A 144,179-nucleotide genomic window follows, 5' to 3' on the forward strand; every position below is an offset into this window, starting at 1 on the left:
CTAACTTTTTGTCATAAAAACTAAAAAAAAAGAATATTATTCATCACTCTAAGTCCATATATGCAATAATTAGGGTTTTTAAGGAATAGATACTTACACCAAAGAATAGTGTTCACAAATCACAAGCTACGTTCTCTTGAAGCAAATCAAACTTGCTCTCCAATACATCTTACCTGAAAATGTTTTATGTAATGCATATTGTAACAAGAGAGAAGGGCACTAACATTTATTGAGGTCTCTCTCCTGCTTGGTATTGTTGAAAAGCTGTTATCATCCCCCTGTTTACCCTGAAATGTAGATTTAAAAAAATAATCTTCACTTTCAAGTAAAGAAATCAAGGCACAAAGAGTTCAAGTGGGGGAAAAAAGAGCTCAAGTAGGGGGAAAAAGATTTCAAGTGTTTTGGGGAGATTGCTAAAATACATGTAGCCCTAAATTCCTTCCACAAGAGACTAACATAAAAGAGAGTCTTGGCTCTCCTGATAAATGGCTGGTGAGATCCACCTAAGCTCAGACTCCAGCTCACACTCCACAGAACACTCCAGCTCACCTGCTGACAGCCAAAGCTCATTTGTCTCATTCTCATCAGTGTATCCACATGATCAGGCCCTAAAAGCCAAGGCTCCAAATGTTCAAAACACTATAGCCCTGTGTACTTATGTAGATTGTTCATAGGATACATTCATTGCTGAGAAATGGTGAAATTTAAGTCTTGTCCTTGTGTTTCAAGAAGACCTACATCTCAATATTTCTGATTTACCCTCAGTATGTTATGGCATTCCAAGCTGAGAGAATCCTCTGGGCCAAAGTCTCTCTCTGTCTGGGGGTTAGGAGAGAGGAGGGGACAAATTTCTGGTGACTGAGATTACAGGAAGAGAGGGAATGGGTGGATTTGGGAAGCGGGAAAAGCAACGGGATCTGAGAAGGGAAAACAGAAACACACACGCAGAAATTTGAGTGAAATTCCAAAAGCCAGTGAACAAACGAGCGGTTCTCACAGTCCTCAGCTAACTGCACCCACAGGCGATCTTGCCAGAAAATCTTCTGGGACTTTGCCTATGCCTTAGGGGTGAATGGTTTAATTGGTTTAGAAAATAAGAGTCCACAATACAGCTGAAAGCAGGGACTTAAGCAAAATATCTTGAAGTTAAAAGACGAAAAACAATCTTGTCAAGATTTTAATTACATATAAGAAAGTGCAGCCCTTCCTTGAGCCTGTCAACCCGCCAAGCTCCAGCGAGTAGCGAATGAATGAAACCCAGAGGGCGGGGTTGGAGGAAAGGAGCGCAGTCGTCTTCCAAAAAGGGGTTGTCAGCTCCGCGGCCCCCACAACGTCACCGAAGCAGAGCCCTGTAAGAGACTATAAAGATCGCAGCGGCTCCTGAACCTCAGCGCTTCAGCTGGTGCCCCGGGAACTCCAGCAGGAGTGATTCCCGGAGGGTCTCCGCTGGCGCCAGTCCCTAACATCACTTTTTTCAGACTGTCTCATCCTTCTTGCCCGATAGATGCTCAAAGTCGCTTTTGGAGAAAGCGCCTCCTTTCTCCCCATCACCTACAGGGTCAAAGCATCCCTTAACCAGCAAGGGCTGTGGTACCTTCTCCACCTCGATTCGGGGCGGGGCTGAGGTCCGCTCAGCAGAGAAGCGACTGGGAGGCGGAGAAGAACTTCGCGGGAGACGGGCCGGGCTGACGGTGGGTGAGCGAGGGGACTCAGGTTGCACACCCATCGCTATGGCCTCTCTCCCCGTAGCCGCGAACTGGACCAACGGGGGAACGGCCGGCGCGGACATCGGGAACCTGAGTGCGCTCGAGCCTGGGGCAGCCGCGGGAAAGGCTGAGACTGAGTGGCTGCAACTGCTCGTCCAAGCCGGCAATCTTTCCGCTTCCTTCTCCCCGCTGGGTCTGGCTGCGGCCTCCCCTGCGCCTTCGCAGTCCCGGTCTAATATCACCAACCAGTTCGTGCAGCCGTCCTGGCGCATCGCGCTCTGGTCCCTCGCCTACGGCGTGGTGGTGGCCGTGGCCGTCTTCGGGAATCTCATCGTCATCTGGATCATCCTGGCCCACAAGCGCATGAGGACCGTCACCAACTACTTCCTCGTGAACTTGGCTTTCTCCGACGCCTCCATGGCCGCCTTCAACACCTTGGTCAACTTCATCTATGCGCTGCACAGCGAGTGGTACTTCGGCGCCAACTACTGTCGCTTCCAGAACTTCTTTCCTATCACAGCGGTGTTCGCCAGCATCTACTCTATGACAGCCATTTCGGTGGACAGGTGAGGAGAACACTGGGAGGAAGGAGGAGGAGGAGACAGACAGAGAAGCTGGGCAGTGGGATAAGGTTAAAAAGAAATGGATCTGATGAAAGGAAAGGGACTGGGTGAAAGTTCTTAAAGCAGGTCACTAACCTTGGTGGCTCAGAAAATAAACAACCTGCCTGCAATGCAGGAGACCCAGGTTCAATTCTTGGGTTGGGAAGATCCCCAGGAGAAGGAAATGGGAACCCATTTCAATATTCTTGCCTGGAAAATTCCATGGACAGAGGAGCCTGGAGGGCTACAGTCCTTGGGGTCACAGAGTCAGACACGATTGAGTGACTAACACTGATGATGATGAACCCATTTACAAATGGGTCCATCAATGGCTGAACTTGTTCTGTTTCTATGGCCTCCCCACTCCCACCCTAAACCCCTAATCCCCATTGAGGTCATCTAGAGAGAATGAAGAAGGTGAATGAAAGAGATGGGAAAACCTGTCATTCCAAGTAGGACAAACTCAACTAAAAACACTTAACACTAGTACATTTTCTCAAATGGCTTCAAACAATTGCCACAAAAATTATGTGACCTTTAACTTGTACTTTGGAGGCTTCCTCCTCTCCGTTAGTCACTATTCTGTCAGAAAAATGAATGCTACCTGCCTCCTCTCTCTGGTTTGCTGATTCTTAGTGCCATCCATCCTGTGCCCGATCCTTGCCCCAAGGCCAGCACCGGTTTGGTCTCCCAGTTATGGAGGATCCAACAGAGGCAGTAAGCTCCCTCCAAATGATTGCTAGCAGCCAGCAGTTTCTCCAGTTCTCCAGGTTAGTTTTCACTTCCAGTAATCTGTGGAGACCCTGTGCCTGGAAGATGGTATCTGACTCTTTCAGATGATAGGCAAGAAAAAGCCCAAAGACTAAGTGGTTAGGAAATGAGGCATGCCACTTGATAACTGTTTAAAGATAATCTTTTAGAATGTTCCCCCATCTACTTTGGGAATCCCAAGATTCTTAAGCAATTATAAGAAGCTGGAGAGACATCCAACACTTGTTCTCATAAACCAGTTTATGAAATTTCAGTGTGTGTTTGCTTCCTCATATTGAATATTATGGACAATGCAGACTGTGTTAAGACAATGGTAAATATCTACCTGTTACTAGTGAAAGTGAAAGGCACTTAATCAGGTTGGACTCTTAGAGACCCCATGGACTATACAGGCTATGGAATTCTCCGGGCCAGAATGCTGGAGTGGGTAGCCTTTCCCTTCTCCAGGGGATCTTCCCAACCCAGGGATTGAACCCAGGTCTCCCAAGTTGCAGGCAGATTCTTTACCAGCTGACCCACAAGGGAAGCCCAAGAATACTGGAGTGGGTAGCCTATCCCCTCTCCAGTGGATCTTCCCCACCCAGGAATTGAACTGGGGTCTCCTGCATTGCAAGCAGATTCTTTACCAACTGAGCTATCAGGGAAGCCCTGTTACTGATGGTTACACTTTAATTCAATAGTATGCTAAAAATGAACCACATTAGTGGCTTTTAGTCTCCATTTTGTGATTGGCAGTTTGCATGGGGTTGATGGGGGTAGGGGAGGTGAAGTGACTTTAATTTCAAGTATTAATGTTCTCATCCATGAAAAGGAAAGAATACTTTTTTCTATATTAACAAACTTGTTTGAAAATAAAATGTAGCTTAATATTAATTCTTACTACAGTAAGTCACCATTATGAAAAAAAATAAGAAAAAAAAAATGGCTTTTTTCCATCAGTCCATCCTCTGTCTTTATTGTTTTGAAATTGAAGGTATTGAAGGCATAAAGCTTTAGAAACAATTTTCAAATGCCAGGCCCATGGGGTTAAATTGAAGGAGCAGTGGTTAGTTCCCACTGACTAGGATTTGTAAGCACAAAACCACATTTTTTTAAAGCCTCTGACACTGCCAGTCTTCTTTTCCCCTCTATGTCTAGTTTTCAAGTATCTCACTCCTTCATTTTTGCAGGCACAATGGTGAGTACGAAGAAGAAACAAAGTCAGTTCCAAGTTGGAAAACAAGTGAAAGCACCTCTAATCTTGCTCCACTGATCTAGAAAGGAATGTTTCTTTGGTTTGGAATCTGTCTTTAGTTTTGTTATGGTTTGATTTATTCTTTGCTCTAATCTGGAGGAGATATGCATTAGCATATCAGGTTGTAAGATTCTCACAATGTTCTTAAAATGTTAATGATACATTATGAAATTTGATGAAAATTTAGTGTGTGAAGGCTGTGAGGGAAAAAAAAATTTAGTGTTTCAAGTATGTGAGGGGGAAAAAAGGTCATTTTCCCAGTTACTTTCTGCCAATATTTATGTAAAATCTGAAATAACACTGGAGTTATTCTAATTGATAATGTAATGCTATTTCATCACATTCACTGGTTTGAAATCAATGAATGTTTTACTACTTACACCTTACTATTTCCTTACTAGAAAACATTATTCAATTACCAAAACTACTCAAAATTAAGGATCATACAATTTGCAATAAAGTCTGAGGCATATTCAGTGCAATATGCTTGAAGAAATTTTAGTTTCCAATATAATTAATGCTTTATTGAAATAACCATAAAATTACATAAGCCCTAATTGGGTCTTAATTGGTAAAGGATTACATCATTTAAATTGTGATAGTAACACTTGGCTTATTGAATTGTGAGTGTTTTCTATTCCCATTTTTTTCTTAGATTATATTCCATTATAGGTTATTACAGGATATTGAGTATAATTTCCCATGTGCTTTGTTGTGCTAATTTTCTTCAGTCATGTTCGACTCTTTGGGAACCTATGGACTGTAGCCCACCAGGCTCCTCTGTCCATGGGATTCTCCAGGCAAGAAAACTAGAGTGGGTTGCCATGCTCTCCTCCAGGGGATCTTCCCAACCCAGGGATCAAACCCATGTCTCTTATGTCTCATGCATTGGCAGGTGGGTTCTTTACCACTAGTGCTACCTGGGAAGCCCCTCTATTCCCATTTAACATAAATTGAATTGCGTCTTCCCAGCCTAAATGAAAAATGTATTGAACTCACTGTGTCCCTCTCCATGTGTGTGCGCTCAGTCGTGTCTGACTCTTTGTGACCCCATGGACTGTATAGCCTGAAAGCTCCTCTGTCCATGGGATTTTCCAGGCTAGAATACTGGAGTGGGCTTCCAATTCCTACTCCAGGGGATCTTCCCGACCCGGGCATCCAACCTGCATCTCTGTGTCTCCTGCATTGGCAGATGGATTCTTTACCACTAGCGCCACCTGGGAAGCCCTTGTGTCCGTCTGCCTAAAATCAAAAAGATCTTCTGAGGTTTAAAACTACTTCAGCTTTGAGGCAGGCACTTATAGCTTTGTTTCAGCTGTAGCAAAATGCTTACAACCTCCTCTGACCTCAGAAATCTTAGACCTGAAAAGGATTGCAGATCCTCCCTAATAAACATTTGTATTTTACACATGGAAAACCTCAAACCAACAGTCCCACATTTTAAATAAAAACACTGTGTTTTCCTTTAAATGTTTTGCACTCATTCTGCACTGGAAGAATTGCTTGACTTCTAACTTCACATTTTTAATGTAATTAATAATTCTACTAAAGATTTGAATGTGAGTTCACAGGTTCTGATCTTATCCTGAAACATCCTATGTATTTGCTTTGTTAGAAATTCTTGCAAATCTTATATATGTTCTATAGACCAAAACATCATCTTTAAGTTCTACACAGTTCCTTCTTGCCTATAAGGCTACTTCACCATCCTTACACACACACACACACACACACACACACAGTGGAATTAGTGCCAATGAAGAGTCACTGTTTCTCTCCACTATCCTTCCCAAATTTGGCATTTTGAAATGTAACATTTGAACACAACTTTTATCTGAAAGATGTTTGGCTCTCACAGGATCACGCAGTAGCGCTTCAAACCACTGCAGTCCACTCCAGGACCCCTACTGTTCTTAACCTCTACACTTTCTTATGACTCCTAACTAGTTGTGATAACTATAGGTTAATATTAAAATTTAGCACTTGTCTATGCTATCTATTTCACATGTATATATAAAACATCTCACATATATTTACATGTTTTAATTGAGAATGCTAGAATTTTAAGATGTTAGAAAATTATTAATAGAACAGTTATTATCTTTTTAAGTATATGGTATACCACTTGATATATAGGGATATTAGAAAATATTTTCTTCCATTTTCTAAGCACATTTTCAAGTTAAGTTAGAAACTCTAGAAAAGTGTATTAGTATATGTGGTTTAGTCCCTAAGTCGTATCTGACTCTTGTGACCCCATGGACTGTAGCCTGCTAGGCTCCTCTGTCCATGGGATTCTGCAGGCAAGAATACTGGAGTGGGTTGCCATTTCCTTCTCCAGGGGATCTTCCTGACCCAGGGATTGAACCTGGGTCTCCTGCTTTGCAGGCAGATTCTTTACCAACTGAGCTATGAGGGAAGCCCTTATTAATATACAGTAAAAGACAACAAAGGTCCGTCTAGTCAAGGCTATGGTTTTTCCAGTGGTCATGTATGGATATGAGAGTTGGACTGTGAAGAAAGCTGAGTGCCGAAGAATTGATGCTCTTGAACTGTGGTGTTGGAGAAGACTCCTGAGAGTCCCTTGGACTGCAAGGAGATCCAATCAGTCCATTCTAAAGGAGATCAGCCCTGGTTGTTCTTTGGGAGGAATGATGCTAAAGCTGAAACTCCAGTACTTTGGCCACCTCATGCGAAGAGTTGACTCATTGGAAAAGACTCTGATGCTGGGAAGGATTGGGGGCAGGAGGAGAAGGGGACGACAGAGGATGAGATGCCTAGATGGCATCACCGACTCGATGGACATGAGTTTGAATGAACTCCGGGAGTTGGTGATGGACAGGGAGGCTTGGCGTGCTGCGATTCATGGGGTCGCAAAGAGTCGGACACGACTGAGCGACTGAACTGAACTGAAAGGACAATTTCAGAGCATAGAGTCCAGTATCAATTAAAATATTTAAAGACTTTTTAAAGTGACAGTCACTTTTTTTTTACCTGGTAACCTTAAGGATGTAATTTAATGTGTTTTATTTAATAGTCCCAAAGCCTTAACAAACACAGCAAAAAATTCTTTATATTTTTCAAACCCAGGGACACCTGACATAAATAATTATTAAAATAAATATTTAATCTAACTGAAATAATTTCTGTTTTATCCAAATAAATTAAAATTTTACCTTGTATGCTATACTTTTTAAACTTTGCTTTTCATAGAGCTGTTATGCAAAGTATTCATAGAACCTTGATTTCTTTTGAAATTTACTGTGGACAGATAAAAATATATAATCATAAATCATGAGGCCTCAATCTGATAACAAATTATCTAAATGTACTGCAGTAAATTTTACCATTGCTTTAAATATTATGGCTATAAATACTTCAGTAAATTTTTTTAAATGCCTTTATCAGTCTTGTGCCTGACCAACGTCTTCATTCTTCTCTACCTGGTGTCATGCTCAGTAGTTCAGTCGTGTCCGACTCTGCGATCTCATGGATTGTAGCCCTCCAGGCTCCTCTGTCCACAGGATTCTCCAGGCAAGAATGTTGGAGTGGCTTGCCCTTTCCTCCTTCAGGTTATCTTCCCCACCCAGGGACTGAACCCACATCTCCTGCGTCTCCTGCACTGGCAGGTGGGTTCTTTCCCATTCTGTACCACTGAGCCACCGGGCAAGCCCAGGCATATCCCAAAGCAAACTCAGTGAATGAAGCTGTAAAACCTCTATCTGATCACAATTTCCAGATGGTCTGATTTGTTGAATTGAAAAAACTGCCAGAAAGGATAAAATGCATTTCCTCCAAAAGTATCTTTTTACCTGAACTTTGGATATAGCTTAAGAATCAAATAATTCAAAGTTGTAACATATGGTAAAAGCTCTGTAAATCATTCTCATTCCAGTCCCCAATTTCTGATCCTAATCCGTCCTCTATACCAATCTTTTATTTAAATGTATTTTCCCCTGATTAATTATAACGAGTATACAGGCATAGTGAAAAAATTAAACATATATATTAGAAAGTTAAATTTATCCATAATTGTCCTACACCCCAAATATAGCCAATCTATGATCTTGACATTCACATTTTAACTCTCATTTGTCGTGATATATTTATCTCACATGTATGTATTTTATATATATATATATGTGTGTGTGTGTATGTATATACAACTCTTGCATAGTACATTATCAGTTCAGTTCAGTTGCTCAGTCGTGTCTGACTCTTTGCAACCCCCCCTGTCCATCACCAACTCCCGGAGTTCACTCAGACTCACGTCCATCGAGTCAGTGATGCCATCCAGCCATCTCATCCTCTGTCATCCCCTTCTCCTCCTGCCCCCAATCCCTCCCAGCGTCAGAGTCTTTTCCAATGAGTCAACTCTTCACATGAGGTGGCCAAAGTACTGGAGTTTCAGCTTTAGCATCATTCCTTCCAAAGAAGTCCAGCTCTCACATCCATACATGACCACAGGAAAAACCAAAGCCTTGACTAGACGGATCTTTGTTGACAAAGTACTGTCTCTGCTTTTGAATATGCTATCTAGGTTGGTCATAACTTTTCTTCCAAGAAGTAAGCATCTTTTAATTTCATGGCTGCAGTCACCATCTGCAGTGATTTTGGAGCCCAAAAAAATAAAGTCTGACACTGTTTCCACTGTTTCCCCATCTATTTCCCATGAAGTGATGGGACTGAATGCCATGATCTTAGTTTTCTGAATGTTGAGCTTTAAGCCAATTTTTTCACTCTCCACTTTCACTTTCATCAAGAGGCTTTTTAGTTCCTCTTCACTTTCTGCCATAAGGGTGGTGTCATCTGCATATCTGAGGTTATTGAGATTTCTCCTGGCAATCTTGATTCCAGCTTATGTTTCTTCCAACCTGGCATTTCTCATGATGTACTCTGCATATAAGTTAAATAAGCAGGGTGACAATATACAGCCTTGACGCACTCCTTTTCCTATTTGAAACCAGTCTGTTGTTCCATGTCCAGTTCTAACTGTTGCTTCCTGACCTGCGTACAAATTTCTCAAGAGGCAGGTCAGGTGGTCTGGTATTCCCATCTCTTTCAGAATTTTCCACAGTTTATTGTGATCCACACAGTCAAAGGCTTTGGCATAGTCCATAAAGCAGAAATAGATGTTTTTCTGAAACTCTCTTGCTTTTTCCATGATCCAGCGGATGTTGGCAATTTGGTCTCTGGTTCCTCTGCCTTTTCTAAAACCAGCTTGAACATCTGGAAGTTCAAATTGCCAACATCCGCTGGATCATAGTACATTATACATATGCATAAATAAAGATACATTTTTAATTACTAAACTTAACTAAAATAGCATCACATTATTGTGTCATTTTAAATTTACCATTCACAGAGTTATCAAAATATATTTATTCTGTGCTTAGCCCTTACTGTGTCCTTACGTCTGTCATACCAGCTGGCACATGGTAAGCACACAATCCAGACTACTGAATAAAATAATCATAAAAGTAATCAAATAAAAATTAAAGTGATGAGATACAATCTTTTTCCATTAAAATTTACAGATATTGCTATATTGTAGTAAATATGACATTTTTACACATGCTTTTAGATTGAACCATATGTAACTGCCAATTTTTATAGCTTAAAATGTCATTATTTTATATGATTTAATCTAGTAGTTGGATATGTATTGTCAAATTGCAGGGGTGCAATTTTCCAACAGGTTCAAAAACATTTTTCAAATCAAAATTCATGTTGAAGCATTTAAAAATCAAATTTTACCTAGCAAATTAGAAATTACATTTGAATATAACATCAATTTTATCAAGTCTCTGAAGTGAAGTTGCTCAGTCGTGTCCGACTCTTTGCGACCCCATGGACTGTAGCCCACCAGGCTCCTCCATTCATGGAATTTTCTAGGCAAGAGTACTGAAGTAGGTTGCCATTTCCTTCTCCAGGGGATCTTCCCCACCCAGGGATTGAATCCGGGTCTCCTGCATTGTGGGCAGATGCTTTACCATCTGAGCCACCAAGGAATCCCAATCAAGTCTCTAGGTACATATATATAAATGTGCTAACATTAACATACCCAACATTTTTTAGTCCATAACCTTTACTTATAAACCATTTCTTGCTAGTTATTTCAAAGACATCTAGTCTCCAGTATTTCAAAGAATCCCTAGAAAGGTCTGATAACAGTTTATCCGTAGTCTTCTTTAGCATTTCCATTCTCCCTACTCCGCTCTGGCCAGAGACAGAGAAAGAGACAAAAAAGGAAAAGCAATGTCAACACTTTGGTACAGAGCATAACAGTGTGTCGGGAATAAGCCATGCCCTTTCCCGGTGGCTGTTTTGGGCATATTGCAGCCAAACCTGCAAAAGTCTTAAGTTACAAACTACCCTCTGCCTGATATTTTTGTGATGTCTATTTGTGTTCCATATAGAATTCAGAGAAATTATCTTGTCCCTAAGCTTCGCTCCATTAACAATTTCTTAATGACCAGTGTTCCTTCATCTACTTGCAACTCTCTCTCCCTGGGGCTCAGCTCTAAAGCATATGTCCAGGATGAGGGATTGTCCTACTTCCCTATGCTTCATTGCTCTGAGAATAAACCATTCTAATTAAGGCTCGCTCACTGGTACATTAAATAAATGCTGCAAAACATACAACTGGGATTTTCAGCCCCACCACTTCAGGTCATACAGTCAGAATCTGAAAGGCATTTTAGACTTAACAGGATCTGAGGAATTGTTAGACAATAAATTTAACAGTCTGATATAATTCTATATGTACAATAAGGTAGATGTAGATTTGATTTGCTCTGAATGGTGAGATTTGGGGTAATTTTATTTTCTTTTATACTTTTCCTTTTCTAATTATCTACAACAAAATGTGCTTCTTTTACATGAAACAAAATACAGTCAAAAATTAAATAATAATTAAAGCCCTGGAGATGTATGTTGCTGATGGTTGCACAACAATGCGAATGTATCATTGAACTGTACACCTAGATATAGTTACCTAGTAAATTTTATGTTTGGTATATTTGACCACAATAAAATTTTTTAAATATTAAATAAGTAAACAATGTTTAAAAACCCAATAATGACTCTGAAAAAGTCAAGCCAAAGAGTTTGGACTCAAGAAGATAGTGACTTGATTAAACTTTGTATAGATATTGTATTGATAAATGTTTTATGGCAACATTTTTAACATACTTTCTAGGCTAACTTAGAAATCATGAAGACACTCTTGCAAGAGAGTACTGTTAATATTACAATGGATTAATTTGTAAATTGAAATTTTTTTCTCAGGAGTTATGTAAAGATATCACATCTGTGTGGAGTAATTTAGAAGACTACCTAAAGGCACAGGGATAAATTAGCTCAGTATTTCTACTATTCAGTCTGGTATATGACAAAGGTTTTTAAATATTTGCTCAAGTCCTCGATTTTGAGCTCGTATGAATTATCATCTATGAATTTCTTTACCTTCAAATCTGCCCACGTGTCAAAGATTATTTATATTTTCCATACCTATAAGTAAGGAAAATATGTATCTGATTATATCACTAAGCAACAAAGGGCTCAGTTCTGTTCTGGAGCTGCTTTATTACTTGTTAGAGGGAATCAACTGTGTATATTTCTTCTCAATTCTGCTGTCAGTGATGTTACTTTGGTAGCCTGAAATCATAGTAGGAATATTTGCATCACAGAAATCTGCAAATGCTAGAAATCATGAATTTTGCTTTGTTCTGTTCATTTTTTTTAAGAGAGCCTGTGGTTAAACATTTACCAGCACACAAATCACTATTCTTGTAGTCACTCACTCAGAAGGTATTTCTTAAGAACCTTGTAAGTATTAACACTGTGTAGAAAGAGGGCACACTGGGATAAACAAGAAGGACATGTCCCCTATTCTAATGAAACTGTGATTAACATCTCCACTTGAACCCCTTGGCTGTATTCCATAGTCCTAAATCCAACAATCTATTGGACTTCATCTTTTGAATGTTTAATAATCATCTCAGAAGTCACGTGCTTCAAACTGAGTTCCCTACATTCCTCCAAAACTTACTCACCCTACAGTCTTGAGGTCAGAACTCTTGGAAGTATTCTCAGGTCATCTCTTCTTTCATACTCTGTGTCTAATCAATTAGCAAATCTAACCACTTTTACTTTAAATATATATATGGAATCTAATCACTCCTTAAGATGTCTACTGTTTCCTCCCTGCTGCTGCTGCTGCTGCTAAGTCGCTTCAGTCGTGTCCGACTCTGTGCGACCCCATAGACAGCAGCCAACCAGGCTCGGCCGTTCCTGGGATTCTCCAGGCAAGAACACTGGAGTGGGATGCCATTTCCTTCTCCAATGCATGAAAGTGAAAAGTGAAAGTGAAATCACTCAGTCGTGTCCTACCCCCCGCGACCCATGGACCTCAGCCCACCAGGCTCCCCCATCCATGGGATTTTCCAGGCAAGAGTACTGGAGTGGGGTGCCATTGTCCAAGTCAATCCTGTTTCTCACCTAAGAGTTTTCTCAGAGGATGAGATGGTTGGATGGCATCGCCAACTTGATGGACATGAGTTTGAGCAAGCTCTGGAAATTGGTGATAAACAGGGAAGCCTGGCCTGCTGCAGTCCACGGGATCGCAAAGAATTGGACACGACTGAGCAACTGAATTGAACTGAACAGTTTTTTCTATCCCTGCTCTTGTTTCCCTTTCTCAATGCAACTATCAAAGTGATCCTGTAATGAGTCAGATCATTTATCCCCTCTGCAAGTCCTCCAGTGGCTCCTCAGTTCTCTCAGGGTAGAAATCAAAGTCTTACAATGGTCTATAAGATTTTATAATAAGCGGTCCTTTGTTTCTCTCTGATCTTATCTCCTACTACTCACCATGTCACAGCTCTGCTCAACCATCTCTAGACTTCTCTGTTACATCAATATGCTAAGCATATTTCCGCCTCAGAATCTTATACTCTGTGTGAAACACTTCCTCCAGACAGCCACATTGTTCATTACCTGTACTACTTTGGACCTTGAGCACTCTGTTGTTTTAATTGCTTTAAATTTTTCTTTGTCACATGTATCTGTATCACCTCCTAAAATACTATATAATCAGCTCATCTCTATGAAGTAAATGAATAATAGAGTCTATGGTAAGTATGAGAACACATAGCAGGGGAAAGCACTAGAAGGCGATGGCACCCCACTCCAGTACTCTTGCCTGGAGAATCCCATGGACGGAGGAGCCTGGTAGGCTGCAGTCCATGGGGTCGCTAAGAGTCGGACACGACTGAGCGACTTCACTTTCACTTTTCACTTTCATGCATTGGAGAAGGAAATGGAAACCCACTCCAGTGTTCTTGCCTGGAGAATTTCAGGGACGGCGGAGCCTGGTGGGCTGCGTCTGGTGGGGTCGCACAGAGTCAGACACGACTGAAGCGACTTAGCAGCAGCAGCAGCAGCAGAGCAGAAAAACACAGAAATGTAGAAGCACTTTTTTTCGCATGGTGATCACCTTTATTTGCGAAACACTGATTTTTTTTTAATTGGGGTATAATTGCTTTACAATGTACAACATAGTGAATTAGCTATATGTATACATATATTGGCTGCTTCTTGTTCCTTCCTTCCACCCCAACCCCATCCTGGCCATCATCAAAAAATCTACAAACAATAAATGCTGGAGAAGGTGTAGAGAAAATGAAACCCTCTTGCACTGTTGGTGGGAATGTAAATTGATACTGTCACTGTGGAGAACAGTATGGAGGTTCCTTAAAAAAATAAAAATAGAACTATCATATGGCCCAGCAATCCCAGTACTGGGAGTATATCTAGATACATTTTTAAAGTTATTTTACAAAAGTATAGAAAATTTCTCCTAGTAAATTTGCTATGAGTAGTTACTATTTAAATAAAAATGAAACATTTAAAATAACTATACAGCTTAATATGTAACTATCATATTAAACTGAATTATCTATAAAGAAAAAGATTAGATTTTCAAATGAGCAAAGGGAACAATTCTGAAGAAATTAAAATACAAATGGAGTGTTTATTCTGCATAAGTACTCTTAATCACAATTCAGAATTCTTAGATGAATAAACTTAACTGAATTTAAAAGATGTCACAGTACCATATATCAGAGTACCGTAGTTTTTTTTTATTTTGTTTTGTTTTGTTAAATTTTATTTTATTTTTAAACTTTACAATATTGTATTAGTTTTGCCAAATATCGAAATGAATCTGCCACAGGTATACCCACGTTCCCCGTCCTGAACCCTCCTCCCTCCTCCCTCCCCTACCCTCCCTCTGGGTCGTCCCAGTGCACCAGCCCCAAGCATCCAGTACCATGCATCGAACCTGGACTGGCGACTCGTTTCATACATGATATTATACATGTTTCAATGCTATTCTCCCAAATCTCCCCACCCTCTCCATCTCCCACAGAGTCCATAAGACTGATCTATGCATCGGTGTCTCTTTTGCAGTCTCATACACAGGGTTATTGTTACCATCTTTCTAAATTCCATATATATGCGTTAGTATACTGTATTGGTGTTTTTCTTTCTGGCTTACTTCACTGTGTATAATAGGTTCCAGTATCATCCATCTCATTAGAACTGATTCTAATGTATTCTTTTTAATGGCTGAGTAATACTCCATTGTGTATATGTACCACTGCTTTCTTATCCATTCATCTGCTGATGGGCATCTAGGTTGCTTCCATGTCCTGGCTATTATAAACAGTGCTGCAATGAACATTGGGGTACACGTGTCTCTTTCAATTCTGGTTTCCTCAGTGTGTATGCCCAGCAGTGGGATTGCTGGATCATAAGGCAGTTCTATTTCCAGTTTTTTAAGGAATCTCCACACTGTTCTCCATAGTGGCTGTACTAGTTTGCATTCTCACCAACAGTGTAAGAGGCTTCCCTTTTCTCCACACCCTCTCCAGCATTTATTGCTTGTAGACTTTTGGATCGCATCCATTCTGACTGGCATGAAATGGTACCTCATAGTGGTTTTGATTTGCATTTCTCTGATAATGAGTGATGTTGAGCATCTTTTCATGTGTTTGTTAGCCATCTGTATGTCTTCTTTGGAGAAATGTCTATTTAGTTCTTTGGCCCATTTTTTGATTGGGTCATTTATTTTTCTGGAGTTGAGCTGTAGGAGTTGCTTGTATATTTTTGAAATTAGTTGTTTGTCAGTTGCTTCATTTGCTATTATTTTCTCCCATTCTGAAGACTGCCTTTTCACCTTGCTAATAGTTTCCTTTGTTGTGCAGAAGCTTTTAAGTTTAATTAGGTCCCATTTGTTTATTTTTGCTTTTATTTCCAATATTCTTGGAGGTGGGTCATAGAGGATCCTGCTGTGATGTATGTCAGAGAGTGTTTTACCTATGTTCTCCTCTAGGAGTTTTATAGTTTCTGGTCTTACGTTTAGATCTTTAATCCATTTTGAGTTTATTTTTGTGTATGGTGTTAGAAAGTGTTCTAGTTTCATTCTTTCACAAGTGGTTGACCAGTTTTCCCAGCACCACTTGTTAAAGAGATTGTCTTTAATCCATTGTATATTCTTGCCTCCTTTGTCAAAGATAAGGTGTCCATAGGTGCGTGAATTTATCTCTGGGCTTTCTATTTTGTTCCATTGATCAATATTTCTGTCTTTGTGCCAGTACCATACTGTCTTGATAACTGTGGCTTTGTAGTAGAGCCTGAAGTCAGGTAGGTTGATTCCTCCAGTTCCATTCTTCTTTCTCAAGATAGCTTTGGCTATTCGAGGTTTTTTGTATTTCCATACAAATTGTGAAATTATTTGTTCTAGCTCTGTGAAGAATACCGTTGGTAGCTTGATAGGGATTGCATTGAATCTATAAATTGCTTTGGGTAGTATACTCATTTTCACTATATTGATTCTTCCAATCCATGAACATGGTATATTTCTCCATCTATTAGTGTCCTCTTTGATTTCTTTCACCAGTGTTTTATAGTTTTCTATATATAGGTCTTTAGTTTCTTTAGGTAGATATATTCCTAAGTATTTTATTCTTTCTGTTGCAATGGTGAATGGAATTGTTTCCTTAATTTCTCTTTGAGTTTTCTCATTATTAGTGTATAGGAATGCAAGGGATTTTTGTGTGTTCATTTTATATCCTGCAACTTTACTATAATCATTGATTAGTTCTAATAATTTTCTGGTAGAGTCTTTAGGGTTTTCTATGTAAAGGATCATGTCATCTGCAAACAGTGAGAGTTTTACTTCTTCTTTTCCAATTTGGATTCCTTTTATTTCTTTTTCTGCTCTGATTGCTGTGGCCAAAACTTCCAAAACTATGTTGAATAGTAATGGTGAAAGTGGGCACCCCTGTCTTGTTCCTGACTTTAGAGGAAATGCTTTCAATTTTTCACCATTGAGGATAATGTTTGCTGTGGGTTTGTCATATATAGCTTTTATTATGTTGAGGTATGTTCCTTCTATTCCTGCTTTCTGGAGAGTTCTTATCATAAATGGATGTTGAATTTTGTCAAAGACTTTCTCTGCATCTATTGAGATAATCATATGGTTTTTGTTTTTCAATTTGTTAATGAGTTAATGTGTTAACAATGTGTAAACACAATGTTAATGTGTATAACATTGATTGATTTGCGGATATTGAAGAATCCTTACATCCCTGGGATAAAGCCCACTTGGTCATGGTGTATGATCTTTTCAATGTGCTGTTGGATTCTGATTGCTAGAATTTTGTTAAGGATTTTTGCATCTATGTTCATCAGTGATATTGGCCTGTAGTTTTCTTTTTTTGTGGCATCTTTGTCAGGTTTTGGTATTAGGGTGATGGTGGCCTCATAGAATGAGTTTGGGAGTTTACCTTCCTCTGCAATTTTCTGGAAGAGTTTGAGCAGGATAGGTGTTAGCTCTTCTCTAAATTTTTGGTAGAATTCAGCTGTGAAGCCATCTGGACCTGGGCTTTTGTTTGCTGGAAGATTTTTGATTACAGTTTCAATTTCCGTGCTTGTGATGGGTCTGTTAAGATTTTCTATTTCTTCCTGGTTGAGTTTTGGAAAGTTGTACTTTTCTAAGAATTTGTCCATTTCTTCCACGTTGTCCATTTTTATTGGCATATAATTGTTGATAGTAGTCTCTTATGATCCTTTGTATTTCTGTGTTGTCTGTTGTGATCTCTCCATTTTCATTTCTAATTTTATTGATTTGATTTTTCTCCCTTTGTTTCTTGATGAGTCTGGCTAATGGTTTGTCAATTTTATTTATCCTTTCAAAGAACTAGCTTTTGGCTTTGTTGATTTTTGCTATGGTCTCTTTTGTTTCTTTTGCATTTATTTCTGCCCTAATTTTTAAGATTTCTTTCCTTCTACTAACCCTGGGGTTCTTCATTTCCTCCTTTTCTAGTTGCTTTAGGTGTAGGGTTAGTTATTTATTTGACTTTTTTCTTGTTTCTTTAGGAATGCCTGTATTGCTATGTACTTTCCCCTTAGGACTGCTTTTAAAGTGTCCCACAGGTTTTGAGTTGTTGTGTTTTCATTTTCATTAGTTTCTATGCAAATTTTGATTTCTTTTTTGATTTCTTCTGTGATTTGTTGGTTATTCAGCAGCGTGTTGTTCAGCCTCCATATGTTGGAATTTTTAATAGTTTTTCTCCTGTAATTGAGATCTAATCTTACTGCATTGTGGTCAGAAAAGATGCTTGGAATGATATCTATTTTTTTGAATTTACCAAGGCTAGCTTTATGGCCCAGCATGTGATCTATCCTGGAGAAGGTTCCATGTGCGCTTGAGAAAAAGGTGAAATTCATTGTTGTGGGATGAAATGTCCTATAGATATCAATTAGGTCTAACTGGTCTATTGTATCATTTAACGTTTGTGTTTCCTTGTTAATTTTCTGTTTAGTTGATCTATCCATAGGTGTGAGTGGGGTATTAAAGTCCCCCACTATTATTGTGTTATTGTTAATTTCTCCTTTCATACTTGTTAGCATTTGTCTTACATATTGCGGTGCTCCCATGTTGGGTGCATATATATTTATAATTGTTATATCTTCTTCTTGGATTGATCCTTTGATCATTAGGTAGTGACCATCTTTGTCTCTTTTCACAGCCTTTGTTTTAAAGTCTATTTTATCTGATATAAGTATTGCTACTCCTGCTTTCTTTTGGTCCCTATTTGCATGGAAAATCTTTTTCCAGCCCTTCACTTTCAGTCTGTATGTGTCCCCTGTTTTGAGGTGGGTCTCTTGTAGACAACATATGTAGGGGTCTTGTTTTTGTATCCATTCAGCCAGTCTTTGTCTTTTGGTTGGGGCATTCAACCCATTTACGTTTAAGGTAATTACTGATAAGTATGATCCCGTTGCCATTTACTTTATTGTTTTGGGTTGAGTTTATACACTGTTTTTGTGTTTCCTGTCTAGAGAATATCCTTTAGTATTTGTTGGAGAGCTGGTTTGGTGGTGCTGAATTCTCTCAGCTTTTGCTTGTCTGAGAAGCTTTTGATTTCTCCTTCATATTTGAATGAGATCCTTGCTGGGTACAATAATCTGGGCTGTAGCTTATTTTCTTTCATCACTTTAAGTATGTCTTGCCATTCCCTCCTGGCTTGAAGAGTTTCTATTGAAAGATCAGCTGTTATCCTAATGGGAATTCCCTTGTGTGTTATTTGTTGTTTTTCCCTTGCTGCTTTTAATATTTGTTCTTTGTGTTTGATCTTTGTTAATTTGATTAATACGTGTCTTGGGGTGTTTCACCTTGGGTTTATCCTGTTTGGGACTCTCTGGGTTTCTTGGACTTGGGTGATTATTTCCTTCCCCATTTTAGGGAAGTTTTCAACTATTATCTCCTCAAGTATTTTCTCATGGTCTTTCTTTTTGTCTTCTTCTTCTGGGACCCCTATGATTCGAATGTTGTAGCATTTAATATTGTCCTGGAGGTCTCTGAGATTGTCCTCATTTCTTTTAATTCGTTTTTCTTTTTTCCTCTCTGATTCATTTATTTCTACCATTCTATCTTCTAATTCACTAATCCTATCTTCTGCCTCTGTTATTCTACTATTTGTTGCCTCCAGACTGTTTTTAATTTCATTTATTGCATTATTCATTATATATTGACTCTCTTTTATTTCTTCTAGGTCCTTGTTAAACCTTTCTTGCATCTTCTCGATCTTAGTCTCCAAGCTATTTATCTGTGATTCCATTTTGATTTCAAGATTTTAGATCAATTTCACTATCATTATTCGGAATTCTTTATCAGGTAGATTCCCTATCTCTTCCTCTTTAGTTTGGTTAGGTGGGCATTTATCCTGTTCCTTTATCTGCTGGGTATTCCTCTGTCTCTTCATCTTGTTTAAATTGCTGAGTTTGGGGTGTCCTTTCTGTATTCTGGCAGTTTGTGGAGTTCTCTTTATTGTGGCGTTTCCTCGCTCTGTGTGGGTTTGTACAGGTGGCTTGTCAAGGTTTCTTGGTTAGGGAAGCTTGTGTCGGGGTTCTGGTGAGTGGAGCTGTATTTCTTCTCTCTTTTTTTCCCTCTGCTTCATCTAGTTTCACTTCCTCCTAAGGAACTGCATGTGGAGGCGTTGCGCTGGACACTTCAGACCAGGGTTCCAAGTGGAAACGTCTGCACCCAACTCGGACAGCTCAGTTCAAGATGGTGGCGGACCTGGGCAGAGGCACTGGCCCAGGACCTGGAAGGATCTAAGCAGCACTCCCATAGAGCACTGCCAGTACCGTAGTTTTAAACCTTCAAACTAAAGGGATATATGAAGGCTATTTTCTCCATTAAGTTAACTACATGGTATAAAATAAATTCAAAACTTTTAAACATCCTTCTTGTTTCATTAGCTTAAAATGTTTTACTCCAAAAATATAAATATTTTCAATATCTCTTAAACAAAAATTAACATATTCTAAATTTCATGTTGAGGGCTCTGATATTTCAGAAACAAAACTGTATAATAATATGTTTAAAATAATAGATTACTAATTTTTTCTACCTAAGAAATTACTGACAATCCCCATTGACTAGTCACAAAACCATTGCAGAGACTATCTTTAATGAAAATGAATGAAACAGGTCTCCTTAGAAACATATAAAAGGATACCATTTTAAAGTTTTAGCAGCTCAAAAATAGGACACATATGCCAAAGAACACACACATATGCAACAAATTCTATGCGTGCACAATTCTATACATGAACTTGCTTTACACAAATTTCAATTAACCAAGATTATTTAGTTATATATTTATACATTTATTTATAATATAGTAATATAACAGACATAATAGTTTATATATATATATATATATATATAACAATACCAGTCCCCTCAAGAGCAAGCTCAAGTTTTTGTTACCATGTCATATCAACTGTATTTGCATAAAGTAAAGCTGTTAGCTTTTCAGTCCATGAATTGTTCCACAAATAACATATGCACTTCATAATCAGTGGTCAATCATATTCCTATTTTTCAAAATCTGTTACTGACTGGTCACTGATTATCTGTTAGTTGCTTCCTGCACACACAGCAAAGCACATAGTTGCATTGCCTCGTTGTCCTTCAGTGATAACCTCAAATGACATCTTAGAAAAATGGCTAATCAAAAGAAAGACTTGCCAACAAAGAAGAAGGTGTAGTGAAGAAATAAAAAGTATTAACACCAAAAGTGAAATTCAAGTTCAATATAGGTGAAAATAAAGAAGAATAGCTGCATATGTGAATGTTGACAGTCACTTAACAAGAGACTCAAAGTATGCAGCCAGGGGAAATTAGTAAAGGTGAATTTATCAACATAAATGAGGAAAATGATACTGACAAATGAGGAAGATATCTGAGAGGAGGAGACACTGGCCAAAATCGTCATGTTAAAAAACAAAACAAAACCTCTCAGAGATATTTCAACGTTTTCCAAGTTCAAGAATAAAATGTTGAAGTCAATTCAAACTCACAAAGGTACAAAAAAAAAAATATGCTGGCTCTGTATATGTTATACGAAAGAATAAAGTAAACAATATTCAGATTCAGGACTTTTTTTTTCTAAGGGTTTATTTTAGAGAAAGTTTTGTTTAACAGCAAAAATGAAGAGAAGGTACAGAGACTTCCTATATATCTTCTGCCCATCCCCCTTATGCACAGCCTCCCTGTTATCAACATCTCCCACTAGACTGGTACATTTGTTAGCACTGACGAACCTATACGGACTCATCATAATCACCCAAACCCTGTCATTTACATTAGGCTTTACTTTTGGTATTATACATTCAATGCATTTAGGCAAATGTATAATGACGTGTATCTACCATTATGGTCTCCTCCAGAGTATTTTCAGGACCCTGAAAATTCTCTGTCCTTTACCTATTCAACCCTATTTCCCTGAATCCCTAGCAAATACTGATCTTCTTCTTGTGTCCATAGTTTCATCTTTTCCATAATCATATAGTTGGAATCAGTGTGTAGCCTCTTTCAGATTGCGTCTTTCACTTATCAATTATGGATTAAATGTTGTTAATGCTTTTTCATGGCTTGATATAGAATTCTTTTTAACAGTGAATGATATTTCATTATCTGATGCACCATAGTTTGTTTATTCATTCATCTAATGAAAGACATCTTCGGTGCTTCCAAGTTTTTGGCAATTATGAATGAAACTGTGATAAACATCCATGTGCAGGGTTTTTTGTGGGGGTGACACTGCTGTGGGGGGAGCTGTTGTGGGGCATAAGTCTTCAACTCCATTTAGTAAATATCATGGAGCACAATTGTTGGATTTTATGGTAAGAGTATGTTTGGCTTTTTAAGAAGCAACCAAACTATCTTCCAAGATGGCTGTACCATTTTGCATTCCCACTAGCAATGTATGAGAGTTTCTGTTGCTTCACATCCTTTCCAGCATCTGGTGGTGTGGGTTTTCACCATTCTAACTGATGTCTACTGGTATCTCATTGTTGTTCTCATTTGTATTACCTGATGATGTATGATGCGGAGCATATTTTTGTATGCTTATTTGCCATCTGTATATCTTCTTTGCTGAGGTGTCTGTTAAGGTTTTCAGAACCTTATATATAAGTTAGCTCAGAGATTCTTTCTTCAGCCATGCTCAGCCTACTAATTTTGTTTCTTTCTTTCTTAGGATTTCTGTCTCTCCACTTGCATTGCCCAGTAATTCTTACATGCTATCTACTTTATTATTAGAGCCCTTAGGATATTAATCCAATTGTTTTAAATTCCCAGTATGATAATTCCAACATCCCTTCTATGACTGGTTCTGAAGATTGCTTGATCTCTTCAATTTTTCTGTGTGTCTTTTGGCATGCCTTGTACATTTTTTTTTTTTGATAGCTACTGTCCTCGCACTATTTATTGAAAAAAATACTATTTATCCCATTAAATTGCCTTGGATGTATATGTGCCAAGAGTCAATTGAACACAAATGTGTTTATTTCTAGACTCTTGATATTTTTGATTTATTGATCTACATGACTATTTTTATGCCAGTACTACACTATCTTGATTACTGTAGCCCTCTAGTAAGTTTTGAAGTACAGAAAGTATAAGTACTACAACTTTTTATTTTTCAAAATTTTTGACTATTCTAAAAGAACTGTACTTCCAAATTACTTTTAGGGTAAGTTTTTAAAATTCTGGAATTAGAGTAAGAATTTTTATAAGGATTGTCTTAAGCCTTTCAATGAATTTGGAAAGCATTATCAGTTCAACAATATTGAGTCTTCCAATCCATGGACATGGACTTCTACTTATGAGGTCTTCTTTAATTCCTTTCAGCAATGATTTACAGTTTTCAATATACAGGTATCAATTTTTTTTTACATTTCTTCCTATATTTATTAAATTTTACTAAATGTTACTTTTTTGTGCTACTGAATACAATTTTTTGAAGTTCATTTTCAGATTGTTCATAACTAGTATCAGTTCAGTTCAGTCGCTCAGCCGTGTCTGACTCTTTGCGACCCAAAGGACTATACCACACCAGGCTTCCCTGTCCATCACCAACTCCTGGAGCTTGCTCAAACACATGTCGATCAAGTCAGTGATGCCATCCAACCACCTCATCCTCTGTCATCCCCTTCTCCTCCCACCTTCAATCTTTCCCAGCATCAGGATGTTTTCAAATGAGTCATTTCTTCGCATCAGGTGGCCAAAGTATTGGAGCTTCAGCTTCAGCATCAGTCCTTCCAATGAATATTCAGGACTGATTTCCTTTAGGATGGATTGGATAGATCTCCTTGCAGTCCAATGGACTCTCAAGAGTCTTCTCCAACACCACAGTTCAAAAGCATCAATTCTTTGGCATTCAGCTTTCTTTATAGTCCAACTCTAACATTCATTCATGACTACTGGAAAAATCATGGTTTTGACTAGATGGACCTTTGTTGGCAAAGTAACGTCTCTGCTTTTTAATATGCTGTCTAGGTTGGTCATAACTTTTCTTCCAAGGAGCAAGTGTCTTTTAATTTCATGGCTGCAGTCACCATCTGCAGTGATTTTTGGAGCCCAAGAAGATAGTCTGTCACTGTTTCTACTGTTTCCCCATCTTATACCATGAAGAGATGGGACCAGATGCCATGATCTTCGTTTTTTGCATATTGAGTTTTAAGCCAGCTTTTTCACTCTCCTCTTTCACTTTCATCAAAAGGCTCTTTAGTTCCTCTTCAGTTTCTGCCACAAGGGTGGTGTCATCTGCATATCTGAGGTTATTGATATTTCTCCCAGCAATCTTGATTCCAGCCTGTGCTTCATCCAGCCCAGCATTTTGCATAATGTACTCTGCATAGAAGTTGAATAAACAGGGTGACGATATACAGCCCTGACATACTCCTTTCCCAATTTGGAACCAGTCCGTTGTTCCATGTCCAGTTCTAACTGTTGCTTCTTGACCTGCATACAGATTTCTCAAGAGGCAAGGAAGGTGGTTTGGTATTCCCATCTCTTGAAGAATTTTCCAGTTTGTTGTGATCCACATAGTCAAAGGCTTTGGCATAGTCAATAAAGCAGAAGTAGATGTTTTTCTGGAACTCTCTTGCTTTTTCAGTGATCCAACGGATGTTGGCAATTTGATCCTTGGTTTTGCTGCCTTTTCTAAATCCAGCTTGAACATCTGAAAGTTCTTGGTTCAAGTACTATTGAAGCCTGGCTTGGAGAATTTTGAGAATTACTTTGCTAGTGTGTGAGATGAGTGCAATTGTGCAGTAGTTTGAGCATTCTTTGGCATTGCCTTTCTTTGGGATTGGAATGAAAACTGACCTTTTCCAGTCCTGTGGCCACTGCTGAGTTTTCCAAATTTGCTGGCATATTGAGTGCAGCACTTTCACAGCATCATCTTTTAGGATTTGAAATAGCTCAGCTGGAATTCCATCACCTCCACTAGCTTTGCTCATAGTGATACTTCCTAAGGCCCACTTGACTTCAGACTCCAGGATGTCTGGCTCTAAGTGAGTGATCACACCCTCGTGGTTATCTGGGTCATTACGAATTTTTTTTTTTTTTGTATAGTTCTTCTGTGTATTCTTACCTCCTCTTCTTAATATCTTCTGCTTCTGTTAGGTCCATACCGTTTTTGTCCTTTATTATGCCCATTTTTCCATGAAAGATTCCCTTGATGTCCCTAATTTTCTTGAAGAGAGCTCTAGTTTTTCCCATTCTATTGTTTTCCTCTCTTTCTTTGCATAGATCACCGAGAAAAGCTTTCTTACCTCTCGTTGGTATTCTTTGGAACTCTGCATTCAGATGGGTATGTCTTTCCTTTTCTCCTTTGTCTCTTTTTAGCTTCTCTTCTTTTTTCAGCTATTTGTAAGGCTCCTCAGACAACCATTTTGCCTTTTTGTATTTCTTTTTCTTGGGATGGTCTTGATCACTGCCTCCTGTACAATGTCATGAACCTCTCTCCTAAGTTCTTCAGGCACCTGGTCTATCAAATCTAATCCTTTGAATCTATTTCTCACATCCACTGTATAATTGTAAGGGATTTGATTTAGGTCATACCTGAATGGGCCTGTGGCTTTCACTACTTTCTTCAATTTAAGTCTGCATTTGGCAATAAGGAGTTCATGATCTGAGCCACAGTCAGCTCCTGGTCTTGTTTTTGCTGACTGTATAGAGCTTCTCCATCTTTGGCTGCAAAGAATGTAATCAGTCTGATTTCGGTGTTGACCATCTGGTGATATCCATGTGTAGAGTCGTCTCTTGTGTTGTTGGAAGAGGGTGTTTGCTATGACCAGTGTGTTCTCTTGCAAAACTCTATTAGTCTTTGCCCCGCTTCATTTTGTACTCCAAGGCCAAACTTGCCTGTTACTCCAGGTATCTCTTGATTTCCTACTTTTGCATTCCAGTCCCCTATGATGGAAAGGACATCTTTGGTGCTAGTTCTAGGAAGTTTGTAGGTCATCATAGAACTGTTCAACTTCAGTTTCTTCAGGATTAGTGGTTGGGGAACAGAGTTAGATTACTGTGATACTGAATGGCTTGCCTTGGAAATGAACACATATCATTCTGTCATTTTTGAGATTGCACCCAAGTACTGCATTTAGGACTCTTTTTTTGACTATGAGGGCTACTCCATTTCTTCTAAGCGATTCTTGCCCACAGTAATAGATGTAATTGTATTTCTATATACTAGTTATGTCTTGCACATATCTACTACTAGTGTGGGCAAGACATAACCAGTATATAGAAATACAGTTGATTTAACCTGTATCCTGTGACCATGCTAAATTTATTTATTAATTTTAATGGGTTTTGAGTTTTGTGGATTCCTTAGGATTTTCAATTGGAGTAGGCAATGGAAATATGGAAGATCATTTCATCTGCTAAGAAAAGCAGTATTACTTCTGCTAGTATTACTCCTGTCAGTAATAAACACAGTATTCCTGTTGAATCTGGATGCCTTTTCTTTCTTTCTTTGTAGCTGTTATTGTTGCTACTGTTTGCTATTATTTTCTTAGCTGATTTTTCTTTTTAATTATATATTCATAATACCTTATTAAGTTAATTTGAGTACAAATTTTTCAATGATAGAAAAACAATTTTTAAAATTACCTCCATTCATTCATTAATTTAGTCATATAATAAATATGTTGTTTAATTGCTAAGTTGTGTTAGAGTCTTGTGACCCAATGGACTGTGGCCCACTAGGCTTATTCTGTCCATGGGATTTCCCAGGCAAGAATATTGGAGTGGGTTTCCATTTCCTGCTCCAGGGATCTTCCCAATACAGGTATCAAATCTACATATTCTCCATTGGCAGGTGAGTGCTTGACCACTGAGCCACCAGGGAACCCCCAATAAATATGTTATGGGTGCCAAATATATGCAGTATTATCCCAGATGTTATGAATATATTTATAATCTAAGTATATATCCAAGAATGGGCTTCTCCAGTGGCTCAGAGGGAAAGAATCTGCCCGCAATACAGTCAACACAGGAGACTTGGGTTCGACCTCTGGGTAAGGAAAATCCCCTGGAGGAGGGCGTGGGAAGCCACTCCAGTAATCCTGCCTGGAGAATCCTATGGACAGAAGAGCCTGGTGGGCTATAGTCCACAGGGTTGCAAGGAGTCGGACATGACTGAAACGACTGAGCATGAGCATGATATCCAAGAGTATATTATTATTATTCTAGTTTCTTCAGTTCAGTTCAGTGGCTCAGTCGAGTCCAACTCTTTGCAACAGTTATCTATACTTCTTTTAAGTAAGCATTTACATCATCACAACTCAAATTACCTGAAGATGTATAAGTCCTTATGCTTGATTGACAACACCGTCTCTCTAATGTTAAAGATAACAGAGTGGAATTGCCACTGCTGCTGCTGCTAAGTCGCTTCAGTCGTGTCCGGCTCTGTGCGATCCCATAGATGGCAGCCCATCAGGCTTCCCCGTCCCTGGGATTCTCCAGGCAAGAACACTGGAGTGGGTTGCCATTTCCTTCTCCAATGCATGAAAGTGAAAAGTGAAAGTGAAGTCACTCAGTCGTGTCCAGCTCTACTCAAACGCATGGATTGCAGCCTACCAGGCTCCTCCGTCCATGAGATTTTCTAGGCAAAAGTACTGGAGTGGGGTGCCATTGCCTTCTCCGAGAATTGCCACAGGCCACTTCAAAAAGGAGTTTAAGATGGTATAGATGCATATTAAACAAAATTGAGGGAAGGAAATTAATTCCCACTGCACCCAAAGAACTTACAGAGTCTCCAAATATAACATTGAACCTTTCTATTTAATCACTGAACCACTGAGCATTAGTTGCCCTGACGTGAGGGTGCAAAGACCTTACTAGTCTCCATACAGGAAATTGCCTAAGGGAGAGATTTGAAAGAGAAATAACCCATAATACACTACCCTGGTTAAATATTTTCTGTTGAAGAGCTAGGATAATATCAAAAGAAATTGTTTTAATCCTTAGGTCAGAATTTTGGCATGAACTTATTTTTCTTTCCACTCTATTCACAACTAGCTAAGAACCACATTAGATGTGTTATCTTTGCTTGGTTTTATCTCAAGCTTACCATAGCATCTTGCTTTTTAAGTTTCAAGTGTTAATTTAATTGTATTCAACATAGTTTTAGCGTGATTTGAGGGTCTACTGTGCCTGATATTATCTAAGTCTCCTTGTATACACTATGTTATTTAATGTCATTTTTACCACACAATTATACTCTACATTATGTTTATTATTCCCATTTAGCAAAGTTAAGAAACCTAAGCGACTTAATGACTGAACAGCAACAAAGAAAGCTATTCCTTTTTAATTTAGGTTTGTTTTATTTGTTTAATGTTAATCCATGCTATATATTCAGTATGATACAGATTCTGTACCTGTGACTCCAGTCAGATATCCAGCAGTACAAATTAGCTTCACATTACACATATTGAACAAAAGACAGACGTTGAACGAGCAAGGAGGGGAGGGGCAGGGCCCAGGGGGAGAGGTAAAGAAAAGAAACGAAGAATTGAACATGCATGCAGGCTTTTCCATACCACCTTCAATGCTAACCTGCGTCAGAGGGAGAGTAAAAGTAGGCAAGAATGAGCAGCCATGGACTGTTGAACTGTTACCAGCACCATGCTTTTCAGCAACATTTCAGCAGAGTTTGAAACACAGCAAAACTATTACAACAAACTCTGCAAACAACCTTTTACCACCTCAAGTTAACATCCAATTAATTTTAAACACTGGTATAAAATTCAACTTAAACAATTAGAAAAAGGGGAAATGATACCACATAACCTCTATAGTGCAATTAACCTTTCTCTTAGATACGTGCATCAGGTAAAATTCTAATGGCTTTCGAATGAATGTAATTTCCATTCTAATGGTGATCTTGCCACGTCTGGCAGGAGACAACACAGTAATGCTGAAAAAGCCTCTATGCAGTCCTGTTAGTGTTCTTAACCTAAAAGCTGGAACTAGTAAAATCCACAGAAATTCACTCTTGCTTTTAAGAACTTTTGTACTGGGGTCCAGCCCCAACTGGATCCAGGGATTCCCTCGGGAGGACGGCGTTGGCGATTAAAGGGATATCACAGCAGAGAGATCAGAGGCCTATAATAACTGGTTTACGTGGAAAATCAATAAAACCCGTGACACCAGGTTTGCCCTGACCACAGAGGCTGCAGGCGCCCTCTCGAATAGCGGAAGATGCCCCACCTTAGGCACCTTCTCCAGTGGGTCTTAGAAGCCCAGGCAAGTAAGTGGTCTCAGAGGACCCCCACGCTCCAATTATTTTGGCCTGAAAGAAGAACAGAAAAGAAAAGGAGAGAAAAGGAAGCAAAAACGACACAGGGAGACCAAGCCTGTTGAGCAAGGTCCACAACTTTATCTTCAAAAGGAGCTTTTATACCCTAAGTTATACATAGAAGATAATAGGGGATGCAGAGTCATGCAAGGTCAGCAGACCTTGACCATTATTGAAACCAGGCTTTCTTTCTACAAACTTATCATAAACAAAGGCTTTAGGTGATTTACATCATCTTCTGGTCAGGAGACCTGCTAACATTCTTCTTCTGATAAGGGTTAATTAACTAGAAAAACTTATTTTCTCCTCAGGTGATTTTTTCATAGAGTTTAGCGCCACTCCCTGAGCACACTAGATAGAGTTGCATTCCTATAGGTCAAAAGGTGCAGTGGGGGATAATCAAGGAAAGAATTTATTAGCTCAAAGGTCTAAGGTTATTAACATTAAAGTTACTACTTATATTTCTATATACTAACTATATTAATCAATACACTCCCAGGGGTACAGTGAGTGGGTAGGAGATATGGAAACTTGGCAGCAGGCATTGGTTCAACAAAGAAATCCTCTATTAGTTCTATTATAACCGTTTCTAACTCCCCAAGAGGCTCTGCATTGTTAGGATATCTTGAACTTCCTGTGCTTCTCATGGTTGGGAGGCTGCGAACAATCACATGCGTAGCTGTAAGAGTCCGAAACCTGTTCAGGCAGGTTAGAAAGTTTTCTAAGGGATTTGAATTGGAACACACCCATTATACCCTGGAGACTTATTAACTAGAGCTCTAAGTTGATTTTCTTACAGAGAAAGGTGGTCGGGGATAGCCCCCGTAAATGTCAGAGGAGTTGGTGAAGGTCATGAAATAATAAAACAGACAGATTCTGGTTTTGGGGTAGACACTCAGGCAGGTCCAGGGGGGCGGGGGCCTCGAACTCTGACTCGCCTTGCCCATCAGAGCTCTCCCACATGACCTTGTCATGGGTGGGGACTCCCATGCTGGCTCCCGGCACTTTTGAAAACTGTTAAAAAAAAAAAAAGAAAGAAAGAAAACCAACAGGGCAGGAACCTAAATTCTAAGACCAAATGTAAAAGTCAGATTTGGTGGTTCTCAGTGACAATGGGGGAATTCCAAGAGGGGTAGGATGGGAAGGTCTAGGGTGGTCAGAGATGGTTTCTCTTGTTGACTTTTATGTCTCACAGATTTTCATCTTCCACATCCTGCAGCGCTTCCTTATTCTGAAGTACATAGTGTCAGATTATCACGTAATAACTGCATGATAAATGTAGAGTCCTTATAGCTTTCTTCACTCAGCATGTCCAGTTCTGCAATTACATCATCAAAAGCTGCTTTTGCCAACCTGCAGGCACAGTCAGGGGAATTAAGACTATCATAGTAGAATACAGAAAAATTGAGAGCAAGACCTAAGCAAATGGGATGTTTTGGTGGAAGTTCTGTCATTGCAATATCACTAGCAGCTTTATAAGCCACTAGGCTGTTCTCTGCAGCCTCCTTCCTGTCATTTCCTGTGGCAAATTCAGCCTGACACCTGTGGTAGTCCCCTTTCATTTTATAATAGAAAACCTTGGACTCACCAGTGTTAGCTGCTGGAATGAGGTGTCCAGTACATCCAGATTGTCACAACAGATTAACTTTAGCTCAGTCTCAACCATTTGTTGATATTCCCAAATCATTTTTAGTTTGTGTTCTCCTCCCTTGTTTTCTTCTTTCTTCCTTTTTAAAATTGTGTACACTCTGAAGTTTTCATTTATAAACAATTATTCACTTATCTATCTGTCCAAATATTCAACAACTATTTGCAGTCACTATTCAACAATCAAGCTGACTACTATGGATAATTTGTTAGGTGCTAGAGAACACTGAAGAATAAATCACATCTCTGATGAGCTAAAATCAAAGTATGAGCATAATTCTGTTGCAGCACTGTAGACATAAAAATAAGCTCTGGATAGAGAGAGGAAAAGAGTCTGCAGTGTCGTTCTGTAATCAGAGTGGAAATTAAAGGATGGATAGAAGTTTTCCAGCCGTAGAACTTTAGAATAATGTATGAGCAAGAGAAAATCACTTCAGCAAGGAAACCAGCATGTGAAAAAACCTGAAATTACTATCTGAGCTGGATAATTTCCATTTTTCAATTCAGATCTACTCACTGTCTATTCCACTCTTTTTTCTGACCCTGCCTACCAGGCTGACTACTTCTATAGACTGACTATATCAATAGCATCCCTTGTTCTTTGGCCTCTTCTTGGCTTTACCTAATGTAGACCCCTGGAGGGCATGGCAGGAAGAACATAACTTCTGAGATATATGTACCACTCTTGCCTTTCAGTTTTGCTACAAATTGGCTAAGTCTCCAGCTGTACACATATTTCTTACCAAGTACTTCTTCCTAAGGCTTCATCTCTTCACTTCAGATTAGAGGGTCCTGAATTTACATACCAAAACAGTGTCTACTCTGGCCAGAAGCAAAGTAGAAAATAGTAAAATCTGTATTATTTCAGGTAAATAATACTTAATATAAGCAAGCAAACATTTGAAGGCTGTACTGTCTTTATACCCAAAAGTTTAAGTGTGTATAAGCATATAAAGATCCAGAAACAGAGCTTATAAAAAGGTTAACAAAAGGAAGAATTATACCATATACCAAGAACAATTACAAAATGGAAAGGCTTACTTACTGAAAGTAAGCAGTTATGTCAAATAATTCTGTTTTGCAAAAGACATCTTTCTGATGAAAAAGACCCCTTGAATCATATCAGAAAAAGAAGTAAATGATAAAGGAAAGTGATCTAGTATTGCAGTGAAAAAGAAAACTAATAAAAGATGGCATTAAATGTGAGCTTCTGATGGATATAGGGACTTCCCTAGTGGTCCAATGATTAAGATCTTACCTTCCAACACAGGGGGTGCGGGTTCAATCCCTGGTCAGGGAGCTAAGTTACATGCCTTGCAGCCAAAAAAAAAAAAAACAAAGCATAAAACAGAAGCAATATTGTAACAACTTCAAAAAATACTTTAAAAGTCATCCACATCAAAAAAAAAAAATCTTTTAAAAAAAGTGACTTTAAAACTTCCTTAGGTGATATGCTAAGCAGAAGAGTGAAGAATCCAATCATAGCTATTTTTTGGAAAACAAGTCATACTAAGGGGGCTCTAATATACTGAGAATCTGTTTGGTGAGGGAAGAATGGTAGTGAGCTCAAACAAACACCTAGAAAAGTCAAATGTGATCATATCAAAGATATATATTTATTAAAGGAATAATAAAGTACTGACAATCATTTGAGTAAAATTATATCCTGGATTTGATCATTTCTCCTTAAGGTCCAAAGTGTCTTTATTTGCAGACCCTAAGGCTCCATTTTCTTCATGTGACTGTTGAATGAATTATTATTTCTAGAGAGAGTTGCAGAATAGGAAATATCGATGCCACAGTGAATTCCTAATCACCAATTTCTTCAGCAGTACCTATTAGGTACTGCTGAATAGGCAGTTCCACCTATTTTTTTGGCCAACTGGCTCTCCCTTTCTACAATATTTCAACATTTCTTTATCTTCCTCAGGCATTAATGTAATTCAGTCTCCAGTGGTAATACTCTGCCCCAAGCAGCAATCATCTCTCTCCCAAACAAAAACAGTAACGAGGTAACTTACTTCCCTGCTTCCATTCTTTCCCTCTTTCAATCCATTCTCCAGGCTAAAATCTGATTACTCTCCCTTCCTGATTGAATCACTTCAATTACTTTCGAGAGGACAAAATTCCATGACCTATAGTACAACTTCATCTCAAATCACTTTCCCCCTTCACTTTCAGCATTTCAATTACTTTAGCCTGCAGTTCCTCAAGTGCACATGGTTCTCCCACCCTTACCTATCAAATTGTAACAAACCAGAGCAAACTGGGTGACTTACCAGAGATTTATTTCTCACATTTCTGGAAGCTAGAAGTCTGAAATCAAGGGGTTGGCAAGGGTCATGCTCCTCTGAGGCCTATGAGGAAATTCTGCCTGACCTTCCTAGCTTCTGGTGGATTGCTGGTGTCTTTGGCATTCCTTGGCTTGTAGACACATCACTCAATCCTCCGTCTTCATCTGGCATTCTTTCTGTTTTTCTGTTTCCAGAATTCTCCTTTATACCTTATATTGAATTAGGGCCCATCCTGATGACCTTATTTTAATTTGATTACCTATATAAACCTATCTCCTCACAAGGTCACCTCCTATGATGCTGGGTATTAGGACTTGAATGTATCTTTTATTAGGGGGACATAATTCAACCCATAAAATCACTCCAGATGGTGACTGCAGCCATGAAATTAAAAGATGCTTACTCCTTGGAAGGAAAGTTATGACCAACCTAGACAGCATATTACAAAGCAGAGACATTACCTTGCCAACAAATGTCCGTCTAGTCAAGGCTATGGTTTTTCCAGTAGTCATGTATGGATGTGAGAGTTGAAAAAGAAAAGAAAGAAAGCTGAGCACTGACGAACTGATGCTTCTGAACTGTGGTGTTGGAAAAGACTCGTGAGAGTCCCTTGGACAGCAAGGAGATCCAACCAGTCCATCCTAAAGGAGATCAGTCCTGAGTGTTCATTGGAAGGACTGATGCTGAAGCTGAAACTCCAATACTTTGGCCACCTGATGCAAAGAGCTGACTCATTGGAAAAGACCCTGATGCTGGGAAAGATTGAAGGTGGCAGAAAGGGATGACAGAGGATGAGACGGTTGGATGGCATCACCGACTCAATGGACATGAGTTTGGGTAAACTCCGGGAGTTGGTGATGGACAGGGAGGCCTTGCGTGCTGCGGTCCGTGGGGTCACAAAGAGTAGGACATGACTGAGCAATTGAACTGAACAGAACTGAAAACCCCACCATTTGCACAGGAATTTTCCACGTGTTGTTTGTTCTCCCAGAAATCTTTTTTACAACTCTCACCCTTCTGCTACCTTGCCTAGTCACCTTTTCAGATTTCAACCCAGAACTCTTTTCTCAGGGAGAACTGATTGATCATCTAAATGCTTTTTACAGTAAATGCACTAAAACAGCCATAAACATTGCCTTTGTAACACTTATTATATTTGTGATTTTAAACTTATTCTTGAGATTATTTGATTAGTATCTGCCTACTTCACTCGACTGTGAGTTCTGCAAAGATCATTTTTTCTCACTGTTGTATTACTACAGTGTCTGGAATGTTACAGCAGGCATCCAATAAATATTTGGTTGAATGAATGAATAATAGATCAAACCAAAAATGACAAAAATGTCAGCTTGAAGTTTCAAAATTTCTACTTTCACTTAAGTGTTGGTGAGAACATAAATTGATTGCTTGCTTTCATACAGTTTAAGTGAAACAGTATTCTACCTATAGGAAATAATTTCTCTAACACTAAACTAATAGATTAAAAAAAAAAAGATCAGTGAGAACTTTGCAGTTTATTTTGAATTATCCATGCTGAAGTGGCTGTACAGGACTTTAAACCTACTCATGTCACTCAACTTCTCATTTTAGTTTCAACATAGCAACTGTCTAAACATTCGAACTGGATTCATAAATTTCCAGTACAAGCAAAAAAAAAGCAAAGATTACAATAGGATTGAGGAATATTCAGTTCAGTACAACATTTACTGATAAGTTCTGTGTCTGACTCTGTAAATACCATAAAGCAACACTTCAATATAATAAGAGAAATGGCGTGGTGAGCTACAGTCCACGGCAGGCAGAACAGAAATAACCAACCAAAATTATTGCCTTTATATATTTGACTTTTGTCTTTAATGTTACACATAAATGTTTTAATTTATAAACAAAATGTGACTTCTGATTCTTTGGAAGACATCTACCTTACATATTTCTCTTTCTCTTCCTTATGTGAATAGTTAAATTCAAAGCCATAATCTGTACCTATATAGACTTCAAGCATTGGCAGAGCTGGCTTAGAATTCCAATTCTTACCATCTAGGACATTTTTAAACAATGTACTTAAACTTTAAGCCTCAAGTTTTCTTTTCCGTAAAATAGAGATAGTATTATTTGATTTATTGAACTTTTCTGGATGTTAAATATATATATATGTATACACACATATATATATACAGTGTGTGTGTGTGTGTAATAAGTTGCCTGGTTATGCTTAGCAATCAATACACATTGCTAGAATTAATTTTTACCAACATAAGCATGAGAGGTGAATTTTAAACAGTTTTCAGATTCAAACATATGCGTTTTATTTTCTTTTTTTAGGCAGTGTATTTGCTTAAACCAAGGTACTGTTTACGGTTACTTTTGTCATATCTAACATTCACTTTTGCCTATTAGCTGTCATTGGATAAGGAAATGGCAACCCACTCCAGTATTCCTGCCTGGAGAATCCCATGGAGAGAGGAGCCTGGCGGGCTACAGTCCATAGGATCGTAAAGAATCGGACACATTAGCTGTCATATATAATAAATTAAGAGTATTTCCTCTAAGTAAATTACAACTAAAGCTAATATTATGAATAGTATATAAGTACCAATATATCACTGAAGATCTAGTTCTACCTAATAGTTGCAAAAGCAAAGAGCAATAAGCAAATTAATGAACTACTCTTATTTTGAAATACTTATTCATAAGAGTAAATTTTTTTGGTTTAAGTAATATTCATTCTTTGATAAAACTGTTACCTTTGAGAAACACAAAATGGTCAATAGTAAAAGTAGTATGATTAAATAATATGCTTTATTGAGAGAAATGCCAAGATACAATTGATTTAGCATACATTATTTTCTACCCTGACTATTGGCCATAAGTTGGCAATGAGCCATATTATCCAATTTAAAACTAGAATTTGATTCTCCCAGACATAGTGTTACTATTTTACCAAGTGAATAAAGCTTGACTTTTGTTACCATATTCAAAGAGTTTCTAATTTCCCAAAAAGTTGCACTGTAAAAATAATACATGCTTATGTTTCAGAGAAGGCAATGGCACCTCACTCCAGTACTCTTGCCTGGAAAATCCCATGGATGGAGGAGCCTGGTGGGCTGCAGTCCATGGGGTTGCTAAGAGTCAGACATGACTGAGCGACTTCACTTTCACTTTTCACTTTCATGCATTGGAGAAGGAAATGGCAACCCACTCCAGTGTTCTTGCCTGGAGAATCCCAGGGACGGGGAAGCCTGGTGGGCTGCCGTCTATGGGGTCGCACAGAGTCGGATACGACTGAAGCGACTTAGCAGCAGCAGCAGCATGTTTCTTAGAGCCTTAAATATATTTTCCTATGACAATTATGTTATATATAGTTACATAGACACTATGAAGATTTATATGATGTAGTATGAACTCAGTTTTGGAGGTAACAGCATAACCTTAGTCAAACTTGATTTATTCATCCTCCTCTAAATCCTGAATGATGTCTCTGGATGCTTTTCAATGGATATGTTGACAATATCTTTTCTAGGGATTCCTCATCTTTATCAATCATGTAGACATTATCCATATTAGTTCTTTAGAATTTTCTTTTTATAAAGTTAAACATACACAAGAAAAATGGGAGTCTTGGAGTACAGAACTCATATATTTAAGTGCTTAATGCATACATTTCCCATTCCATTCGGCAGAGTTCTGATAATGTGCTAGGCACAACACCAAATAATCGATACCTTTCACTTGTATTATTTCTATTGATCTTGACTTCACCACTAGGAGGGGGTGTTCTTATTTCTATTTTAAAAATAATAAAGTTGAAGCTCAAAAGTTAAATAAGTGACAGGATAGGATTTGAACCTTGATCTGTCTGATTGATAAGACTATGCCATAATTACTCTATGCAAGTGAAATTTTTATCAATTTGTTTACTAGAAAAGAGATAACCATGGCCCTTGAAACTCCTCTGAAACTCACTTTAAATTCCACTAACAAGAGACCCAACAAAATGGTTTTGTTTGTTTTTATACAGGTATATGGCCATTATTGACCCCTTGAAGCCCAGACTGTCTGCCACCGCAACCAAGATTGTCATTGGAGGCATTTGGATTCTAGCATTTCTACTTGCACTCCCTCAGTGTCTTTATTCCAAAACCAAAGTCATGCCGGGCCGTACTCTTTGCTACGTGCAATGGCCAGAAGGCCCCAAACAACATTTCACGTAAGTTAATTATCTATTATAATCTTCAACTAAATGCATTGAACACTTAAGGAACTATAGGTTGGGAACAACAGTTAAGTAGATAAGACATAGACAGTTCCCTCAAGGGCTCAAACATTACTTGGGAAAAAAGACACATAAAAATACTATACTATCTATATATAGTACAGTATGATATGATCAATTAGTTTGTATAAGTTACAATGATTTCTAACTGGAAAAATGTGATGACCTTTATATGGGGTAGCTCTGGAGAGTTTCCGGAGAAGATGATAAGATAACTGGAGATGAAAGCATTGTTCTGGATTAAGGAATGAGTGAGAAGGGTGGAACTGAAACCCAAAGGTGTGGATTGCTCTTGTAAGAAGCCCGGCTGAAAGGAAAGGGAGTCTTGGTATGTTCCTGGTTGTGTTCCTTTGTTTTAGCATTAAAAACTTAAACACTTAGGTCGGAAAGGAGATAGGAATGCTACATGTTAGAATTTGGTATTTCATATTTTGGACACACCTTTAAAAAAGCAAATTAGCAAAATAATTGTTTCCATTTTGTTTTTTATTCTGACCATTTAAATTTTATTTCAAATAAAATTCTTATTTAGTGATCTATTTTTTTCCTTTACAAACTAACACATAATGCAAATACAATGATCATCTTTTAAAGCAGATATTTTATCAAACTCTGCTCTACTCAGAGTCCAGATTTTTAAAGGAAAAGATTGAGGAGTGTTTATTAAAGGAAAAGCAGGCAGCAGTTATTAAACTGAGGACTGCATTCTTTCCATTATGTAATACTAATATATCTTGTTTGTATGATAGCAAAACAAAATTATTCATAATAATAAAATTAAATTATTTGTTGACTGAATCAATTCGCCACTGACTTTAACACTTAATAAGCTATCAGGAAGACAGCTTTACCAAATAAACACAGATATTGAGATTAGTATACCAAAATCTTTAATTACTTTAAAGCCTTCCTAAGACAGTGGAAGTCACTCAAAAGTTTATACAAATTCTAATTTGGCTATTATATTATTGGCCACCATCTTAGTCCACCATAGTAATATTTTTATAATTTTTATTGAAAGCTATGAAATCCCAAAATTTAGTTTGATAATTTATAGTATAATGACTTTGACGTGACTAATACCTCCATATGGAGAAGGAAATGGCAACCCACTCCAGTATTCTTGCCTGGAGAATCCCAGGGACAGAGGAGCCTAGTGGGCTGCTGTCTATGGGGTCGCACAGAGTCGGACACGACTGAAGCAACTTAGCAGCAGCAGCAGCAATACCTCCATATGTTATTTACCAAATTTAATGATGCAATCAAAATGTGCCAAGACTTTGAAAAAACTCTAATATGACTCAGAACATCTAGTTACATTTTTTCCCTTTGGATGAAAAATGATTTATTTCAAATATGACTGATGTTGCAAGATGTATGTAATAGATTTACACAGAAGAAAATGTATCAGTTGATCAGTTTACTCTGTGCCATCTCTTTTCCTCTGATTATCTGTTTAATCAGGTTAGCCTAGTGATTACCAAGCAAAGGAAAAGTACTCATCTTGAAGCCTCTAGGCAAGGGGAAATGTGCAGTTTAAACGAGCTCTGTAAGAATGCTATAGTTTTCATATGTGAAGTAAAAATTGACAAAGTTAAACTGGTAGTATATGGATGATTGTAGATGACAATAGCTAGGCCTTCCCTTGGTGGCTCAGTGGTAAAGAATCCACCTGCAGTGTGGGAGACGCAGAAGCCATGAGTTCAATCCCTGAGGAGGGCATGGCAACCCACTCCAGTATTCTCGCCTGGAGAATCCCATGGACAGAGAAGCCTGGTGGGCTACAATGCACGGGGCTGCAAAGAGTTGGACACGGCTGAAGCGACTGAGCACAGCACACAGCACAGGTGACAATAGCTAGGTGTTTTGGTGAAATTGTGAAATGAGGACTTAGAAGAGAAAATGTGGGCTAAGCATTGGCATTTTCAATTATGACTTAAAATGGAATGAATTCAAAGTCTCTTTATTTTACTCCAATATGCTCTTCAGCATGTATTTTTCTTATTTCTTGCAGTTACCATATTATTGTTATTATACTGGTGTACTGTTTCCCATTGCTTGTCATGGGTATCACATATACCATCGTTGGAATCACCCTCTGGGGAGGAGAGATCCCGGGGGACACCTGTGACAAGTATCATGAGCAGCTAAAGGCTAAAAGAAAGGTACTGTTCTGTATAACTTTCCCAGCATTTTGCGTAAATTGTGGTGCATCAGAGAAGGGAAAAAAAATCTAGTTACGGCATTTTAATATATAACTTGATGCTTTACTCCTACTTTTATTTTTCTCCTTTTCTTTTTTTTTAAATTTTGCTTTCTTTATATCTTCTGTAACCCACTGCTGCTGCTTCTGCTAAGTTGCTTCAGTTGTGTCCAACTCGTGTGTGACCCCATAGACGGCAGCCCACCAGGCTCTGCTGTCCTTGGGATTCTCCAGGCAAGAACACTGGAGTGGGTTACCATTTCCATCTCCAATGCATGCAAGTGAAAAGTGAAAGTGAAGTAGCTCAGTCATGTCTGACTCTTAGCGACCCCATGAACTGCAGCCCACCAGGCTCCTCCATCCATGGGATTTTCCAGGCAACAGTACTGGAGTGGGGTGCCATTGCCTTGTCCGTCTATATAAGCCACTAGTCATGTACAATAGTAGTTTATGATAAGAGTAGTCACTTCCCTACAGAAAGACTATTACCTTTTGCAGAATAGTCTTAATTATACCACCAGAAACTTCTGAAATTTCACTGTAGAAGTCACAGTTGGTTGTATTTCTGCAGCTCTAGTTATCTTAGTCTTTTATTAAATAAAATGTCTCTGATGTACTATATAATCTTTCAGAAGTTTTATTTATCCCAGGAAAGGCATCTCTCTTAGTATGTGCTATAATTCTGTAATATCCATTTATGTATCCCATTCTTCTTCTCTTCCCCACATCTCCCCACATTCCACCCCTATCCTTTATCTGGTTTCTACACAGCCATCTGATTAACAGATGAAGTTACATTAATACTGTTGTACAACTTACTGGGTCACATGATAAAACATTTCTGAACAATTGACATTAAGCAAGAAAACCTATAAAAATTATCATAGTGATATTTTATTTAGCAGGATTATTTTTTCATTGTTTCCTTTTCTGACTACTATTATGTGACTCAGTGAGTGAGTTTTTTTATAATAAATTTGCATAGTTAAAAGGAATCTTAGAATCTCTATTCCATCTTTCTCTCTCCAAGTGATGATGTCAATTATTATTATTGCATTTATGATTCATTTATTTATGTGGAACTATTACTTACCTATACTCACTTAACAACAATCAATCAGGTTTTAAAAATCTAGTATAGAAAATAGATTTTATTTTAACATTAATAGGTTTTTCTCTGTTGACAAACAGATAAGATTTTATGTTTGGTTAGCATTTTATCATTAGGTTGAGTATTTGAAAGCAAATATTTTTTCACATCAATTTAGTTATTTCAGCCTATAATATATATAATTTCATTTTATTTCTCTTTGGGAAAAAACCTTAAAAATGAAGTACACGATTCTACTGCTGGGCATATATATCAGAGAAAACTATAATTCAAAAAGAAACATGCATCCTATTGTTCCCTGCAACACTATTTACAATAGCCAAGACAAGAGACCACTTAATTTTCCATTTACAGACAAATGGATAAAGAGGATGTGGGACATATATATAATGGAATACTACTAAGTCATAAAGAGAAAGTAATAATGCCATTTGCAGCAATATGGATGGACCTAGAAATGATCATACTAAGTGAAGTAAGTCAGAGAGAGAAAGACAAATACCATATGACATCATTTATAGGTAGAATCTAAAATATGACACGAATGAACTTATCTAAGGAGGGCACGGCAACCCACTCCAGTATTTCTTCCCGGAGAATCTTATGGACAGAGGAGCCTGCTGGGCTACAGTCCACAGGGTTGCATGGAGTCAGACATGACTGAAGTGACTTAGAATGCAGGCAACCACACACAAAACAGAAATGGACTCACAGACATAGAGAACAGATTGTGGTTCCCAAGGGAAAGTGGGGGAGGGAGAGAGGATTGCCTGGAAGTTTGGGGTTAGTAGATGCAAACTATTCCATTTAGAATGGATAAACAACAAGATCCTACTGTACAGCACAGAGAACTATATTCAATAGCCTGTGATAAAACCTAATGGAAAAGAATGTATATATGTATAACTGAATCACTTTGTTGTAGAAATTAACAAAACTTGTAAATCAACTGTACTTCGATAAAATTTAAAAATGAAGTGCACAAACAAGCAAACTATGTCTTTACCACATTTTTAAAAAAAAAGAATCGTAGAACTAGCAGAACTTCAGTAACATGATCATCTTAAGTGAACAGTTTCTCCTTCTCCTTTATTTTGATTCTCCCTTTCTAACATCTTGATCATGCTGCAAGATACTCTTGGCAGGGGGCATATTCTCTAACATGTTTTAGGCATAATCACATTAAATAACTGATGTGATAGTCTACATAGTTGGCTGTTGTTCAGTTGCTAAGTCCTGTCTGACTCTTTTCGACCCCAGGGACTGTAGCCCACCAGGCTCCTCTGTCCCTGGGATTTCCCAGGCAAGAATACTGGAGTGGGCTGCCATTTTCTTCTCTAAAGGATCTTCCTGACCCAGGGATCAAACCCATGGCTCCTACATCTCTTGCATTGGCAGGAGAATTCTTTACCACTGAGCCACCAGGGGAGCCCAATATTCTACGTGCTGTATTTCAGAATCACTTGTCTTTGTACTTCCTGCTTACTTTCTTGTCTTTTATTTCTTTGCTACTAGTTTAAGCATTTTTAAAATACTTTTCCCCTGTTCAATTCTACACAACTTAAAATAAGTTCAGTAATTATAGATTATAGCTCCTTTTCCTTAATATTGACGTAATATTTTTCTAGAAAGAGATAAAAATTTAATCTGAGTGTTTCTTTTTATTTTTGAGTTGAATCCTAGAGGGAACAAAAGAAAGAGGGAATATTTTTGCATTTGCCCCTATATAGCAGATGAGAATATGGCATACATATTTCATTTTTACTGCTGCTACTGCTGCTAAGTCGCTTCAGTCGTGTCCGACTCTGTGCAACCCCATAGACGGCAGCCCACCAGGCTCCCCCTATCCCTGGGATTCTCCAGGCAAGAACATTGGAGTGGGTTGCCATTTCCTTCTCAAAGTATAAATATCAATTCAAACTGAGAGATTGACTCTTCTAGCATATTTCAAAAATTAAGATATATAAAAGTTCTAATCCATATTTCTATTTCTCAGGTTGTGATCTTGGCTGAAATAGTATAAAATGACATCTATGACATGGGCTTCTCATAATAAATCACCTGTCCTTAGGTTTCTTTCACAGTCACTTACCGATATGACCATTAGTATTGTGAAAGTAACCCTCATTTTGCCCCAAAATTTCAAATTTCAAAATATAAATAGCTCTTCTCTTAATTTTTTTTATTTAAAATTTGAATATTGTCTAGTATAGTTTGGAATACAGTTATTTCTAGTAATTATGCTCTTTTCTTATATCAGTATGACTGTTTAGGTGAAAGATATGAATTTTACCCTGGATGGGAGATTACATCTTTGATATTACAGATTGGACTTGAGAAACAAGACAGTATTGGTTACAAGAGAGCAAATTCATCATGACTGCTGGGAAAAAATAACTCCATAAACAACTCTGAGTCAATGTACTATTAATAAAAAAACTGCAGTTACTGATTGAGCTCCCCATACATGTGAATAAGAATAAAAAAAAGTTTAAGAAATTTTAGAACACTGAAAAGATCTTTGCAACGACTAAGAAGCATTGCTTCCATTTCTCTTTTTTCTTAAGGTCTTCAGGAACTGTATTCAGTTTTGAGTCCTGTAGATTAAATTCCATGAAGAACAGCCAGTGGAAATAAATTCCATGTCTAAGCTATATAGAACCTAATACGTCTAAAAGTTAAACTAACATGAAGCTGTCAGAAAAATGAGGATTAACCACCCCCACTCAACATTTACATTTGTCCTGCCTAACAATATGCATACTTTGAAAATAATACCAGTGGCACTTCAAAAATTTCTTGGCACATAGAACTGTTCTCAGTAAATTGTACCTGTTACTTAAGGCACTTTGTATATATATGCACTTTATTAAATAGGCACTTTACTTTGAATATATAAAGCACTTTATTATGAAGATCAGAAAGCATCATGTGGTAGAAAAGTAAAGAGGTATAAAACGGGTCATTTATCTATTTAAACATAATATTGACCTACATTTTAACATGAGTCACAGTTTGTAAATAACTTTCACATGAATATTATTGAATTCTCACATTATCTATGTGATTTTTTCTTGTTTTACAGAAAAATGAAATTGAGCCCCAAATTCACAAAATTAACAAGTGGCAGAACTTGGACTTGAATCCTAAACAAAGTTTTTAGAGTTCTTTCAGAGAGCTATCTCAAAGGAATAGGTTTCAGAATGATATTTTAAATCCAAGTATTACTTATATTATATGAAGTGCATTCTCATACATAGACTGTACTAACATCACAGTAGTCCCAAGAGGTATGTCTAAGTAAGTAAGTAAATAACTTCAGTCACTCAATCATGTCCGACTCTTTGTGACGTCATGGACTGCAGCACACCAGGCTTCCCTGTCCATCACCAACTCCTGGAGCTTGCTCAAATTCATGTCCATTAAGTCAGTGATGCCATCCAACCATCTCATCCTCTGTCACTCTCTTCTCTTCCTGCCTTCTTCAGTCTTTCCCAGCATCAAGGGTCTTTCCCAATGAGTCAGTTCTTCACATGAGGTGGCCAAAGTATTGGAGCTTCAGCTTTAGCATCAGTCCTTCCAGTGAATATTCAGGACTGATTTCCTTTAGAATGGACTGGTTGGATCTCCTTGCAGTCCAAGGGACTCCCAAGAGTCTTCTCCAGCACCACACTTCAAAAACATCAATTCTTTGGTGCTCAGCTTTCTTTATGGTCCAACTCTCACATCCATACATGACTACTGGAAAAACCATAGCTTTGACTAGACGGACCTATGTCAGCGAATGTCTCTGCTTTCTAATATGCTGTCTAGATTAGTCATAGCTTTTCTTCCAAGGAGCAAGCATCTTTTAATTTCATGGCTGCAGTCACCATCTGCAGTAATTTTGGAGCCCAAGAAAATAAAGTCTGTCACTGTTTCCATATCTATTTTCCATGAAGTGATGGGACCAAATGCCATGATCTTCATCTTTTGAATGTTGAGTTTAAAGCCAGCTTTTTCACTCTCCTCTTTCACTTTTATCAAGAGGCTTTTTAGTTCCTCTTCACTTTTTGCCAAAAGGGTGGTGTCATCTGCATGAGGTTATTGATATTTCTCCTGGCAATCTTGATTCCAGTTTGTGCTTCATCCAGCCCGGCATTTCACATGATGTACTGTACATATAAGTTAAATAAACAGGGTGACAATATACAGCCCTGACATACTCCTTTCCAGATTTGGAACCAGTCTGTTGTTCCACGTCCAGTTCTAACCATTGCTTCTTGACCTGCATACAGATTTCTCAGGAGGCAGGGAAGGTGGTCTGGTATTCCCATATCTTGAAGAATTTTCCACAGTTTGTTATGATCCACACAAAGGCTTTGGCATAGTCAATAAAGCAGAAGTAGATATTTTTTTGGAACTCTCTTGCTTTTTATACAATCCAACAGATCAATAGGAGGTAGGCATAGTGAAAATTATTTTCTTCCATTTTTAACAAATCAGGAAACTGAAGGTCTGGGAAGGTGAATGGGACCCAAATTCATACAGCCTGTAATAGCATAAATAAGCCCTTTCAGTCCTGTGGAATACATTCTTTCCATTACACTGAACTGCAAAGAGTTGGCAGCTACCTTGAGCCAGTCTCCTGTCCATTTTCTCATTCACATTATATGAACTTATTTTCCCTTTTCTTGAAAGTTTTTTGATGAGGGCTAATCAAGATAATGTATGTATTAATGTGTCTGGTACTTAATGTCATAAACATGCAATTCCAATCTGCATGTATCTTCATCTATTTATGAGACAAAAATAAACCTAATTATTATCATTAATATAAAGAACAATGCTTGTGATAGCTCTATATAAGCAACAAGCATTTACTGTGCGTGTTATGTGCCAGACACTTGATTTAGGTGCTTTAAATAGTTTAGCCAATTGAATTCTGACAACCACATAAGGGAGGCATTGTTATTTTCAGTTGACAGATGAAGAAACAGTCATTAGCTGGGTTAAGTAACTGCCTAATCTGTTGAATGACAGAGTCAGGATATAAACCCAGAAAGTCTAATTCTAGAGAATGTGATCATAATTTCTATATTTTAATGATCATTTCTGTACTTTGCTGGGTGGTGGTGATAATAAGATAAAGTAATTATTTTCTTATCTTTCTAGTTGTTTAATTACCAGGAGTACAATTGAATAAATTATTGTATTATTTATTGATACATTCTGAGTTTAAAGGCTCTTGTAGATTAAACTGACCAAAATACATAATGTTGTTTTTAAGAAAAAATTATCTTCCAGTACCACTAGTCAACTTAACACTTATTTCTAGTACCAGCAATCAACTTAAAAATTACATCTAAAAAACAGTTTATCTGTACACTAGAACTGCATGCAATTACCAAAGTGAGGAGGCATCTATTTTACCTGCAAAAATATACACTAAAACCTGGTTTTGATTGTTAAAAATTATAAATCAGCTCAACTGAGTACTTTTTTTATTTTTAGTTCAAATGAGTTTTTTAAACACTTTAAAGCTCCTCTAACATATGCTGAATAAAAACATACACAACCTCCCTTAACAAATTCTCCTCAATTAATATAACACCCTAACACATAATGATATTAATGGTTTTGCTGCAACTAAAAATATTCCACAATAATTACATCGCCACTGCCAAATATCAATAGACAGATATAAGTGTAATTGTTTCTCATATCTGGAGAAAATTCAAATTTGTAAAGCCAAATGAGCACAATGTCTTGTGTGTGCTTGAGAGAGAGAGAGACATATTAGGAAAGAGAGTGATAAATATGATACAAAACAAAAGAGATATAAGAGATACTACTGTGGAAGAACTGGGACTCTGGACAGTTGAGTTCCAGGCATGATATTTTATTTCAGACTTACTTTGTTTGAATCATCACTTTTCTCTGGGCTCATTGTCATATTTGTAAAATGAGAAGATTGAAGCAGATCACTTCCAAGTTCTCTTTCAGCTATACATATCCATGATTGAGATCATCAAATATTTATTTAACATATAATGTGGACCAGGCATTGTGCACAAGTGATTTTATTTAAACTTTATAAAATCCTATAAAAGAGGATGTATTTCAGGTCATAAATATTAGTGAGCAAAGCTTACAGAAAATTTTCTAATGGATTCTGTATAGTTGATTTAACTTGGAGGCAAAATTTTCCTTCACACCTTTGACCCAACATAAGTTTAAGAAACCTGTATGCAGGTCAGGAAGCAACAGTTAGAACTGGACATGGAACAACAGACTGGTTCCAAATAGGAAAAGGAATACATCAAGGCTGTATATTGTCACCCTGCTTATTTAACTTCTATGCAGAGTACATCATGAGAAACGCTGGACTGGAAGAAGCACAAGCTGGAATCAAGATTGCCAGGAGAAATATCAATAACCTCAGATATGCAGATGACACCACTCTTACGGCAGAAAGTGAAGAAGAACTAAAGAGCCTCTTGATGAAAGTGAAAGAGGAGAGTGAAAAAGTTGGCTTAAAGCTCAACATTCAGAAAATGAAGATCATGACATCCGGTCCCATCACTTCATGGGAAATAGACGGGGAAACAGTGGAAACTGGCTGACTTTATTTTTTTGGGCTCCAAAATCACTGCAGATGGTGATTAAAAGATGAAATTAAAAGATGCTTGCTCCTTGGAAGGAAAGTTATGACCAATCTAGATAGCATACTGAAAAGCAGAGACATTACTTTGCCAACAAAGGTTCGTCTAGTCAAGGCTATGGTTTTTCCAGTGGTCATGTATGGATGTGAGAGTTGGACTATAAAGAAAGCTGAATGCCAAAGAATGGATGCTTTTAAAGTGTGGTGATGGATAAGACTCTTGAGAGTCCCTTGGACTGCAAGGAGATCCAACCAGTCCATCCTAAAAGAGATCGTCCTGGGTGTTCACTGGAAGGACTGATGCTGAAGCTGAAACCCCATACTTTGGTCACCTGGTGCGAACAGCTGACTCTTGAAAAGATCCTGATGCTGGGAAAGATTGAGGGCAGGAGGAGAAGGGAATGACAGAGGATGAGATTTTTGGATGGCATTACCGACTCAATGGATATGGGTTTGGGTGGACTCTGGGAGTTGGTGATGGACAGGGAGGCCTGGCATGCTGTGGTTCATGGGGTTGCAGAGTCGGACATGACTGAGAGACCAAACTGAACTGACTGAAGTAACCAGTCACTCATTATACTGTTGTTTGCAAGGATACTGTGCAGAGATTGGGATGGGAAGATCAATGCTTAAGGTCAGTTTAGCATGAAGCACCCCCCACTCAAAAATAAAATTTGTTCTTCTACTTTGTTGGACTTCAGTTCCTACACTTTTTCTCTCCAGTCTCAGCCACCCCTCCACATCCTTCTTATCCTACCTCTAGCCCTATCTAGTTTGAGGAAAGAAAAAAATACATGCTTTGATCTATGTTTAGGTAGGTGTTTCATAGGCACACTAGTGGGACAGAAACAGGAAGTAAAATCACAGGAAATATTAATATGTAGAGCATCAATTTATAGTGCAATATCATGTTGTTTACATATAGTAGTTCTGTATCCATTACTTTTATAAATGTGTATATATGAATACATGTAAAATCCACATAATAAATATATGTGCCCTAGATGAAAAAGCAAGAGAGCAATCATGGAGTCCAAAACTAGCTCAGAATCTGTGAGGAAAATTTTTTCCATTTTTTTTTCTTTTTTTTGCCAATTCTATTTTTATAGAATACAATCTATACACATTTTTTTATTTTACCTCATAATAATATTTTGGAATAGATGGAAAATGTTTTATTTTAAAGACAGATAAGCAGAAATGTTGAAGCTAGAGAAGCTCATGGCAAAATAGAAGGGATCAGTCTGGAAAACCCTGAATATTCATTGGAAGGACTGACACTGAAGCTGAATCTCCAATACTTCGGCCACCTGATGTGAAGAGCCCACTCACTGGAAGACGCTGCTGCTGGGAAAGACTGAAAGCAAAAGGGGAAGGAGGTGGCAGAGGATGACATGGTTGGAGAGCATCACCAACTCAGTGGACATGAATCTGAGCAAACTCCGGGAAATAACGAAGGACGGGGAAGCCTGGCGTGCTGCAGTCCATGGGGTGTCAAAGAGTAGGACACAACTTAGCAACTGAAGAACTATGTGAAAAAAAAAACTTTTAAAATAATCATCAGTTTGATCAGAAGACTGAGGGAGAGGAAATTGACAAATTCTATTTAAAGACTCAATCACTGAGAAAATTAGGACATTATTGACAAGAATTATGAAGCCTGTGAGAAAATACAGCGGTTTTGGATGAAGAAGATAAATTTACTTGAGGAGAATCTAGCAAGGTGGAAAGAGGCAGACTCTTTACCACTAGCACCACCCAGGAAGCCCAGTTGTTAGATTTGTACTTAAGGCTAAAACGCTCTTCTGCCTTTCCAATGGAACCTCTTATATGGGAATAGATTGGTCTTTGTACTCTAATGTGTGGTTTTCTTTGTTCATGTTCTTTCAACGAGCTTTTAGTGCAGGTTTTCGGTTGACAAGATTCTTAACTTAGGTCACATATCTTATGCTGATCACCGATCTCTCGTTGCCCACTGCTGCAATCTGTACATTGCCCAGATATAGGATGGCCGCCAAGACCTTAAAAACATCCATCTGAAAATCTTCCTTGAAACCCAGCAGTGTGAAGGTCTTCTGAGTCTCTTCTTGACAAAATGCATTTCAATGTTTTCCACTTCTAATCTGATAAAAGTAAATCTCCTCGAACATGCTGTCTTTTCCCTGCTCTTAAAACTAATGCCCATTGCTAAGTGTTAATCATATTCTCCTATTTTGCCTTGCTTGAGTAGTTCTTAAAGTAAATTTAAATAGTTTTAACTAGATTATGTGTGAATGATTGAAATTTCACTATGTCAACAATAATGTATCATCTAATAACCATCGACACTTCTTCAGTTTATAATTAAACCTCATTTTCAAGTAAGTTCAAGTACTGTTACAGTATACAAAAAATAGAGGAGGAAAGAATAAGGTACTTTAAAATTAGGTTAAATTAAAATGATGCTTGGTAATACCCCTAAGAAATGTGGGGCATTTTATCACAGGTAAATTCTCAGATCTGTTGTAGACTACTGATCAAGAGATGTGCTGTACTCACCTTGGTTTCCTTGGTGCCTAGCATAATGCTTTCTGGATGGATGGATGGATGGTGAATTAATAAATGATTGAAAGAATGAAGTTTTGTGAATCAGCTACTTTCTCATTTTCTACATGAGAAAATGTAGGCATGTAATATGATTTGCTAAAGGTCAAAAATTATTAGGAGGAGAACTAACTCTCCTGAGTTCTAACCTGATGCTCTACCCCTAGACCCAGCACACAGAGGAAAGATTTTGGTCTAAATCTTCAGGACAAAATGCATGTCTTCAGGATTATATTAATACCCTCAGAACTAAAAATGAGGTTTACTCATCTATTGCTGAATAAATTAAACTGTTCTTGAAAGTTTTCTATATTTCATTAAATAAAAACATTTCTTAGGCCTGCCACAAGTAAAACAATATATAGGATCTCCCCCATTGTACACAATTTTTGATATAGTATTCCAGTAACCTGAAAATTTAAGTTAGTAAAAAGAATTTATACCATGCATATACTTGTCACTGTAAAATTCCGAATTCCCTTAACATCAAACTACATTGGGGGAAAAAAAATTGCCTCTTTCTTTCTTAGAGGGGAAAAAACACTTCAGAATTCTGCAAGACTAACTTTATCAACATCAAATATACCCCTCGTCCAAGGTAAGGAGCAATGGCTGCGCTTTGCTGGAGCAGCCATGAAGAGATACTCCACGCCCAAGGTAAGAGAAACCCAAGTAAGACAGTAGGTGTTGCAAGAGGGCAAAAACATTGAAACCATACTCACAGAAAACTAGTCAATCTAATCACACTAGGACCACAGTCTTGTCTAACTCAATGAAACTAAGCCATGCCCATGGGGAAACCCAAGATGGGCGGGTCATGGTGGAGAGATCTGACAGAATGTGGTCCACTGGAGAAGGGAATGGCAAACCACTTCAGTATTCTTGCCTTGAGAACCCCATGAACAGTATGAAAAGGCAAAATGATAGGATACTGAAAGAGGGACTCCCCAGGTCAGTAGGTGCCCAATATGCTACTGGAGATCAGTGAAGAAATAACTCCAGAAAGAATGAAGGGATGGAGCCAAAGCAAAAACAATACCCAGCTGTGGATGTGACTGGTGATAGAAGCAAGGTCTGATGCTGTAAAGAGCAATATTGCATAGGAACCTGGAATGTTAGGTCCATGAGTCAAGGCAAATAGGAAGTGGTCAAACAAGAGATGGCAAGAGTGAACATCGACATTCCAGGAATCAGCGAACTAAAATGGACTGGAATGGGTGTATTTAACTCAGATGACCATTATATCTACTACTGCGGGCAGGAATCCCTCAGAAGAAATGGAGTAGCCATCATGGTCAACAAAAGAGTCCGAAATGCAGTACTTGGATGCAATCTCAAAAACGACAGAATGATCTCTGTTCGTTTCCAAGGCAAACCGTTCAATATCACAGTAATCCAAGTCTATGCCCCAACCACTAACACTGAAGAGGCTGAAGTTGAACGGTTCTATGAAGACCTACAAGACCTTTTAGAACTAACACCCAAAAAAGATGTCCTTTTCATTATAGGGGACTGGAATGCAAAAGTAGGAAGTCAAAAAACACCTGGAGGTGGTTTGCCATTCCCTTCTCCAGTGGACCATCTTCTGTCAGATCTCTCCACCATGACCCGCCCATCTTGGGTTGCCCCACAGGCATGGCTTAGTTTCATTGAGTTAGACAAGGCTGTGGTTCTAGTATGATTACATTGACTAGTTTTCTGTGAGTATGGTTTCAGTGTGTTTGCCCTCCGATGCCCTCTTGTTTCCTTTTACCTGGAGTAACAGGAAAATTTGGCCTTGGAATACAGAATGAAGCAGGGCAAAGACTAATAGAGTTTTGCCAATAAAATGCACTGGTCATAACAAACACCCTCTTCCAACAACACAAGAGAAGACTCTATACATGGACATCACCAGATGGTCAACACGGAAATCAGATTGATTATATTCTTTGCAGCCAAAGATGGAGAAGCTCTATACAGTCAGCAAAAACAAGACCAGAAGCTGACTATGGCTCAGACCATGAACTCCTTATTGCCAAATTCAGACTTAAATTGAAGAAAGTAGGGAAAACCACTAGACCATTCAGGTATGACCTAAATCAAATCCCTTATGATTATACAGTGGAAATGAGAAATAGATTTAAGGGCCTAGATCCGATGGATAGAGTGCCTGATGAACTATGGAATGAGGTTCGTGACATTGTACAGGAGACAGGGATCAAGACCATCCCCATGGAAAAGAAATGCAAAAATGCAAAATGGCTGTCTGGGGAGGCCTTACAAATAGCTGTGAAAAGAAGAGAAGCAAAAAGCAAAGGAAAAAAGGAAAGATATAAATGTCTGAATGCAGAGTTCCAAAGAATAGCAAGAAGAGATAAGAAAGCCTTCTTCAGCAATCAATGCAAAGAAATAGAGGAAAACAACAGAATGGGAAAGACTAGAGATCTCTTCAAGAAAATCAGAGATACCAAAGGAACATTTCATGCAAAGATGGGCTCGATAAAGGACAGAAATGGCATGGACCTAACAGAAGCAGAAGATATTAAGAAGAGGTGGCAAGAATACACAGAAGAACTGTACAAAAAAGATTTTCACGACACAGATAATCACGATGGTATGATCACTGACCTAGAGCCAGACATCCTGGAATGTGAAGTCAAGTGGGCCTTAGAAAGCATCACTAGGAACAAAGCTAGTGGAGGTAATGGAATTCCAGTTGAGCTATTCCAAATCCTGAAAGATGATGCTGTGAAAGAGCTGCACTCAATATGCCAGCAAATTGGGAAAACTCAGCAGTGGCCACAGGACTGGAAAAGGTCAGTTTTCATTCCAATCCCAAAGAAAGGCAATGCCAAAGAATGCTCAAACTACTGCACAACTGCACTCATCTCACACGCTAGTAAAGTAATGCTCAAAATTCTCCAAGCCAGGCTTCAGCAATATGTGAACCGTGAACTTCCAGATGTTCAAGCTGGTTTTAGAAAAGGCAGAGGAACCAGAGATCAAATTGCCAACATCCACTGGATCATGGAAAAAGCAAGAGATCCAGAAAAAACATCTATTTCTGTTTTATTGACTATGCCAAAGCTTTTGACTGTGTGAATCACAATAAACTGTGGAAAATTCTGAAAGAGATGGGAATACCAGACCACCTGACCTGCCTCTTGAGAAACCTATATGCAGGTCAGGAAGCAACAGTTAGAACTGGACATGGAACAACAGACAGGTTGCAAATAGGAAAAGGAGTACATCAAAGCTGTATATTGTCACCCTGCTTATTTAACTTCTATGCAGAGTACATCATGAGAAACGCCGGGCTAGAAGAAGCACAAGCTGGAATCAAGATTGCCGGGAGAAATATCAATAACCTCAGATATGCAGATGACACCACCCTTATGGCAGAAAGTGAAGAGGAACTAAAGAGCTTCTTGATGAAAGTGAAAGTGGAGAGTGAAAAAGTTGGCTTAAAGCTCAACATTCAGAAAACGAAGATCATGGCATCTGGGCCCACCACTTCATGGGAAATAGATGGGGAAACAGTGGAAACAGTGTTAGATTTTATTTTTCTGGGCTCCAAAATCACTGCAGATGGTGACTGCAGCCATGAAATTAAAAGACACTTACTCCTTGGAAGGAAAATTATGACCAACCTAGATAGCATATTCAAAAGCAGAGACATTACTTTGCCAACTAAGGTTTGTCTAGTCAAGGCTATGGTTTTTCCTGTGGTCATGTATGGATGTGAGAGTTGGACTGTGAAGAAGGCTGAATGCTGAAGAATTGATGCTTTTGTACTGTGATGTTGGAGAAGACTCTTGAGAGTCCCTTGGACTGCAAGGAGATCCAACCAGTCCATTCTGAAGGAGATTAGCCCTGGGATTTCTTTGGAAGGAATGATGCTGAAGCTGAAACTCCAGTACTTTGGCCACGTCATGCGAAGAGTTGACTCATTGGAAAAGACTCTGATGCTGGGAGGGATTAGAGGCAAGAGGAGAAGGGGACGACAGAGGATGAGATGGCTGGATGGCATCACTGACTCAATGGACGTGAGTCTGAGTGAACTCCGGGAGTTGGTGATGGACAGGGAGGCCTGGCGTGCTGCGATTCATGGGGTCACAAAGAGTCGGACACGACTGAGCGACTGATCTGATCTGAGTTGAGAAAATAATTGAGAGGTTCAGTTAACAGAATCATGGATCGCAGGGGTTATACATTTGGGCTTAAGTGGTGAGTATCCCCAAAACAGTTTTAGTAGCCTAGCAAATATTTCCACGAGCCTCCCATTCTACTCCAGCCCCTCAGCTGGTAACATCAGGTGTAAATAATTTTCCTGAAAACAAAACTCCTTTCTAAACGTAAAGAATACATGAGTACATTTCTTTCTTAGTGTCCCCCTGGTTGACCGCGAGGACACAGGGCTTGATAGAGTCAAGGGCTTCTGGCCACCAAGGAGGACTTCTGCTCTGCAACAAAGGTACATGATCCTTGGCCTGTGCAAGCACTCTTTAACAAGAGACCAGTATCACTCCTCTCCACTTCATTCTAACAGCATATCCTTGAGCAGAAAGAAAATGACGAAACTGCTTTTCTGTTTGTTTGACTTGAACGTTTTACTTCTTTATCTCATTCCCAGTGGGCAATTTACTTTTGAGAGCTGTTCTATTTCCCCTTTCTCCTTGACCCCTCTTTCTTCATTCCTGCCTTAAAGGAGACAGTTCTTTTTGAAATTATTCTGCCTTTCCATCTTTCCTTATTTTTTGCATCAGGGGACAGTGCAGTCTTTAGAAGAGCCTAGACTCACACCTGTCTGCCTCCACATAGTGCTGTATGTGAGTCTTACCCTTAATTTTGTAGGATAGCTAGTTCCCAATAACCTATTTTCACTTACCTTTATTTATATGACCCAAATTTTAACTAACTTCATGTCTATCACTTTTTTTTTTTTTTCATTTTCACGTAACCTGAATGAGAGATGTAAATTTTACTGAGGATTTTGTATGTTAGTCCAAAGAATTTGCCTCTCAGAACACAAAACTCCTCTGGCATTTCTTCTCTAGTCTGCTCCTGGGCGACTGTATTAATATGTATGTCTCTCTTTCCCCCTTCTTCTCCTTCCCACTTTCCTTCTCCCTCTTTACACTTCCTTCTTGTAGTCTCTCCTTGATCTATTTCTCTGCCTCAGAAAGACCATTCACCCATAATTTTCCAAACAAATCCAGCACAGTTCCCACAATTCAAACAGTAGCACAGATCCTGTGATTCAAAGGATTCCAAACTTACAATCTCCATCTATATCCACTACCCTTCTCAGCAAACAAGATAATCTTCATAGACCCACTTTCACTCTCCTTGAAGTCAGGAGAGGACTATAAATAGAAAACTAATGCTGACGTCGCTGTTGTTACTGTTTCTGTCATACCAGGTAGCACGTGAACCCTTTATGGATGTAATTCTAACTACTTGCTCCAAGTCTTTCCATAGGTTTTTCTTCTACTGTTTTCATTTTCATTTCACTTATGAAAAGATTTCATAGAGACCCTCTTCTACTACTTTGCTTAAGCAGTAGATCCCCAAAGGACTATGATTCTCTGTTCTTCTATATGCTTCACTCAGTATATTTCCAAACTTACAGATTTTCAAATTTGTACATTTGTACTTCTCCCAAACATTTCTTTAATCTGTTTCTATTTGGAAATCTTTATCTTCTTAATTTAATTTTATTTTATTTTTTAACTTTACAATATTGTATTGGTTTTGCCATGTATCAAAATGAATCCGCCACAGGTATACATGTGTTCCCCATCCTGAACCCACCTCCCAACTCCCTCCCCATACCATCCCTCTGGGTCATCCCAGTGCACCAGCCCCAAGAATCCTGTATCCTGCATCGAACCTGGACTGGCAACTCGTTTCATATATGATATTATACATGTCTCAATGCCATTCTCCCAAATCATCCCACCCTCTCCCTCTCCCACAGAGTCCAAAACACTGTTCTATACATCAGTGTCTCTTTTGCTGTCTCGTATACAGGGTTATTGTTACCATCTTTCTAAATTCCATATATATGCATTAGTATACTGTATTGGTGTTTTTCTTTCTGGCTTACTTCACTCTGTATAATAGGCTCCAGTTTCATCCACCTCATTAGAACTGACTCAAATGTATTCTTTTTAATGGCTGAGTAATACTCCATTGTGTATATGTACCACTGCTTTCTTATCCATTCATCTGCTGATGGGCATCTAGGTTGTTTCCATGTCCTGGCTATTATAAACAGTGCTGCGATGAACATTGGGGTACACGTGTCTCTTTCAATTCTGGTTTCCTCAGTGTGTACACCCAGCAGTGGGATTGCTGGATCATAAGGCAGTTCTATTTCCAGTTTTTTAAGGAATCTCCACACTGTACTCTATAGTGGCTGTACTAGTTTGCATTCCCACCAACAGTGTAAGAGGGTTCCCTTTTCTCCACACCCTCTCCAGCATTTATTGCTTGTAGACTTTTGGATCACAGCCACTCTGACTGGCGTGAAATGGTACCTCATAGTGGTTTTGATTTGCATTTCTCTGATAATGAGTGATGTAAAAGCAAAAATAAACAAATGGGACCTGATTAAACTTAAAAGCTTCTGCACAACAAAAGAAACTATAAGCAAGGTGAAAAGACAGACTTCAGAATGGGAGAAAATAATAGCAAATGAAGCAACTGACAAACAACTAATCTCAAAAATATACAAGCAACTCCTACAGCTCAATTCCAGAAAAATAAATGGCCCAATCAAAAAATGGGCCAAAGAACTAAATAGACATTTCTCTAAAGAAGACATACAGATGGCTAACAAACACATGAAAAGATGCTCAACATCACTCATTATCAGAGAAATGGAAATATTTAGAACTGGTGAAGTAATGTATCATGGATACTTCTTAACTTTGGATTCTCAGGTATTACCCTCATTATTTCATCATCCTCCAACATGCTCTGAAATATAAATCATACAAATTACATAAGCCTCTGAAATAGGGATTTCTAAAGCCTTTTTGCCACAGCCATCTAAGCCCAGATGAAAACAAGGATTTTCACTGATACCTTAAAGGAATATGTTTCACATATTAAATTTGTAAAGGAAAACAGCATCCTAAAAGAACTGAAAACAATGGACAGAATAGTAGTTGCATACCAAAGGGAATAGGAACCCCAGTATTCATTAGAATAAACATCCTTCAAATGCCACCCATGCTGATTAAAAAGCAGAAAATCAAGTGATAATAATTCCCTACATACACAGTGCATCATTTGGAAATTGAAAACCAATGATCGGTGACCATAAATTTGTATGCCACAGTTAATCCAGCTTGAACAAGGGAGAGTATTTTGTTTTAGACAAGGCTTTATGGAGAACTAGAAGATCCTTAACTTGATTGAAAATACAAACCAGATCTCCATCATTACAATACCTGGAACATCACAGTCTATCTTCTAGACATAAGATTTCATGAGGCATCTCCTGGAACATCTCATTACCAGACCACATATTTTCACTAGGAAGTATTCAGTACAATGAGCACAAACTCTGGTGCTTTGAGTTAATAAATAAATAAAAGAGACACATTTGCTTAAGTATCACCTATAATACAATGAATGAGAGACACTATACCTTACAATGCCATTTCTTTTGCTTTCTTATCTGTTTCCTATATCTGAGAATTTAGGCAGTTTCGAGCAAATGATTCAAAGGGAAAGGTGTTTACCTATACCTTCTTCAAGTCTCATTGGAGAAGGCAATGGCACCCCACTCCAGTACTCTCACCTGGAAAATCCCTTGGACGGAGGAGCCTGGTGGGCTGCAGTCCATGGGGTCGCTAAGAGTTGGACACAACTGAGTGACTTCACTTTCACTTTCCACTTTCATGCATTGGAGAAGGAAATAGCAAACCACTCCACTGTTCTTGCCTGGAGAATCCCAGGGACGGGGGAGCCTGGTGGGCTGCCATCTATGGGGTCGCACAGAGTCGGACACGACTGAAGCAACTTAGCAGCAGCAGCAGCAGCAAGTCTCATAGCCTGAGATGAGAAGCATAGTTTAGGAGAGTTTTGCTACATGATTTCATTTCTGAATACATAAAAGGTATAGCAATGGCTGCTCTATTATATTCTGTGATAATAAAACAAAAAAAATATACACAAAAGGAACTATTTTCCACACATGAATTTGTTAATAGCATTTTAAAGTTTTAGAGGAAAGTCACAGAGTCTGTGTCTTTGGGTGACTTAACAGCACTTATCAGATTCTCACTTCTCTGAAATGGATTGCTTCACACACAATCATTTTTTTCATCCAAACTAAGGTACCAGGTTATACTAGTTGAGTGGGGAAAAGCTTATATTGATAGCTTTATTTATATTAGCTTTAAGTATTAGGAAAAATAATTAATCTATTCAGTTTGAATCCTTTATCCTGAGATTGTAGGTATTTGTTTCAGAGCAGGTAGATATAGCAAATTGGAGAAGGTGATGGCACCCCACTCCAGTACTATCGCCTGGAAAATCCCATGGACGGAGGAGCCTGGTAGGCTGCAGCCCATGGGGTCACGAAGAGTCCTACACGAATGAGTGACTTCCCTTTAACTTTTCACTTTCATGCATTGGAGAAGGAAATGGCAACCCACTCCAGTGTTCTTGCCTGGAGAATCCAGGGACGGGGGAGCCTGGTGGGCTGCCGTCTAGGGGGTCACACAGAGTCGGACACGACTGAAGCAACTTAGCAGCAGCAGCAGCAACAGATATAGCAAATGAATTCACAACATGCCCATTGATCATTTTTCCTTACCATTCATTTTGGTTAAAACTATGTGCTTCATTTTATTTTTGGAAGTGTGATTCCTTAAAGCTAATGAATACCCTTATCCGGTCACCTTGACACTGGTCTCTTCTGGGTCTGATCGCTCCTTGCAACTAAGCTCCACATCTTCATGACAACACAGCTCTTCTGCAGTATTATATTTGGATTCCCTTCAGCGTGGGAATGGGGGTTCAAGTGGTCATGGACTGCTGACGAGGCTCACTGTCCACACACCTCGTCAAGTGGCTGCCTTCTTCCTCTGTCACTGTCTTATGTTCTTCATCCATTACCTTCATGCATTACCTATGTTCTAGATCCTTAGCACCTCCTTCTCAAGAGCAGTCATCCCTCAATTAAGCCATTTCTCTTCTGAACCATGACCTCTTTCATTTCACTGTACTTCCCTTTCAAAATGTAAGCACGGCTCTTCCATCTTGTTTTGCTCACATTTGCTCTCTCCTGTTTACCAATCTTTTACTCCTCTGGTTAATGCCTGGTGACTTCCAACATACCATTCTTCTGAGACCAGTCTTGCCAAAGTTACCTTTGCCTTCTTTGTTGCTAACCTCACTGGATATATTCAGTCCTTGACCAGACTGGCACAATAGAAACCTTCTCATCACTCTCCACTTCAGAAGTCTCTCCTCCCGTGTTATTTACCTCCTTTCTCTCCTCAGGCCGCTCCTCTTTAGTATCCTTTACCCACTTTCCTTCCTCTACCACATAAATGCTGTTCTTTACCACAGAAGCCAATTCTCCACATTTTTATAGCTTTCAAATACAGCCTTATTTGGATAAATTCATCCACTCCCAGGACATTAACACCTTCGGAAAATTACTTCCAAATTGACATTAGCATTCTGTTCCTATCTAGACTTCTAAGATTCAGGCTCTGAGCTCCAGATTTAAGTCCTATTAACCATCTCTCACACCAGGGATATGTATAACAGACACTTCAAAATAAGCTTGTCAACAGCAGTATCCTCTATGACCCACCTCCCAGAATATTGGAAATAAAAGCAAAAATAAATAAATGGGATCTAATTAAAATTAAAAGCTTCTGCACAACAAAAGAAACTATAAGCAAGGTGAAAAGACAGCCTTCAGAATGGGAGAAAATAGCAAGTGAAGCAACTGACAAACAACTAATCTCAAAAATATACAGGCAACTCCTACAGCTCAATTCCAGAAAAATAAACGACCCAATCAAAAAATGGGCCAAAGAACTAAATAGACAGTTCTCCAAAGAAGACATACAGATAGCTAACAAACACATGAAAAGATGCTCAACATCACTCATTATCAGAGAAATGCAAATCAAAACCACAATGAGATACCATTTCACACCAGTAAGAATGGCTGTGATCCAAAAGTCTACAAGCAATAAATGCTGGAGAGGGTGTGGAGAAAAGGGAACCCTCTTACACTGTTGGTGGGAATGCAAACTAGTACAGCCACTATGGAGAACAGTGTGGAGATTCCTTAAAAAACTGGAAATAGAACTACCTTATGACCCAGCAATCCCACTGCTGGGCATACACACCGAGGAAACCAGAATTGAAAGAGACACGTGTACCCCCAATATTCATCGCAGCACTGTTTATAATAGCCAGGACATGGAAACAACCTAGATGTCCATCAGCAGATGAATGGATAAGAAAGCAGTGGTACATATACACAATGGAGTATTACTCAGACATTAAAAAGAATACATTTGAATCAGTTCTAATGAGGTGGATGAAACTGGAGCTGATTATACAGAGTGAAGTAAGCCAGAAAGAAAAACACCAATATAGTATACTAATGCATATATATGGAATTTAGAAAGATGGTAACAACAACCCTGCATGAGAGACAGCAAAAGAGACACAGATGTATAGAATAGTCTTTTGGACTCTGTGGGAGAGGGAGGGTGGGATGATTTGGGAGAATGGCATTAAAACATGTATAATATCATATAAGAAATGAATCGCCAGTCCAGGTTGGATGCAGGATACAGGAAGCTTGGGGCTAGTGCACTGGAACGACTCAGAGGGATGGTATAGGGAGGGAGGTGAGAGGGGCTTTCAGGATTGGGAACATGTGTACACCCATGGCGGATGCATGTTGATGTATGGCAAAACCAATACAATATTGTAAAGTAAAAAGTAATAATAATAATAAAATTTTTAAAAAATTCTTTGAAACTCTTCACATTTCACAGAATATTACTGTGAGTAATATTACTGTGAGTAATACTCCATAGAGTAGCCAAAGACAAAAGAAACTGGAAATGATCTATAACATCTCTCTTTCCTCAGCTGAAATCCAGTTAATTACAAAGTCCTTTAAATTAACTCTAAAAGCACTCAAATATATATATTTTTCTTTCCTAAGCTCCTGCTTCACTTATGTTTAGACCTACATAGTTTCTTGCCTAGTAAAGTGACCTTCCCAAGTGGCGCTAGTGGTAAAGAATCTGCCTGTTAATGGAAGAGACACAAGTGATATGGGTTCAATTCCTAGATCAGAAAGATCCCTTGGAGTAGGAAATGATAACCCAATCCAATATTCTTGCCTGAAAAATTCCATAGGCAGAGGAGCCTGGTGGGCTACAGTCCATAGGGTTGCAAAGCGTCAGACACAACTTGCAAACACCCACAGTTTCTTGCCTAGATTAATGTGCTTTTCAACTAAAGATCTTCCTGCATCCATTAAATCTGATCAAATAAAATTGATACTACACTGTCTTCAATGTAATCTTTCTGAAATCTGAATTTATTAATATGCGTGTGTGTTTAGTTGCTCAGTCGTGTCTCTTTGCGACCCCATGAACTGTAGAATACCAGGCTCCTCTGTCCATTGGATTCTCCAAGCAAGAATACTGGAGTGGGTTGCCATTCCCTTCTCCAGGGAATCTCCTCGACCCAGGGATTGAACCAGGATCTCCTTCATTGCAGGTAGATTCTTTACCATCTGAGCTACGAGGAAGCCCCAAATTTATTAATACTCTCCTTAAAAGTCCTTTAGTAACTTCTCTAGCCCTCCATGGTCTAACTTCTATCTCTCTCACTTTCTCCATCAGCATATCTCATAATAATATTACGCACTAAATCACCGTCAAACTTTGTAGTACTTAGGGAGGCCTGAGCTTTGCATATTTTATTTCGGTGACTAGGGCACTCTTCTCCCCTTTCTCCCACTCCTTTTCTGGTTCTCTCACCTGGCTATTTCCTATTTGTCTTTAAAACTGTATCACAGGCACTTCTTCCTTTAGAAAGCCTCTTTCAAACTTCCACCCCCAATCTGCATTCAGTGTTTGTCTATGTGCTTCTATTATATCACATGGCAAACTCTAGCATGCAACTTACAACATTATACAGGAAACATCAATTTGCTTAACTAGCTCTTCCAACAAATTTTACAAAGCCTAAGGGCTCAAGTACTTTAAAAAGAATTATTATTGCATGTGAAAGGTCACACTTATTATGAAGGATGGAATATTTCAAAATGAATGAAAGTTTTCTAAGTTTCTTTGTTTGCTTGTCTTAAACCACAACTCAAATGATTCATGATCTTCTAACATCTATGACTCAAAATATTAAAAGATCATGACTCATTTTGGCTCTCCAAATCTGGTTTTCATTTTTGTTGTTGTTATTGTTCAGTCACTAAGTCGTGTCCAGCTCTTTACAACCCCATGGGCTGCAGCACGCCAGGCTTCCCTGTCCTTCACCAGGCTTCCCTTCACCTTCACCCTGTCCTTCCAAATTCTCCCAGAGTTTGCCCAAGTTCATGTCTGTTGAATCAGTGATGCCATCCAAACATCATCCCTTTCTCCTCCTGCCTTCAATCTCTCCCAGCATCAGGGTCTTTTCCAATGAGTCTGCTCTTTGTATCAGGTGGTCAAAGTATTGGAGCTATTGACTGGTTTGATCTACCTGCAGTCCAGGGGACTCTCAAGAATCTTATCCAGCACCATAGTTCAAAGGCATCAATTCTTTGGCACTCTGCCTTAGTGTCCAAGGCCATGAGATGAACCTGCAGGCACGATTCTACTGCAGCCACGATCACCTGAGTTTTGTTCCCACCCAACTGGGCAGTCACTCTGCACTTCAAATGGCAGCAATCCAACTGCAGGCACTGGAAATACCAATGCCTCCACTATACAGACCTTTCTTGGCAAAGTGATGTCTTTGCTTTTTATACCCTGTCTAGGTTTACCAGTTTACCTGTCTAGCTTTCCTGAGAAGAAGCAGTTATTTTTGATTAATGTACCAAGTTTTGTGACTTGCTAGCAAGAATAGATGCTGGCCAGAAAAAGAATCAATTAATGTGAACTTAGCACTTCAGTGATCCTAAAAAAGTGTTTTTCTCTTCTAGTAGTAGTGGAAACAAAAGAAATGTCTTTTTCTGGGAGTACAATCTTGGAAAGTGATAAGAGATACTGACAAAATGAATCAAGCATTATCTAGTATGTATTATCCAATATTTACACAGTCAGAATTGAAATGAAACATCTAGGACTTTATTAGATGACTTCAGATATTGTTCTAATATTTCCACATGAATTTTTTAGTTTTCCAATTTTCACTTATCTCCTGAAATTCTCCACCTTTTAATTCACTATAACCATCTGTTTCTGTAAATACTTCACTTAACATATTTAGCATAGTTATTTAAAGGCTTTACCTATTAATTGCAAAACCTACTGACTCATTTTTTCTTGATTATGGTCACATTTTTAATTCCTTTGCATATATGCCCATCTGAGGTGGTATACTGAATACTATGAGACATGATAAGACACAGACTGCTGTTCATCTGAAAAATGCAGTGCTTTCTCTTAGCAGGCATTTAAATTGCCAGTTCATCTTTCAAATCTGCAGAGGTTTGGTACTTTTTTAGGATGAATCAATTTTACTTTTGCCCTTGGTATTAAGGTTAATCTCTTAATCCTTGGCACAGTATTTATTCCTAAGGCCCAGAACTTCTAGGAAAACTCAAGTTGTTTCCTGAGACTCTAGTCTGATGAGACTCAAACTCTAAATACTATCTCCCTTATGAGGGGTAGCTGCTAAAATATCTCCACTCTTCAAAGGTTTCAACTGTTTTTCACCTAATTAACTGCTCATAGTTTTGTCCTGCATATTGCAGGAGCAGTCAAGGATTAAGAAGCTAATTTTCTGGAACATCCCCATTTTTCCTGTCATATCCCATGGACTTAAATTTGATGTTTTAAAATATATTTCTGGAATTGTTAGAATATAGGACATTTCTCTGTCCAGAAATTATTCATGTATCTAAAAGAATAAATATATAGACAGATTAATTTTTATTTTTGTTTGATAAATTTGCAAACAAATTGAAATCTTAAATACCAATAAAAAGATACTGAGATTATATGCCTTGGATTAATTTTATGCTGTAAATATTATAGATAATAAATAAATGGCCAGGTAAATCTAAGTATTTTTAACTTTTTAAAAATATTCATGGTTAATTTATGGTTAATCTTTTTGTTGTTAAATTAATATTTTATTAAATAAATTTTAATTTGCTAATTATCTAGTATAAAACTAAAATATATATCAAGAAAAGAATATTTATTTTTCCTTTTTCCCCCTCATATAAAAATCTTAATCATTTTTCTTATAGAAATGCTTTTCAAGGAATATCAGTTATCTTGCTCTTTTATAGAAATATGCTGTATTGAAGAAGTGATAAAGCCATTGTAACTATAAAATGACTGGGCTTAAAACATGGATTTGATGCCATCTCTATATATCTCTACTTTTAGTCACAATCATATAAACACAGAGAGCAGGAATTATGATTCTTAAAAAGAGCTGTTTTAAAAACTCCTATTGTCTGTATACCTTCTATCACAAAATTTAAGAGAAAACCTGAGTTCTTCAAAACCCAGTCTTCACTTTACCTCTTGTCCCCCAGCCCACCACCAGAGCCCTCCTTTGCCTTTACAAAATTCATAATCAGTTTAGGCCATAGTACCAATAACTTTAAAATATGCTTATAAGTTAGTCAGTTCCTGGGAATGAAGTAAAAATGAATACCTCAGCATGCCCTGAGTATTTTATGAGCCTGGCAGTCTCATTTCCACTTAATCCTCACAATCCCCTGTGTGATGAGTGTTCTTATCTCTTCTTTACTAACAAGATTATTGACGTTCAGAAAGATTTAAGTCATTTACCCAATTTTACATAGCTATTTACAATCAGGGCCTAGACTTAAATCAAAGTATTTGAGTCCAGTGCTCTTGACACTGCTGTATACCACTGTGCAATGCAGACTTCAAAGTTTGCTTCAAATTGAAGCGAAAGTTCACGCTTTCAGTAAAATCCAATTTGCTGGTTATTGCATTTGTCCAGGAGAAAGATAATGATTTTTGTCAGAGGTTATTGTAATAGAGCTAAGACAAAAGGCTGAGATATTTTGGTGACATGGCCTACAGGATTTTCCTAGGTATTGAGAGGGGCAGTGAAAATGAGCTGATGCAAAGAAACAAGCATGACTTCTAAGTGTCTAGATGGGTGGTGGTGCCATTTACTAAGATAGGGAAGTTCACGGAAAGAACAGCTTTGGAGGTGGGGTGGAGGGGGACAGGAGAATCAAGGGAGCTTTTTTAATACATAAAACTTTGATGTCTTTAATACATAAAACTTTGATGTCTTTGGGGAAGACGGTGGCCTGAATTCTACCTTCTCATCTGCCACTTGCCAGATCTCCTGAGTGAAACAGCAACTGTGATGGGACAGTGGGCAGAGCTCAGAGGAGCATGTAAAGCCAAGTGGGTGCTGCAATCAAGGGGAGAAAAGTAGAGGGTTTTATACAACAACCTCATTATTCCCTAGACTGTGACAGGGCTGATGCACCCACTAGGGACACATGTGGAGACGGAAATGGCAACCCACTCCAGTGTTCTTGCCTGGAGAATCCCAGGGACAGGAGAGCCTGGTGGGCTGCCGTCTATGGGGTCGCACAGAGTCGGACACGACTGAAGCGACTTAGCAGCAGCAGCAGCAGGAACAGATGGGGCAGATTGCTCCGTCTTCTGAGGACACATAGCTGTCCAGCAGGAGAGAAGCCTGTGCTCCTTCTATGATGTCCAAATTTAAGAACACTTTCAGTTTATCTTTACAGGCAAAGAGTGATAGAGCCTGGACTTACAAAAAGGAAATAAAAACAAGCCTTGAGGAATCTACCTGCTAGAAACAAGACAAAGAACAAGAGTACCTAGATTAAGTTTACTTCATGGACTAAAACAGAAAAGATAAGATCTCTTAATTATGGCATGAAAATAAGGAGATTACATGTATCATTTTCAAATTTAAAATTCCAGTTGTTGAAAGATGTTACCATGGAAAAGTGAAGAAATACTTCAAAACACAAACAGATTTGCAAAGTATCTAAGGATCACAAGGCAAAAAATAACAGGTTAGAAGAGAGGTCTAGCTTAGCAATGTGGAGTCACTCACTTGAATAGAATTTCATGTACAGAAAAATGCTCTATTTACCTTTACCGCCAGAATCAGCCTCTGCAACTCCTTGACAACACTCTCTATTAGAAAATAAATTTGTACCTACTAGACATTTCAATTTAATTAAAACATGGCTAGCTAGGCACTGCTAATATATACCAGTAGCATTAATTAAAATGAGCATATAATGCATACAATGCAAGCAGAGCATCTTGCACATAAAAGGGCCTCAACAAGTTTTAGTTTCCCTTCTGCTTCAGGAAGCAAGTGTTTGTCCCTTACTTTTACTTTTTGAGGTTTTATTTATCATTTATTTATTTATCTATCTGTTATCCTCTTTCTTAAATAGTCTTATAACAATAAATGTACCTACATAGTGTTATTCTTTTCTGAGTTACTCCTTTCAATAAAAAGCAAGGTCTAGTTTTTTGAGGAATTTCCATAATCTTCTCTGTAATGGCTGTATCAGTTTACATTCCCACCAACCGTGCAGCAGGATTCCCTTTTCTCCACATCCTCTCCAGCATCTACTGTTTGTAGATTTTTTGATGATGGCCATTCTGACTGCTGTGAGCTGATACCTCACTGTAGTTTTGATTTGCAATCAGAAACCAACACAGCATTGCAAAAATTAAAAAATAAAAAAGCAAGTTCTTTCTTTTTTACCATTGCTTCTATTAAGAGAAGAAAGTACAAGCTTCTAGAATATGTATTTTTGACTTATATTTACCCTAGGGTATAAATAAATCTTCACTGACACAATCACACATGTTATAAAAGTAAGTTTGTGTATGGAAATAGTTTCTCTGGCCACCATTGAAATAGAATGCAATGAGCAATGCAGACAAATATCTATCTTACGGCCACAGAACTGGAAAAGATCAGTTTTCATTCCAATCCCAAATAAAGATAATGGCAAAGAATGTTCAAACTACCACACAATTGCACTCATCTCACACTCTAGCAAAGTAATGCTCAAAATTCTACAAGCCAGGATTCAACAGTACATGAAGTATGACCTTCTAGATATTCAAGCTGGATTTAGAAAAGGCAGAGGAACCAGAGATCAAATTGCCAACATCCGTTGGATCATCGAAAAAGCAAGAGTTCCAGAAAAATATCTACTTATGCTTTATTAACTACGCCAAAGCCTTTGACTGTGTGAATCAAAACAAACTATGGAAAATCCTTAAAAAGATGGGAATACCAGACCACCTGACCTGCCTCCTGAGAAATCTGTATGCAGGTCAAGGAGCAACAGTCAGAACTGGACATGGAACAACAGACTGGTTCCAAATAGGAAAAGGAGTACGTCAAGGCTGTATATTGTCACCCTGCTTATTTAATGTATATGCAGAGTACATCATACGAAATGCCAGGCTGGATGAAGCACAAGATGGAATCAAGATTGCCAGGAGAAATATCAGTAACCTCAGTTATGCAGATGACACCACTCTTATGACAGAAGGTGAAGAAGAACCAAAGAGCCTCTTGATAAAAAGTGAAGGAGGAGACTGAAAAAGTTGGCTTAAAGCTCAACATTCAGAAAACTAAGATCATGGCATCCAGTCCCATCATTTCATAGCAAATGGATGGAGAAACAGTGGAAATAGTGGCAGACTTTATTTTTTTTTTGGGGGGGGGGCTCCAAAATCACTGCAGATGGTGACTGCACCCATGAAATTAAAAGACGCTTGCTCCTATGACCAACCTAGACAGCATATTAAAAAGCAGAGACATTACTTTGACAACAAAGGTCTGTCTAGTCAAAGCTATGGTTTTTCCAGTAGTCATGGTTGGATGTGAGAGTTGGACTATAAAGAAAGCAGAGCACCAAAGAATTGATGCTTTTGAACTGTGGTGTTGGAGAAGACTCTTGAGAGTCCCTTGGACTGCAGTCCATCCTAAAGGAAATCAGTCCTGAATATTCACTGGAAGGACTGATGCTGAAGCTGAAGCTCCAATACTTTGGCCACCTGACGTGAAGAACTGACTCATTGGAAAAGACCCTGATGCTTGGAAATATCGAAGTTGGGAGGAGAAGGTGACGACAGAGGATGAGATGGTTGCATGGCATCACTGATGTGATGAACATGAGTTTGAGTAAACTCTGGGAGTTGGTGATGGACAGGAAAGCCTGGTATGCTGCAGTCCATGGGGTCAGAAAAAGTCAGACAAGACTGAGAGCCTAAACTGAACTGATCAGTAATATACTAAAATTCAATTCAATGGCATAAAGGAACCCTATGCTATTGCAATGGTTAATTTTATGTGTCAGTTTGACTGGGACACTGGGTACCCAGAGAGTTGGTTAAATATTATTTCTAGGTGTGTCTGTGAGGATATTTCCAGAAGAGATTAGCATTTGAATTGGTAGACTAAGTAAAGCAGATGGTCCTTCCCAGTGTAGGTGGACATCATATTGAGCCTGAATACAACTAAAAAGCAGAAGAAGGTTGAATTTGCTCTCTCTGACTACTTGAGTTGCTATATCAATTTTCCTCACCAGCCTTCTTGGGTCTCCACCTTGCAGATGGCAAATTGTGGAAATTCTCAGGCTTCCTAATTGTTTGAGGCAATACTATATATATATAATAATAATAATATAATAATATAATATAATATATATTAATATAATAATATAATTAATTAATTATTAATTATATTATTATAATAATTATAAATTTATAATTAAAATAATATAATTAATATAATAATATATATATATAATGGTCAATAAACATTTGCAGAATCAATGGATTAACAAAGTATGAAGCAATGCTATAAAGGCAGTAACTAAATGGCATTAGCTACTGATGAGCAATAGAATAGATGATCAGAAAAATATATATTCTCCCTAGATCAAATATATTTTTATATTAAAATGAAAGTGCCCAGAAATTGGACTACTTCTAGAATGGCGAAACATATAGAGTATATAATAGGGAACTGTGAAGTATATTATAGCTATATTAGAGTTCTCCATAGAAAGAGAACCAATTATATAAAATATATTCATTATTCTATTTTTATATTCATTCCTATACTCATTCATTTCCATGACATTAAATATCATCTGTAGATCACTGACTCTGATGTGTCTATTCCAAGTCAGTTCTTCCTCCATTAGCTCTAAGTTTATACAATAATCAGCTGCGTAATTGATGTCCTTGCTTTTGTTATTTCTGAGCTATTTTTAAATTATAGTATACAAAACTGATCTTTGAGTTTGTCTTCATATCTGGCATAAAGGAGAGTCTTCCTCCAGTCATCCAAATATTAGTACTTGTTACTTCCATTTACCCAGATGTTAAATTCTGCAAAGAGTCATCCTTGAAACTTCCCTATCCCTCTCACTGTCACCTAATGCATCACTAAATCCTATTGATTCTCCTCCCTAAAAATACCTCCCATCTCTGTACTTCTCTCTACTTCCACTGAAACTCTCCAAGATACTATCACTACAACAGCCACTAGGTCCACTAGAGCAGCCTTTCCAACATTTCCCCAGATCTCCACCTGTTCTCTTCAGATTTATTCTCTATTCAGCATCCAAGAATTTTTATTGAGATGTAATTTATAATATAACATTATATTAGTTTCAGGTGTACAACATAAAATTCAATATTTGTATATATCACTATATGATACCACAATAAGTCCATTGGTACATATAATTTTTTCTTTTTATGGGAATCTCAAAGATCCTACTCTCCTAGCAGTTTTTAAATATTCAATACAGTATTATTAACAGTAGTCATCATGCTGTGAAAAATGATGTTTTAAAATTCTAAATCAACTCTTGCAATCTGCTTAGCTTTATAGTGGTTCCCCAATATATTTAAGAAAAATAGATTTAAAAAATAGCGAACTCCAAAAACAATTTATGGGGTCCTGCAGAATCTTGCAAATCTTACTATTTATTCTCATTCTAATCCTATGCAGCTGCATTATTCCCATAGTATGTTCCAATGATGCTTGCTTTCAGCTGCCCTTTCCTTCATTCACACTGTTATCAGGACATAGACACTTGATACTTCTCTCTGCACATCTTCTGCATTCCAGATGAAATATTACTTCTTCAAATAGAGTTTCCATTGTATTCTATAACCTAGACATTCTTTTTCTCTATAGAATTCATCATAATTTGTAGTTTTATACATATATGTCTATTTATTATTTAATAACTACCTCTTTAGTATAGTTTGCAATTGTGCAGTAGTTTGAGCATTCTTTGGCATTGCCTTTCTTTGGGATTGGAATGAAAACTGACCTTTTCCAGTCCTGTGGTCACTGCTGAGTTTTCCAAATTTGCTGGCATATTGAGTGCAGCACTTTCACAATATCATCTTTTAGGATTTGGAATAGTTCAACTGGAATTCTATCACCTCCACTAGCTTTGTTCATAGTGATGCTTTCTAAGGCCCACTTGACTTCACATTCCAGGATGTCTGGCTCTAGGTCAATGATCACACCATCGTGATTATCTGGGTTGTGAAGATCTTTTTTGTACAGTTCTTCTGTATATTCTTGCCACCTCTTCCTAATATCTTCAGCTCATGGGAAATAGATGGGGAAACAGTGGAAACAGTGTCAGACTTTATTTTGGGGGGCTCCAAAATCACTACAGATGGTGACTGCAGCCATGAAATTAAAAGACGCTTACTCCTTGGAAGGAAAGTTATGACCAACCTAGATAGCATGTTCAAAAGCAGAGACATTACTTTGCCAACAAAGGCTCGTCTAGTCAAGGCTATGGTTTTTCCTGTGGTCATGTATGGATGTGAGAGTTGGACTGTGAAGAAGACTGAGTGCCGAAGAATTGATGCTTTTGAACTGTGGTGTTGGAGAAGACTCTTGAGAGTCCCTTGGACTGCAAGGAGATCCAACCAGTCCTTTCTGAAGGAGATCAGCCCTGGGATTTCTTTGGAAGGAACGATGCTAAAGCTGAAACTCCAGTACTTTGGCCACCTCATGCAAAGAGTTGACTCATTGGAAAAGACTCTGATGCTGGGAGGGATTGGGGGCAGGAGGAGAAGGGGACGACAGAGGATGAGATGGCTGGATGGCATCACTGACTCGATGGACGTGAGTCTGAGTGAACTCCGGGAGTTGGTGATGGACAGGGAGGCCTGGTGTGCTGCAATTCATGGGGTCGCAAAGAGTCGGACACAACTGAGCGACTGATCTGATCTGATCTGATCCGTTAGGTCCATACCATTTCTATCCTTTATCGAGCCCATCTTTGCATGAAATGTTCCCTTGGTATCTCTGATTTTCTTGAAGAGATCTCTAGTCTTTCCCATTCTGTTGTTTTCCTCTATTTATTTGCATTGATCACTGAGGAAGGTTTTCTTATCTCTCCTTGCTATTCTTTGGAACTCTGCATTCAGATGGGTATATCTTTCCTTTTCTCCTTTGCTTTTTGCTTCTCTTCTTTTCACAGCTATCTGTAAGACCTCCCCAGACAGCCATTTTGCTTTTTTGCATTTCTCTTTCTTGGGGATGGTCTTGATCCCTGTCTCCTGTACAATGTCATGAACCTCCATCCATAGTTCATCAGGCACTCTATCAGATCTAGTCCCTTAAATCTATTTATCACTTCCCCTGTATAATCATAAGGCATTTGATTTAGGTCATACCTGAATGATCTAGTGGTTTTCCCTACTTTCTTCAATTTAAGTCTGAATTTGGCAATAAGGAGTTCATGGTCTGAGCCACAGTCAACTCCTGGTCTTGTTTTTGCTGACTGTATAGAGCTTCTCCATCTTTGGCTGCAAAGAATATACTCAATCTGATTTTGGTGTTGACCATCTGGCGATGTCCATGTGTAGAGTCTTCTCTTGTGTTGTTGGAAGAGGGTGTTTGCTATGACTGGTGCGTTCTCTTGGCAAAACTCTATTAGCCTTTGCCCTGCTTCATTCTGTACTCCAAGGCCAGATTTGCCTGTTACTCCAGGTGTTTCTCGAATTCCTATTTTTGCATTCCAGGCCCCTATAATGAAAAAGACATCTTTTTTGCATATTAGTTCTAAAAGGTCTTGTAGGACTTCATAGAACCGTTCAACTTCAGCTTCTTCAGTGTTACTGGTTGGGGCATAGACTTGGATTACTGTGGTATTGAATGGTTTGCCTTGGAAATGAACAGAGATCATTCTGTCGTTTTTGAGATTGCATCCAAGTACTGCATTTTGGACTCTTTTGTTGACCATGATGGCTACTCCATTTCTTCTAAGGTATTCCTGCCCACAGTAGTAGATACAATGGTCATCTAAGTTAAATTCACCCATTCCAGTCCATTTTAGTTTGCTGATTCCTAGAATGTCGATGTTCACTCTTGCCATCTCCTTTTCAACCACTTCCAATTTGCCTTGATTCATGGACCTAACATTCCAGGTTCCTATGCAATATTGCTCTTTACAGCATTGGACCTTGCTTCTATCACCAGTCACATCCACAGCTGGGTATTGTTTTTGCTTTGGCTCCATCCCTTCATTCTTTCTGGAGTTATTTTTCCACTGATCTCCAGTAGCATATTGGGCACCTACTGACCTGGGGAGTTCCTCTTTCAGTATCCTATCATTTTGCCTTTTCATACTGTTCATGGGGTTCTCAAGGCAAGAATACTGAAGTGGTTTGCCATTCCCTTCTCCAGTGGACCACATTCTGTCAGACCTCTCCACCATGACCCATTCGTCTTGGGTAGCCCCACATGGCTTGGCTTAGTTTCACTGAGTTAGACAAGGCTGTGGTCCATATGATCAGATTGGCTAGTTTTCTGTGATTATGGTTTTAGTGTGTCTGCCCTCTGATGCCCTCTTGCAACACCTACCATCTTACTTGGATTTCTCTTACCTTGGACGTGTATCTCTTCACGGCTGCTCCAGCAAAGCGCAGCTGCTGCTCCTTACCTTGGAGGAGTCACCACCCCTCCTGACCTAAATGTGAAGTAGCTCCTCTCAGCCCTCCTGCGCCATATCAGCCACCACTCCTGGGGCGTGGGGTAGCTCCTCTCAGCCACCCCTGCACCTTCCCAGCCTGGCAGTCTGGGTCACCACCCCTGATTCTGGGCATGGGGTAGATCCTCTCGGCCATGCTTCCTACATGCTCCGCCATTCCAATCCCAAAGAAAGGCAATGCCAAAGAATGCTCAAACTACCGCACAATTGCACTCATTTCACATGCTCGTAAAGTAATGCTCAAAATTCTCCAAGCCAGGCTTCAGCAATATGTGAACCGTGAACTTCCAGATGTTCAATCTGGTTTTAGAAAAGGCAGAGGAACCAGAAATCAAATTGCCAACATCCTCTGGATCATGGAAAAAGCAAGAGAGTTCCAGAAAAAACATCTATTTCTGTTTTATTGACTATGCCAAAGCCTTTGACTGTGTGGATCACAATAAACTGTGGAAAATTCTGAAAGAGATGGGAATACCAGACCACCTGACCTGCCTCTTGAGAAACCATATGCAGGTCAGGAAGCAACAGTTAGAACTGGACATGGAACAACAGACTGGTTCCAAATAGGAAAAGGAGTGTGTCAAGGCTGTATATTGTCACCCTGGTTGTTTAACTTATATCCAGAGTACATCTTGAGAAACACTGGGCTGGAGGAAGCATAAGATGGAATTAAGATTGCCGGGAGAAATATTAATAACGTCAGATATGCAGATGATACCACCCTTATGGAAGAAAGTGAAGAGGAACTAAAAAGCTTCTTGATGAAAGTGAAAATGAAGAGTGAAAAAGTTGGCTTAAATCTCAACATTCAGAAAATGAAGATCATGGCATCTGGTCCCATCACTTCATGGGAAATAGATGTGGAAACAATGGAAACAGTGTCAGACTTTATTTTGGGGGGTTCCAAAATAACTGCAGGTGGTGATTGCAGCCATGAAATTGACGTTTACTCCTTGGAAGGAAAGTTATGACCAACCTAGATATCATATTCAAAAGCAGAGACATTACTTTGACAACAAAGGTCCATCTAGTCAAGGCTATGGTTTTTCCAGTGGTCATGTATGGATGTGAGAGTTGGACTGTGAAGAAAGCTGAGAACTGAAGAATTGATGCTTTTGAACTGTGGTGTTGGAGAAGACTCTTGAGAGTCCCTTGGACTGCAAGGAGATCCAACCAGTCCATCCTAAAGGAGATCAGTCCTGGGTGTTCATTGGAAGGACTGATGCTGAAGCTGAAACTCCAATACTTTGGCCACCTCATGCGAAGAGTTGACTCATTGGAAAAGACTCTGATGCTGGGAGGGATTGGGGGCAGGAGGAGAAGGGGATGACAGAGGATGAGATGACTGGATGGCATCGCCAACTTGATGGACATGAGTTTGGGTAAACTCTGGGAGTTGGTGATGGAAGGGAGGCCTGGCGTGCTGCGATTCATGGGGTCACAAAGAGTCGGACACGACTGAGCAACTGAACTGAACTTAGTATAATGTAAGTGTTGTGAAAATAGAAAATATATTTTCTTTTTAATTTAGCACTGTATCTCTAGAGCGTAGGGCCTAGGTTTCTCTAGAAAAAATGGCATTATTGTAGAACAATTTTAATTTAAGGATATAATTGATTAAGTAAACAAAGATAACTGAACTTCTTTCTTAAGGTTCTACCTTTACATGGTTCATATAACTGTTCTTTCCAAACGTCCAGCTAAATATCAAGACCAAGGGCAATAACAATTATTTTAATTAGGTTTAAAACATTTGAAATAATTTTTGCTTTTAAGTTTACTTAAATACTATTTTTGAATTCTTATTATGTGCATGATAGGGCAAAACACTGGTAAGAAAAAGATAAATGATATTTCTTGCAATCAAAATTTTCATAACATGGATGGTAAAGTTAAGATATCCTCAATCAAAAGGTATTTATTGAATGTCAAGTACTATGTTAAGTTTTGGAGACACAAAGATTAATAATGTACGTGCCCATATCCAGAGAGAAGGAAATAGAAACAGGCTTGACTATAATATGTATCTGTGTTATAAGATATAATATGCTAGGATTAACTGCATGTATGTGTGCTAAGTCACTTCAGTTGTGTTCAACTCTTTGCAACCCTATGGACTGTAGCCCACCAGGCTCCTCTGTCCATGGGATTCTCCAGATAAGAATATTGGAGTGGGCTGCCATGTCCTCTCAAGGGATCTTCCTGACCCAGGGATCGAACCTGCCTCTCTTACACCTCCTGCATTGGCAGACAGGTTCTTTACCACTAGTGCCACCTGGGAAGCTCACTAGGTCTAATTAGGAAGTATCTAAACCCTACCTGCATGAAGAAATATGAGGGAAGCTACTCCAAGAGTGAGCTTGAGGTACTACTCTCCCAAAGGTTCGGTAGAAATTTTTACAGGGAAAGAAACTGGATTGGGACTTTCCAGGGGTAAGCATGTACAAATCATGCAGATTTATTTCAAGGTAACTACAAATAAGGACAGCATCATTTACAAATCATATTTTTTAGTGTGTCATATACTGTAGAGAAAAAATTAATTTTCAGTGACTGATCATATTTTCTACAGAAATACAGAAAAGAGTAATCTCAAATATTCCAGATCTATGCCATTTCACAAAAACAAAGTATGCCCACCTTCAAGATAAAAAGTCAACTGCAAAAGACACTGGCTGGCTCAACATTTTGGACCACAATATATTAATAATAACATATTAATAATATATTTTAAAGGACAAGCTATGTCAACACATAGCAAGACATGAAATCTGTTTTTGTTTTTGTTTTTTTTTTGCAAATGATATCAGCCTAGTCCTTTTTCTGGCCAGGCCCATTCTCAAGAAAACAGATCTCTCCTTGCAACTTCTAGAACACAGAAAGATGAGGTGACCTGGCAGTTGATTTCAGTTCTTTCCTCTCTTAAACCCTCTTCCATAGAAGGGTAATTGAGGCAGAAATTTTCTTGAGTCTCTCCCCTTCTGTTTGTCAAAAGATCCTAAACCTTTACTGGAGCAGGAAATGGCAACCCACTGCAGTATTCTTGGGAAATTCAACGGATAGAGAAGCACTGCAGTCTACAGTCCATGGGGCCTCAAAGAATTGGACAGACCGAGCACACACACACTTTTAATTTCATAACATTTTTGTGTTATTTGCTGGATGTATGCCTTTAAAGTAAACCACATTTTAAACCATATTTTAACATTCTTCCCTATTCTACCATAAAAGAAGCCTCAAAAACATGACTTGGCCCCAATATTCATAATAGGTGACAATTTGTTTTTTGTTAATCCCTGTTGAAATTGATCTTGCTTAATTGAATAGCTGAAATATTGGCAAATAGATCTACTTCTATTGTTTTATAAACCATAGAATTTTTTATGGCTATTTTCTATTTTGATTATTTTCCTCTAAATACTAACAAGCCAGATCTGCTCCTTCAGAAGAGAATATCTAAGTGTATAACAAAGAAGGCTTTTGCCTTAAACAAAGGAATCACTCTTCAGTCTAAGCTCAAGTGACAGATTCAATTGGATTTTTGATTTGTATAACAACCACGAAAAACCCATCACCTTGCCCAGCAAGTAAGCTTTCTGTGTGCTTGTCATTTCTGTTGCAAAGGAATTATCATGGAAAACAGCGCTTGTGAGGAAGGCCATATATAACCTAAGAGAGGCTCAACTGATGGAAATAAAGATCCTGATCTGTCCTTTACTTCCCTGAAAGCAATTCTCAGGCAATCAGAATCTCTCTGGAAATCTCTATTTTCACTGGGAAAATGTATAGTATTTTGCCTCCTACTTTGCTGGAATGAAGCCATACATATTAAACTGTCCTCAGCATTTCAAACATAATATTAATCTGCTCAGGTTGCCATAACAAAATAACATAGACTGCTATTTAAACAACAGAAATATTTTCTCACAATTCAGGGGCTAGAAGTATAAGTTCAAGTGTCATCAAGAGTGGTTTTTCTAAGACTTGTCAGCCATGTTTGAAGATGGCTGCAAACCTCTGTCTTTACATGGTCTTCATTCTGTGTGTCTGTGTTCTAATTGTCTTTTCCTTGTAGAACACCAGTTATATCGGTTTAAGTCCTGCCCTAATGACCTTATTTTAACTTAATTATCTCTTTAAAGAAGACCTGTCTCCACATACAGTCACATGCTGAGGTACTGAGGATTAGGACTTCAACATATGAATTTGGGGGAGTGACATCCGAAAGATGGCCAAATAAGATGTCCCTCATCATACCCCCCTCAACAACAACAATTGGAAATCTATCCATAAACAATAGTGCCTTTCTGGTAGCTGGGGGATCCAGGTAGGAGACTAAAACCACAGTGCGGTACAAGAATGAGCAGAATCACTTTGAGAAGTTAGACCTACACCCTGGAGGATGGCTTACCTACCATGGTCCCAGCTATAGACCCAGAAACAACTCCACACCTCAGAGGACTTGGCCACATCCCCATCTGGCTTTGGTTCTGTCACCAGCACCAAACCTGGGAAGAGTCTTGCCCACTGGGAGTCAGATAATAAACATACAGACCTCGCACCCTGTTCACTCCATGAACCCTGGAGTGGCCCTTAGCTGTGAACCAGGAGTCCCTCGAAAAAACTGACTTAGATGGTCACCCATGGATCAGAGAACCTTTGTGGAAGTCCGGGATTCCAATAGAGAAGTTGCAGTACAAAAAAAAAAAAAATCTGAGATTGGATGTCCTGGAAAGAGTAAGAGGAACAAACTGACTTTGTACACACCACATCCTTCCCATGGCAAGGCAACTTGGTACCAAGAGGGTCTTCTGAGCTGTGATTTCTCCCTGAGGGAGGGGGTGGTGGTGATAAGAGGATGTCAGGGATGAGTTCTCAGCTTTCTCAGATGTGCGGAGCCCTGCCAAAGAGCCCATCTCTGTCTCCCTCTATCCAGAGGACTGTGGAGATCTGCACAACTAGGGGATGGAGAGAGCTGGGAGAGAAGTAGGCAGGGCTCCAAACCGAACATGTCAAAGCCATTCAGATCCTACTAACCCATCATGGATCCCATCAGGAAGCCAGTTCACAAGCCACTGGGGATGCCTCATAGATGTTACACCAGAGTAGATATTAAATGTTCTCAACAAGCACACACACACACATACACACATATACACACAAGTAACTGTGTGAGGTGACACAATATGTACATGCATCAAATCATCACGCTGTACAATTTAACTTGCATAATGTTATGAGCTAATTATATCTCAATAAATCTAGAAAAAATTTAATAAATTAAAGGATAAGTAAACTTTAAAAATGTGGGGGTGGGGACATAATTCAGTCCCTAGTAAGCCTCTATAAGTTCTATCTCTAGCCATGATCCCATAACATCAGTCTTTATCCCTCTTGCCTTAATTTACTTTATTCTCTAATGTCTTCTTGCCTTCCTTTATGTGACATTCCCTTTTGTTTTGGCTTCAGAACATCATTAACCTGAAATTAATAATACTTTAAAAGGCTGTTTCCATTGGAAAACTAAAATTACATTAAAAGTGAAACAACCAATGAAATGTAAAGAAGTGGAATCTAAACACAATACCACACATACACACAAACATACACACACACAGAGAAGCATTTTACACATTTGCATGCATATACATACATGGTTTTTTGTTTGGCCTCAACATAATTCCATACAATCATTGCTCTAAGCTAATGTTAACTGGATAGTCACGTAGCTGGATTTGGCAACAGTGTCAAATTTCTTGGATGACACTAACACAATATTCTCATTTAATTCTGAAATTATTGAGAAAATTCAACTCATCTTCTGGACTACCCTCAACTTTTTTCACAAGTGTTACTACTTAGTTTTATTTTCTCACTTGGGATTGACATTTTAAAATGTGTTCTTTGAAATCACAGAAAAGCCCACCTAAATAATCCAAGATGCAGTACTTTATATTTTGATGTTTGTCATTAATTTTTTCTGTATATTATTCTTGAGAATATTATAATTTGCTAATATGAAGCTAGAATAAGCAAGCATGTAATTTTGACCTAAAGAGATACATTTGTAATTTAAGAACATTTGTGCAGGCAAAAGTTACAGAGAAGTAGTAGGGTATAGTCATGGGATGGTTCTTTAAAACATGCTCTGAGATTTTAATCAAAACAGGATGTTTCTTCTCACTACAGGTTGACCATTTCCAATCTAGACATTTACAAAGAATAAATTCTGCCTTGAAGAGTATAATTCCCAGATTTTTTTAACATTGGCAATATTTCATTTAATCTCCTAGCCTGATCCATTTTTCTTTTACAACTAAAAACCTCAAAATCATCCATCCTGCATTAATTTAATATGATAGATAAGAACAGCTGCAGGCATTCCAGTCTAACCTGCACAAGATATGAAAATCAAAGAATATTTTTCCCTTAGATACATGAATAAAAGGTGCCCAAAGCTTATCCTCACTAACTTTTGATACGCATTCAATCCTGCCTATGTGAGTCAAGTGGATTCTAAACTATTAAAGAGGGGCAGTGTTGTTACAAGAGCTACTTGTCCCACCTCCCTTTTTCTTCTGCTAGTAAGTGCCCCTACCAAGGGCAGGGTGGCCACAAGTGTCCATGTTGCCATGGAAAATAAATCCCATTGCCTCAGAAGCTGGATATGTCTTTCCACTTCAAGAAATACCCACACCAACCCATCTTTGTATCAAGTCACAATAAAATTTGTTAAGACATGGTGAGAGATTTGAGTAATCTCCATCCCAGTCTCTTATCTTGCCTAAAACATATTAAGTCTACCAACTTTCCTGAAGAGCATTTAGAGCCTATCTGAGCTAGTGCCACTCTCTAGCCATGAGACATGGGGGGAACTGAGCAGTTACACATCTATCATTCCTCAAGGTTTGTGCTTCCAAGTGCTCTTTCCCTTGCCTTTTTATGAGGGAGATGATTACAGTTTCATGATTTCAGTATTTCATAAAGCAAAATAATTCTGTCCACCTGAGAGACTACTTTTGCATTTACATCAAACCTGGAGGACTGAGAGTTTGATATCTGAAATCATTTCACAAAATTTTATGAGCAGAGACCCACAGTAATGATTGAAACATTGTATAGCAATAAATAAAATATAGCAGTTGTTTCACTGTAAAAGATCCATTCTCTTAGATTCTTTTAGATTTTTCCTAAAAATCTTCAAATAAGCTTCTAAATGTCTTGCAACAGAATCCTTAAGGCCATGTGTATGTGAATTATAAGTTATCTGATACTGTTTCTACACATGCACTTTAATTTTCCTTCTTTTTGGACTTCTTCTGCATTGATGGTTGGCAGTTACATTAAAAGATTCTGATAGCCTTTGCAGCTCTTCAGCTATTGTTGGAAAACAATTTCATGCAAAGGGAGTTTTCGGTTAATCTGTATAAAAGCAATTTTATGTATATTTGCTGATACTGTATTTAACATAGTAGCTTGAACCATGTTCACACTGTCATAAATAGTTTTTCTTGCTCTTAACATTTATTCAGAATGAAATGCAATGCATTCGTGCATCAAAAATAATATATTGATAATATTACTTGTGCACTCATACACATTACTTGAATTTGTTTGCCTGGAATAGGAAATAACTCATTTTATTATATATATTACATATGATCATCTAAAGTTGGAGGACAAATGATATGAGTAATTCATGATGGAGTAAAATCATGAGCATCACCTAATCAACTATATGTCTTTTAGTTTCTTTCTTTTTTTATTCAGTTTAATTAACTTATTTTTCAAAACTCTGAACACCAATTTTGTGTGCAGTCTAGTCTACATGACTGAAATATGTAAGTAAATAAGACAAGCAGAAAATACTTGCTTTTTTTTTTTTTTTAGTATTCTAGCATAAGGAGACACAAAGTAAAGAATATACATGACACATACACTGAAAATAAAGAACAGGCTAAGGGGTTTAGGGAGTGTTGGGAGGACAGATTGCAATTTTGAATAGGCTGGTCATAGAAAAAGTGATAATTGTGCAAAAGTTTGTGGGAGAAGAGGTTGTTAGTCAATGAGAATAATTGGGGCAAGAGGGAAGGGAGGAGCTAGGGAGAGTGGGGAAAACTAGGGACAGGGAGGAGCTAGGGAGAATAATCTTGGACAGGACTTCTGTGCGCCATGTTGGAAGAACAGTATGACGTTCACATACTCAAGAACGAAAAAAAATCAACCAAACCCATGTCATTCAGCCTAATCTCCCCTAATCTACAGGTAACATGCATTGAGTCATTCCTGCTTATAATAAACGATTAAATGGGCTTCCCTGATAGCTCAGTTGGTAAAGAATCTGCCTGCAATGCAGGCGACCCCAGTTCAATTCCTGAGTTAGGAAGATCCGCTGGAGAAGGGATAGGCTACCCACACCAGTATTCTTGGGCTTCCCTTGTGGCTCAGCTGATAAAGAATCTGCTTGCAATATGGGAGACCTGGGTTCAATCCCTGGATTGAATATCCCCTGGAGAAGAGAAAGGCTACCTATTCCAGTATTCTGGCCTGAAGAATTCCATGGACTGTATAGTCCATGGGGTCGCAAAGAGTCTGACAGGACTGAGTGACTTTCATTCTCAAGGTCTCATAAATATTATTTTTTACTTTATTTACACATGTTTGTATTCAGATTTCTAAGTACTTTAATTTATATTTCAATATTTTTCATTATATCATAATCTATTTCAGGATAAGGAATTGGTTCTCTACCCATTATCTTTCTCTATTATGTTTTTTTAGACCCAGTAGACATTCAGTAAGTGTTATTAATTGCAAGCAGAAAAAACAGACTTAAGAGTCTGGGTTTTAAAAAATATAACTTAGATTTCATGAATCACAGTGGTCAAGTCTTTTGGCCTTTGCCTTAGTTTCCTAAAGTCCAACTGAAAACCAGTTAGTAAGTTGTTAGATGTGTGAAGCATTGTATAAATGTAAATTATATTTAAATATGCCCTTACTTGTATTCTACAAATATATAAATTAAAATGAGAGAGATAAAATGCAGATTCTGAACACAGTTATTCAGAAAAAAAAATGCAATTGAAAAAATAGGAAAAAATAAAAACATTTTACATAATGTAGCTAATGATGACATTTTGTGAGCTACTGATCTGGAAAAGCAAAATGGCTGTCTGAGGAGGCCTTACAAATAGCCGTGAAAAGAAGGGAAGCAAAAAGCAAAGGAGAAAAGGAAAGATATACCCATTTGAATGCAGAGTTCCAAAGACTAGCAAGGAGAGATAAGAAAGCCTTCCTCAGCAATCAATGCAAAGAAATAGAGGAAAACAACAGAATGGGAAAGACCAGAGATCTCTCCAAGAAAATTAGAGGTACCAAGGGAACATTTCATGCAAAGATGGGCTTGATAAAGGACAGAAATGGTATGGACCTAACAGAAGCATATTAGGAAGAGGTGGCAAGAATACACAGAAGAACTGTACAAAAAAGATCTTCATGACCCAGATAATCACGATGGTGTGATCACTCACCTAGAGCCTGACATCTTGGAATGTGAAGTCAAATGGGCCTTAGGAACCATCACTATGAACAAAGCTAGTGGAGGTGATAGAATTCCAGTTGAGCTATTTCAAATCCTGAAAGACGATGCTGTGAAAGTGCTGCACTCAATATGCCAGCACATTTGGAAAACTCAGCAGTGGCCACAGGACTGGAAAAGGTCAGTTTTCATTCCAATCCCAAAGAAAGGCAATGCCAAAGAATGCTCAAACTACCACACAATTGCACTCATCTCACACACTAATAAAGTAATGCTTAAAATTTTCTAAGCCAGGCTTCAGCAATACGTGAACTGCCCACTTCCAGATGTTCAAGCTGTATTTAGAAAAGGCAGAGGAACCAGAGATCAAATTGCCAACATCCGCTGGATCATGGAAAAAGCAAGAGAGTTCCAGAAAAACATCTATTTCTGCTTTATTGACTATGCCAAAGCCTTTGACTGTGTGGATCACAATAAACTGTGGAAAATTCTTCAAGAGATGGGAATACCAGAGCACCTGACCTGCCTCTTGAGAAACCTATATGCAGGTCAGGAAGCAACAGTTAGAACTGGACATGGAACAACAGACTGGTTCCAAATAAGAAAAGGAGTATGTCAAGGCTGTATATTGTCACCCTGCTTATTTAACTTATATGCAGAGTACATCATGAGAAACACTGGGCTGGAGGAAGCACAAGCTGGAATCAAGATTGCCAGGAGAAATATCAGTAACCTCAGATATGCAGATGACACCACCCTTATGGCAGAAAGTGAAGAAGAACTGATGAGCCTCTTGATGAAAGTGAAAGAGGAGAGTGAAAAATTTGGCTTAAAGCTCAACATTCAGAAAACGAAGATCATGGCATCTGGGCCCATCACTTCATGGCAAATAGATGGGGAAACCGTGGAAACAGTATCAGACTTTATTTTTGGGGGCTCCAAAATCACCACAGATGGTGATTAAAAGATGAAATTAAAAGATGCTTGCTCCTTGGAAGGAAAGTTATGACCAACCTAGACAGCATTTTACAAAGCAGAGACATTACCTTGCCAACAAATGTCCATCTAGTCAAGGCTATGGTTTTTCCAGTGGTCATGTATGGATGTGAGAGTTGGACTGTGAAGAAAGCTGCGCGCCAAAGAAGGGATGCTTTTGAACTGTGGTGTTGGAGAAGACTCTTGAGAGTCCCTTGGACTTCAAGGAGATCTATCCAGTCCGTCCTAAAGGAGATCAGTCCTGGGTGTTCATTGGAAGGACTGATGTTGAAGCTGAAACTCCAATACTTTGGCCACCTGATGGGAAGAGCTGACTCATTGGAAAAGACCCTGACGTTGGGAAAGATTGAGGGCAGAAGGAGAAGGTGACGACAGAGGACGAGATGGCTGAATGGCATCACCGACTCGATGGACATGGGTTTGGGTGGACTCTGGGAGTTGGTGATGGACAGGGAGGCCTGGCATGCTATGGTTCATGGGGTCGCAATGAGTTGGACATGACTGAGCAGCTGAACTGACTGAACTGATCTGGATTTTCAGCTCTGATGGCCAATTTTTATCACCTAATACTAGATACCTAGATGTTACCATGATTAGACCCTTGGGAAAGCTTTGCCTTCCACCCTGACCCATTTCATGCTTTGTCTATTTCTAGAATCCTGTCTCTCATGATTTTTAACCTTGTCAACTTTCATCTGAACCCCACTTGCAATCAAATGATGAACCCAGTACTTAAATAATGTATTTTCATAGTTTCAAGATGCTACATAGGTCATTTACATCAGGACTTTCTCTGATTTGTGTTCTAATATGACTATGGGTAAACCTCAAAATTATTTTGTTTAATATGCATTATTTTAAACTTTTTACAAATTCCCAAAAGAAGTATGAACAAATTTACTCAACAGATTGGTTGAGTAAGTGAGAAATATTAAATGAGGTTATTCTAGAATGTTGTTACTAACTTTTCCCTTTCACTTAGAAAGCCAAGCCAAGCCACTTGGCTTTCTATGCACTTAATCACTGTATTGATCACTGTGATCACAGTAATCACTGTGTTGATTACTTTGAGTCTAGCAAATTTTATCCTATTTTATCCTATTTAGAGACATACAAAACATCCTCCCACTCAACTTCCTGTTACAAATTGTATAGTCGTTCCTTATTCATTCATCTTATATCTAATTATCTATCTCTAGCAATATACTAGACACTGTGCTAGATGCTAGGGATATTAAGATAATTAAGAATTCTCTATGCTTTTTAGGAATTTAAAGACTAGTGGAGGAGAGATTGTATTCTACTTTGACAGGAGCTTTCAAACATATTGTAGTTCAAAAGTGTGGAAAGAGGAAATAATCCATGCTTGCCAAAATCACAGAAGTCGATATATAGACCAGGTGTATAAGCCAACTGCCTACTTACAAATTTAAAGTTAGTGATATTTTCTCAGACTAACGTGAATATCCTTTATCACTATCGAGAGAAACCTCTCCCAATATCCAATTACAAAAGAAACCAAATTAACATTCTGAAGGTTTCCCAGTGAGCATGGCATTAAAGTAAAGAAATCTGAATAGTCATGAGCTATACTCAGGCAATAATAAATACGGAGGAACTTGCTCAACCCCTACAGTCTGATACACCCCAACTGTCACTCAACAGTCTGTTTCTCTAGATAGAATGTCTTCAGTCTTTTATAGTGTGGGCTAGCACAGCCAAATCCTAGTTCTTTCTCCTTTCTGCTCCCAGGCTCTTTGTTGTTTTATAAACACTTATTTTCTTCAAGCCAATTAAAATATATTTATATTTGAGTGAGTGCCACCCATTCACGAGGTGACACAAGAATGCTTTCTTGAAACTTAGGTAACTCTCCCGATATTACCTTGCCATTTTTTAACTTATTGACTATTTCTTAGGCAAGCCATATATTTAACTGTATCGGTAGCAAAATATGATTTGCGGTAAGCTATCAGAACTAATATAATGACTTCCATATTTGCCAAAAATGACCTCTTTCTTTCTTTCCAGGTTGTAAAAATGATGATTATTGTTGTGGTGACATTTGCCATCTGCTGGCTGCCTTATCATATTTATTTCATCCTCACTGCAATCTATCAACAACTAAACAGGTGGAAATACATTCAGCAGGTCTATCTGGCTAGCTTTTGGCTGGCAATGAGCTCAACCATGTACAACCCCATCATCTACTGCTGTCTGAATAAGAGGTAAAAACAAGATTACCAAATGCAAGTTCCATGTCACTTTTGGCTTCACTGAAAGCATATAATATTGTTTAAGCTTCTTGGTAACCAGTTAAAATTCAAAAGGAATGGAAAATTGAAAAATTCACTGAGAGAAGCACAGAGCTAGGTATTTTTCTAGTGAAAAAGTGAAAGTGGAAGTCACTCAGTCATATCTGACTCTTTGCAACCCTGTGGACTACATAGTCCATGGAATTCTCCAGGCCAGAATACTGGAGTGGGTAGCCATTCCCTTTTCCAGGGGATCTTTCCAACCCAGGAATCGAACCCAGGGCTCCTGCATTGCTGGCAGATTCTTTACCAGCTGAGACACCAGGGAAGCCCAACTCCTCCCTATTTAATGAACTATCTCACCTTAACAATTCCCCCCTCAAAACAATGCTCTTGGGGGTTCTAAACGGCTGATTTCTATATAGGCCAAATTCTCTCTTCAAATCCTTCAGAATTTTACTTGTCAAAGAAAAAGAAATGTCCTATTATTAAAGGAGGTGAGGTGAAGGTGTGCTCAAGTCCTCAAAGAAATGAAGACACTTTGTAAAAATGCACAGATGGAGAGATGATGGCATATGTGAGTGGACCCTATTAAGAAGGGTGTTTTGTAAATAGACTTCAAAATAGAAAGTGTCATAAGAGTAACAGAAGCAACACTAAAGAGAAGAATCCCAAACCTCCCTCCAGTATGATGAAGTCAGTGAGTAAGACAGGGTGCAACCTCTGGAAGAGGGGAAGCTAGTTTTTAAGTGAAGTTGGAAAGAAAATGAGAAATATTCACAATTAAATTTAAGACTGGGAAAAAAAAGGTAAACTTTGGTTTCCAGATTAAAAACACCTTAGTTGTAAGGTTAGCACATGGAGGGGGTAGTGTTAAATTTCATAAGGTGAATAATTTCCTTAATAAACCAATATGGTACACAAGTAGAAACGGGACTTCGTGTAAGTAACTACTCAACCTAAATTCTCAGCTCTATTTTAAGTTAGACCTCTACCACACCATTCCTTAAGTTTCTTAAAAATATTATTTAATTCTTACTTTTTTTCACTAATTGCACAAGCCATATATCAATTCAAATAACCCAAAAGCAGAGCATATGTTTTTAATCAACTTCATTTAATGGCTTACAAAGCCAAGGATTTTTCACTTTCATATGCAATTAGATAAAAACATCCAGCTGAGCAATTAATTTTAATATTAAATGAGACTAATTTATAAATGTGTAATTATTACCATAAGAATCTATTTCAAACTATGTCATTTTTCAGGGCGGTACCCAGAAAGCTTAATTCACTTATGCAAATGTATAAAGTTATTGAAGAAACCTACACTGCTTCTTTGGCATATTGATTACTGATACTGCACTTTTACTCTTTGACAACTTGCTTTTGATCAATGAGAAATTAAGATTCAATTCAAACAAAAAGGACTTAGAAAACTAGTACCAATACTGTGGCATAAATTCTAAAAGTTAGACTAGAAAATTAAATATAAAAAATGAGTTGGCTTAATTGCATTAAGCAGAGCTTTCTGTAGAAGTTGAAGGAAATGTCCACTTGAAAATATGACTTTTTCTTCTTGTGGCCTGCTTCTCCTCAGATTTCGAGCAGGCTTCAAGAGAGCATTCCGCTGGTGTCCTTTCATTGAAGTTTCTAGCTATGATGAGCTGGAGCTCAAGACTACCAGGTTTCACCCGACTCGGCAAAGCAGCCTGTACACTGTGACCAGGATGGAGTCCATGACGGTGGTGTTTGACCCCAGTGATGCAGATAACACCAGATCCAGTCGGAAGAAGAGAGTGCCTCCAAGAGACCCAAGCTTCAATGGTTGCTCCCGCCAGAATTCCAAATCTGGCTCCACCACTTCAAGTTTCATAAGCTCACCCTATACTTCTGTGGATGAATATTCTTAAATTCATTTCTTGAGCAGAAAGAGTAGAGTGAGGCCATCAAGGCGTCACCATAGTGTCCACACTCTCCTGATTGTCAGCCCTGTCCTACATAGTCTCTGTAAAAAAGAGGGCAATTTTTAGGCAACTGTGTTTCAACTGAGAAAGGTAGCATTTGAGTTTAGCAAAGACACTATTAAGGTATTTGCCCTCTCAAAAATAAAATGGGCTTTAAATTTATTCTTTGAAAAATTTAGTAATTGTATGTAACAGAAAAATATTTCTGACAAGTATTTGTAAAGAGTTTCATTTTTCTCATTGAAAAATTGCAATATATATTTATGACATTAAGGTGACATATGATTTCCCCAAAAGATTAAAGAACCATAAAAATACAATGATGTGAGTGAATAAAAATAAAATCTATATAAAATGAAAATTTTCATCTATAGCTATTAAAGAAAAAAGTTATATGACTTATTTTACAACTAAAATGATGGGAAATTAACCTCTTAGAGTAAAAATTGATGAAAATCTTCGCTAAAGAGAATTAACTCTGTAGGATAAAAGTTTTTTGAGATTTAAAGATATTCGCCATGAAATATAATTGAAAAAGAAACCTGATCAAATTATTAGGTAGCTGCACACATTATTCTCTTTATTTTTCTGGGAAAGTGTTTTCAAAAGAAAAACATAATCATTTAGTTTTTGACTATTACATATTTTAAAGAGCCAAACTAAGAAATAGTCAAAGATAGAACTTTAAAATGACAAAGCAAATCCCTCAGTTCAGTTCAGTTCAGTCACTCAGTCATGTCCGACTCTTTGCAACCCCATGAACCGCAACACGCCAGGCCTCCCTGTCCATCACCATCTCCCGGAGTTCACTCAAATTCACGTCCATCGAGTTGGTGATGCCATCCAGCCATCTCATCCTCTGTTGTCCCCTTCTCCTCCTGCCCCCAATCCCTCCCAGCATCAGAGTCTTTTCCAATGAGTCAACTCTTCACATGAGGTGGCCAAAGTGCCTCCTTATTTTATTTTTCACAAATATTTGTAGGTTTAAGAAAAAAATAGATTACATAATAGTAAAGAGGCTTTCTAATGAAGAAGGGAAGAATCTCATTTATCTCTGAAACTGACTACCAATTTTTAGGCAAGAATTAAAGATACTAATTTATAGCTATGATAGCAGACAAGAGCATCTATTAGCTCCAAAGGAAAATGTATTTTTCCTTCATAACCCAAGGGAAAAGTTTAAGGTGAGTATTAACAACTGTACGGTGCCCTTATTCTCTCCCCTTCCCCCACTGGAAAAAAAAAAAAAAAGAGTAAGGACTAGGAGAAGGTACCAGAAAATACACTTAAATGCAAAGCCTTAGGACAAAAGTCTATGTACTACTTATAAGTACTTGTTTGAGTGTATGCTAAGTTGTTTCAGTCATGTCCAACTCTTTGTGATCCTAAGGACTGTAGCCTGCCATGCCCTCTGTCCATGGGATTCTCCAGGCAAGAATACTGGAGTGGGTTGCCATGCCCTCCTCCACAGGACATACTAGTATACATCTAGGTAAATCAAGTAAGATGTAGAAAACGGAATCAACTGTTAGAATAAAAAGCTGGACAAAATGTGGATACATGTGAACTAATACCGGGCAAACAGGAGTATAATATACCTATTTATACAGAAAGAGCCTTCCTTTATCTGCTTAGATAATTCAGAAATTCCCCCAGAAAGAAATGAGCTAATAGTCCTAAAGAAGAATCTGTTTTACTATAAGAAAAAAATATACGGACACATTTCTGAGAGCTATAACAAATCAAGGCACACCATTAAGTGTGGAATTTATCTTCCAGACTCAGTGCTCAAAAGCCATCTTTTCTTGAATTAGAGATATCATCAATCCGGCTCAAGAAAGCAGTAACCTTCTGAGAATGTGGATGTGTAAGACAAACTTCTCATTCAAAACATTCAGTTAGATTTTTAAAGGTATCCAACTACAATTACCTGCGACACTGTACTGGATTGTTATGCCTCCATCAATATAGAACCATTTTTCTTAAGAACAAGATAAAAAAAAATTATTTCAAGAGAATATATGGTGTTTGCCGCCAGAACATTAAATTTTCCAATCTTCCTCCCCTGTTTTGGATCCAGCATCAGAAGTATCTAATTGTTACAAAGTTTTAAATGTCTAAACACCCCTATCATAAGTGTTTAAGCTAAATTTATTTTAATTACACTAATAAACAAACAGATACACATATATACATAAACATGCAAGTGTGCAGACACATACAATTGGTTTAATGCATGCAAAAAAAAACCTCAAGGAATTAAATTCAAAATTGAATGCTGAAATAGTAAGTGGCCATTACAGAGTTACCACAAACAGCTCAATAAAGTCTGTGAAGCTTGTATGCATGCTTTAGATAAGCAAATGTATTATTATTTAGTCCCTAATCATTGAATATAGTGTTTAAGTGTTCATTCCAAAACATGTAAATGCTTATCACTAACATTTTAAAGCAAACATTTCTTCTTCTTAAACTTATGAATGATTGTGAGACCAGCATTAATGAATGTTCTCATACATGGGACCATATTCAGCTGTAGATTAGAATGTGAAATCTCGCCCTCAAATTCAATGTAATCAGCCATTACCAAAGCACATTAATACATCTGAAATACATAGCTCCTGCCTTCACACATTACAGAAATTCAACATAATTTCGTAGGACATCTAAGGGAAAATATTGCTCCAATCAGCTGTTTTGTATGTTTTCTTGTTGTTGTTGCTTTGCTTGCCAAGGATCATCCTTCTGGCATGATGGAAGTACCTGAGGTCCAGACAGTATCCTTAATACTTTTTACAGAAAACTGACATCATTAACTCAATGCTCATGACTCTTAAACCAAGACCTTATAAAGCAGAATATTTTAAGTTCAAAAATTTGAAAAGTAATAATAATAAAACAAATGAGTACAATATGAAAGAATGAAAGAGATAAGATTTTAGTCCTTTTGTCTGAATCTTCACACTGAGAACTGTAGAATACCACATGGAAACCAGCTTTAGTAGATGTCATTTTAAATAAAGCTGTGCCAGTGTTTTCATATTTGTCAGGGTTTGGAAGAATTGGCCTCCAAAGTTCACTCTACTCTCTGATGTTCAAGTTCACTGTGAATCTTTTTCATTGTTTGTAGGCAAACACTGACTGGAAATACCAGCAGATGGTCAAAACATTCTAGATTTTTTTGTACCTAGATCAGCAGCAGAAAAATACAAACTATTTTGAGAGCACTCTAAAAGTTCTCAAGAAAAGATTCAATTAAAATATTCTTCTTAAAGACAAAAAATAACTAACACTGTATTTTCATTATTTTGCATCCGGACAAAATGTTTTTTAAATTACCTGCATGGGAAAAAAATTAAAGCAAATGTGATTACTACAGAATACAAGCTAACAGCTTTCATTTTTTTAGCAAGCTCAGTATGCTGCTGTATTATTCTGTCTTCCAAATTCATGATGATGACATTTCTGACCCAGCAGCCAAATTCATATTCTTTTCCAGATCTGCCCAATCTCATAAACAGAGATCCTAGGTACTTCACAGTGAGCTCCATCCTTACAAAGCACACAGAAGAATGCCAAGAAGCTTAGTATCAAACCTCAGAAGCACAAAATAAATGTGAAAAATCAATGCTAGCTAGCTCAGAATCTGAATTTGATTTTTGTCAATGCAGAATTCCATCAGAAAACTTCTGATTAGTGTCTGGCAAATTATTCCATCAACTATAAAGGCAGGAGAATTATAGTGATTTCTCACACTTTTAAAAGTAACAATCTGAGATACCACTTATTGTTGACAGTGTGCCAAAAGTTAAGAAAATTCAAGCATGACATCGGCCAGGTTGTGAGATTTTCCTTCGGGCCAAGCATCAGTGGAGAATAATGTCCAATAGTAACTGTGTGTTGTAAATAGCTTGGCAAAAATTCTGTGTACCTAAGAAATAAATGTATATACGGTTTGTAGCTAGTGAATAAAGTATTTTCAAGTTGCGATAATTATACTGAGCATTAATAGATTTAATACGTTCATTACCCTTTGTATGTGTGGTATGTGTAACAGATTTGATTTATTTTTATTTTCCTTTAAAATCATTAAAAATAATATTAAAAATAAAAGCAGTCAATATTTTCCTACTGGTTAGCAAAACATATGTTATGGAAAGTTCTATCTTCTCTAAACATACGTAACCATCCCTCAATGCTATTTTGTGCTTCCTCCCTTATTTTTCCTCATAAAATGTCTAGTGCTACTGCTAAGCTGCTTCACTCGTGTCCAATTCTGTGTGAGCAACATGGACTGTAGCCTGCCAGGCTCCTTTGTCCATGGAATTTTTTAGGCAAGAATACTGGAGTGGGTTGCCATTTCCTCCTTCAGGGGATCTTCCCAACCCAGGGACTGAACCCATGTCTCCTGTGTCTCCTGCATTGGCAGGCAAGTTCTTTACTACTAATGCCAGCTAGGAAAGCCCATAAAGGTCTAGTTTTCCTAAATTACTTTGGTTCAGAAAAAGCATCTATGGGGAGCAAAGATATTAAACTGTAGAATAATATTCTGAGTAGAAAGCAGGAGCAGATTAACTGGAACATAGACTCAAAAGTGCCTATAGCTGGAGGGCAAGAATAGAGCCACAGACACGGACAGTGGACTTGTAGACACAGTGGGAAAGAGAGGTGGCATGACCCGAGAGAGTAGCACTGACGTAGACACACTACCATGAGCAAAACAGAGAGCTGGTGGGAAGCTGTTATACAGGGAGCTCAGCTTGGTGCTCTGTGACGACCTACAGGGGTGCGATGCAAGGGTGCGGGGAGGACAGCTCAAGAGGGAGGGGACATATGTGTACATACGGGTGATTCATGATGCTGTACAGCAGAAACTAACCCAACATTGTAAAGCAATTCAACTCCAATAAAACAAGTGCATGCAGCTGAGTATGGAGCAGAGCATCTTAGAGCCATGGCATCAGAGCTGTAACAAGTGACAGACTCGAGTTTATACCTAAGCCTCACCATCTGCTAGCTAGGGGACCTGGGGCAAGTGATTGTCTGTTCTGAGCATCACTTAATTCATCAGTGAAAAAAGAAAACAGTAATTTCTTCAAAGTGCTAATGTGAGGGTTGAATGAGCTAGTACGTGAATAAGGCAGAGTCAAACATTAAATAAATGTTCGAAAACATCATTGGTGTCATTGTGTTTATGGGGGGATTAAAGAAACCCTTGTTGCCTGTATCATTCTGCCTTCATCCAAAGATCCTGAGGGACATAAGTAGCTTATAGCCTCCTATCTCTGAGCTCTGGGCTGTTTCCAGAGTCTGCACAAAATTTCAGAGATTACCTGAGTGTTCTGGAAATTAGCCATCTGGCTGTAGGTCCTGAGTATGGAAAGCTATACAGGTGAAGGGTTAGAAATGGCCAATTAATAGAAGGAGTAGCTTCAGACACACAGAACTAAACTCAGTTCTTAGGAATGGTTCAACCCTTTTAGGTTGAATAATGAAAATGTTAAACTTCAGGAGATAAGAGATGAGGGAGGAAAAGCAGAAATTTTTCCTTTCCAGTTTCCTTGGCAGCATCACTGACTGCTCCAAGGAAGAGTGCTTTGGGACAATTTCAGGTCAGGGGACAGCAGTGACCCACACTGATTCTACTTCCACCAGCTGCAAGAACATCTTTTTTGATTTAGTCTCTCAACCTCATTTAGATACAAGCAATTGCTACCTATCCCAACAATTTATCATGAAGAAGGAAGGAGAGAAAAAAGCAAGATATCTTCACCAGCCACCACATATCCAAAGCATCAAGAAATCTTCTAAGCTCTTAAAAGGTATCCAATGTTCTATAGAGTCACATTACATCAACCACTACTAACCTGATCCATGTCGCCATTACCTCCTGCCTGGATTATCGCAACAATCTCCATCCCATGCCCTCCTTAAAGCTTATTCTCAAGAAAGCGACCAGAGTGATTCTTTTAAAACTGCATCACATCATCTCACATCTCTGCTTAAAATCATCTCATGTCTTCCCATTCCACTCAGAATAAAAGCCAAAATCTTCACAATGGCCTGCAAGGCCCTTCATGATATGACCCTTCTTAGTTTTTCTGCTTTTCTCTCCCATATCCCACGGGATCCACAGGGCCATCTACATCAACTTCTTTCCTGGAATGTGTCAAGCATGATACAACCTCAGGACTCTGGAACTGCCTTTTGAGTCTATGGTCCAGTTAATCTGCTCCTGCTTTCTACTCAGAATATTCCTTTGTCCAGTATGTTTTCCACCAAGATAACCACGTGACAAACTCCATCGTTTTTTTTTTAATCTTTGCCCAGTGAGGTTAATCCTGATCAGCTCATTTAAAACAACAAATCTTCACCTCTACTCTGTTTCCTCCCAATTATCCACCTTGCTCTTTATTTTTTCATAGAAGTAAAGTGAAACTCGCTCAGTCGTGTCTGACTCTTTGCAATCTCATTGACTATACAGTCCATGGAATTCTCCAGGCCAGAATATTGGAGTGAGTAGCCGTTCCCTTCTCCAGGGAATCTTCCCAACTCAGGGATCGAACCCAGGTCTCCCACATTGCAGGCAGATTCTTTACCAGCTGAGCCACAAGGGAAGCCCTAGAATACTGGAGTGGGTAGTCTATCCCTTCTCCAGCACATCTTCCCGACCCAGGAATTAAACTGGAGTCTCCTGCATTGCAGGTAGGTTCTTTACCAGCTGAGCTAACATTAGCCTGCATTAATCATTGTTTAGAATACCATATAATTTACTTATTCATTATATTTATTACCTACCCCCAAATAGATCAATATAAACTCTACTAGGGAATGGACTCACTAAATAATTGTTAAATTAATGAGTGAATATAAAAGCTTTGATACAAAGTATAGTGGAGATTGAAGCCATCATTTCTTCATATAGCCACCATTTCTCAAATAAGAGTATGTCAGATGACATTTTCCAGCTGTCTCTCACCACCAAGCCCCCTCTTCTGTATGCTGTTCACTGTGAAACCAAGACTAATTCTTGGTAAAAGTATACATTGTCTTATTGCCTGAATTTGTTAGGGTCTGTAATGGGAGTCAGTAGAAGGAACTCAGAACATAGAAGGCGAAAGATTCTGGGCAGCAGCGTTCTAGCAGCAGCAAACAGTTGACACCTACCACTACCATCTTTCAACAACTTCAGCACAAGCTTTCCATGCAGCCACCAAGATAACAGTAAAAACCATGCTACACCCCTTTAACAATCAGATATCAACCATACCACATTCCCTCATCTGAAGACACAGTTTACAATTTTTCTTTTTCCTGTGTTAATCATATTTTCCTTAATAAGCATATGCTGCACAAGTAATAAAAATCTTAAGAGTATTATTAGGAGAAGAGTAAAACTATTTAAGTGGAATTCACAGGAAATCTCTCCATTTTTTCAAGGTTACCATACCTTGCAAACTTGAAAAACAATTGCTACAGGTTTTTACAGGTCAGAATATTTGGCTATTGATAGGCAGATGATATCACGATTAGGGGAAATTAACATAACTACTCTCTAAATATAATGTCACATTCCTAAAGAAATGGTATAAATTACAAAGGAACTCCCGTGACTCTGACAAGCCAAACAAGCAGTGATGAATGGCCCAATCTCCTCCTGAAGAATTTGAACTTCTGCCTGGTCTGAGATTTCAGGAGGATGATATGAAGACCTCTTTTAATTAACTTTACATTGTTTTAGCAATGAAATATTCTTTTCAGTTTATAACAAGATGCCCACAGCCCATTCTAAAATGCATTGGAAAGGATGTAGAAAAGGATTCTAGTGTATGAATCAAAAAGGCATCACACAGAGTGAAGTAAGTCAGAAAGAGGAAAACAAATTATTGTATATTAACCCATGTATGTGGAATCTAGAAAAATGCTACAGATGAACTTATTTGCAGGGCAGGAATAGACATATAGATATAGAGAACAGATGTATGGATGCATGGGGCAGGGGGAAGGAAGAGTGGGATGAATTGGGAGACTGGGATTGACTATCATGTGCAAAATAGACAGCCAGTGGGAGCCTGCTGTACAGCACAGGGAGTCCAGCTCCGTGCCCTTTGATGACCTAGAGGGGTGGGATGGATGTGGGAGGGGTGAGAGCGAAGTCCAAGAAGAAAGGGATATATGAATACAAATAGCTGAATGACTTCATTTTACAGCAGAAACCAGCATAACCTTGTAAAGCAACTAACTCCAATTTGGGGAACATGTGTACACCCATGGCGGATTCATGTTGATGTATGGCAAAACCAATACAATATTGTAAAGGAATTAGCCTCCAATTAAAATAAATAAATTTATATTTAAAAAAATAAAATAAAATAAAACATTTTGAAAAAAATAAAATAAAAGGTATCAGAAATTTGTCCTACGTTCTAAATCAGAATCATTATCTATACCAGAGGTTTCAATTGTTAGATTCCATCTTCCTCCAACCTCCAAATACTCTGAGTTGATCTGGGTGGGAAGTCCTAGTTAGCCTGAGAGGATAAATGAATTTTAAATGAATTTAACCGTTGAGCATATGTTTATGCACTAGACTAAAGAAGCACTAAAATATGTAAAGCCTCAGCTTTGTGTTCCTAAAATTTAGGCAGAGCTTCAAAGTACAAGACTCTTCATTTGGCAGAGCACCATTAATAAAATAAGCAAGTGTAGGGGATAGAGATAGTTTGCAAGATGCACGGATGAATGAACTGATTAATATGCACTGATGTTAGCAACAAATTCTTAGCACTCAAGAAGCCACCAAGAACCTAAATTAGGCAAGTTGGAACTAAGTGCAACAGATTAAGGGGGAGTCCAGTGGGGACCTGGATCAATGAGAGCTGTATGAGGGTTTTAAGTAAGAGAAACAGGCTCAAAAATGTTGGGTATTAGGGAAAGAATGGGCTTCCTTGGTGGCTCAGATGGTAAAGAATCTGCCTGGAATGTAGGAGATGCAGGTTTGATCCCTGGGTCAGGAAGATCCCATGAAGAAGTGATTGGCAACCTACTTCAGTATTATTGCTTAGAGAATCCTATGGACAGAGGAGCCTGGCAGGCTACAGTCCATGGGGTCACAAAGAGTCAAACATGACTGAGTGACTAACACCACAAAGGTAAGGAATACAGGCATCTCAAAAACAATGTTGCATGCTTAAAAATAGTTTATATATTCAAAGAATTAATGCTAAAATGCAAATCTTGACAAATATGTCTAATTACTAAAGAATGAGGGATCTGACTGAAATTAAACTTTTTCTGCATACACAATAAAGGTATGAAAAGAAGAACATATATTCTTGGCCAATATTCTTTACCTTTTTCATTCCAAAGCCTTGCAAGTACGGGTACAGAATAACAGTTTATTTACTAAAGAATAGTCATCCAGGCTAATATGCTCAAAAAACTTGTGCAATTTACCTCCCAACTCACCAAAGTAGACCCTGCTGCTACACAAGAATTCCATTTCATCTCACCTTATCCTTTTATGTTGCATCTCCTCAACCCAGTTATCCTGTACCACCGCTGGGCAAGTCAGTGCTCTGCTTTTATCCTACCTTTACATTATCCCAAGGTTGGGTTTGCAATACCAATAGTGGAAATGGCAAAGAGATAGCTGTCTGCAAACTCAAAAACTTTAGAAAGACTGTTAGTCCTCTAAAATGTAAAGAACAAGGTGATATTATGGAAAACACAGACCTGTGATGCATTAAAGCTAATAGCTTAACTACCTCAAATTAAAAATGAACAATAGTTTCAGAAATTAGATGTGCATTCCTTGAGAAACAAAAACTAAAAATAGTCCTCACAAACATAGCCAATTTAAAGTCATGAAATATTGTATTTGAAGAATTTGACTTCTAAATATCAAACACATATTGGCATTAGTACAAGTAATGATCAATTAAGTGCACGAAACAAAAAAATGTATATTATAAAATAATCATTAAATATATTTAACAGTTTATTTTTCACACAAAGTTCAAAGATGGAATTTCTGTCTTTGAGAAGGAAGATGTGGTTCTCCTCCAAGCTGAGTGAATGAACCGAGCTCTTCCTCTGCAGCATCAGTATTTTCAAAACCCAGCTTCCAAAGTGAGTTCATTATCTTGAATCAAAGCATGAGGGAAATGAGTTTAGGTATGTCTGATTCCTAATCTACATGGCACCATCTAAATGCAAGGAAGCCAAAGAAATATCAACCTTGGCTAGGCAGCCACTCCTCAGCAACAACTTTGCACTATGGGAGGATAGCCTAACTCTTTCATGGAAATTTAGCCCCTGCCACAGATGATCCATCTGACCACTAAATGTCTATGAGCACCATTTGTGCTCAAAATGGAATAGACTCCCCACACACCCCATTGTAGACATCAGAAAGTGATACCCAATTACTTCATCCAGTACAAAGATTAGGATATCCTGGTGGTACGCAGCCCTCTCCATCTACCTGATTGGAGGTACTCCTGGCACAGCAATCTAAAATCTAAAAGACAAGCATCTGTCCCACCCCACATCCAATGTACAGTGGTGGGAAAAGAACAGAACAAATGTAACTACAAACTTAAATTCAAAAAAGGGAAAAAATAGAAGTAAGCAGCAGGCACTGGTTTTAGCAATGATAAAATTCTAGAGGAAAAGTATTGTGTCTACCTGGCAGTGGAGTATTTTAGTAGCTGATTTTAATGACTGTCATATCTAAAAATACATGCTTCACAAATACGTGTATAGAATCAAATGTAAAAACAAGATGTTATCAGCTCCCTTTACTATTGACTATGGTCGTTAAGACACAAGATAAGTAAAAATACCTCTTAAGATTATAAGCATACAAAATAAATAATTATATTTATTTTCTGCTTGGCAATTCAATTGCTTATGTTAACATACTGAAAGGTACTGTATCTTCTTAGGTTAACATATATTTTAACATTCTGCCTAAGTTGTTGAAAATAAAACTTTTAATTTAGAAGATTTAAATATTTCAGAAAATTGTGTTTTTAGGTTTTATAAGTATGAATATAAGAAGGAATTTTTTAGGCAGTTTTCCTTTTTGTTCTTGGATTATTGGAAACCTTCTTTCAGACTTGGAGCTCCAAGTTCATAGTAAACCAAAATTAAGCAACTGTTTTGAAAGTTCTTTTGAGCCTGATATGACAATTATAGTACTCGTGCTAGCTAGCTGCTCTCCTCAAGCTGAAAAACCTATCACCCCAACTACCTCAAGTTCAAAGAGATGAGTACCTCCTCCCCATGGCTTAACTTCTCTTAGATTTCACCTCCTAATTTCTCTCAGTAATCAAAGGACCTCCAGCAAACATGAGTCAATCGTTTCCCTTTTTTCCCATCAGAGTCCACAAAGATCAGGTCAAGTTTAAAATGTAGTCTACTTATCTCACATAATAACAGAAGAGCAGACTATTAAGGATAGCCATGTATGGATAAAGGTGAAAGCAGCTAAAAATTATCTAAACATTATATAATTGCTTTGGTACTAATACTTCTCAATGATCATACAAACTTTCATTGTTCAGTACAGGGTTGAGACAACCATAATTTTTAAATTTATTGTTATGCTCATCCTCAGAAACTGTGAGTATATACAGACTGTGAGGGTACAGAACATTCACAATAATCCATAATCTTATGCCAAGGACATAAGGATTTCCTTGCCATGTAGACATAGAGATTGCTCAGTTTATTTTGTCTGTTTTCAACAAAAAAACACTTATGTGAAGGCAAGAGAAAATCATGCCCAATTTACTAAAATATTTTTAAAGTTCACATATTTATTTCAACAAATAAAATTCATCTTCGATCAGCTTCACCCTCTTTATTACCAATTGAAGCACTTAGACTCTATTTTTAAATCATGCATAGCTCATTAATTTTTATACAGCTTTATAAGGTGAAATATTATACGTGTATTTATTTACTAATTTAGTAAATAAATGAAAACACAAATATTTTAAGCATCTTGCCCAAATTATGCAGCTTGCTTTTGGTGAAAATAAAGCTCTGAATCCAGAGTATTTGACTCCAGAAGCTATCTATACCTTTGACTAGTAATTTGTGAGATCCAGCTACATAAAATGAAATAAAGGTTATGTATGTCTGTCTCTGACTCTGCTAATAATCTTAGGAAGCAAAGAATCCTGACACATTCTGATATTGTAATCTTTAAAGAATGGATAGTATATATTGCATTTGGTGGTTTTGAAGTAGATGAACTACTACCATCAAACATTTCAAAACATGTAGAATTTTCAAAGACGATCCTGACCAGTTAGATGCTGAAACATCTTATGAGGTCTGGTTACCTCAATAAATAAATGTCAGTCCTGGTTCTTAGTCTAAGCTTGCAGCATCCCAGAGTTAACTCCAAATTCAGTAGTTGAGTAATATTAGCAAATCTCACAAGCAACTGGAGAAGATATCAGAATACTAGTTAACTAGCATATTAGCTTCCTACATGGAAAAACAATTATTCAGGAAATTTATTGAGAATGGAATCAGAACAAGAGTTATAGTCATTTTCTTTTATTAGTTTTCTCTGTATGTTTCTCCTTGGACAATTCTTTAACTATGACTAAGACACTGTTGACGAACATAACATCTGTTCTTTTGAATCTCTCTTGTTGAATCCTCAAAATGCTGTGTCCCAGTTTCATTTGCCAACAAATAATTTCACTACAATATAGCAAAGGATTAAAGAATATATTTATAAGGTGCCTTGGAAAGAGCACCTCTGTCTGTGTGGGAAAACTGGGAAGAAAAAAAGGAGATGTATAGAGAAAAAAATTTTCACAGGAGAGGTGATGCTTGAGCTGAATCCTCAAGGATAAATCTCTTCTCCAAGGAGAAGAAGAAGTGAAGCACAGAAAGCAGAGTGTACAGGGCCAAGGAGGCCTAAATAATCTACATTTTTCCCCACTAGCTTTTAAATTATTTTTAAAGTTAAAAATAAAGGAAGCTAACAGTACATCATTAGGCAACCCTAAAATTATTTTGAGGCTTGACTATGCCAAATAATAAATCACTTCCACTAGGCAGAGCCAGTTACCTTTTATAACATCAATTTAGATTCACACAAAGTGCCCTCTCACATTCTCCTTAGGTTCTTCCAACCATGCATCAACATCATAAGAACGGATGCTAATCTGATTACAAATGATCAAGGCCTTTCTCCTCTGTAACATTTCAGATCAAATTCAGAGTCCAGTGTGTTTCCTAGGTCAGTAAAGGCAATTAAAAAAAATTTTTTTTAGAGATTCTTTTACTTGAAAAATAAAAACAAAAAATTATACATTGGGAATTGAACTACTATATTTTTTCTTTCACCCATGTTTTCTGGCCAGTAACGTTCTATCAAACATTGTAATAAGACAATGTACTGAATCTAAGCAGATGACCAGTAAAGCTGTTTGCTATCTCCTACTCATGCTAAGCTAGACAATGGAACACTATCTTGGTGGGATTATTTTGACAGCCAAGAAGGAAATGCAGAGCCCCTACCCCAAACCTAAGGAGCTGATTTACATAGAAAGTGTATTAAGCAAACCTGCACAAACACAAACATGATCTAAGAAAAGGATATCTTTTAGACTACTTCCAGCATACATTCATTGGCACCCAGTAAAATGGACCACCAAGGTAGAAAGCATTTTAGCTTTCACAACACTAACAGCTAAAAAAGCACACAGCATATAATACTTTGATCTTGAAATGAGTAATCACAGAAGTTCCAAGACTGTATCCACTAGGTTAGCCTGAGTATTCACCTACGAAAATATTTTTTCAAAAACACGTAAACAAGGGTTATAGAAACAATGGGACAACATCTGGACCTGTAGAAGACAGTGATACAAAGACTGCACATGTAAGACTAGGAATTCATTTTCACATTAGCTTTTAGGTAAAGGAAATCTCTGCAAGTTGATTCCTACTAGCTGTGATGGTAGGATTTTCAGAAATCTTGAGATGGGCAGCTAACTTAAGTTAACCCCTAGGTAATTACTCCCAGTTAAAACGCCCACTGAGGCTGCAGGACTATGATCCATATAAAGAGCTGTGAGTGCACGAAAAGCCTGATGGGATATGTAAGGCCAGCTCAGCCAAGAGAGTTGGTGATGGTGGATTTTCCCAACACAGACACCCTGACGTGAATGCTGGGGATGGGAATCCCAGGTGGAATGCTGGACTTGGGTTTGCTGCAGGAGCCAGACTCAGAAGTCTGAGAGAGGGGTCTACTCAGGAAGGAGTACTAGGGTTACCAAAAACAAGAACATCTTGTCCCAGGAAGGTCAAGTAATTTTCTTCTGACCCATCAATACTTAACATTAATGAGTTGCAGAACAGAGTTAGTATGTATTCTTCTGACGTCATTAGCCAAAGCCTCTCCCACTCTATTGAGTTGGTGACCTCCAGGAAGAGCCCACAGCCTAGAGGTGGGGCCTAGGACCACAGATTGTTCTGGGAGGCTGGCACAGAAGATGATTTGCACAGTGAAGTCACCATTAAACCGCTGTTCAAGTCCAATGCCCGGCCCTCTTTTTCTGCTCAGTAATCCAGAAACATTTCTTTAAAAGCCAGTAAATCCGTAAATGTGAGCAGCATGTTGAAAATGTCACCAGCCACTTCATTTTTACAGTGCTGTAAAGTTTAGCGTATTGAAAACCGGAGACATTACTTTGCCAACAAAGGTCCATCTGGTCAAGGCTATGGTTTTTCCAGTGGTCATGTATGAATGTGAGAGTTGAGAAAGAAAAGAAAGCTGAGCCCTGAAGAATTGATGCTTTTGAACTGTGGTGTTGGAGAAGACTCTTGAGAGTCCCTGGACTGCAAAGAGATCCAACCAGTCCATTCTGGAAGAGATCAGCCCTGGGTGTTCTTTGGAAGGAATGATGCTAAAGCTGAAACTCCAGTACTTTGGCCACCTCATGCAAAGAGTTGACTCATTGGAAAAGACTCTGATGCTGGGAGGGATTGGGGCCAGGAGGAGAAGGGGACAACATAGGATGAGATGGCTGGATGGCATCACTGACTCGATGGACTTGAGTCTGAGTGAACTCCGGGAGTTGGTGATGGACAGGGAGGCCTGGTGTGCTGCGATTCATGGGGTCACAAAGAGTCGGACACGAGTGAGCGACTGAACTGAACTGAAAGTTGTAGTGAAAGCTGCCATGTTAAATCCAGGAATCCACTCCAACAGCTGTTCTTCTACATACTTTTCTACCAAAGAAATATATTTATTTTAAAAAGGCTTGTAAACTCCTGGTAGTACTTGTCCATGAAATTCCTCTGTAATAACTGGAACTCATCATCCATGATAATGCCCTCTAAATATCCAACCATAGCATCAAATTCTGCATCAGAGGCACAAGAGGAGGACAGAGCAAAGCTGTCTTCCTCTAGGACATCCATCGCCGCTGCCGCATCTGCATCCACTGTGCATGGGAGAGCCGACCCGCTGGCCTTCTACCCCTGCCTGTAACTGGGGCACAGCCTCTGTTTTGCGCTGCAGAGCTCCAACTGGCATCCCGGAGGCCTCACTGCCAATGCTGCAGCCAGCTCACAGCCCAGCCAGGTAGCGCCTGAGGGCAATCCCCAGCTTCAGTGTCCCTGGCTGCGGCCACACACGGGCTGGGCCTCCCTGCCCTGCAAGGCCTCATTAAGCTCCAAAAAATTTTTTTAAATTATTTTACACTATTTGTACAAACTATCGGAGCTACTGGATACATAACATTTTATTTTAACCCAGCAACATTAATAAAGTCATTTTTGCTTCAGGAAGACTTTAATGTAAAACAGATGAACTTACTGCATGTCTGAGACTAATTTCTTAAGATCAGGGATGAAATGAAGGAAGACATGAGAGTCAGGTATGAGTAAAGAGATCAAGGACTTAAGGTGGAGGGGGGAAAAAAGATACAGAGATTAAGAATGTAATGACATCAAGTTCAGAATGAGATGAAGATCACGCATGAAGTAAAGGTAATGAATCCATGTCAGAGTGCCCTTCCTCAGAACCTTTTCTACTGCTCCTGAGTAGATTACTAACACTTATGTCCATGAGATAACAAAAAAAAATAATTCCAAGGCACTATTCCAATACCAACAAAATTTTCCCATATTTGTCATTTACTAATATTTAACAGATATATGCAATATAAAAATAGCTACAAAGATAGATAAAATAACTTATAATAATAATAAAATATATTAACTAGGGTAGTCTTCCTTTGAATTATTATTTTTTAATTCAATATTACAGTTAAAACTTTGAATAGATTTTTAAAGGATGAAGTTCAGCATGGAAATTCCACACCACATACTAATATTTTCAATAAAATTATTCCAATAAGCTATCCTAAAATTAGAAGTTTGGAATTAACATATACACACTACTATATATAAAAAAGATAAACAACAAGGACCTTCTGTATGGCACAGAGAACTATATTCAATATCTTGTAATAACTAGAAGAGAATCTGAAAAGAACAGATACATATGTATAACTGAATTGCTTTGCTGTATACTTGAAACTAGCACAACACTGTAAACTAACTATACTTCAATTTTCTAAAAAGCTATCCTAGACATAAGATAAAAAATAAAAGAAATAAAAGGATGTCCTTATCCTTCCTATTTAATGAAGCTCTTCCATTTTTACTTATGACTGGGAAGACAATAATCGGAATATTTATTGTTCATTCTCATACCAGCACTTGTGTCAAGCACATGAAATACCATTAAGAACAAAATAGAGTCTGAGACATCATAGAACCTGTAGTCAAGTGAAGGAGACAATACTGAAATAATTACATGGATATGCATTTAATGATTACCATGGAAGAGTTGTGAAGGAAGAATTCACAGTGAGAATGCAATTGGAGAAACATAACCTCATTTGAAAGCACATGGAGGATTCCTGAGAAAAGAGACATTTAAACAGAAACCTAAGTTGCTCCTGATTTAGATTATCCTTAAGAAAATGGGAGTTTCTTTTTTCAGGCAGAGAAAAAAAGTGTATACAAATTCTCTGGAGCAGAAACTTGTCCTGCTTGTGAAACTAAAAGAAGGTTATCAAGGCTCCAAAGGTAAATACTGAGGGAGTATGACATGAGAGGAAGGCAGCACCGTGAGCTGGCTGCTCTACCTGTTTTTTGTGACTTCTCAGGTGTTAAGTACTTACGTAAAACCCAACTCACAAATTCTTACATCGGTCTCTGAAAGAGAGATGAACTCTAAATGAGGATCAACAAAGAATCTCCAATATCCTCTCCATTTTCCACAACTCCACAGAGACCCTTGTTGTGGTTATCATGTTTTAATTCTAATGACTACATATCTTACAAGACAACTCAGGAGCATTTGTCATATATGATCCCTTCCTTCTTGGAATGCTTCTTTTGGATCAAGAAACTTCAGCCATTTGGTTTTCATCCAATCTCACCATCTACACTTCCTAGTCTGCTTGACACTCTTTCTCTCAGTGTACATTTGGATACCTTTGAAAATGTATCCAAAGCTAAGTCCTAGGCCCCTTCCTCTTCCCTATCAATATATTCTCCCATCCAGATTCATCATTTTAAATATTTCTATCTCCTAAATCATTGCTTCCAGCTTTGACCTCTCATAGTTCTAGATGTGTATATACAGTTTGACAGCTCTACTTGAATAGAATCTTCACACAAGCATCTAAAACATAATATGACCAAAGAGAACTTTATTTTCCTGCTGTATTATAAGATCTGATATCTTAAGTGCTGCCATGACATCTCCGAGCTTCACAGGGTCCCAAAGTTCTAGCTGTGAGTTCCATGCTCTTGCCAGAAATGCTCCTACCCAATAGAAAATGTTTCCCATCTTACTAGTTCCCTATCAGCTGAACCAGTTGCCTCCACCTGGTTCTCAAGCTAACAAAATCACCTGCCTATCAACTTATGAAATTATTTAAGCAAGCTAATCATATCCTACTGCAGGAACCAGAGGGCAGGAACCATGGGCAACTCACCCTCTTGTTACTATACGACCTACTTCCACAGCCCCTTCTGGTTCACTGTGGCCCAGAGTGCAACACCTGTTAGACCTGGCATGGCACGTGGTATCCTCTTCCGCTGAGCTGTGAGAATGCATGACTGATAAGTTGTCAATCGCATCTATCTAGTGTCAGTATTGTTATTTTACCATCTTCTATGATTTGGGACATAGGAGCTCTCCTTCAGCCATGGAATGAATAGGACATGGTCATAACATCTCCAAAATGAATTCCTTCTGATCCACATTTTAATATATAGTGCACCATCCAACAAGTTGCTTAAGTCAATAAGCTAACTTCTACAGTTTTCTTTCCCTCTTACATTTAATCTGTTTGCAAGTCTTATCAACTTTGCCTCAGAAATGTAACCCAAAACTATCTGTTACCTTCCACCTGCATTGCCTCTCATATTTAGCTAGCATTATCTCTCACCTAGGGCTTCCCTGGTGGCTCAAATGGTAAAGAATCCACCTGCAATGAAGAAGACCTGGGTTCAATCCCTGAGTTAGGAAGATCCCCTGCAGGAGGGCATGGCAATCCACTCCAGTATTCTTACTGGGAGAATCCCTGTGGATAGAGGAGCCTGGCGGGCTACAGTCCATGGAGTTACAAAGAGCCAGACACGACAGAGAGACTAAGCACAGCACAGCACAGCATCTCTCACCTATATCAACACAGTGATCCCCTATCTGGACTCTTAGCCTTAACTCTTACTATGAAAAATTCATGATTCACGCAATAGCCAGTTTAAAAATTCTAGTAGTTTGCCATCATACGTAAAACAAAATATAAATTCTTCTCCTGACTTACAAAGTCTTACATGATTTCATTCCGCTTGCCTCCTTGATTCATCTGGCCTTATGCTTCACATCATCCACTCTGTTTCAACAACAGAACTAAATTCTTCTTCTCTCCCTAGAATTTTGGGCTTTTAAGTTAGTTTCTTTCTGCCAAGCAATACCTTCCTTCTGATCTTGTCATGGCTGGTTAATTATCGTCCATCAGATCTCAGTTAAAATATTTCTTCTTAGATATATTTCCTGATTTCTCAGTTTCCACCTTATCAACTCATACATTTTTTGATCTGATACCTTTCTTGTTTATTTATTTACTCATTTACTTGATAACTGTCTCCCATATCAGACTGGGAGCTGTACCTTGACTGGCTTATGTACCAAGGGAATCTCAGTATCCAGGGCCATGTCTGACATATAAGGAAAATTAATATAAAACGGTTAAACGAACAAAGGAAGGAAGCAAAGGAACGCAGCTGTTAAAGCATAAAATTTGGATTAATACAGGCCATTGTTCCAATCCCGCTAGCTTTGTGATCTTTCTGAATCTTAATTTTCTTCTGTAGAATGGGGAAAATAACTGTTTCACAGGTGTTTCCTGTGAAACTCATATCACAAGTTTCATGTTTCTAAACAATTCCTAAAATGCAGTACCTACATAATAATAAAAACCAGTATTAAACAGACATGGTCAACTGCAGTCAGCCTCTAATAACTTCTGAGACAGCACATAGAAGGAAGTAAAATTGGAATTATGAAATTCTAATTTACTCAGATTTCTCAACTGTTAGACAGTTTTAAACGGGATTGAATAGAACTCATATAACTTCCTTGTGAGCATCTAGTCAAAATCCATTCTTAAAATTATAGCAAAATAAATAAGCTGTAAATAAGCATGTAAGAGGGACAGTTTGCCCTTTATACTTTATTAGACTGAGCTCTAGTCTTGTTTATTTTTAAGTCATGTCTCCCAAACTCTGTTTAAGCCTCAGTACAATTATATAGAAATATACAAAAGTTATAGTGCTATGCTATGCTAAGTCGCTTCAGTCGTGTCCGACTCTGTGCGACCCCATAGATGGCAGCCCACCAGGCTCCCCCGTCCCTGGGATTCTCCAGGCAAGAACACTGGAGTGGGTTGCCATTTCCTTCTTCAATGCATGAAAGTGAAAACTCCAACATATAACATATAATATACCATTTGATGATAGGAAGTTCTATTTTAGGTTATATGACTATGTCAAGTCCAATAGGTCACCACCAAAAATAAAATCCAACAGTGAACTAAAGATTTAAGTAACATTTGAAAGCAACTACTGACCTTCTTTAGCTGCATGGGGTTTGAAATTGTTAATTCTGTTTGGTACTCCCTTGTTCTATGTTTGAACACTGGATATTTTCAGTGTTGGGACATTACAAACAGTGATGTTATGAAATATTCTTATATTTGTTTCTAGGTGCCTTAGTCATAAGTTTTAGGGCATATGCAAGTTCAGTTTTAGTAGGTACTGTCAAAAGTGGTTGCAGTAATTGATACTCTCTTGGGCAGTCTACAAATATTCCATTTATTGGCTGTCCTCAACCACTTTGAGACTGTTTTTCACATTAGCTGTCCTATCCTTTATTGTTTTAATTTGTGTTTCATTGATGACCAGTGAAGCTGAGTACCCTTTTAAAAATATATTGGTTGTATAGATCTATTCTTCTTGTAAGTGCTGGCTTGAGTCTTTTGCTGAAAACCTATAGAGGAAAACACAGGCAGGACACACGTAAATCACAGCAATTTTTTTTTTTTTTGCATCTGTCTCCTAAGACAGAGGGACTTCCCTTGTAGCTCAGTCAGTAAAGAATCCAACTGCAATGCAGGAGATCCAGGTTCGATCCCTGGGTTTGAAAGATCCCCTGGAGAAGTAAATGGCAACCATCTCCAGTATTCCTGCCTGGGAAATCCCATAGACAGAGGAGTCTGTCAGGTTACAGTTCATGGGGTTGCAAGAGCTGGACAGAACTTAGCGACCAAAACACCACCACCTAAAACAGATCTTGGTCCCATTACTTCATGACAAATAGAAGGCGAGAAAGTGGAAGCAGTGACACATTTTATTTTCTTGGGCTCCAGAATTACTGCAGATGGTGATTGCAGCTATGAAATTAAAAGATGCTTGCTCCTTCGAAGAAAAGTTATGACAAACCTAGACAGTGTATTAAAAAGCAGAGCCATCACTGCTGACAAAGGTCCATATAGTCAAAGCTATGGTTTTTCCAGTAGTCATGTACAGATGTTAGAGGTGAACAACAAAGAAGTCTGAGAGCCGAATAATTGATGCTTTCACATTGTGGTGCTGGAAAAGACACCTGAGAGTCCCCTGGACAGTAAGAAGATCAAAGCAGTCAATCCTAAAGGAAATCAACCCTGAATATTCACTGAAAGGACTGAGACTGAAGCTGCAGCTCCAATACTTTGGCCACCTGATGCAAAGAGCTGACTCATTGGAAAAGACCCTGATGCTGAGAAAGATTGAAGGCAGGAGGAGAAGGGGATGACAGAGGATGAGATGGTTGGATGGCATCACCGACTCAATGGACATGAATTTGAGCAAACTCCAGGAGATAGTTGAGGACAGGAAAGCCTGGCATGTTGCAGTCCAGGGGGTCGCAAAGAGTCGGACATGACTTAGCAGGTGAACAACAACAACAACCTAAGACAAAGGAAATGAAAGCAAAACTAAACAAGTGAAACTTCATTAAACTTTAAAGTTTGCATAGCAAAGGAAACCATGGACAATATGAAAAAAAAAAAAAAAAGAATGGGAGAAAATCTCACAAATAATATGACTGATAAGGAGTTAATATCCAAAATATGTAAAAGACTCATACACCTCATTATCAAAAAACAAATTATTTTAAAAATGGTCAGAAGACCTGAACAGACATTTTTTGAAGAAGACTTACAGATGGCCAACAGGCATATGAAAATATGCTCAACATCACTGATCATCAGAGAAATGCAAATCAAAATCACAGTGAGATTGTGATTACCTGTTAGAATGGCTATCACCAAGAAAAACACAAATAACAAATGTCAGCAAAGATGTAGAGAAAAGGGAACCCTCCTACACTGTAGGTGCAGATATAAAGTGGTACAGCTGTTACAGAAAATAGTATGAAGACTCTTCAAAAACTAATAATAGAACTACATATGATCCAGTAATTCTACTGCTGGAAATATATCCAAAGAAAAAGAAAATATATTCAGAAAGATATATGTGCCCAAATATTCACAGCAGCGCTATTTACAGTACCTAAGACACTGAAGCAACATAAATGCCTATCAGCAGATAAATATATAAAGAAGATGTGGTATATATGCATACAACGAATTATTAGTCATTAAAAAAGAATGAAATTCTGCTTTTTGCAACAAGGTAGGAAAAATGATAATATCAATCTCAGTTTCAGTGCAGAGGAACCACTTATTGGAGAAAATAATTTTCAAAGGTTATAAACATATCAATTAATTTATCCTCCAGAAAAACATCTAAAATAAAAGAGTAAGTAGCTTCAGAGAAAATAGATATTTCAAAAATCACAAAATTATAAGCATGTAAAATTCAAAGCATTAAATTCCAGAGCTCCTATCTCCAATGAACTGATACTCATTAAACAAAATCATCTAACTGAGGATGCCCCCAAACTGAATTAAGGCTTTATAGTCTTTATAGGCTAATTTATTGCATTTCTCTCTGACCAGTATTATACTAAAGCTATACTAAAGCAATTTCTAGCAAAAATAATTATATGACAGCCTTTTAAGCAGATCTGGTCAATAATAGTTTCACTACATGGAGATTAACATTTCAAAATTAAAATTTTAGTAACTGCAGAAACAACTATTTCTTTGCATTTAACCAACTTATCTCAATACTTAATTTCTTCACAGAAATTTAAAAGTTGTACTTTAATTTAGGAAATTAAAACTTTTAGTAAAGTTACTAATAAGCTTACATACTGATCTGAGCTGATACACATTACAATTGCTTCCTTAGATAATTTCATTCTGCAAAAGATGTAATTTGAGATAAGAAGATAATTGCTAGGGAAAAGAGTATTTTGTCATTTTTAATATAGTGTAAATAAAGAGACTGAAGGAAAGATGTAGTTTACGAACAGCCTTTAAGAGAGATAAAAGCCAGGCAGCCAAGGTACCCATGGTAAACCTGAATTTGGAATAAAGATTTAAATACTGTCTCATTCCTAGTCAGCAGCTTTTCCAGACTAACCATAGATATTCATGGATACAATAAAGGTATTTACGAAATATAATGAGTCAAATTATAGAAAGCTGTTAAAATTAAATACCCATATCCTTCATCAGTGCTTGAAAGTAGGAATGACACAGATCCTACCGCCCAGCCTTTTCTTTTGTTGTTGTTTTGTTTTCCTACAACTTGAAGTTGCTGCTATTCAGCAAAGGAGGAAGGGCTGGAGACTGTCTTGGGGGTGATATTTTTTCGTGAATTCTACATACAGATAATGGCTGGCTCTATACTACATGGAATCTTAATCTCACCAAGTGGAAATCAAAGTTAGAGCACAATATGAATCAGCATATGGTCAATCTGCAGAGGAGTTACGGCTTCACCATGAACCTTAGCTTGGGTTCTGCCTTCAAATAAGGAATTAGCCAGAGAGAACAGGGGAAGGCAGCACTGCAGCAAAAATAAGATGATTTGAAAACTCAAATGAAAATGGAGAATTTGAAGAAAATTGCAATTGTTTTTGAGTAAAGGGTTTAAGCATGGGAACGGCTTGATTTTGTGCCTTAGTCCCTAATCTGATGTCTTAAATGGATGACCTTGGTTGAATCTAACAGAAATCAGCAATCGTCCTTTTCCCATTAAAGGTCAAAGAAACGAGAGCACAACGTGAACAAATGATGCTTTAGTTCTCATTTGTCAGGGCCTCCTTTTGGACCTCCTTAGATCCTGCAGCTAAAGACTTCCAAGCAGAAGCTACCTTGAGCCAAAATTTTACTTTTCTTATGAGAGATAATAACAAAATGAGTGTTTTGAGGGGTAAAACTGTTAAGCATTATATAAATGTTCATTAAATCAAGATAAAGGAGCTCCATGCAATGGAACTCTAGTATAGATGAAGCATACTTATATAACTACACATTTTGAGTACTTTGAGTTAATAAGTCCCAAGACAAACCCTCACTATGGTTAAATGTATATTGCAGGATCTTGAACCAGACCTCAAGACATTAAATTAAAAAATAAAATAGTCTTCCACAGCAAAAAATTAAATGTACATAACTTTATAATTCTTGTACTACTTATTATTATGAAAGAAAATTTAGCAGAGTCCTTTTGAATGCCAAAATCAGGACCTGGGTTCATGCTTGAAGTCTGAACTAATCTGAAAATCAGGAGCATATATTTTCCATTGCTATACTATTTCCACCTCTAGAAAGCTGTTTTCCCTTCTAATTCTATCCTACAGATAGCATAGTTCCCATTGTCATAATTCTTTTATTCTTGTGAAAGTGAAAGTCGCTCAGTTGTGTCTGACTCTTTGCAACTCCATGGACTATACAGTCTATGGAATTCTCCAGGCCAGAATAATGGAGTGGGTATCCTTCCCTTCTCCAGAGGATCTTCCCAACCCAGAGATTGAACCCAGGTCTCCCACATTGCAGGTGGATCCTTTACCAGCTGAGCCACAAAGGAGGTCCTTGTTATCAGCGTACCGTTGGTATAGAGAAAAAAATCCAAGTAAAGGAGAATATGCATGAGGCATAGTCACTCTGGAAAACAGTTGGCAGGTTCTCATAAAGTTAAAACACACTTACTGTGTGGCTCAAAAATCCCACTTTTGACTATTTATGCAAGAGAAATAAACACGTTTATACACACACACATACACACACACATCAAAATCTCATTCTAAGCAGCAATCTGTTTCAAGAAGTCCTAACTTGGGTCCATTGCCCAATGTAATCTAGCTCATAGAACACTGGAAACACTAGAATAGAAATGTCATAAATTCATTGCAGTTAAAGAAAATAAATGTGGCTTTTCTAGTTGCTTCTTAGGAGACTCAAAAAGCAGCTAATGTCCCCAGATAGGTTTTAAATCAGATTTGCCTCAGAAATTGACCTAGTGAAGTGTTTCCCTGCAAAACAAACTCTCGGTTAGGACAAAATAGCCCATTAGTTTTCTCCAATGATTTCCTGGGGAGATGACACCCAGAAGTTGATTTTTTTTAGCCTCTCTGAGTACATTAATCTCTCTGATTTGTAGGAGAATTCTATGAAACTCAACCCTTATGAAATAAAGATAGAAAGGTTTAAAGATAATTAAAATAATACCTGAATGCCTTTTGGAGATTATATAACCTAATTATTATAACCCAGTTCTTGATTTTATTAGACATTTATCCAGTTTTTTTATGACATTTTATTCAAGCTTTTAGCTGATTTTTCCCTTTGTGAGTTAATTACACTTAGTTTTAAATTTGTTTTTGTTTTGTTTTAATGTGTTTGTCTTCTAATCACTCTTTTATCTTTTCTGATTTTTCCCTTTGTGAGTTACTTACACTGAAATGAAAATTAAGCATGTTTGTACATTCAGAAGATAAGGAGGAACAAATTTATAATCAAATTTGCTATTGAGAAAAGAGAATAGAACTTTTCTGTTGTTAGAGGATCCTGGCGGGCTCAGTCCAAAGGGTCCAAAGACTCTTTGCCATGCAGATAATGTACATAATTTTATTTTTCTATAAGCAAAAGATTATTATTGCTTTGCCACAGATAATGCATAATTATTTTTCTATAAGTATTATTGCTGTTGTTGCTGTTATTGTTTCTTTAAGGAAGGTTCATGTAAGTATAATAGTATCCACTCACATGTTCACAGATATTTGATTCTTATATTATTTTTTCAAACTAACATCCAGTACATATGTATATTCTCTCAATAGAAGAAAAAATATTTGGAAAGGGAATTAATATCTATTGATAAAGATTGTATTAGTAGCAGTTATTGGAGAAGGAAATGGCAACCCACTCCAGTGTTCTTGCTTGGAGAATCCCAGGGACGGGGGAGCCTGGTGGGCTACCATCTATTGGGTCGCACAGAGTCGGACACGACTGAAGTGACTTAGCAGCAGCAGCAGCAGCAGTTATGGTCTAAAATATCTAAACCACACCTTTAAGCATGTATTCCAAGACAAGAATTTCAAGGAGATGCTTCCTAATCACCACCTCAAGTCTCACTGAGCATACTATTAGTAAGTTTTCTAATATACGGTACCCCAACACCTGCTTTTATAAACAGGGTAAAGACTGTCACAATCAAGCACTGGCTAAGCACCTGATTTGTCATTTATTGTTGCTGTTGTTCAGTCACTAAGTCATGTGACTCTTTACGACTTCATGGACCCTATGGACTGCGGCACACGAGTGTGCCATTGATGACTAAGCATAAATGAGAGGGTGATTCGTGGAGGAAATAATGTGTGGTCAGTGGTGCCTTTTGGAAAATACAACTGAAGTTCTCAGAGACCCACTTGGCAGAAGGTTTAATCATCCCATTGCAAGACTCATTGAAAGCCCAGATTAGATAGAGGTCAATACTAGTAATGCAAAGGCAAACTTCTATTCCTCTTACCTTTGAAAATATTCTGTGTCATTCTTCTATCCCAGGGAAAGAAGAATACTTTAATATATACTTCTCGAGGTTTTCTGTGAAAATTGTCTCCAGAAATTTTAGCAGGCTTGGAAACTTTTTGTGAATGATCAAATCTCCTAAGCTATTTCAAGTTGTTATTTCCCTGCCCTTGGTTAGGAAACAGTCTACTTTTGAAAAGTCTGTCTTTAAGAAAATGACAGAAAATACTCTCAAACTACTGTCAAAGCAAAAGCTGGAGCAAAGTTAAACAGTGTAAGTCTTCACTCAAGTCTACTGCAATAGGAAAGAGCGACCAGAAGTCGGCTATGCTCAACTCGCAGCAACACAGGGTCAGACCGTTTTCATCACTGGGGTGAGAGGGGAACATCAGCCATTTGTGTTTGCTAATTGACCTCACCCAGAGAAAAAGCAAACTTTCTCCTATGTTTATGACAGGAGATAGTTCTTCAACTTGGGGCAACTGAAATTAGGCTCTTGCCCTCCCAGAGAAACAGGGAGGTGGGAGCACTATCTTTTATGATGATTATATTTCAAAGACATAGCTTCCAGGTCCTTGAAAAAGATAGTACTGGAAACTGTCAAAACTGGCAAGAGGGATTTTTAAAGATTTACATCTCAATAGAGCAGAAAAAGAATGTACAATTACACGTGTTCTAAATTAAATGCTCTAGAGAAAGGAGGGGCGGGGGGACCTCGGGGGTGAGGCCATGTGGATTCCCTAAAAGGGAGGGATGAGAGAGAGGGAGCTTATAGGCAGGAAGTGAAGTGAAACTCGCTCAGTCGTGTCCGACTCTTTGTGACCCTCCAAAGAGAGTCTCCAGGTCAGAATACTGGAGTGGGTAGCCTTTCCCTTCATCTAGGGGATCTTCCCAACACAGGGATCGAACCCAGGTCTCCCGCATTGCGGCTGGATTCTTTACCAGCTGAGCCACAGGAAGCGCAAGAATAATTGAGTGGGTAGCCTATCCCTTCTCCAGGAGATCTTCCCAACCCAGGAATCAAACTGGGGTGTCCTGCCATTGCAGGCGGATTCTTTACCACTGAGCCACATACATAGGCAGAAAGAAATTGTCTAAAACTTGGTCAAGCTGAGGAGAACACTCAGACCACCTCGTCCACTAAAAAGTAAATGAGCAACACAAAAGATAAATTTTTAAAATAAAGAAATTGTGTTATTTTTCTTGTTTTTCCCTCAAATCACCACACCCTTTTAAAATGTATTCCACCTAGATAAACTTTATTCTCTATTTTTATCCTAGCTTCTTCTCAATCTAGTAGCCTTTAATATTATTTTGCAATTCACCTCTTGTTCTTTAGCTCCCCCAGAAAGCTTGGATCTGAAATTACAGTGGCAACAAAACAACTTACCATCAAAGCCCCAGCTGGAACCCTGAGGCTAGTTAGTTACTTTCAAGTATATCCCATCTTCCTCTGTATTCCTTGCCTTTCTAGTGCCCTTGATCTATAATCCACATTGCAAAGCCCTCCATCTAATTTATCTCTTCTCCCTCCCAGAGCTATCATTATCTTGCTGATTCTACTTCTACCTCTTTTTACTGGAACCACATTGAATCCCATTCTGTTTCAAAGAACTTCTCTATAATGCACAATATCCTAACAATTCCCTTCACCTCTTGGCCCTAACTATACCGCAGCTCTCTTCTAATGATATAAAGGTCCTGCACAGAAGTTGTTAATTCTCCTTGTACAATATTTTATAGTGAGAAGATACATTCCTCTTTCTCCTGTTTATCCACTGCAATTTCATTCTCATTATATTTGCTGTTCACCCCAAAATCCCTCCTTATTTGAGCCCCTAAAGATTCAACTATACTCTGTGCTTCTCATTTTCATCACAGCCATTAACTGTCCTCCATTTTCTTATGCCACCTTTAGTATCCTGATCATAGTCTTTTATTCCACCAACTCCTGTTATTAATCTGAAAGACAATGCCCATGTGGACAGCCATTTAACAATCTTCACTCCCATTCCCCTCTGACAAAACATTATTAAGGTCTATATTTCCAGTCTTGTCATTTTCCCAAATTCATCTTCTGATCTAAAATGTGAAAATATAATGCTCATACCTATGTTTACCACTACCTGTTCCCACTAAGCATCCATGAGGACTTATATCTTCTTAACTCAAACTGACCCTAGGAACCAGCACTTCCAGGGCGTCCTCACAGCACCGTTACTGCTTTCCTGTGACAGTCACTCCTCTGCCAGCCTGCTTTGTAAATCTCTGTCCTGGACGTATGGCAGATGTGAGTGCAATCAAAAAGCTTCTCTAATAGATAATTACATGTGCTTAGGCCTTAAATTTCCTAATCCTAAGTGTCCTCATCTATAAATAAGGAAAATGTTGAAAAGATTAGATGAATCATTACATATAAAGTGCTAAACTCATTCCTGTATAAATAAATTGTAGCCATTATTAAGTATTATCATTGTCAAAAATGCCTTGTCTCTGAAACTATACAATACCGGTAAAATTTCACCAATGAGCCAGTGCTTCCCTATTACATGTTGTGCAGTTGCTCAGTCATGTCTGACTCTGCAACCACGCGGACTGCAGCACGCCAGGATTCCCTGTCCTCCACAATCTCCCAGAGCTTGCTCAAACTCATGTCCACTGAATCAGTGATACCATTCAACCATCTCATCTCTGTCACCCCTTCTCCTCTTGCCTTCAACCTTTCCCGGCAACAGGGTCTTTTCCAATGAGTCAGCACTTCCCGTCAGGTGACCAAAGTATTGGAGCTTCAGCCTCAGCATCACCCCCTTCAATGCATATTCAGGAATGATTTCCATACAGTTCAGCTCAGTTCAGTCACTCAGTCATGTCTGACTCTTTGCGACCCCATGGACTGCAACATGCCAGGCCTCCCTGTCCATCATCAACTCCCGGAGTTTACTCAATCTCAAGTCCATTGAGTCAGTGACGCCATCCAACCATGTCATCCTCCGTCATCCCCTTCTCCTCCTACCTTCAATCTTTCCCAGCATCAGGGTCTTTTCCAAGGAGGCAGTTCTTTGCATCAGGTGGCCAAAGTATTGGAGTTTAAGCTTCAGCATCAGTCCTTCCAATGAACACCCAGGACTGATTTCCTTTAGGATGACTGGTTGGATCTCCTTGCAATCTTAAGAGTCCTCTCCAACACCACAGGTAAAAAGCATCAATTCTTTGGTGCTCAGCTTTCTTTATCGTCCAAATCTCACCTCCCTACATGACTACTGGAAAAACCATAGCTTTGGCTAGACGGACCTTTGTTGGCAAAGTAATGTCTCTGCTTTTTAATATGCTGTCTAGGTTTGTCATAACTTTTCTTCCAAGGAGCAACCTTCTTTTAATTTCATGGCTGTAGTCACCATCTGCAGTGATTTTGGAGCCCCAAAAAATAAAGTCTGTCACTGTTTCCAATGTCTCCCCATCTATTTGCCATGAAGTGATGGGACCAGATGCCATGATCTTAGTTTTCTGAATGTTGAGTTTTTTAAGTCAACTTTTTTCACTCTCCTCTTTCACTTTCATCAAGAGGCTTTTTAGTTCTTCTTCACTTTCTGCCATAAGGGTGGTGTCATCTGCATATCTGAGGTTATTGATATTTGTCCCAGAAATCTTCATTCCAGCTTGTGATTAATCCACCTTGGCATTTTGCGTGATGTACTCTGCATATAAGTTAAATAAACAGGTGACAATACACAGCCTTGACGTACTCCTTTCCCAATTTAGAACCAGTCCATTGTTCCGTGTTGTTTCTTAACCTGCATACAAGTTTTGCAGGAGGCAGGTAAGCATGCTATCACATACTAAACACAAAAATAGGGCTTGAATGGGAGTCCTATTGCATACTTCATATAAGCAACAAAATTTTTGAAAGCAGAAAGTTGGTACTTTGTCTCAATATACTTTAGGAAGGAGAAGAGACAAGAAGGAATAGAGTTCAAGGTCCTGGTTAAGGTATAAACCAGATTTCTGAACTTCCTAATATTAAGAATGGCATCTGCAAATTAGACTCCTCTATTCAACTTCCTACTTGACATAACTGTATGTTTGTCAAACAGGGTAGTATAACATATGTATACCTGAACTTCTTGATTCTGATCTCAAACTCCCAAACTGACTTTTCTCTCGGTCTTCCCATCTTAGTAAATGCTACCATTATATACTTAGTTGCTCAAGTAAAAAACTTACAAGTTTACACTGTATGCAAAAGTTAACCTCAAGTCAATCTTAGATTTAAATGTTCAATGCATGATTATAAAATTTCTAGAAGAAAACATTGAAGAAAATCTGCATGACCCTGAGTTTGGTGATAAGTTTTGCAACTACCAAAAATATAATCCATGAAAGAAGAAACTGACATTAGATTTTATCAAGTTTAAAAGTCTGGGGACTTTCCTGGCACTCCGGTGGTTAAGAATTCATCTTCCAATGCAGGGGATGCAGGTTTGATCCTTGGTCGAGGAACTAAGGTCTCACACGCTACAGGACAACTAAACCCACCGGCTTCAACTAGAGAAGCCCACACACCACAACTAGAGAGTCTGTGCCCCGCCATGAAGAGCTTGTTCACCACAATTAAGACATAGCGCAGCCAATTATTTATTTACTTTTATTGAATAAATAAATAAAAGTCTGCCCTGCAAAGACACTATAAAGAGAATGAGAATATAAGCCACAGGCTGAGAGGAAATATTGCAAAACACATATCTAATAAAGGATTTATACCCAAAGTCGAAAAGAACTCTTGTACCCAAAATTAAAAAATAAACTCTTAAAACTCAACAATACAGAAACAACCAAATTTAAAAATAGGCAAAAGATCTGAGCAGACACCTCCCCAAAGAAGATACATGCACAGCAAACAGACATATGAAAAGATGCTCATTACGGCAAACGAAAACTGAACTCCAGCAGCAGATATTTCAAAATATTTATTCTTCTAAGTGGTTTCTATAATAAGTCATGAATACACTGAAACAGTCCCTTTTTTATTTTTCATATTTATGCTCTTACAGTTCAGAAAAAAATAAGAATTGAATTTTTTTGAGAAGTTTTTAATTGTCCTTCTGCCTTTTGCTTTATACAACTGAATTCAATATAGATGGTTTTTTGCTCTGAAACTGAATTTTTTGAGAATTTCAGTTTTTCTTATGCATCCCTCAGATATTTTTACTTGCTTTACTGTTAAAAAAACTGTTTTTGAAAAGTAAAATTATTAGCTTTACCTTAATATCTTTCTTTTTCCATGTTATGTTCTTATCATGGTCCATATGCATTCATACTTTAAATAGTGGGAAAATGTCATGTTATAAATTATCCACCTCTGTTCTTATTGCCTATTTGTTTCAGCTAGTATTTGGGTATACTTTTAAGTCCAGTACAATGCCCCATATTCCAGTAGTTTTCTAGCTTTAAGAAAGAACATGGAGACTGTTTGAGTCTATACTCCCTGGAGTTTTCATGGCTCTCAATCTTGCATGATGAGAAAATTTGAATGGCTAGGAGCACAGGGCATGTCCGTCCCACTTATAAGAAAGAAGGCGGAGTTGTTAGTAATTTCCAACTTTTCTTTTTATGTTATCTCCCCTTTCAGAGTTTTTCCCTTGTGAATTCACAGTATTATTGGCTATTCTTATTTCCAGTGAAAGAAGTCAGCAAAGTTTAGAGTTCTGTTCTCTCCCTGGAGAGAGCAAGACTTCAATCCAAAAGAAGAAACCACATAATAGTGAAATTCTAGGCATTATATGATCTGGGTGGTAGAGATATTTTGGAGATGTCCTTCTGGCACCCTTCAGTTGCCTGCCAAAGTATGCAAAGCCTGCTGCAAGCACATATACAGCAGTGAATTGTCTGTAATTACAGAAATAGTAGTTCAATTAATTCTCTCTTTTTATCATTAATTGCTTCTAAGTGGATCATAAATTGGGAACTGCCACTTACTTACATATTTGTTGGCTTGATAATTAATACATGTGACCCAATAGACACTCCTATAGATCAAGAAATTTTCTTCTTTGTTCACCAAGCTCTTTCTCCTTAAATTTTGCTAAATACATTGACAGAAAATGTTTTCCTACTCTGCTTTTTACATCCTCTGCTCTGCAGTTTAGTACATATTGGGACTTAGTTTTAATAAGAATTGCAAACTTCCCAAATTGTATTCTCTTCTCCCAAGCGTGTGAAAAAAAGACTGCTTCTTAGTATTGGCCTCGTCTGAAGTTATTTACTTTCTGCAGTGGATGCTTTGAGTGGGCTAATCGTACCTCTCACAAACCCGGAGAAAATGTTTCTCAAATTATAAAAAAGGGCGTAATTATGAAAATATAATAGAGATTATAACTTTAATATATTGAGATTTTCAAAGTCCCAAACCTAATAATATCCTCTGCAACAAACATTCTCTTATATAGACAAGAGGCTTGAACTTCCAGGGCTTGGTAGAGGAACATGAAAAATGCATAACTTCCACAAATCAAAACAGATACTCTAGAATTTAGCCAGGCTTGGTCAGTTTTCAAAGGATGCCCTTCTAGGATAATAATCTGCTGTGGATAACAATCTGCAGAAAGAAGCAGCATAGCTGATGCCACTCCAACAGCTGCTGAGCTAAAGCAATGAGAAGCTGGTAGAGGGCAATGCATCAGAAAGTAGAGTATGAGGGGTCCAAGCTGGGTGGGTAGAGTTCTCCAAGAACCCACAAAAGCTAACTTTAATGCATCTGGCAGACAGAAGGCCTAAAGACAAATAACAACGTATCATTTCCTCTTCGGCCCCTCCCTGTCCCAATGCTGGAGGTGAGAGCAGCGGTGATGAGGGAATAGAACAGGTGAAAAGGGGGAAAGGACAGATCACACCCTCTTTCTCTGCTGGACTACACAGTCTGGCCTGAGCTGAGTTGGGGGCACAGTGGGGGTTTGAAATGGGAGACTGAGGTTTCAATTTAGATAGGACTTGTCTTTTTAATATACAAAAATGGACTATAAGTATAGATGAGAACAAGTAGCAAAAACTGTTCCCTACCCTTAAGTCTAATTTTAATACTCAAACACTGTTAATGAGATCTGCTTATAGTATTATCACTTTTTAAAAACTAGACAACAAAATCATTACCTTTAAATTTCAATGTCCCTTCTGCTTATGTTCCTTCATTTTACTTTCTCTTTGGCTTTTATAGATTCTATGGGAGTACTTTTCTGTTTATTTTTCATCTTTTTTTTCTTTGAATAGAGCCTGTTCCATCTAGACATCTGTTTGGCTATTTCTACAAATGTGGGATTAGGCAGGAAGGGTGAATTGTTGCCTGGAAACAGCGCAGCTACATTTCTCTTCTGTAGTTCTGAAGTCAGGAATGGCCTAGTACTACCATACTTCTTTCATCTTCTTCCTGGGAATAGAACTTACCTTGATTTTCAGAATTTAGGAGGTCAACTTCAGGGAAGTTCCTCACATCACATTCTCCTCATGTTCAATGTAGTGACGCTGCTTATCTTCCTTCAGTGCAGGCTATGTTAAAGATGACAGCAATGGTGTGCTGGGGACATGGTCCCTCCCCTTTACATCCCCAGCAACGTTGTTGTGGTTTCTGTGGTGTAGAGCTAAGTCTCTTTAGAGACATTACCAGGTTTCCACAGCCCTTTTTATGCTTTAGATCTTGTTGATCCAAACTAGGAAAAGAAGTATTAAAGAAATCTTTCAGAACTGAAGCACTTCCTCTTAGAGACATCACCATACTTAGGATCTAAGAAGTTATGAATCGTCTTTTAGCATCTCCTTTTATATATATCCATATTCACTAATCCTAAAAATGAGTGCATGTTTAATGAATGTTGGCATATTCTATCTATAACATCTTAATTATTTTCACAGTGTTCAGCAGATTGTCAATGGTGTGGAGTTGAGACAATCTTTGTTGTTACTATTAAGTCTTTGAATGATAAGGACAAATCCCATTTCATAAACAATGAGTATTGTTGTGTGTTGCTTATTTTATTGGGAAGCCCAAAATAATACACAGCCTCATCTTCTGACACTAAGCCAAATGAACATTTTGTTCTTGTCATACTTCGCATTTCCTAATTACTTGAGCAGACACAGTTCATGCTCAGGCCTTTGACCACGCTGCTCCTTCTATATGTGTTCCTTCCTAGACCTCTCTTCCTTCATGACATTTCAAGAGTTACCTCTTTGAGACAGCTTCTCTGATTTCGCTAGGAAGAACAAGTCAGCCAGCCCCTCCTATATGTTCCTACAGCACTTCCTTCATGCTTTGCTCTAATATCTGACCTTTGGCTGGGAAGGCTCTCTTTCCTGGCCCTGGAGATTCCAAGCTTTGGAACTTCTAGCACCTAAATAGTACCTTGTACACAACAGGCACTCAATAAATTTGGGGGAATAAAATTCAAACTAGTAAATATCAAATAACAAGAAAATATCTAGCATAATATATTCAATAACTTGTATTTTATACAACATGGAAAGTTAGACAAAATTACATAATAGTTCCTCACAAAATTACGAGCATAAAAATTAATATTTAAAGGGGATATAATTAATTTACATGAAAAACAATTAAGTGGAATATGAATATTGGAAAAATTACGTATCATTACAAAATATTCACTCATATATTTCATTTTTCATAGTTTTAATAGAATTCCCAAAGCATGTTCAAGATATATTTCTACTAAAACTTTATACATCACTTTTCAGTGGAATAAATTCTATTAATATATTTCTAAAACAATTGCTTTAGTATATCTATTAATAACCGTTTGTGCAGTTAACCAAAAAAATTCTTTGAAATGACCTGGAAAAGATATAGGATAATGAATGAAAACTGAAAATTATGAATTTGCTGTCTTCCATAATTATAGCAAATGTACACTACCAATTTTTTTTCTAAGAATTCAGATTTAAAGATCTTCCTTCAGTGGATTAAGCCGTCTTTGTAGATATGTCTACCAAAAAAAAAAAACAACTTTATTTGTTATTAAATATATATGTGCTTACTTAATGAATTTTAGCTTTATTTATCTATGACATTTTAATTTATTCTATCATCTAGTCATAGCAATTTCAATAAACATCTATTATTTGAAAGGTATGATGTCACATGTTGGAATACAAATAAAGAAGTGTGGTCATTGCTTTTAAGAAGCCACTTTTTAAGTGGTCACTATTCATTTTATTTTATATTTTTATTTTTTAATTGGATAGTTGTTTTACAGCGTTGTGCTGGTTTCTGCCGTACAACAACATGCTGCTGCTGCAGCTGCTGCTGCTGCTGCGTCGCTTCAGTCGTGTCCGACTCTGTGCGACCCCATAGATGGCAGCCCACCAGGCTTCCCGGTCCCTGGGATTCTCCAGGCAAGAACACTGGAGTGGCTTGCCATTTCTTTCTCCAATGCATGAAAGTGAAAAGTGAAAGTGAAGTTGCTCAGTCGTGTCCGACTCTAGCGACCCCATGGACTGCAGACCACCAGGCTACTCCATCCATGGGATTTTCCAGGCAAGAGTACTGGAGTGGGCTGCCATTGCCTTCTCCGACAACAACATGAATCAGCCATAATTCTATACATAAGGCCTCCCTCTTGAGCCTCCCTTCTCCCATCCCACCCTTCTAGGTTGTAACAGAGCACCAGGCTGGGCTCTCTGTGGTGTAGAGCAGCTTCCCACTAGCTATCATTTTAAACAGCATATATAAGTCAACACTACTTTCTCAATTCATCTTACCATCTACCTCCCCCATGCAGCTCGCTGTTAACTGAAGATACAGTTACTTCAGCAGAAAAATCACTTTATGTGCCATTAAGAGATCTAAATATTGTCCCAAAAGAACCTAAAGGACATGAGCCTGTTTTTAATGCTCCTGGGATAGTCAGAAAATACTAATATGAATGGAGATATTTGAACTGAGTTTTAATAGGTAAGAAGCAGTTTGACCTATAAGGAAGAAGAATTTTCCTTCTTCTCTGACATTTTCCAAATCCAGTTCATCAACAGGTCTTGATTTTTACCTCCTAAATACAGCTAGAGTATTCCACTTCTCACCATTTCCAGTCTGACCACACTCCCAGGTTACCATACTCTCTCACCTAAACCAGTGCAACAGCACACCACTGTTTCTCATTGCATTCATTCACTCCTCTGCCTTCAATCTGTTTACAAAACAGCCAGATCCGATTACATCACACAGACTGCTGGGATGGTTAATCCCTTCAGTGATTTTCACTGATATTAGAATGAAGCCCAAAAAACTCACCCGAGACACCTGCACCCTGTATAACCTGTTCCACACCTGCCAGTCCAAGTTCAGCACCAATGATTTGCTCCCTTTCTCTCTGTGTTCCTACCACACAATCTTCTCTCAGTTTCTCAAACAGATCATGTTCATTCCCATTACACAAGGTCTTTGATCACACTATTCTCTTTATCAGGAATGTCCAATTACAAAGGCAAACTCTGGGATTCTGTGTAAGGCCAACTTCTCCACTTGGGCACTGGATCCCACCTCCTTTCACCTACTCAAAGAACTTGCTTCTATGATTATACCTTCTCTCTCATCATCACTTTTTTCATACTCTCAATAGCTAGTTTTAGAAAAGGCAGAGGAACCAGAGATCAAATTGCCAACATCCGCTGGATCATCGTAAAAGCAAGAGAGTTCCAGAAAAACATCTATTTTTGCTTTATTGACTATGCCAAAGCCTTTGACTGTGTGGATCACAATAAACTGTGGAAAATTCTGAAAGAGATGGGAATACCAGAGCACCTGACCTGCCTCTTGAGAAACCTATATGCAGGTCAGGAAGCAACAGTTAGAACTGGACATGGAACAACAGACTGGTTCCAAATAGGAAAAGGAGTACATCAAGCCTGTATATTGTCACCCTGCTTATTTAACTCATGTGCAGAGTACATCATGAGAAATGCTGGGCTGGAGGAAGCACAAGCTGGGATCAATAACCTCAGATATGCAGATGACACCACCCTTATGGCAGAAAGCCAAGAGGAACTAAAAAGCCTCTTGATGAAAGTGAAAGAGGAGAGTGAAAAAGTTGGCTTAAAGCTCAACATTCAGAAAATGAAGATCATGGCATCTGGTCCCATCACTTCATGGGAAATAGATGGGGAAACAGTGTCAGACTTTATTTTGGGGGGCTCCAAAATCACTGCAGATGGTGATTGCAGCCATAAAATTAAAAGACGCTTACTCCTTGGAAGGAAAGTTATGACCAACCTAGATAGCATATTCAAAAGCAGACATAACTTTGCCAACAATGGTCCATTTAGTCAAGGCTATGGTTTTTCCTGTGGTCATGTATGGATGTGAGAGTTGGACTGTGAAGAAAGCTGAACGCTGAAGAATTGATGCTTTTGAACTGTGAAGACTCTTGAGAGTCCCTTGGACTGCAAGGAGATCCAATCAGTCCATCCTAAAGGAGATCAGTCCTGGGTGTTCATTGAAAGGACTGATGCTGAAGCTGAAACTCCAATACTTTGGCCACCTCACGCAAAGAGTTGACTCATTGGAAAAGACCCTGATGCTGGGAGGGATTGGGGGCAGCAGGAGAAGGTGACGACAGAGGATGAGATGGCTGGATGGCATCACTGACTCGATGGACATGAGTTTGGGTAAACTCCAGGAATTGGTGATGGACAGGGAGGCTGGCGTGCTGCAGGTGGGAGAAGGGGACGACAGAGGATATGATTGGATAGCATCACTGATTTGATGGACATGAATTTGAGCAAGCTCCAGGAGTTGGTGATGGACAAGGAAGCCTGTCATGCTGCAGTCCATGGGGTTGCAGAGTCAGACACGACTGAGCAACTGAACTGAACTGAACTGAACTGACTTATTACAATTATCACACAAATATGCTATAATGTTTCCCATTAAAAAACATCCTTCCTGAATTCTCTGCTGCTGCTAAGTCGCTTCAGTCGTGTCCGACTCTGTACGACCCCATGGACTGCAGCCCACCAGGCTTCTCCACCCATGGGATTTTCCGGGCAACAGTACTGGAGTGGGTTGCCATTGCCTTCTCCAATGCATGAAAGTGGAAAGTGAAAGTGAAGTTGCTCAATCGTGTCTGACTCTTAGCGACCCCATGGACTGCAGCCCACCAGGCTCCTCCATCTATGGGATTTTCCAGGCAACAGTACTGGAGTGTGTTGCCATTGCCTTCTCCAATGCATGAAAGTGGAAAGTGAAAGTGAAGTTGCTCAATCGTGTCTGACTCTTAGCGACCCCATGGACTGCAGCCTACCAGGCTCCTCCATCCATGGGATTTTCTGGTCAACAGTACTGGAGTGGGTTGCCATTGCCTTCTCCCTCCTGAATTCTCTACGTTGTTCTAACTGCCATTCTGTTTTCAATCCCCTTTCTAACACTATTCCTTCAGTGTTGCCCAAATTCTAAACTACTTCACCATTTTGCATATCCTCTCAAACCTGGCCCCTGTAAAGACATCCACATTGCCAAATCTAACGATCAATTCCTTCTTACCCAACTATCCCACAGTATATGACATAGTTAATCACTTCATTTTACTCAAAAGTCTTCATTTGACATTGAGGATGCCACAAACCTCTGAGTTATTTCCTACTCAACTCATCACCCTGTTAGCCTCCTTTGCTGCATCTTCTGTTTGTCGTTTAGAGGCTAAGTCATGTCCAACTCTTCTGTCACCCCATGGACTGTAGCCCGCCATGCTCTTCTGTCAACTGGAAATCCCAGGCATTTCTTTCTCCAGGAATCTTTCCGATCCAGGGATCGAACCCATGTCTCCTACATTGGCAGGTGGATTCTTTACTACTGAACTACCAGGGAAGCACATTTTCTATTTACATTCTAAATTTTGCTGTCCCTGAGGACTCAGTCTTTGGACTATTTTCTAGCCATGTTTAATCCCCTCACCTGCCATTTACATAGAAATATCTCAAATTTTTACCATCACCCCACATCTCCCACCCTACACTCCTTACTTTTTATCCAATTCTGCACCTCTACCTGAATTTATAATAAGCATCTCATAGTTAATAAGTTCATATCAGAATTCTTGATCCCACTCACCTGTAGCTGGTGACCATGGATTTAAAATGCGATCAGTCAGAATAATGTTTTTTTTGTTTTTCTCCAAATTTCAGCTCAAATAATTCAGTCTTAGAGTAGACAGACATTTTTATTTAATTAGAATGTGATGTTTCCAAACAATTGCAAAGAAACAAAAGAGAGACCAGACAGTTAAAAGTGCATGTGTCTGTGTGATCCTGACCTGCAAAGTGTTTGATCAACTGACTCCTGGCTGCCTCTCTGACCTAATTTCCTCCCACTTTCTCCCTGCCCATTCCCTTCCAGACATCCAGTTTCCTTGTATATTCCAATTTCTTAAGTCTTTGGACTTGCTGAGCCTTCTTCCCTGAACACTCTCACCCTAAATATTCATCTACACCTCTACTCAAAAGGAACCTCTCTGGGGAAAAAGTCCCTCATTAATTTACCTGGAATAGCAACCACATCACTCACTATCCCATCACTCCATTCTATTTTCTCTTATTTTATGTCTTGCTACCTATAATATTATGTACTTATTTATTTTCTGTCTTACTTTCTAGAACACATGGTACCTAAGGACAAAAGTTTCTTCTCTCTTATTACCTAGAATTTAAATAGGATATCCTATATAGCTAACATTCAATAAACGTTTGTTGAAAAAATAAATTCTGACTCAAAATATCTATTTTATCTGTTTCATGATAATATTCTTACAGAAATAAGTATGGAGGCTTCTGCTAATAACAACTGAAATTCCAAGCGAGAAAATCTACGTAGACTATTTAAAACAGCATCTGACAAGTAATGATCATTTAACACATACTAATTGTCATAATTATTGAATAATAGAAATAACACTTTAAAACTCAAAAGCACTCAAGACATATTTTTGGTTTTATGTGCCCTAATACTTTTGACTAATAACAAAAAAAGGAAACTTTAAAATAATCATTTTCTGGTTTTCTTTTAGTTTATTCTAGCTTGTTTTTGAAGTTATTTTATAAGTATTATGCAGAGCTTTGAAAGAAGGACAATGATGTCTGCAATGCCTTTTGTATTATAAAGTGTAAGTACATCATGCCACCAGCTCCATCCAATCTTGTATGTTGTTCTCAAATCATTGCCTTGCATTCTCCCCTTTATCTCTAATGGAGCTGTGAAACGATGAAGAATTGTATGCTTTCCAATAGATACAGAGCAATCAAAACTCCTCTGAAAGTCAAAACTGCAATTATTTTTTGAGACATATACCGAGAGAAAGAAAATCAACCTAGAATTGACAATTTAATTATGGTCTTCCATAGTTTGAGGATGTGGTGTTATATAGCATTCACTCTGGGCTGCTTCAAGTCTGAATCATGAGACCACTAAATTGCCTGGTTTGTCATTACTGTGTTGCTCAAAAACCTTACATTTAGTATGTATTGGCTGAAGTAACAACACATGTTTTGAAATAAATATGGCATTTTTATTATGAGAAACCAAAAGAAAAATAATAAAAATCTTATATCTTGTGTAATTTCATTGGATGAAATGCATTTTCTATAGTGCCAAAGAGTGAAGTCGAAACTCCAATTCAGAATCCCATCAAAATTAGAAATGGAAATGCCTACTGTACTTCTTAGTGTTTAAAATATTGATTTCCATTGCAGCTCTTAGAACAATTAGAACTGTTCAGTACCTGTTAAATCATTTCCCGTGTGTTGAACCCCTTGTCATCTTCTCCTTGTGGTCCCTTTCATTCTCTGTAGAGACAGAGATTAAAAAGCTATGGATTTTGTCAAGGTGAATTTTTATTTGCATCTTGGCTTCATATAGCCAAAGGACAAGGTTTTGCATTATAATATGTTACCCTTTGGTCATGGATTCATAAATCGTCCTCTCAGAAGTTAAGTGGGCAGGATGGTACTCCCCGTATCATTTCAAGACCTATAAGGTCAATATGTCATATTAGTCATGCACAGTTGCATTGTCTTAGAGAAAACTGCAAGGGAATTCTAGCAGTTTAGTAAATCACACATTATCAAGATAAGGTTAAGAGAGAGTCTAGAGGGATGGGATGGAGAGGGAGGTGGGAGAGGGGTTCAGGATGGGGAACACATGTACACCCATGGCTGATTCATGTCAATGTATGGCAAAAACCACTACAATATTGTAAAGTAATTAGCCTCCAATTAAAATAAATAAATTTAAATATATATATATATAATAAATGTTAAAAAAAGTATTTTTTTTTTTACACACACACACAAAAAAAGAAAGTCTAGACCATTCAATATTAAACAAATTGGGAAGTTTCTCTAAAGCTTGTTTTTCTCACTTACAAACTAGAGTCCCATTTTACAACAGTACAATAATACATACTGTTTTAGTCATTTAGGACTCCTATAACAAAAATACCATAAACTAGGTAGCTTAACAACAAATATTTGTTTCTCACAGTTCCTGATTCATAGACAGCCATCCTGACTGTGTCCTCATATCTTAGAAAGGGAGAGAGAGAGACTGCTCTGGTCAGTTTTGGAGGGGCACTAATTCCATTCATAAGGCTCAACCCTTATGACCTAAACACCTTCCAAAGGCCCCATCTCCCAATATCATCACATTGGGGGATTACCATCTCAACTAGAGAATTTGGGTGTGATACAAACATTCAGTCCCTAACACCTCTTCATGAAGTTTTCAGATTTTAACAATGCTTTACATAGAGCAGGTGCTAAATACATGGTTGATTCAAATGAAATATTGCTATTCCAAGTTTGATGCATGAGACAGGGTGCTCAGGGCTGGTGTGCTGGGATGACCCAGAGGGATGGGATGGGAAGGGAGGTGGGAGGGGGTTCAGGATGGGGAACACATACACACCCATGGCTGATTCATGTGAATGTATGGCAAAAACCACCACAATATTGTAAAGTAATTAGCTTCCAATTAAAATTTAAAAATTTTTAATTAAAAAATAATAATACTCTATTGTACATTTGAAAGAGCTACGAGAGTAGATCTTAAAACTTCTCATCACAAGAAAAACATTTTTTAACACCATACACAAAAATAAACTCAAAATGGATTAAAGATCTAAACATAAGACCAGAAACTATAAAACTCCTAGAGGAGAACATAGGCAAAACACTCTCTGACATACATCACAGCAGGATCCTCTATGACCCACCTCCCAGAACATTGGAAATAAAAGCAAAAATAAACAAATGGGACCTAATTAAAATGAAAAGCTTCTGCACAACAAAGGAAACTATAAGCAAGGTGAAAAGACAGACTTCAGAATGGGAGAAAATAATAGCAAATGAAGCAACTGACAAACAACTAATCTCAAAAATATACAAGCAACCCCTACAGCTCAATTCCAGAAAAATAAATGACCAATCAAAAAGTGGGCCAAACAACTAAATAGACATTCCTCCAAAGAAGACACAGATGGCTAACAAACACATGAAAACAAGCTCAACATCACTCATTATCAGAGAAATGCAAATCAAAACCAGTATGAGGTACCATTTCACGCCAGTCAGAATGGCTGTGATCCAAAAGTCTACAAGCAATAAATGCTGCTGAGGGTGTGGAGAAAAGGGAAGCCTCTTACACTGTTGGTGGGAATGCAAACTAGTACAGCCACTATGGAGAACAGTGTGGAGATTCCTTAAAAAACTGGAAATAGAACTGCCTTATGATCCAGCAATCCCACTGCTGGGCATACACACCAAGGAAACCAGAAGGGAAAGAGACACATGTACCCCGATGTTCATCACAGCACTGTTTATAATAGCTAGGACATGGAAGCAACCTAGATGTCCATCAGCAGATGAATGGATAAGAAAGCAGCGGTACATATACACAATGGAGTATTACTCAGCCATTAAAAAGAATACATTTGAATCAGTTCTAATGAGATGGATGAAACTGGAGCCTATTATACAGAGTGAAGTAAGCCAGAAAGAAAAATACCAATACAGTATACTAACACATATATATGGAATTTAGAAAGATGGTAACAATAACCCTATATACGAGACAGCAAAAGAGACACAGATGTATAGAACAGTCTTTTGGACTCTGTGGGAGAGGGAGAGGGTGGGATGATTTGGGAGAATGACATTGAAACATGTATAATATCATATAAGAAACGAGTCGCCAGTCCAGGTTCGATGCACAATACTGGATGCTTGGGGCTGGTGCACTGGGATGACCCAGAGGGATGGTATGGGGAGGGAGTTGGGAGGTGGGTTCAGGATGGGGAACACGTGTATACCTGTGGCGGATTCATGTTGATATATGGCAAAACCAATACAATATTGTAAAGTTAAAAAATAAAATTAAATTAAAAAAATAATAATAAATAAATAAATAAAAATAATAATACTCTATTGTACATTTGAAAGACCTACGAGAGTTAATCTTAAAACTTCTCGTCACAAGAAAAACATTTTTTGGCCACTGGTCACGGGTGATAAGTAGACTTATTGTAGTGATCATTTTGCAATGTATACAAATATGGAATTACTATGTGGTATACCTGAAATATGGAGAAAGCACTGGCACCCCACTCCAGTACTCTTGCCTGGAAAATCCCATGGACGGAGGAGCCTGGTGGGCTGCGGTCCATGGGGTCGCTAGGAGTCAGACACGACTGAGCGACTTCACTTTCACTTTCATGCACTGGAGAAGGAAATGGCAACCCACTCTAGTGTTCTTGCCTGGAGAATCCCCGGGACGGGGGAGCCTGGTGGGCTACCATCTATGGGGTCGCACAGAATTGGACACAATTAAAGCAACTTAGCAGCAGCAGCAGCAGCATACCTAAAATCAATACACTGCTGTCAATTTTACCTCAATAAATAAAACAAAATCCAAAATACAAACCCCCAAAAAAAAAATTTTGCACAAGCCTGGGCCACAGTAAACACCCAAAACATGGTAGAAGTAGTAATAGCAATGATAGTGATGTTAGCATTAATACTGATACTTATGTTAGTCATAATTCAATATTAATATTGATTTCTTTTACATTGGATTGCTAAATCATTCATCCAGTGCTGAGAGTAACAAGAAGGATATTCCAAACAATCAAGAGATAGGATCTATGTGTTCTCTGCCAGCTCTTCACTCATCTTTTTCTTTCTCATATAGATTTACCAAAATAAACCTCATGCTGTATTCTTCTTCTAGTTTCCTCTTTTCTTCAAGCCACCCTGCAAATAATGGCAACCCACTCCAGTATTCTTGCCTGGAAAATCCCATGGACAGAGGAGCCTGGAGAACTCCATGGGGTTGCAAAGAGTCAGACACAACTTAGCAACTAAACTACTACTACTACTACTACCTGAGTAATATTAAAATATGGCCTAAACATCCATCTCAACAAGGAAATAGGATAAATTTTTTATTGATTTATTCATTTTACTAATAAATAATTACATTTACACATTAATTATCCATGGGATCAGAGAGACTTGGGTTTGAATCCTGACTCTACTGTGCATAAAATCCTCAGAAAATTATTCTGTCAATTTTCTCTTTTACAAAATGGTGATAACAACCCACATTGTTAGTTTATTATGAAGGTTAAATTAATAAAATGTGGATTATTATCAGAGGTGCTAATAATGTTTAACAAACAGCATTCTAGTTGATTTAAAAAAAACATGATTTGTAGCATTTATAAATTTCTGGGATATAAATCCTCCCACCATGGTTGATCTCAAATTACCAATATAATGCCACTAAACACAGAATTAGAGATGAGCACCATCAACTCTCATTATAAGATGACTCTAGTACACCATGGGTTGGTAAAAATTTGTCAAATAGCTGCAAACAATTTCTATTTCTCTTTGGTTCATAAGATAAAATGAGATAGGCAAAATCCTTATAACTGAGCCTAATGTTTTATAAGTAAAACTTTACTGCTTTTGTGAAAGACTAGTCTATAGCTAACTGAAAATGTAAATGATTCTTTTTTCCAGGATATCCTACTGACAATTTTTACTAAACCACTGAGCACTAATTAGAGACAGCTCTCTTGTTATCTATATTAACTATAAATTAATTTAGCATTAGTAAACTTGCTAATATCCAGAGGTTTTAGGTATTTTTGAAAATTAAAAATGTGTTCTAATAAAGAAATTTGTATACAAATAAAAATTTTATTTCATCTTATTTTATCTTTGACTAGCTATGTAGAATATATTATAACCTGAAAATGGTTTACATTCTAGAGCAATGTCCATTCCAGCATGTTTTATTTTGGTTTTTGTCATTGAACATTTAACATGACACTTTCTAACTATATCACTGTCCTCATTAAAAATATTATTTACTAATCAGAGAAAATTTTGATAGCATATTAAATTATGCAAAAATATATAATGCTTCAATTTCTTCAGTGGAAATCTTTTATTATTAAATTCTTAATATACAAAAGCCTAAATATTTGGTTTTGCTCATTGTGTTCACAAGTATCTATTCCATTATCAGAAACTTAGAATGCAATTTCTGATTTTTCTGTCTTAATAAAAAATTCTAATATCATTTCTAGAGTGTAGTACCAGAATGTAATAGGAAGAGCTAATAATAAATAACACTAAAAAGGCATGGGCTTTAGAAATAATTCTGTATTGAGTTTTTCATAAAAGCCCAATTGTAATCAAATAATCAGAGTATAATATTCCTGTGACAGACAAGGCCTAAGCCATAACAGATAAGAAGATAGGCATTTTTCCAACCAGCAAAACGTGAGTGCCTTGTAAAGCACTTGTGGAATGACTGAAGTCACCGAGAAAAAAATAGTTATCTATCTCTAGGAATCAGTTAGGCTTAGGTAAGGAAGATGTAGGGTGGCTACAGCTATGATTTTAGTGTAGAAAACTTAAAATAACATTTGAGCAAACTAATGCATAAAGTAGTTATCTGGAAACATAATGTTAGGAATCAATCCAGAAGCAAAGTGATATTGATATCTGATAAGATTTCTGAGGCAACATCAAGATGAAATACAGCAACCTGGAGCTTTAACAATATGCTAAATATAGAACTCAAAAAAAAAAAAAGTCAACTCTGTCAAATGTGCTGTGTGCTATTGAAATTGATTGTAAATGAAAAAAAACAAATTTAAACAATGGAACCAATAATTAGTCCACAGATTAAAGAGCCAATTCTAACTTCTTTGGGTACCTTTTAAGGAATATGGATTTCCATAAAAGAGTATGAAGAAGAATGAAAGGAGTATATAGAAAAAAATTACTTTTAAATAGTTCTAAAACCTCCAACATCCTTTGACACTTAACATACTAAAGAAAAAAAATTGTACAAAAATCTTCTTTGTGTTAATTCACACTTTCTTTATTAAGTCTTTAACAGATATCATGAGAAATCCTTTTATAAGAATTTTTAGTGTTATTAATATTTATTTTACTGATATTTTAGTTTAAGAAAATGTTACATATAGGAAGTTTCAGTAACTGCTTAACTTTAATTAATATGCTAATTTTTAATCAATTTGATAGCAAAAATTTTACTATTATTTTACCTAAGGCATGAAAAATCAAACTATAAAATTTAACACATAATAAATATGACTCATATTAACAGAAGTAACAAAAATACAAAAATGAAAATAAACATAATTGAAGGTGTAATAACTTAATGAAGAAAATTAAGAAACTTTATTGAAAGAAATTAAAGGAGTCCTAAATAAATAGAGACAAAATGAATTCATGGCTGAGAGACAGAAAACTGTAAAAATATCTATTTTTCTCTAAAATGATTATTAGAATCAATACAACTCCAATTAAAATTCCTATTATTTTTTGCTGCTGCTGCTGCTAAGTCACTTCAGTTGGATGGCAGCCCACCAGGCTCCCCCATCCCTGGGATTCTCCATGCAAGAATACTGGAGTGGGTTGCCATTTCCTTCTCCAATATTATTTTTTAGATCTTGACAAACAAATTCTAAAATTTATATGGAAGAACAAGGGACCAAAAATAGCATGGATTTTCTTCCTAGACATTGAGACTAATAATAAAGCTTCAGTAATTAAGACAGCCTTGTCTTAATTGGAAAAGACAGCTGAGAATCTAGAGACATACTCAAACCTTTATGGAAATCCATTGTTCCACAGACTTGGTACTGCCAAGTCCAATAAATAAATGCCCAGTGCTGGAACAACTGCTAAAAAAAAGAAGCCACAAACTGGGAGGAGACTATATAAAATAAACAAAATGGTAGTTTCTAAAATACATATATACTTCTTTCACATTAATAAGAATAAAAAGACAAGGATGCAATAAAAATTATTAGGGCAACAACTCTATTAAAATGGGAAGATTTGAACAGATACTTTAAATAAGGATATTTACATGGCCAAAATGCATGCTTAATTAAATAAAATTTTATTACCAAATTTCATGGATGTGCAATTTTTAAGAATCTCATTGTTCTGAGAATTATACCACCTACAAAGAAAAATGTAAGCAGTAATCTCTTTTCTGAAAAGCAAACTTGAAGAAATGTATGTGAAACTTCTATTGAGAAAAAAGGCTAAAAAACAGAAAATACATTTTATCAAAAAATGTGATCCATAATGACAGGTCATTTTAAAAGGGGGAAGGTAAGGATTTGGATTTTTTTTTTTTTTATAGATAGGGTATAATAAATTCTTTTAAAGACTTTGAGGGCTAAAATGTCATTGCTGCTACTGCTACTGCTAAGTCGCTTCAGTCATGTCCGACTCTGTGCGACCTCATAGATGGCAGCCCACCAGGCTCCCTCATCCCTGGGATTCTCCAGGCAAGAACACTGGAGTGGGTTGCCATTTCCTTCTCCAAAATGTCATTACCTATGATTTAATCCTCTTTATGAGCTGTTTATCTGTCTAATTTGGAATTATACCCAAGGAAAGAGTCTATTTTTTGGTCTCTTTCCATACTCTCCTTTCTTTATGGGCAAGTCTTCCTGACTCAAAACAGGGGCAGTAGACCAAGGACAGGAGCAGAGATAGAACAAAACAAGTATCATAAAGACGTTCTCTGAAAGCTTAAAAAGCCCTGGTCCCAGCAAAAGACAGATAGCTCACCACAGCCGGGTAATAAAGGACTATTTACAAAAGTTGGTACAGGGTATAGGGAAATCAGAACATATGGTGTAGTACCTCCAGGGATGGTAACAGCAGAAAGCTGTTACCGCTGACCTCAGTCCTAAAGAGTGAGCAGAGAAGACAGTGTGTGCCAGGCTGCCCAACAGGAGCTGTGGTGGAGACAAGCAGCCAGCCCACTGTGGCTGAGCAAGGGTTCTCCCAAGCCAACACCTCGTTCACTTTCCCTTCTCCTAATCTCCTACTCGGGAGAAGGCAATGGCACCCCACACCAGTACTGTTGCCTGGAAAATCCCATGGATGGAGGAGCCTGGTAGGCTGCAGTCCATGGGGTCACTAAGAGTCGGACACGACTGAGTGACTTCACTTTCACTTTCCACTTTCATGCATTAGAGAAGGAAATGGCAACCCACTCCAGTGTTCTTGCCTGGAGAATCCCAGGGACGGAGAAGCCTGGTAGGCTGCAGTCCATGGTGTCGCACAGAGTCGGACACGACTGAAACGACATGGCAGCAGCAATCCCCTACTCAAGCTCCCAGTTGAGGCCAGAGAGCAAAGGAGCCCATAGACAGAAGACAGCTGCCTAGTGTGAAGAGAGGGGTAAAGAGGGTAGAGGGTATCTGGTGCACAGTTTAGTTCAGTTCAGTCTCTCAGTCGTGTCCGACTATTTGCAATGCCATGAATTGCAGCACGCCAGGCCTCCCTGTCCATCACCAACTTCTGGAGTTCACTCAAATTCACATCCATCTAGTCAATGATGCCATCCAAAAATCTCATTCCATGTTGTCCCCTTCTCCTCCTGCCCCCAATCCCTCCTAGCATCAGAGTCTTTTCCAATGAGTCAACTCCTCGCATGTGGTGGCCAAAGTATTGGAGCTTCAGCTTCAGCATAAGTCCTTCCAAAGAACACTCAGGACTGATCTCCTTTAGAATGGTCTGGTTGGATCTCCTTGCAGTCCAAGGGACTCTCAAGAGTCTTCTCCAACACCACAGCTCAAAAGCATCAATTCTTCAGTTATCAGCTTTCTTCACAGTCCAACTCTCACATCCATACATGACTACTAGAAAAACCATAGCCTTGACTAGACGGAACTTTGTTGGCAAAGTAACGCCTCTGCTTTTGAATATGGTATCTAGGGGTTGGTAATAATTTTCCTTCCAAGGAGTAAGCGTCTTTTAATTTCATGGCTGCAGTTACCATCTGCAGTGATTTTGGAGCCCAAAAAAATAAAGTCTGACACCGTTTCCACTGTTTCCCCATCTATTTGCCTTGAAGTGATGGGACCAGATGCCATGATCTTCATTTTCTGAATGTTGAGCTTTAAGCCAACTTTTTCACTCTCCTCTTTCACTTTCATCAAGAGGCTCTTTAGTTCCTCTTCACTTTCTGCCATAAGGGTGGTGTCATCTGCATATCTGAGGTTATTGATATTTCTCCCGGCAATCTTGATTCTAGCTTGTGCTTCTTCCAGCCTGGCGTTTCTTATGATGTACTCTGCATATAAGTTAAATAAGCAGGGTGACAATATACAGCTTTGATGTACTCCTTTTCCTATTTGGAACCAGTCTGTTGTTCCATGTCCAGTTCTAACTGTTGCTTCCTGACCTGCATACAGGTTTCTCAAGAGGCAGGTCAGGTGGTCTGGTATTCCCATCTCTTTCAGAATTTTCCACAGTTTATTGTGATCCACACAGTCAAAGGCTTTGGCATACAAAGCAGAAATAGATGTTTTTCTGGAACTCTCTTGCTTTTTCCATGAACCAGTGGATGCTGGCAATTTGATCTCTGGTTCCTCTGCCTTTTCTAAAACCAGCTTGAACATCTGGAAGTTCACGGTTCACATATTACTGAAGCCTGGCTTGGAGAATTTTGAGCATTACTTTACTAGCATGTGAGATGAGTGTAATTGTGCAGTAGTTTGAGCATTATTTGGCATTGCCTTTCTTTTGGATTGTGTTGAAAACTGACCTTTTCCAGTCCTGTGGCCACTGCTGAGTTTTCCAAATTTGCTGTCATATTGAGTTCAGCACTTTCACAGCATCATCCTTCAGGATTTGGAATAGCTCGAATAGAATTCCATCACCTCCACTAGCTTTGTTCGTAGTTTCTAAGGCCCACTTGACTTCACATTCCAAGATGTCTGGCTCTAGATCAATGATCACATCATCGTGATTATCTTGGTCATGAAGATATTTTTTGTACAGTTCTTCTGTGTATTCTTGCCCCCTCTTCTTAATATCTTCTGCTTCTGTTAGGTCCATACCATTTCTGTCCTTTATCGAGCCCATCTTTGCATGAAATGATCCCTTGGTATCTCTAATTTTCTTGAAGAGATCTCTAGTCTTTCCCATTCTGTTGTTTTCCTCTTCAGAAAGCTGAAGAAGGCTTTCTTATCTCTTCTTGCTATTCTTTGGAACTCTGCATTCAGATGCTTATGTCTTTCCTTTTCTCCTTTGCTTTTCGCTTCTCTTCTTTTCACGGCTATTTGTAAGGCCTCCTCAGAAAGCCATTTTGCTTTTTTGCATTCCTTTTCCATGCGGATGGTCTTGATCCCTGTCTCCTGTACAATGCCATGAACCTCCATCCATAGTTCATCAGGCACTCTATCTATCAGATCTAGTCACTTAAATCTATTTCTCACTTCTCACATAAGGGATTTGATTTGGGTCATACCTGAATGGTCTAGTGGTTTTCCCTACTTTCTTCAATTTCAGTCTGAATTTGGCAATAAGGAGTTCATGATCTGAGACACAGTCAGCTCCCGGTCTTGTTTTTGCTGACTGTATAGAGCTTCTCCATCTTTGGCTGCAAAGAATATAATCAGTCTGATTTCGGTGTTGACCATCTGGTGATGTCCATGTGTAGAGTCTTCTCTTGTGTTGTTGGAAGAGGGTATTTGCTATGACCAGCCAAAAATAATACAAGGTATATCAAAATACCACTGTGTGGCAATGTAGCGGCCCTGGTGAAATTTAGCACACTGATGGAATTGCACACCAGGAAGAAGTCTCTTCTAATTGGAGTAATTGAATAATCAGGGACTATTTCAAAAATAAAGCAGTATTCTGGAGACAGAAAATAGAATGGTAGCTGCCAGTGGTTGGGGGAAGGGAAAGGAGAGTTGTTAAATGGGTATAATTTCAATTTCAAAAGATGGAAACAGTTCTGGAGATTAGCTTCTCAACAATGTAGATGTAGTTAACACTATGAACTGTGTTTTAAATGTTTTAACACTTAAAAATAGGTTAGATGGTAAATTTTATGTGTATTTTATCACAGTTTAAAAGGAGGCAGTATATTTTAGTTGGATTTCATTAATATGGCACAAGATTTGCTAAGTAGAAATGGAAGAATGAGGAGGAGATGGAATAAAGAGCAATCCAAACACAAGACTTTCTGTTCAAAGCTGAAGGGGAAAAACATATAAGAACTCCTGAGTACCAGCTGCAAATTTTCAAAGGAATTGAGAAGAAAGTAAAATACACTTTTCATTTTAAAAGATTAATGGGGCAGAGGGCAGAGTTTTCTGTAATACAAGCAAGTGTTTTATATTGGTGTAGAAAACAAAACTATCAGCCAAATAGACTCTGAAAATGAATTTAATCAGGATTTCAGGTATGAATAACTTATGTTGTTCAGTTAGGAGTTAAAGTCTCAGGCAAGGGTATTAACTTCCATTGCTCTAACAAGAAGATATCACAAACAGTGGCTTTAAAGGACACAATTTGTTATCTTACATTTCTGGAAGTCATAAATTAAAAAAAAAAATTATACTCAAGGGGCTAAAATCAAGATGGTGGCAGGACTTCTGGAGGCGCTAGAAAAGAACCCATTTCCTTGCCTTTTCCAGTTGCTAGGGATCATCTGAATTTCTTGGTTTGTGGCCCCCTTCCTACTCCAAAGACAGGAATGGTTGATTGAGTATTTCTCACATTACCTCCTTCTAATACTGACACATCTCCCTCTTCCATATTTAAAAGACCCTTGTGATTACCCTGGGTCCACGTGGATCAAATCCAGGAACTTTAAGGTCAGTTGATCAGCAACCCAAGTGCCATACCTGCAACATTAATTCTCCTTTGCCATGGCATAACATATTCGCAGGTTCACAGGTAAAGATGTGAACAATTTTGGGTGCGGAGGCACATCATTCTGCCACCAACAGCAAAATCACATAAGAAAGGTTCAAATTATTTTGCTTCCCTAAGTGTTTTGTTAATGAAGTATTTATCTAAGTACAGCTACATTTTTACTGTCTATTTGAATTGCTCTGCAGTCACTAACAGAGAAGGCGATGGCACCCCACTCCAGTACTCTTGCCTGGAAAATCCCATGGACGGAAGAGCCTGGTAGGCTGCAGTCCATGGGGTCTCGAAGAGTCAGACACAACTGAGCGACTTCACTTTCACTTTTCACTTGCATGCACTGGAGAAGGAAATGGCAACCCACTCCAGTGTTCTTGCCTGGAGAATCCCAGGGAAGAGGGAGTCTGGTGGGCTGCCATCTCTGGGGTCGCGACACGACTGAAGACACGTGTCGGACACGACTGAAGTGACTTATTAGCAGCAGCAGTCACTAAATATATCAGAAAGGTGGCAAAGAATAAAAATTGAGTTTCTAAACCCTTTCTCACACAATGCTGAGTTGGAATTTAATCAGAAATCCAGTTCCTTCAGTTTTCACTTTTGAGAAAATTCTTAAACCTGTCTGTAGGTAGCCTTTATACCCACAAGAGAAAAAAAAAAGAAAGAAAGAAAAATTAGCATGCCTCAGTATGGTTGTTAGACAAATGAGTTTCCAACAGCTAGAAAAACAATTAACTATATTTGCATACCAGATGAGCCCTTGTGTCATTACACCACTGTCTTACAACTGGATAGAACTTTGCAGATTACAACAGCTTTTGTGTGCATTGTTTTTCGTCAGTCTTTGGACAGATCAGGAAATATGGCTATATTAAGATGACTTTCTGGGGGAAAAAGTTTGCCTTTTAATAGATTGTTGCTGCTTTACTACTAAAATATGAATTTCAGATTTAATCATCTTGAAATAAAATAAGGAAAAGGATATTCATTAGAATACTTAGCCCATGCTTGTGGCTGGCTACAGTGATCTTAGTCAGTTGAGATGGGTTTGTAAGACTCCCAAGTTTCATGACTGAATAATAGAAAGTATAATATTAATGGTGGATAAACTCTAACCTCAGTCAGTTCTGCAGAGCTTGCTATTGCTTTTTTGAACAACTGCACTATCTGATGGAAAACAAAATAGGTGCAGATGCTTTGACTAAGGTTTTCTGGAAAAATAGAACAGATATCAAACTTAAGACAAAAAGAAGATACTAATCTTTAGTAATTTAGTAGTCAGGGGACAAGTGACTGTCAGAGCACAGTTCAAGGAAGCAAACTAATAAACTAGCTCCTTTTTATAAAAAAAAAAAAAGAGAGAGAAAATAGCATCCTGTTATATTGATAATTTAAAGCAGTACATGATAGAGTTATTGAAGGACAAGTGGGATATATATATACATATATATATGTATATATATATATCATTAGCTAAATTTCTATTTTAGACCTTGAAAATTTTAAGACTAATTGTATATCCCTCCTCTATTTTATATATATATATAATTAGTCTTAAAATTGTCAAGGTCTAAAATAGAAATTTTGGAGAAGGAAATGGCAACCCACTCCAGTGTTCTTGCCTAGAGAATCCCAGGGACGGCAGAGCCTGGTGGGCTGCTGTCTTTGGGGTCGCACAGAGTCGGACACAACTGAAGCGACTTAGCAGCAAAATAGAAATTTAGCCAATGATAGACTATATTTTTATAGATTTGGACCTGAAGAATTTAGAGATATTTTCAACATCATTAAGCTGGCTTGAAAGAGCTAATGACATTTTTGAGAGCTTATTAAGTGCTAGACAATGCAGTACTTTATATGTGTGCATGCGTGTGTGCAAAGTCACTTAGTTGTGTCAGACTCTTTGCATCCTGTGGACTGTAGCCAGCCAAGCTCCTCTGTCCCTGGGATGCTCCAGCAAGAATACTGGAAGGGGTTGCCATTTCCTCCTCCAGGGGTCTTCCAGACCCAAGGATTGAACCTGCTTCTACGTGTCCTGCATTAGCAGGCAGGTTCTTTACCACTAGCGCCACCTGGGAAGCCCCATGCTTTATGTGCATTAGTTATTTAATTCTCACCTAAAAACTAGGTAATGGATACTATTTCTACTGCCATTTAGTAAATGAGAAACAAATGCTCAGAAAAGCTGTATAAAGTAACCAAAGTCAGACCAATACTGGTAGATAGAGCTATGAATCAATTTTGTCTGGTAGCAATGCCCATTCTCCTACATACTCATATATTATTCAGATTCCAATACCCAATTTCTATACTTTACCCATTAAACTACATGAAAAAAAAGTCATTCTACATTATTAAACATCAAAAATAACTTAAATTATGAATACTTAGCTGTCCTTTCAAGATACTGAGTGATTAACAGTGAGAGAGTATATACTGAAAATGCTATTCTATAGCATTAAATATAAATTGGAAGTTTTTCATACTTGCTGGATTACAATTCAGTGAATAAAATCAACCAAACTAACTCCTTCTTAGAAAAGAAATAGAAAATAGTATCCCATTATATGGATAATTTAAAACAATATGTGATTGAGTCACTGAAGGATAGGTATTCAGGTAATAATTAAGGCAGTAGTTTATAAAAACATTTTTCTGAACTTAAAAGTCCAGTAATAAAGTTACCAAATCAATTTCAAAAGTACATATTGTCTTATATTGTCTCACTTTTCAATCTCTATTGAAGTATTGTGCATAGACTAAACATTAAACATTTCTGATATCACATATGTTGACTAAGACCAATATAACACTTCACTGCGGTCTATCCACAAGGTTTCTCAGCCTTGGTGTACAGACTCAGTGATTCTTTGTTATGGAGGGAGGGGAGGGAGGCTTTCCTAGGAGTTATAGAAGGTTTAGGAGCACCCCTGGCACCTGGAGGCTAAGCAGTATCCTTCTTCAGTTTTCACCATCAAAAATATCTCCAGACATTGCCAAATGTCCTGAGATGGGGTGGACGGAGGCTGTTCATAATTGCTCCCAAGTGAGAATCATTGATCTTTAGGAATGAGGTATATAGTTCAGCTCCTGCCCATGTATACTGCTCTGCTTCTTGTTCAATTCTTTCTAATCCCACAGATCCTTCTGTCCTTCGTATCTACCACAGATAGCCCCTTAAGAACAAGGACCTAACTCAGCATTTCCCATACTTGATGCATTCCACACTTTACCCAGTAGGACAACCCTGCACTGTAGGCTCAATTTCAATATCCATTCTACATAAATGTGTTATTAAAAAATACCCTTTGGAATCATTATTTTCTCCTCTCCTTTACTTTTATTTCATTTAATTACTTTGTTCCTATGACTGCTATACACTATGCAAGAAAATAAAACAAGTCACACCAAAATACTGCACACACAGTAGACTGCCCTGAGTAGGCATCCCTGTTCTAGAAGATCTTAATTGTTCCTTCTTCTCTTCCCTTTTCATTTCTACTCACAGCAGTTCCTTCCTACATTTTAAG

At 38.1% G+C, this 144,179-nt stretch overlaps 1 protein-coding gene and 2 pseudogenes across 1 annotated transcript; 1 reads left to right on the top strand and 2 right to left on the bottom strand.

Moving 5' to 3' along the window:
• The first annotated feature begins 1,725 nt into the window (after window positions 1-1,725).
• On the top strand, window positions 1,726-87,908 carry TACR3 (tachykinin receptor 3). The gene is made up of 5 exons (XM_005890477.2): window positions 1,726-2,272; window positions 37,010-37,198; window positions 39,279-39,429; window positions 85,633-85,829; window positions 87,457-87,908. Exons 1-5 carry the CDS (start codon window positions 1,731-1,733, stop codon window positions 87,767-87,769), a joined length of 1,392 nt encoding a protein of 463 aa, XP_005890539.2. The 5' UTR covers window positions 1,726-1,730; the 3' UTR covers window positions 87,770-87,908.
• LOC102287494 (14-3-3 protein epsilon pseudogene) lies at window positions 30,225-33,162 on the bottom strand (annotated as a pseudogene).
• Window positions 87,909-102,313: 14,405 nt separating the features above from the next.
• LOC102288060 (ADP-ribosylation factor-like protein 2-binding protein) lies at window positions 102,314-103,282 on the bottom strand (annotated as a pseudogene).
• Window positions 103,283-144,179: the final 40,897 nt, after the last annotated feature.

Source organism: Bos mutus, chromosome 6 (genome assembly GCF_027580195.1).
Source record: "Bos mutus isolate GX-2022 chromosome 6, NWIPB_WYAK_1.1, whole genome shotgun sequence".
NCBI lineage: Eukaryota > Metazoa > Chordata > Mammalia > Artiodactyla > Bovidae > Bos > Bos mutus.

Coding starts and splice junctions, on each gene's coding strand:
- TACR3 (XM_005890477.2), top strand. CDS start 1,731: ATGGCCTCTCTCCCCGTAGCCGCGAACTGGACCAACGGGGGAACGGCC. Junction 37,199..39,278: donor GGCCCCAAACAACATTTCAC/GTAAGTTAATTA, acceptor TATTTCTTGCAG/TTACCATATTATTGTTATTA. Junction 85,830..87,456: donor TACTGCTGTCTGAATAAGAG/GTAAAAACAAGA, acceptor GCTTCTCCTCAG/ATTTCGAGCAGGCTTCAAGA.